This window comes from Ovis canadensis, chromosome 24 (assembly GCF_042477335.2).
Source record: "Ovis canadensis isolate MfBH-ARS-UI-01 breed Bighorn chromosome 24, ARS-UI_OviCan_v2, whole genome shotgun sequence".
Lineage (NCBI taxonomy): Eukaryota > Metazoa > Chordata > Mammalia > Artiodactyla > Bovidae > Ovis > Ovis canadensis.
In genome coordinates this window covers 15,279,740-15,401,635 of record NC_091268.1, presented here as the reverse complement: position 1 = coordinate 15,401,635, position 121,896 = coordinate 15,279,740, and the positions used below count along the sequence as shown (strand labels likewise).

General features: G+C 47.9%; 3 protein-coding genes and 1 long non-coding RNA gene across 6 annotated transcripts; 3 read left to right on the top strand and 1 right to left on the bottom strand.

Annotated features, from left to right (window-relative positions):
- Positions 1–809: 809 nt before the first annotated feature.
- Positions 810–11,336, top strand: IL9R (interleukin 9 receptor). Of its 3 annotated transcripts, XM_069570415.1 has the most exons (9): positions 810–911; positions 3,738–3,851; positions 4,140–4,251; positions 4,332–4,510; positions 4,955–5,100; positions 5,413–5,614; positions 6,038–6,143; positions 7,396–7,480; positions 10,485–11,336. In XM_069570415.1, exons 1-9 carry the CDS (start codon positions 875–877, stop codon positions 10,824–10,826), a joined length of 1,323 nt encoding a protein of 440 aa, XP_069426516.1. In that variant the 5' UTR covers positions 810–874; the 3' UTR covers positions 10,827–11,336. The 3 variants fall into 3 exon arrangements, with proteins under 3 accessions (XP_069426516.1, XP_069426515.1, XP_069426517.1); XM_069570414.1 differs by lacking the exons at positions 810–911; positions 7,396–7,480; positions 10,485–11,336 and having other exon boundaries at positions 3,546–4,251; positions 4,955–5,220; positions 6,038–6,275; XM_069570416.1 differs by lacking the exons at positions 810–911; positions 6,038–6,143; positions 7,396–7,480; positions 10,485–11,336 and having other exon boundaries at positions 3,546–4,251; positions 4,955–5,236.
- Positions 7,402–52,436, top strand: LOC138429190 (frizzled-3-like). The gene is given in 6 exon segments (XM_069570417.1): positions 7,402–7,480; positions 37,404–37,491; positions 45,662–46,605; positions 46,608–46,689; positions 51,793–51,879; positions 52,351–52,436. Coding segments are annotated over 5 exon segments (1,206 nt in total). The 5' UTR covers positions 7,402–7,480; positions 37,404–37,456; the 3' UTR covers positions 52,409–52,436.
- LOC138429191 (liprin-alpha-1-like) lies at positions 52,361–66,176 on the top strand. The gene is made up of 7 exons (XM_069570418.1): positions 52,361–52,515; positions 53,692–53,915; positions 55,677–55,899; positions 61,039–61,119; positions 61,753–61,904; positions 62,747–62,919; positions 64,202–66,176. Exons 1-7 carry the CDS (start codon positions 52,444–52,446, stop codon positions 64,255–64,257), a joined length of 981 nt encoding a protein of 326 aa, XP_069426519.1. The 5' UTR covers positions 52,361–52,443; the 3' UTR covers positions 64,258–66,176.
- A 13,086-nt stretch (positions 66,177–79,262) lies between these two features.
- On the bottom strand, positions 79,263–92,609 carry LOC138428637 (uncharacterized). The gene is made up of 3 exons (XR_011252523.1): positions 92,040–92,609; positions 86,784–86,919; positions 79,263–79,643 (listed from the first exon to the last, which is right to left on the bottom strand). It is a non-coding gene; the product is annotated as an uncharacterized lncRNA (long non-coding RNA).
- Between the last annotated feature and the right edge of the window lie 29,287 nt (positions 92,610–121,896).

The following is a 121,896-nucleotide window of genomic DNA, read 5'->3' as shown; positions in this document are numbered from 1 at the left end:
TCATAGGCCCGACAGGTTGCCCCAGCACATTTTTTTTTTTTGTACGGCACTCATCCTGGTGATTAGAGATCCAGGCCTGGAATTACTCTTTTAAAATGGCATGTTTACACCAGAAACAAATGCAGTGTTGTATGTCCATTATATATACACATATATGTCCATTAAGTTGAAATAGCGGATGTAGGCAACAGTGAAATTGTCCATGGTTTAATGGATTATTAAACCATGGTCTCTACCACCAGTAAAGACATGAGGTAGCTTTTTATGTGCTTCTCTGAAAAGAATTTGAAAAGAGCCGGAGCAACGAGGTGGCTGTTAAGTGAGCGTTTTTTGGAGCATAGACATGGTCTGGAGGGACTTGTGCCCGACTTCCCACGGGGCCATCTGTCTGGGGCCGGGGGCGGGGACTCCCATCTTTTCTTTCCTTCCTTGAGCGAGCCTGCAGTACTGTTGGGTTTGACCCCCTCTCTACCCAACCCGGTGCTCAGGGATTGCCTGAGCTGCACCCTGGGCAGCCTGGGAGACAGGCGCTGCTCTGAGCCTGGCCTGTGTCTTCGCTTCCTGGCGCCAGTTTAGTGAGCAGCCCCGTTCACCTGCCAGTCTATGGATGGTCCCCAGGCCCACGTGTGGCAGCTTGCCGTCCCTGGGGGTGGAAGGTGGGGTTTATGGAGGGTGCTGGTCCCCTCTCGCCCCTCTTAGGCCAGCTGCCGTGCTCTGTTCTCGTGGTTTCAGATGTGGGCGGCCTGTGTCAGCCTCCCGCGCGAGGCTCACGTCACTGGTCGGTGCAGTTATCTCCTGAATCAGGCAGAGGGACTTTGCTGCAAGTGCAGGGGCGGCTGGGTGACAAGCCACCTGCAGGCCTCAGGGGAGCATCATGCCTGCCATGGGCACTGGCAGGTGCATCTGGAGAGGTGAGTGTCGCCTGGGCTTCTCCCCTGCTCAGGTCAGCGTGGACTTTGGGGGACGGGGCAGGTGGCCCGCAAGCCCCAAGCTCAGGAGGAGCCTGGGGGCCACACTTGGAAGGGCAGCAGGGCGTTTGGGAGGCCACTCTGGTTCATCAATTCTGTCCTGACTTGGGTTTCTCCTGGCGACATGTGCTATAGGAATGGTGGGCCGTCCTGGCCTGGCCTGTGAGCATCGTGGGTGCCACTGGGCAGAGGGACGGGCACTGAGCTCGTTAGGTGGAGTTGGGGGTAGGCTTAGGGGCAGGGTAGTTCCTGACTTCTTGGGGGCAGCGCATGGGCATTCTGGGGTCAGGTGGTCTCAGCTTGGACGACTGTGAGTGGAGATGGGGTTCAGTCCTGGGGCTGGTAAAGCCTCTGCTCTCGCACATGCCTTTGAGGAGCTTTAGGTCTAAAGAGGAGTCTGTGGAACCCCCCTGAGACCTGTGGGCAGGGCAGCAGGAGAGGGCAGGCTTCCAGGAGGGCTATGCAGCCAAGAAGAAGGAGACGAAGAGGGCTCGTGCTCGAATGTTCCAGAGCCCCCTCCCAGGGGCCCAAGGTGTTAACATCATCTTCTCCAGGCAAGGGCAGGCCTGGGGGAGGGTCGGGATGTCTCTTCAGTTAGGAGCAGGTGGGAGGGTGCAGCATAAATCAGACACCCTGGGGGAGCCTGATGCCGGGGCTGCAGACAGCCAGTGCGGGCTGCTGGCAGGGCTGGGTGGGCGCGAGTGGAGCAGAGCGCCCCCCTCGTTGAACCCCAGGCCGTTGTCTGCATCCTTCCAGCCATGCCTTGCGCGGTGGCGGAAGGCAGCAACGGTGGGGGGTGGGTACAGTGAGCAGCTCGCCCTGAGGCATTTCCAGCCTCAGCCCCCTCCTCCCTCTGTCCTGGGTCCTGCTCTCTGGGCCCCATCCACCCAAGGCCCCTGGATCCCCCGGCGCGTCTCCCTGACTGGCCTGGCCTCTCCGTGTCCTGGGATGTCTGCCGCCCTGAGGCAGGTGACTGTCCAGCTCGGCCGTCTCAGGACAGGTGGCCTTCCTGCCCTGGCCGCCCTGCTCCTTGCCCTTGCCCAGCAGCGTCCTCGGCCCTTTGCCCCGTGGTGCCGGGTTGCCGTGGGCGCTGGGTCCTGCTCCCATTTCCTGCCTCGTCCTGTGTCTCAGGCCCGCCTCCCCTAGGTCCAAGCTGCCCCGGGAGCCAGCCTCTGGACTCCTTCCTCCTCTCCCAGCAGTGAGGGCAGTGGTGGACCAGTGCCATTTCAACCGCAGCCTCCATCCCACCCCCTGGGATGGGCAGGGAGAGTAACGGGGTACCTCTCTGTCCCCATTAAAAGTACAGACTGTGTGAAAGGGGACAGGAAGTGGGTGAGGCCAGTCCGGAGGGTGTGGTGCGATGCATAAACCCCGCCCTGCGGGCGTCTCACCTGGTGAGCCCGGGGAGCCGACCTTGTGAGGTCCCGGCAGGGGTCCAGCTGCCTGGCAGCCCACTTCATGGCAGGCCAGGAAGCCGGGAGGCAGGCTGTGGGCTGGGGGTCATCTGGCTAGACCTTGACCCCGAGGCCAGGGAGGAAACGGGGTTGGGAAAAGGGGCGAGAGTGCTGTGTGCTGAAGGCCGTGTCCATGGCCAGTGGGAAGGCACGAGCTGGGTGGGGATGTCAGCCTGGCCCCCGCAGGACGGGCATGTGGGGCCACTCTCCCGTGGGGGCCCATCCTGCATCGCGGCTGCCCCGTGGCCTGTCTCCTCTGGGTGTGATTGGGCCTCCCTGGGGCCATCCTGGCGCTTCTTCCTGTCCCACATCCTAAATGTCCCCTGCCCCCCACATCCTAAGTGCCCCCTGCCCCCTCACATCCTGGTGCCCGCTTCCCGCCCCCGGCATCCTGGTGCCCCCTCTGACCCCATCTCGGGCTCCCTGAGAGCCAGCTCTCTCCACCTATGACTGCTGGGCGGTTTGTGGCAGGTGATGCTTCAGTCCAGGGGCAGGTGGGGTCTTCCTACCTGTTGACCCGACAGGGGTCTGTCCTGTGGGTCCATGAGGAGGCTGCGGCGGGTGGGGGAGGGTGTCTGCTGCTGGGAGAGTGGGTGTGGGCTCTGAGCGCTTCCGTGCTGCGGTCTGTGCTTGTCTCCTGCTTTTCTGAGAGTCCTTATCACCCATCAGGCTTGCATAACCAGGCTGGCCCTGCTTCCTGCGAAGTAGCTATCAGTGTACCATCTGGGGCTGCAAAAATGGGGTGACAGGGCGTCAGCAGGTGCTTCCTCGCACCCAGCCCCCTGCACTGGGAGCCCCACCCCGGGGTGCTGTCCCCTGCAGGGCTCCTGGGGACAGGCCTGTGGCCACAGTGTGGGAGGTGCTGGCGGGCGTGTGGACACCCGTTGCCTTTCCTCTGCTGTCCTGGGGCAGAGCCCTGGGGTCAGCTCCCCGCCCCTCGTGGCTCTGGTGGGAACTCAGCGTGGATGATACACCTTGCACAGTTGGCCCAGGTGTGACGCCAGGGGCTCCAGCAGATCCGCCCTTCGGTTGTCGTCCACAACTGTGTTCCCCCAACCCTGCCTCCCCTGCAGGAGGGACCTGGGGCCCAGGCTCGGAGCGTTGCCTGCTGGACAGACCTGGATCAGACGTGGCTGATTCAGACCCGGGAGGCCTGAGCTTGAGCTCCGGCGGGTGCCGCTCCCCTGCGGTGCTCGGCCTCCTTCACGGGATGGGATGAGGGAGTGGGTGGTGGCTTGCTTGAAGCGCCCTCCCCACAGTACCACCTCGGGGGGCCGGTGCTCTCAGCACAGCCCCTCAGCCCAGCCTCTTCCAGGTTGGACCTTGCAGAGCGAAGTTCTGATGCGAGAGGCAGGCACCTGCTTCCTGCTCTGCGCCTGTGTCTGTGCCTGGCTCGGCCTGGGGGTCCCTGTCCTGGGGGACAGAGGAGGTGAGGGCTGGCTCAGGGTGTGCGGGGGGTGTAGGTGCAGAGTGGGGCAGGGTCTGGGCTGCGGGTGTCTGTCTTCCGTAGACCAGTCGGGTCTTCAGCCCCACCCAGGGCACACGGTCAGAGCCCGTCCCCTTGTGGTGCCCAGCTCCGCCGTGGTCTCCTCGGGGCTCCTTCTCTTGGGCCTGCCCTGTCAGAGAGGGTCCGCGCCAGGCCCTCCCCACCCCGGCCCTGCACGGTGGACTTGCCCCGAGGCAGCCACGGCGGACTTGCCACGGTTACTGTTCCCAGGGCCGGGGCCTGGGGCTTTCACCTGCCACAATAACAACGTCCTCAGGATTGAGTGCCGCTGGCCTGGCCCAGCGCCGGGCCAGGGGGCCGGCTCCTGGCTGCTCTTCACCAGGTGAGGCCGGAGAGCGGGGGCAGAGGGCAGGGAGCTGGGGGGGGCCATGGTCCCTTGGTGCCCACACGCATCCTTTCCAGCAACGTTGTGCCGGGCAGCAAGCACAAGTGTGTCTTCTGGGCTGACGTGTGCACCGTGGAGCTGCCGCCTGAGGAGGTCCTCGTGCCTGCTGACAACTTCACCATCACCTTCCACCGCCACATCTCCGGGAAGGAGCAGGTCAGCCTGGTGGATCCACAGTATCTGCCCCGGAGACACGGTGAGACCTGGGTCGGGTGTGTTGGCTGGGAACCCCCTGGCCACAGAGCCCACTGCCCATAACCCCCGCCACCCAGTCAGTGCGCCCAGTCCCTGCGGACAGATCCAGGGCTTGCAGCAGGTGGGGACCGGGGTGCGAGGGGCGGGCCCGCTGGTTGCTGGAGGGCTCAGGTCCCGAGGAGGATGAAGGAGCAGGGCTTTGAGTTGGGGCTGAAGCTGCAGCGTGAGTCCCTTGAAATGCACTTCAGGCACGCCAGCGTAGAGTCGAGGCGCACCTTGGCTGCCTCGGGCTGGCTCGTCCCACCTGGGCCCTCTCTGGACCAGTCCCCCAGGGAGGCGTGTTCCGAGAGGGCCTTGGTCACACCCTCACCTTCCCGGGAATCCTTCTGATCCCCAGTCTTGGGCGTGCTGACCCCCACACCCTCACGTGGCTTTGTTGTTTCAGTGAAGCTGGACCCCCCCTCGGACTTGCAGAGCAACGTCAGCTCTGAGCACTGTGTCCTGACCTGGAGCATCAGTCCTGCTCTGGAGCCACTAGCCATGCTCCTCAGCTATGAGCTGGCCTTCAAGAGGCAGGAGGAAGCCTGGGAGGTGAAGCTGGGCTGCCCACCCTGGGGCCCGTCTGTCCTGGAAGCAGCAGGAGATGCTGTTCTTCCCACCCAGGGTGCTTTCGCCTTGGAATTACGAGGCCGGCAGTGGCCAGAGCCGAGGGTGTGTGAGTGCAGTGGTGAGTGTGCCTCTGTGTGTGTGTGCGCATGTCACAGGGCCTGCCTGTGTGGGTGAGTGAGCACGCAAGTGAACACATGTAAACTTGTGGACATGGGCAGCGCCCCCGCATGCGTGTCCTCTAGGGCTGACGGCCCAGTCCCCCCACCAGCATCTCCCGACTGTCCTCACCCCCAGTGGGCTCGGCACAAGGATCGCATCGTCGGGGTGACCTGGCTCAAACTTGAAGCCGCTGAGCTGGACTCCGGTTCTGCCTATGAGGCCCGGCTGCGCGTCCAGATGGCCGCCCTGGAGGGCGAGGTGGCGGAGGAGGAGCGATACGAGGGCGTGTGGAGTGACTGGAGCCAGCCTGCCTGCTTTGCCGCCCCGCGCAGACGAGGTGGGCGCTGCTGTGGCCGCTGCCCCCGGGGTCTGGGTGGGGCCCCTGCCTGCCTCCGAGTGTCCCACCTTTCCCCCTCCTACTCCCTCTCTCTGAGGTGGTCAACGGGGTCAGCTTGGGGGTCTCCCGGGAGCTACTGTGGCCCCAGGCTGCACACCAGGGCCCGCTGCTGCCTGCGGAGGCGGGCGTGGCCCCGTCTGCTTAGGGCAGCCTGGCTGACCCCGTGGACCAAGGTCCTGAAGGATCACAGACCCTGTTGACTCTGTGGATGGAAAAGGCGAGGCCCAGGGGCGTGTGCCTCACCAAGGTGCTCTTGCAGGCATGAAGAGGGCCTGTCCGGTACTTTCCCTGTGGCCCAGGTGCTCGGCTGGATGCCTTGCCAGGCGAGTCAGAGGGACACAGCCCTGGTCCTTCTCGCCGCAGGTCGCCTGGTCCCTGCTCTGGGGCAACCCAGTAGCACCCTGGTCGCCGTGTGCCTCTTCCTCCTGCTGAGCAGCCTGATCTACTTGCTGTTCAAATTGTCGCCCAGGTGGGTGGCCAGGGATGTGTGTGAGAGCGTGTGCTGACGTGCGTGTGATCGTGTGTGGGAGTGTGTGCATGTGTGCGTGTGATCGTGTGTGTGTGTGTGTGTGTGTGTGTATGTTTGGGCATGGGGTCAACAGTGCATTGAAGGTCCAAACCTGCGGCCCCTCCCCGCATGCTCCTGGATGGGGAGGGGCTTCAGGTCTCTGCCCTGGACCAGTGGGGAGTTCCCAAGTTGCCATGTGTGTAGGGGTGGTATGCAGTGTGTCCCCAAGAGCCCTGGAGACCAGGCTGTGGTCTGAGCCCTGTCTCCTGCCTCTGGAGGCGCCAGCCCGTTGCCTGTTTCGGTGGGCACAGTGCTGGGCGTCTGGCTTCCACGGGCCCCTGTCCCCGGCCCTGGGAGATGCTGCTGAGATCCAGATGACCACAAAGGCCCTCCTGAAACAAGCCATCACGTTGTCAGGTGACGGTGCAGGGCCGGCCCCACAGGAGACTGGCTGGGCGTGGCCAGGGAGCAGAGAGGGTGAGAGGCGGCTCGACAGAGAGCCTGCGCGAGGGAGGGGTCAGGCTTTTCCTTGGGTCAAAGGAAAGCCCTTGAAGCCTGGCCACATGTGATGTGACCTGGCTGATGTTTTGAGAGAGGAAGTTCGTGGTACAAGTGAGGAGGAGGCCTGCGGGGCAACCAGCAGCAGTGTCCAGACGGAGGCAAGTGTGGGAGCTGGCAGGAGAAGCAGAGATGGAGCAAAGGGGAGGGACGTGCCAAGGTCTTAGGAATAGAAACTGACGGGACGTGCGGGTGGATGCGATGTGAGCTGTGCCCCCTGAGGCCAGCCCTGGTGTGGGGAATTGGGCTAGGCCCCTGGGGAGGCTGCTGAGGTTGACCTGGACCTGCTGGATTGGAGCCCAGTGTGCTGTCCTCAGGGGAGGACCACTGGGTCCACCATCTACCCTAGGTGGATAGATGCTTAGGGAGAAATCAGGCGGGCTTTCTGGAGGTGCTGTCTCCCTCTCAGACTGAGGACAAAGCCGGGCACCTCCACTGCGTGGCTTGGTATAACTCAGTTCTGTGGGGTCACCTGCACAGGGGCCACAGGGACCTGGTGTCAGACCTGGACCCAGTGAGGGGAGAGCACACACGGGGCGGGGACGGGCCTGCTGCTAGAAGGAGCCAAGGCCCCTGCGGTGACCGCTGGAGCAGGGCCACGAGGAGCCCCTGGCTCGGGTCTCTGCAGCCTCTGACTGCCGTCTCCTGGCCGCAGGATGAAGACAGCCTTGTACCAGGATGTGCCGTCCCCAGGCCCATTCTTCCAGCCTCTGTACAGCGTGCACAACGGGGACTTCCAGGTTTGTGACCCTGTGGGCCAGGTCGGGGTGGGGCCGGGGTGCCCAGATGTCCGGCCTCCCCAGGATGTGGGCTTGGGTGAGGTCTGGGGGCCTCTGTCAGTGCTTAGAGCTTTTTCAGTGTATACAGTGGCCTGTAGAGTATATGTAGAGATGTGTACACACTGTGACTCAAATGGGCAAGAAGAAAAATTAGCTTTGTCGTGTTGCGGAGCTCTTCTTCCTCTTGTGTCTCTGATTTCATTGCTGATGGAAAAATGTGAAGATTCTTGTGACATTGCCTCTTCGGTTTGCAGCAGCCCTTTGAGGTGCCAGCGCCAGGGCTGTGTCTGCTGCTGCCCCGGGGCGGTCCCTGGTCCCTGGGCTACTCGGGTGGCCGCTGTGGAGGGCCTGGCCCCTCCAGGCCCGCTGGCTGGTGTGATGAGTTGGCCTGCCACCCCCGTCATGGTGCCCTCGTGGGCCCTCACAGGCCACCCTGAGGACAGCTTGGCGGCCCCGTGGTGCCCGCTGCTGGCCAGGCGCTCCTGCTCCACAGGCAGGAGGGCAAGGGTGGCCTCTGGTCTCACTGTCTTGGGCCCCTTGCTTTGTCAGAGGACGGAGCTTCCGGGGGTCTGCTGGCTGGCTCTGCCCAGGTTCTCCCTGCTGGCTCTGCAAGGCTGGGTTCCTCCTGGCCCTTTTCTCTCTAAACAGACGGTATGGTTTCTAAGATTGTCATCGAGAGAGATGATTTGGAGCTTAAAGCTGAGGCCTTGGTCAGGGCTGTGGGGTAAATGTTACCCTGAACTCCCCTTCTGGGCTGTAGGTGCCCAGCCCCCTCCCTGTAGAACCACAGCACCTTCTGGGGGTTAGTTAGAGCCCCAGGACATGGTCTGGAGCCTTGGACTGGCTCTCCGATGGAGGGTGTGTGCGCTGCCCTCGATGGAGATCCCTGGCCCCATGGAGGAAACAGGTCACAGGGTATTGGCTCTACAGGAGGACCTTGCTGTTTATGCTTTGTGTATGGAAGAGTTTGCGTCTGCCAGCCCCCAGCTCCCGGAATCCCCCTCCCCCACCCCTTGGCGATCACGCGTCTTCTATGTCCAGGAGCCTGTTTCTGTTTGGTGGGCACGGTCACTTGGGTCGTATAAGTGATCTCACGTGGTATCTGTCTTTGTCTGACTTATTTCACTTAGTGTGATAACCTCTGATTGCAACCGTGTTGCTGCAGATGGCATTATTTCATCCTTTCTGTGGCTGAGTTATATTCCGTTGTGCGCGCGCACACACACACACGCACACACACGCACACACACGCTTTTCATCCATTCACATATTGATAGACATTTAGATTGCTTCTATGTCTTGGCTATTGTGCACAATGCTTCAGTGAACATTGAGGTACATATATCTTTTAAAAAAATTGTGTATTTTTAATTGGAGGGTTGTTGGTTTACAATATTGCTGATTTGTAATATATACATTATATATATACGCATGTCCCTTCCTCTTGAACCTCCCTCCCATCTCCCACCCCTCTAGGTGGTCGCAGAGCATCAGATTTGAGCTCCCTGCCTCATATAGCAAAGCTCTACCGGCTGTCTAATCTTACACATGGTGATGCGTATATCTTTTTGAATTAGAATTTTGTCTGGACATATGCCCAAGAGTGGGATTGCTGGGTCATATGGTAGCTCTATTTTTTTTTATTTTAAGGAGCATCCATACAGTTTTCTGCAGTGGATGACCCGTTTATTCCTACTAACAGTGTAGGAGGGCTCCCGTTTCCCTACACCCTCTCCAGCGTTTATTGTTTGTAGCTTTTTTTTGCTTAGTTATGGATTTTTGTTTGTGCTGGGTCTTCGTTGCTGTGTGTGTGCGCTTTCTCGGGTTGTGCGTGGGCTTCTCGTTGCGGTGACTTCTCCTGTTGGGGAGCACAAGCTCTAGGCACGCGGGCTTCAGTGCTCACAGCACGCGGGCTCAGTAGCTGTGACGCACAGGCTTAGTTGCTCCACGGCACGTGCGATCTTCCTGGACCAGGGATCGAACCCACGTCCTGTGCATTGGCAGGTGGATTCTTATCCAGTGTTCCGCCAGGGAAGTCCTCTTTGCCATTCTGACCAGTGTGAGATGGTACCTCACTGTAGTTTCCATTTCCATTTCTCTAATAATTACTGATGGCGAGCATGGCTTCATGTACCGCTTGGGCGTTTGTGTTTCTTCTTTGGAGAAATGTCTTTTTCAGTCTTCTGCCCATTTTTTGATTTTGTTGTTGTTCATGTTGTTAGTGAGTTGTATGAGCTGTCTGTATATTTTAAAAATTAATCGCTTGTTGGTCACATTGTTTGCAAATATTTTCTCCTAGTCTGCATGTTGTCTTTTCATTTTATGGTTTCCTTTGTTGTGGAAAAGCTTGTTAGCTTGATTAGGCTGCATTTGCTTATTTTTGTTTCTGTTGCCTTGGGAGACTGACCTGTGACAACCTTAGTATGCTTTATGTTAGGGAATGTTCTGCCCATGTTCTCTTTGAGGAGTTTTATGGTGACGTGTCTTATGTTTAGATCTTTGTCATTTTGAGTTTTTGTGTGTGTGCGTGGTGAAAGGGAGTGTTAAAACTTCATTGATTTATATACAGAAACAGGTTCCTTTTGGAGGTGGGGGGCCTCCTGTGGGCCCACAGAGGGGTCCAGGTCTGCTGACCTTGGCCCGGAGGCGCGAGGCCCAGCAGCACCGCGTGTGTGCGTGTGTGTGTATGTGTGGGTCGTGGGGTTGGGGTGAGGGGCAGCGCTGTCTTTGGCCCGTATCTACACCCTGGCTTAGGCCTCTGTGAGCCCCGGGCCCCGTGCAGGGGGGCGTGGGGAGGGAGGGGGCCCGGTGCCGAGGCTGGACTGGCCCATGGTGGGTGGACAGGGTGCTCTGGGCCTCGGGGTGTGGCCGTCTGGAGAGCTTCGTGGAGAAGGGGCAGCTGCTCCCATGCTGAGTCCTGAACACGCCTCCTGAGGCCTGCCCTCCTCCCGCTGCTCTGTTCTAGACCTGGATAGGGGCCCGCGGAGCCAGCCCCCAGGCAGGCCGGGACCATGCCGGCCCCCCACGAGGAGCCCTCCTGGAAGCCCGTGTCCGAGAGGCCGTCGCTTTGCTGCGCTGTGACCCAGCAGACGCTTGGCCGTCGGCGGGCCTGGAGGAGGAGGGCGGCCCTGGGCCTGGCCTCCCGGCAGGTGTGCTACCAGCAGGACGCGTGGAGTGGGGGGAGCCGTCGCCCGCCTACCTGCCGCAGGAGGACTGGGCCCCTGCGGGCTGCCCCCAGCCGGTGCCCCCCCACTGCGAGGGCAGCAGCGGCGACTACTGCGCCCTGGACTGCTCTGCGGGGAGCTGACCTCCGCCTTCCCAGGAAGCGCGTGGAGCTCTGAGCCGCCCCCCTCCCCACCAGTGGCATTTTCTGTGACCTGTCAAGCCTGGATTCCCAGACGGAAGGTGCTGTGTGGACATGCCCGTGGTGCTGCGGCTTGTGGACCAACGGCCCGGGAGCTGACCTTTGACTGGCGCTGGGCCTCCTGCGCAGGGCCGCCATGCGGTGGTCGGGTGTCGGGTCTGGGTGGAGGCAGGCGGGCTCTTTCCCGCGCCCCATGCCTGTGGGCCTGGCCTCTGCCCTCAGCGTCCTGCCCTCCTGACCCCCGTCTACCACTTCCTCCCTGCTTCCGGGCTTAACCCCAGGCACCTCGGAGAAGCGAGGTGTTGGCCCCACAGCCTGTTCTGTCCTCCGCCCCTTAAGAGGCCAGTCTGGGCCCCGTGGACACAGCTGAGACGCAGCGATGAGGCTGAGGGTCCGCTTTCTGTGCCTCCCTGGGCTTCCTCCCCTACTGAGATTAAAAGGGATGGATGGCCATTTCAAATTGCTGATGGCTGGGGGGCGGGTCCAGAAGACATAGACAGGAGCTGGGCTCTGCTGCCTGGGGTTTCTGGGGGTGCTCAGTGACCAGCTCAGGGAGGCCCCCCCTGCTCCTCCTCGTCCTCATCCTCCCAGGGGCCTCAGGAAGCTGTGAGCTGTGGCCGGAGCCCCGAGGGTCAGGGCCAGAAGGGACCGTCTGCCACGGCCTAGGTCTGTGAAGGGCCCTGCCTGTCGCCTCCCCCGTGGTCTGGTGAGCAGAGGGCAGGGCAGAGGAGGCCTGTCTGTGTCCGGTGCTGTTGCAGCAGCGTACCGTAAGCGGGGTGGCTTAGAACAGCAGAAGTTGGTGGTCCTGCAGTTCCGGGGGCCGGAAGTGTGGAATCACGGTGTTGGCGGGGCCGCAGGGATGCCAGCGAGGGCCTGACTCAGGCTGTGCCTGGCTTGGGTGATTCCTGGCTTGAGGCCGCACAGCTCCAGCCTCACAAAGGCCCTGCCTTGTATCCGGAGGCCCTCTCTATACCAGTGTCGTCACAGTGGATCAGGGCTGACCTGAAAGACTTGCTCTATTTTGGCTGAATTATGGGCTGAGACCCTGTTTCTATAAAAGGTCACGTTAGCAGGTGCTGGGGTAGGACTTCCCTTTTCTGGGCAGTGTCCCTGCCTCTGCCAGATGTCTCCGGATTCCTGCTGGCCCACGGGCCCCAGGGTGCCTCCAGGGCCTCCCTAGCGCTCTCCCTGGGCTTCACACACAGACCCTGTCCCTCCCGGCTGCGGGACTTGGGTCTGGCACTGGGGTCCCCTGTTTAGTGAGGGCTGGGCCGGACCTGCCCTGAGGTTGGAGGTGCTGACGTATTGCAGGTGGGGTAGATGGAGGCCTGTCTCCTGGGTGCTGGGCTGGAGAGGCACCTCCCTGTGGTTTGAGCGTAGAGAAGCAAAGCCTCCCCAGGTCCTGAAGGCACAGGTCCCTCTGGCTCAGACAGGCCCCCCACCGCACCCCACTGCGTGCTGTGGAGCCCTGAGGTTTGTGGAGAGCCACAGGCGGGACCAGGCAGGACCCTGAGTGTATCTTTAGTTTCCAGAGAGTGGAGGTGTGTGGACGGAAGTGAGGCGCAGGCGCACTGCTCTAACCAAGGATAAAAATACCAGCGTGAATCCACTTCCTGGAGCCGGCCCTGGGGAGCCCCAGGCCAGCGTATTCATAACAGCATCTGTGTGGCTTCTGCAGCTCGCGTGGACCTGAGCCCCGCAGGACTGGACGGCTGGGCACGGTGTTCATTTGACTCACACACTTGGTCCTGCGTTTGCCTGAGTGAGCAGCCGCTTTTAGAGGCTGGTGGTTGCAGGTGGGCCACGCCTGTGTCTCAGGACGACCTGAGCCAGCTGCTTATACACAGCAAGGCTCAGGAAACACTCATTTCCACCTATTCTGGGGAGACGACCCTTGGCAACTGCACACTGAGACCCCGTGAGCCCTGGTGCGGGGCCGCGGATCCCCATGCGCCTGTGAAGGAGGCAGGGAAGGTGGCCTGGGACTCGATGAGGGAGCTGCTGGAGGGAGGGGCTGGGAGACAGCGTGGCCGGGGCGCGAGCATCCGAAGGGTGGCTGGCCGGGCCCCGCAGCAGCCGGGCCGCGGACAGCCCCGGAGGCTCTGCCAAGGTGGGGGCTGCCCGGGGGCTCAGGGCGCTCTCTCTGGCTGTTGCTGCGGGAGGGTTTACGTAGGATGAAGCTCACTGCTAAGTGTGTGCTGCAGCGCATTCAGTGCCGTCTGGTGTGCAGCTGGCCCCTCTGTCTACTTGCACTCTGAAGGGAAACGCCCTAAGCACCCACTCTCCAGCCTCCTGTGGCCCCTGGCCCCCACGAGTCCACCTTCTGTCTTATGATTTACCTGCTGAGGATGTTTCCTACAAATGGCGTCTAGAACACGGCCTTCAGTGTCCTTTTTTTCCCTCCTACAGCAGTGGTTTTGACGTCTGTCCACATTGTAGTGGACAGTCTTTGGACAGACTGCGTGCTCGTCCTGAGACAGATGTTTGGGTTATTTCCACCTTCGCACTCTTGGGAACTGTGCTGCTCTGAAAGTTACTGTATAGGTTTCTGTTTGAATACCTGTTTCCAATTCTTTGCGTATATTCCTAGGTTTAGGCTTGCTAGATGATGTGTTAACTCTGTGTTCATCTTTTTGAAGAGCTGCCAAACTGTTCTCCTCAGTGGCTGCAACACCACATTCTCATTGGCAGTGGACTAGGGCTCCCCGTTCTGCATACTTTTCCCAGCTCTTGATAGTGTCTTTCCTTTTTCATTTCTTTTTCCCTTTTCTGAATTAAGTTGTTTTGATACCAGCCATTCTAATGGATGTGAAGTGGTACCACATGGTGGTTTTTATTTGTGTATCCTTGACGGCTAATGATGCTGAACAGCTTCTCATGCTGTTTGTGTATCTTATTTGGAGAAAAGTCTACTTGAGTCCTTTGCCCATTTTAAATTTGGGTTGTTTATCCCTTTGTAGCTGAGTTGTAAGAGCTCTCTGTGTATTCTGGATACAAGATGCTTATCAGACTTGTGATTAGCAAATGTTTTTTTCTATTCTGTAGGTTGTTTTTTTACTTTCTTGAGAGTATCCTTTGAAGCACAGAAGCTTTAAGTATTTGTGAAGTGCAGTTTATTTACGTTTTATCTCACTGCCTGTGTTTTTGCTGTCATACCCAAGAAGTCGTTGCTAAACCTGGTGCCAGTAAACACGTGAAAAGATGTTCAGCATCACTAGCCATCCAGGAAGTGGAGAAACCACAGTGCGAGGGGATTCCCTGGTGGGCTTATGGCTCGGACTTTGTGCTTTCACTGCTGAAGGCCCAGGTTCAGTCCCTGGTTGGGGAACTAAGATCCCGCAAGCCTCACGGCTCAACCCACGCAAACAAAAACAGAAATAACCCACAGCAAGATACCGCTTTGCATCTATCAGAAAGGCTACTATAAGAAGAAAAGAAAGAGGAAGCTACTGTTGGCCAGGATGCGCAGAAAGTGGAACCCCGAAGGACCACCGTGCAGCGTGTGGGGTCTCCCTGGCGCAGGGATGGGATCTGTGTGCCCTGCGTTGGGAGGCGGATTCCCCACCACAGACCACCAGGGAAGCCCCTGTGATTTGTCTTTTCATTCTCTTAACAGGGTCTTCCATGAGGTAGACATTTCAAATTTTAATAGACAGCATCACAGTTTTTTTCTTTCATGGACTGGTGCTTGGTGTTTTACTTAAAAACTCATACCAAACCCAAGATTACATAGATTTTATTCTATAATGGTTATGATTTTGCATTTCAAATATTAATGTTTACGGACCATTCTGAGTGAATTTTTTGTGTGTGTGAGTTAGAGTATTTGTATCTACGTTCATTTTCCCATGTTTCCAGTTGCTTCCTGGCCATTTGTGGCCACACTTCCTTCCCCTCTCACGCGCGTCCTTCCCCTCTCAACACTCGTCCTTACTTCTCGCACGCGCCCTTCCCCTGTCACGGGCGTCCTTCCCCTGTCACACGCGTCCTTCCCCTGTCACGGGCGTCCTTCCCCTGTCACACGCGTCCTTCCTCTGTCACACGCGACCCTCCCCTGTCACGCGCGTCCCTCCCCTGTCACACGCGTCCTTACTTCTCGCACGCGCCCTTCCGCTGTCACGCGCGTCCCTCCCCTGTCACACGCGTCCCTCCCCTCTCACACGCGACCCTCCCCTGTCACGCGCGTCCCTCCCCTGTCACACGCGTCCTTACTTCTCGCACGTGCCCTTCCCCTGTCACGCGCGTCCCTCCCCTGTCACGCGCGTCCCTCCCCTGTCACGCACGCCCTTCCCCTCTCACGCGCGCCCTTCCCCTGTCACGCGCTCCCTTCCTGTCACGCGCGTCCCTCTCCTGTCACGCGCGTCCCTCCCCTGTCACGCGCGTCCCTCCCCTGTCACGCGGGTCCTTCCTCTCTCACACGCGGGTCCTTCCTCTGTCACGCGCGCCCTTCCTCTGTCACGCGCGTCCCTCCCGTCACACGTGTCCTTCCCCTGTCACGCGCGTCCCTCCCCTGTCACGCGCGTCCCTCCCCTGTCACACTGTCCCTGTGACTGGTCCCTTGACTCACCTGGCTCTGGTTTTGCGCTCCCCCCTCTGCTCTGTCTCTGCTCTCCAGCGTCACACTCTTCATCTCTGTCGCTTCGCCGTGAGTCTTCGGCTCTGACTGAGGCGTTTCTGTAACTGTGTTGTTGAGTCTTGTGTCATCTCCTCTAGGTTTTGAAACAATTTGTCAAGTATGTTTGGGAGGAATTTGACTGAAAGAATGGTCCTCTCAACGACGCTGAGTGCGTTGCTCGTGAGCAGGAAGAGCTCTGCATTGTATAATTTGTCTGTGCTCGCCTGAGTCTCACTGTTTTCTGCACGTGTGCTTATATATATATTTTGTAAGCTTTATACCCCAGGGTTTTGATTTTTGTGGTGCTGTTGGAACTTTTTTCGATTCCGGACTCCAGGCTGTCCGTGCATCGCTGCTGCTGTTGCCGCGGTCCCTCTGGGCTGCGGTCGCACACCCGCCGACGGCGGCCCAACCCGCCAACAGTACGAATTTCTGTCTCGTTGATCTGGAGGCTGACAGCCTGGGTTGGGGCACCAGCCTGGCAGGGTGAGGGCTCTCTTTCGGTGGCAGACTTCTTGTGTTTCACTCGAGGAGAGGGGCTGGGGTGTGTCTCCTTCATAAGGGCACGAGCCCCACTCACGACCTGTCGCCTGCCGAGGGCGGCCCGCCCACTGCCCTTAGAATCCCCGCGGGTGGATCTGGGGGGCGCAAGCATTCCGACACAGCACTCCTGAAACAAGGAGTGAGTTGACCCAGGTTGACCTTTGCTTTGCTTTTTGCTCTCCATTTTCCGATTGAGGCACAGGACTGGTGGGCTCCACTTCAGTTGGAGTTTCTAAGCGATGACATTGAATAATCACAACACTGAATTCCAGAGCTTCACCAGGACTGTCTGAGGGGGTGAACTGGACACTGCTGAACTGTGAGTGGGCGTGTTGGGCGCTGTGTCCTGGAGGACCGCAGGAGTCCCCCAAGCCGTTGGGCTCTGTCCTGGGAGGGGTGCGTGGCATTATTTTTAAACTTACCCAAACCAGAATTTATTAACAATTTACTATCTGGTTTTTGACGGAAGTGTACTCAGCATGAAATATTTTTTGAAGCAAGTCAGAACGTGATTGGCAGCAGGGAGTCCTGGCATGCTGCCATCTGTGAGGCTACAGAGTCGGACGCGACAGAACAGCAGCAGCTGTGATAGTACGTGAAACACTGTCTTTTTGTTAGACACTGAATCCTACAGCAGATGAAATGTTGGGTCGGCCAGAAAGTTTGTTTTTTTCCATATAGTGATCCTAGTAGCGCTTAGTTGTGTGTAACTTCATTCAAAAGAAGCAATTTTATTAGACTGTAACGTGACAGGTGTCAGACCAGCATGCCTTTAAAAATAGCTTACCAAAATTGGTCGATTTTTGGTGCAGCCGTTTTAGTAATGAAAATGGAAGGAAGAAAGCAACATTTTCAGCATCCTATGCTTTATTATTTTAAGAAAAGTGAAAGTGCAACAGAAGTGCAAAAAAGATTGGTGCAGGGTGTGGAGAAGGTGCTGGGACATGTTGAACGTGTCGGAAGGGGTTTGTGAAGTTTTGTGCTGGAGATTTCTTGCTGGATGATGCCCCACTGGTGGATAGACCAGTTGAGGTTGAGAGTGATCAAGTCGAGATTTTTTTGAGGACGATCCATGTTACACTGCAAGGGAGACAGTGGGCATACTCAAAATATCCAAATCAGTTGTTAAACATCATTTATACCAGCTTGGTTATGTTAATCACTGTAATGTTTGGGTTCCAAATAAGTTAAGAAAACCTTGATCTTATTTTCACGTGTGATTCTCTACTTAAACACAAGGAGAACGTTCTGTTTTTAAAGCAAATTATGACAGGTGATGCAAAGTGGATAGAGTGCAATAATGTGGAACGGAAGAGACTGTGGGGCAAGCAAGACGAACCACCACCAGCCACACCCAGGCTGGTCTTCAGCCAGAGAAGGTGATGTCGTGTATGTGGTGGGAGAGGAAGGGAGTCTTTTTATGAGCTCCTTCCAGAAAACCAAATGATTAATTCCAATAATGTTCCCAATGCTCTTCAGTTAGACCAACTGAAGGCAGCACTCAACAAAAGGTGTCTGGAATTAGTCAACAGAAAACAGATAATCTTCCATCAGGATACTGCAAGACCATATGTTTCTTTGATGACCAGGCGAAAACTTACAGCTTGGCTGGGAAGTTCTGATTCATCCACTGTGTTCACCGGACATTCCGCCTTCAGATGTCCATGTATTTCGGTCTTTACAAAATTCTCTTAATGGAGAAAATATCAATACCCTGGCTGAGGGCACCTGGAACAGTTCTTTATTCAAAAAGATAAAAAGTTTTGGGATGATGGAATTCTGAGTTGTAAGTTGCCTGTAAATTGGCAGAAGGCAGTAGAACAAAATGAATATGTTGTTCAATAAAGTTCTTGGTAAAATGAAAAATGTGTCTTATCTTTACCTAACGCCCAAAGGAACCCTTTGGCTAACCCAATATATAAGTGTTCAGTTCAGTTCAGTCGCTCAGTCGTGTCCGACTCTTTGCGACCCCATGAATCACAGCACGCCAGGCCTCCCTGTCCATCACCATCTCCCGGAGTTCACGCAGACTTGCGTCCATCGAGTCCGTGATGCCATCCAGTCATCTCATCCTCTGTCATCCCCTTCTCCTGCCTCCAATCCCTCCCAACATCAGAGTCTTTTCCAATGAGTCAGCTCTTTGCATGAGGTGGCCAAAGTACTGGAGCTTCAGCTTCAGCATCATTCCTTCCAAAGAAATCCCAGGGCTGATCTCCTTCAGAATGGACTGGTTGGATCTCCTTGCAGTCCAAGGGACTCTCAAGAGTCTTCTCCAACACCACAGTTCAAAAGCATCAATTCTTCGGCGCTCAGCCTTCTTCACAGTCCAACTCTCACATCCATACATGACCACGGGAAAAACCATAGCCTTGACTAGATGGACCTTAGTCGGCAAAGTAACGTCTCTGCTTTTGAATATGCTATCTAGGTTGGTCATAACTTTCGTTCCAAGGAGTAAGCGTCTTTTAATTTCATGGCTGCAGTCACCATCTGCAGTGATTTTGGAGCCCCCCAAAATAAAGTCTGACACTGTTTCCCCATCTATTTCCCATGAAGTGATGGGACCGGATGCCATGATCTTCGTTTTCTGAATGTTGAGCTTTAAGACAACTTTTTCGCTCTCCTCTTTCATTTTCATATATAAGTGTAGATTGATATTAAAATCAGAATGTGTTAATGAACATTCAGTTGTTAACGGTAAGCCAGCATTTCTTTTTGCAGTTTTGAATTGGTATTGAGCTGGTGTGAGGTGATACCTCTTTAGACTTTTGATTTGCATTTCTCTGATAATTAGTGATGGTGAGCGTTTTTCTTGTGTGTAACGGCAGACACTAAGTCTTCCTCAGAAACACCCTCTTAATCTCCGGCCCATGTCTTCTGGGACTGTTGGTGTTTTTGTGTTGAGCTGCAGGAGCTGTTTGTTCTGGAGATGAATCCTTGGGGTTATCTATGTTTGCAAAGATTCCCCCTGTTCTTAGGGTTGTCTTTGTCTTTCCTTTAGGCTTTCCTTTCCTGTGCAAACTTTTTAAGGGATAGTTAGTTCCTGTTTTCTTATTTCATGTTTGTTTCCATTATTCTAAGAGGTGGAGTGAAAAAGAACTTGATGTGATTTGTGGAAAAGTGTGCCTTTTCTATATTTTTTGCAAGAATTTCACGGCATCTGAGTTTCCAGTAAGATCTTTGTACTTTGCGGAGTGTATTTTTGTGTGTGGTGTTAGGGAGTCTTGTGGTCTCATTCTCGTTGTCATTAAGTAACCTCCACACTATCCTACATCGTGGTTGTTACCAGTTTACGTCCCGGGCGTTGGTGCAGGAGGCTTCCCTTTTCTCCACATCCTGGGCAGCACTTGGTGTTTGTATAGTTTTTGATGATGGCCATTCTGACTGGTGTGAGGTGATTAGTCCATGTACTTTTGATTTGCATTAATAACCTCAGATATGCAGAGGACACCACCCTTATGGCAGAAAGTGAAGAGGAACTAGAAAGCCTCTTATGAAAGTGAAAGAGGAGAGTGAAAAAGTTGGCTTAAAGCTCAACATTCAGAAAACGAAGATCATGGCATCCGGTCCCATCACTTCATGGGAAATAGTTGGGGAAACAGTGGAAACAGTGTCAGACTTTATTTTTGGGGGCTCCAAAATCACTGCAGATGGTGACTGCAGCCATGAAATTAAAAGATGCTTACTCCTTGGAACGAAAGTTATGACCAACCTAGATGGCATATTCAAAAGCAGAGACATTACTGTGCCAACAAAGGTCTGTCTAGTCAAGGCTATAGTTTTTCCAGTGGTCACGTATGGATGTGAGAGTTGGACTGTGAAGAAAGCTGAGCGCTGAAGAATTGATGCTTTTGAACTGTGGTGTTGGAGAAGACTCTTGAGAGTCCCTTGGACTACAAGGAGATCCAACCAGTCCATTCTAAAGAAGGTCAGTCCTGGGTGTTCTTTGGAAGGAATGATGCTGAAGCTGAAGCTCCAGTACTTTGGCCACCTCATGCGAAGAGTTGACTCATTGGAAAAGACTCTGATGCTGGGAGGGATTGGGGGCAGGAGGAGAAGGGGACGACAGAGGATGAGATGGCTGGATGGCATCACCGACTCAATGGACATGAGTTTGGGTGAACTCCGGGAGTTGGTGATGGACAGGGAGGCCTGGCGTGCTGCGATTCATGGGGTCGCAAAGAGTCGGACACGACTGAGTGACTGAACTGAACTGAACTGAACTGAATAGTGAGTGGAGTAGCTTTTCCTGTGCTTTTTGATCTTTTACAGGGTATAATTTACCACTTGAAATTCGCTTCTTGAAAGTGTGCCCTATTTTGAGTTCTTTTCCAGTGATTTACCTGGGGAGGTTACTTGATGGCAGGCGTCATTTACAGCCCCCACAGGCCTTGTGAATGTCCATCCGCCCAACTGGGTTTAAAGTTGTTGTTATGGGAAACGGCCAAAAGGTGGCAGCATTTCTTCATGCCCATCTCTGGTTTCTAGGGCATGCAGAGCCTTAGAGAAACTCCTGTTCAGCCAGGTTTCTTGAGCTCAGGTAAACCTTGCCCTGAAGCCCTCTTGGTCAATTACCGAGCTGATTACATCTTAATAAAATTAAATAACTTTGCGGCTGTGTGAGAAGTTGATCTGTGTATTTAGTTCTTGCTTTTCCAGTGTTTGGCCACTGGACAAAGCGTTTGGTGTGTTGGTCTCAGCTTTTGTTTCCTTATTCATTATTTGCCTACTTGAACCAAAATGGAAAAAAAGAAGCATTCCCCACTGATGCAGAGAACCTTAGCTAGGCTCAGGCCAGAGCAGGGTCTGTGCGGCTGCTGAGAGGTCTGTGCCTGTGGGGCGGGTGGGGGCTGCGCCCACGGCGGCAGCACTGGTTCCCTGCGCAGCACGGCGTCTCCTGGGCCTGGACCGTGTGCTCTTGTCCCCGACACCGGCACCGCCTCGCCGTCGTGACTTGGTGGCCCTGCTCCAGTCGGGAGGGACCCAGCAGCAGCACCTGAAGCCAGATCAGATGTGCCTTTTCACAGGCCGTGGGTGTACTGGATATTAGGACTTTGCTTTGTGTCTAGAAAACAAACAGAGCCTCTGTTTGAGCCCACCTGCGGGGCAATAGCTCCTACTGGGCCCTGTCTTGCAAGCTTCTGCACAGGCGACGACCACACCAGTGCTTCCTGCCACCTTCTCCAGGCCTCAAAGGTGGGCACAGCTGGACCCATACCTCAAGGGCTTCACATCTCCCTGGAGACGAGAGTGTTACTCTAGCAACCACCAAGACCGAGCCCACCCCAGGCTCTGCTACAAGTCTGCTCGCCTTTGCGCTCCGGATCCTGAAGACAGACCTGCAGGAAACAGCGGCTGTGAGTCCCGTCTTGATGTTCTGTGGAATTTCCATGAGGCCCTTTTCTGAGCAAATTACTAGTCAGTCCGTACTACCATCAGCCCACAAGCAGGCTGAGAGGCTGAGGCTCTGAGCAGCCAAGTAACCCACCCAGAGGACAGGCTGGGGCCATGGGGTGGGGTCTGTGCCCACCCCCCGCCCGGGGTGACGCCCGCTCACAGCAGGTGCTCGCCTGCCCTTCCCCCTCTCCCAGGGCAGCTCACGGAGCCTCCTGGGGAGACTCACTCCCCCTCTCCCAGGGCAGCTCCCAGAGCCTCCTGGGGGACTCGCTCACCTCCTTTTACCAGGACTCTTGCGGCGCATCCTGTCTCGGGCCGCGCGGAAGGCTTGTCCCTCTGGAGCGAATTCAGCCTCCCGTCACCAGGGCTGCTTTCCTGGGTCCCACTCACACCTGCTCGTCCACGCCCCGCTCAGACCAGAGAGGCCCCCTCGGGCCCCGAGCCCCTGGCTCTGTCTGGGCGCTCACTCCCCTCCGGCCTGGCCCGTCTCTCTCATGGCCCCTGCAGGGTCACCAGGAGCTCCCACTGCCCGGGGCAGGCTGCCTGCCCTGTCCTGGGGAGGCCTTAGTGGTGTCAGGTTTAAGAAACAGTAGGTTCCTGTGGGGCCTCCCACACACAGCACAGCGGCCAGCACCCGCCTACCGACCTCTCCCTGTGGACGGGCCCGGGGGGCCCATGGGGGAGTCGCTGAGCTACTCTGTGCCTGCTTCACAGAGAGGGTGCTCGTTCGCACATCCCTCCCAGGAGCTCAGGGTTCTGGTGGGCAGGCTCCTCCCAGGATATGGGGCTCAGGTACCCCACAGGGCTCAGCACCCAGGAATTGTGCATAGAGCGCTTGTGGCAGCGCCCCTGGTCCACCTGTTGGTGAGACCTGACCCTGAGCCCCTCAGAGCAGGACCTGAATTAACAAGCAGTGGCTCCTGGACAGGTCAGTGATCCTGGGCTTCACTGTGCACCCTCCTTCCACCGAGTCTTCCAGAGACTTCCGCTGCACCCAGGCACTGGGGCCATGTGCCAGCCTTCTTCTCCCTGACTCCTGGGTTCCTCTCATTAGGAGAGGGTCTTTTTGAAATTACCTCCCACTTGTGGGTCGGATAAAATGATTAGAAAACAAGCCAGAGCTCCAGCCCCATGTCCATCCTGACCCTCAGGACCCTCGCCTGTTCCTTGCACCTGGCGGGCACAGCAAGGCCCATTTTTCTGCAACTGTGAGCCCCTGATGGGGGAGGTTGGCTGACCTGACCCGGCCAGCCAGCCCTTCTGGGTGAGCCTGGGCTGCGGTCTCTGTAAGCGGGTGTAAGAGTACCTGCCGCTGGACTCTATGCCATGCTCTGCAGGGGTGTGGAGCTGGGCTGGCGAGGCGGCCTTGCGGTTGCTGTTCGTGATCAGGTCTTTTCTTGGCCAGGTAAGGAAGCGGTGTGTCAGCAGCTCCTGCTGCTGGACGCCTCCCCAGGCGGGGGGCAGGTCTGAGGAAGCACAGAAAAGGCAGTGGGGACAGGGCTGGAGAGGGAACTCAGGCAGGGAGCGGAGAGCTTCCGGAAGGGCCCCCTGGGTCAGGACCATCCCGCCTGGCCTGCATGAGCCGACTCAGCAAACGTGCTTTTGCTGGGGTGGCTCCAGGTCCTTTCCTCCAGCCTGTGAGGCCTTCGCTTGTACTCAGCTGTCTTACCTGGGAAGGGTGGATGAGGTTCAGGAGCAGCTAGCCTGGGGCTCAGCCAAGGTTTATTTAGAGATGGCTCTGTGTGGTCCCCCAACTTCCCACTGAGGGTGCCCTTGGTGGGGCGTTGGAGGAGGCGGGTGAGGGGATGGAGACGCTGGAAGGGCTGCTGGCTGCATGTAAGTCCCCACCCCTGAGCATCGTCAGGATTGATCACCAGTGTAGCAAGTATCTTAGCTGGGTTTTCGTCTGTGTAACTGATGGGTTCTTAACTGGCGGTGTGAATAGTGACATTAAATGTTCTCAGTCAGGACTGAGAGACTACACCCCATATACAGGTATAAGAACCTGGGGAGGTGTGTGCAAGCCAGTACCCTAGGGGTGGGCTTCAGACTTGACATTCTGGGGTCCAGCCACTGCTTTAGCATTTCGGAGGGCCCACTGCTGACTCTAAGGTTCTGTAATCCACACTCCATCTGCCTTTAGTGATATCCGCCCTTCTAGGATCCTACAGAGCAGGGTCTGTGTGGCTGTTCTGCGGCTTCTGTAACAAATTATCACAAGCTGGGTGGGTTAAAACAACTGGAGTTCACCCTCCCCCAGTCCTGGAGACCAGACGCCTGAGATCAAGGTGGTGTGGGCCTCCAGGGGCTCCAGGGTGGGGTCCTCCCTGCCCTTTCCAGTTTCTGGGGCTCCAGGCGTCTCTGCGCTTGCGGCCCTCTCCCTTCGGCCTCTGCCTTTGTCTTCACGCAGCTCGTCCTCTGCGCCTGTCTCCCTTCTTTTGACTCTTACAAGGAACCTGCTAGCTGGATTGAGGGCCACCCACACCCATGATGACCTCACCTCAATATCTTTAAATGCATCTACAAAGACCCTTTTCCGAGGCATGGTCTTGTTCACATGTTCTGGGGGGACACATCTTTTGGGGCCAACGTTCAACCCATTGAAAGTGAAAATTGCTCAGTCGTGCCTGTCTCTTTGTGACCCCATGGGCTATAACCTGCCAGGCTCCTCTGTCCATGGAATTCTCCAGGCCAGAATACTGGAGTGGGTAGCTCTTCTCTTCTCCAGGGGATCTTCCCAACCCAGGATCTTCCCAAACCCAGGTCTCCCGCATTGCAGGTGGATCGTTTACCATCTGAGCCACCAGGGAAGCCTGTTACCTGTAGAAAATCACACTCATTTTAGGGGAGCACCAAGATCCCATATACATCGGCACAGACAGCAGACACGTGGGTGGGGTTCTGGGGAGAATGAGGACCATGGAATCACCTGGAAAGGATCAAGGCCTGGCTTCATCAGAAGGTGAGCTCTTCCACCGTGGGGCCCATGAGAACAGTCACTCCTTCCTACCCACAGAAAGGGGCCTGGTGTCAAGTCCAGAAGTGTCTACCTTCCACAGCTGGCTCTTCTGGATGTCTTCATCAATACCATGATATAACCAGTAACTACCAGATTAGGGGTCGAGGAGAATTAGTGTGGGGACCGGCCTGGGGCTCTGGAGGAGGTGTTGACAGTCACTGGGACACAAGGACATGGGAGCCTGGGAGGCCCCCATGTTGCTGAACCAAACTTGGGTCCACACGCCTGAGTTCAGTAAAGCCAGTTTCCTGACACAAGGTTGGCTTGTGCTCTAAACCCCAAACTCACTGAAGGGTTTCAGCAAAGCAGTTGTAAGGGCCACACGAGGGAGGGGGGCACAGAATTTGTGATCCGCTAGTGCACGGTTTTCTGGTTGGTGAGGTGACAGGCGGCTGCTACTACTGCTAAGTCACTTCAGTCGTGTCCAACTCTGTGTGACCCCGTAGACGGCAGCCCACCAGGCTCCCCTGTCCCTGGGATTCTCCAGGCAAGAACACTGGAGTGGGTTGCCATTTCCTTCCCCAATGTGTGAAAGTGAAAAGTGAAAGGGAAGTCTCTCAGTCGCATCCGACTCTTCGCGAACCCATGGACCGCAGCCTACCAGGCTCCTCCGTCCATGGGATTTTCCAGGCAAGAGTACTGGAGTGGGGTGCCATCGCCTTCTCCGAAGGCGGCTAACCTCGCAAATTCTCAGGCACTGGAAGCTCTAGGGGTTACGTGTTCATGCTCATCAAGTAGTTAACTTCTTCCATTCGGTGGGGGTTTTAGTGTCTGTAAAACAACTCAGGGCGTGTGCATCAGATAACTCTCCACACTTCAGAGAGGAGCTCCACAGAGGATCTGGGACGGGGTCTGTCCTGGGAAGCCCATAGACTCCTGCTCGTTCACACCAGGTCTGGGCTCAGCAACCAGGGAAGGTGGGGCTGCCTCCTGGGCGTGGGGAGCAGCAGGATCACATTCCTCTGTTTGCCCCCAGGGTGGGATGGGGAGGCGGTGGATGGACAGACGCATCTGGCCTGGGACAGGGGTGCAGGCTGGAAATGTCACTGGAATCACCACCGGGGGGAAGAGGAAAGGCCAGAAGGGGGCAGGTGGGTCCCAGCCGACCCCATGCAGGTGATGGTGGTCTTTCGGAAGCAACTCAGAGCCAGAAGGACTGGCCCTCAGGAGCTCAGCTTCATCCTCTTGTTCGTTTGTAAAACATGGTGCCAGAGTTTGAGACCTCGTCAGGACTTCTGAGCCCAGTGCTGCTGCGGCCTCATCAAAGGGGCTCAGCCCCTGCCCACGTCCCCACTGGGGATGAAGCCCATTAGGGCACTGGGGTCCACAGACTTAAGGGAACCCTCTGCCCTCAGGCCTGATCTCCCTTCTGCCAACCAGCTCCTGGTCAGAGGCCCACATTCTCCTATCCTGATTCCACCCTCAGAGCCTGAGGAGTCGTCCAGTGTATAGACGGACCACTCAGTCTTCACGTTCCTGTCGCTGGACATTTTGGTGGACTCTCTGTCTTGGCTATCGTAAATAGTGCCTCTCTGAAAACAGGGGTGCACGTGTCATTTCAAATTGTGATGTTCTCCAGATCTGAGCCCGGAAGTGGGGTTGCTGGATCCCGCGGCTCCTCTGCTTACTTTTTCCAGGAACCTCCATGCTGTTTTCCATCGTGGCTGCACGCCCGTGCATCCCCACTCCAAGTGTAGGAGGATTCCATTTTCCCTGCGTCCTCTGCAGCGTTTATTCTTTGGAGATCTTTCTGATGATGGCTGTTCTGACCAGTGGGAGGGGATTCCTCGGTGTAGATTTGATCGGCATTGATTTAATAATGAGTGGGTCTTCCCTGGTATGGCTCAGCAGTAAAGACTCTGCCTGCAATGCAGAAGATGTGAGAGATGCAGGTTCGACCTCTGAGTCAGGAAGATTCCCTGGAGAAAGAAATGGCAACTCACTCCAGTAGTCTTTCCTGGAAAATTCCGGGGACAGAGGATACTAGCAGGCTACAGCCCATGGGTTGCAAAGCATCGGACATGACTGAGCAGCTGAGCACTGTAATGAGTGAGGGGGGAATGTCTCTCCAGGTGCTTGATTCATGTACAGTTAGACATATGTTCTTTTGCAGGGTCTCTTCCCACATGCGTTATTATGGAGTGTTGAGAAGGGTTCCTTGTGTTATGCGGTGGATCCTTGCAGATGGTTTTATAAAGAATAGTGTGTGTACGTTAATCTGAACCAGCTGACTTCTCCCTGCCCTCCTCTTTTCCTCCTTGGGGACCATAAGTTTCTTCCTGGGAACCATGTCTGTGAGGCTGTTTCTCTTTGGTAAAGAAGTTCGTCTGTCTCCATTTTTAGTTCCCACCTAGAAGTGACACCCTATGATTCTTGTCTTGCCCCGTCTCCCCTGCTCCACTTAGAATGATCACTTCCACTTTCTTCCCTGTGGCTGGAAATGTCACTACTTGAGCCTTTTAAATGACTGAATAATATTGCATTATGTCTAGGGACCCCTCTTCTTTATCCGTTCATCTGCATTCCACACTTAGGTTGCTGCAGTGTCTTGTTTATGGTCCTAGAGCAGCTGTGATCATAGGGCTGCCGGCATCTTTTCAGATTTTGGGTTTCTCCGTATCTACACCCGGGTGTGCGATTGCTGGATCCTATGGTGCTTCTAAGTTTAGTTTTTTAAAAGAAACTTCATAGTCTTTGCCTAATGGGTGTGCTAATTTACATTCCCACTCTCGTGCAGGGGCGTTCCCTTCTCTCCGCATCCTCTGCAACGGGTATTGTTGGAGATTCTCTGAGATGGCCATTCTGACTGATGTGAGGGGACAGCTCGTTGGGCTTTTGATTTGCCTTCCTCTGACCATTGGTGATCCTGAGCATCTTTTCAAGTTTTTAATGGCCACGTGTATGCCTTCTTCATGAAATGTCCATTGAGATCTTTGGCCCATTTCCCTATTGGGTATTTTTACTTTATTTTTGATATTGTAAAGAAGGAAAGGGGCAGGTTGCCCTGACTGGAGTGACTGCATTTTAAAAGAAAGGAAACTGCATCCTACACTCCTGGCAAACTCTGGACTATGTATCTGGGAGGCCATAGAGAGAAAATACCAGCAACCAGCAGGCTTCACGGGTGCCTGGAAACCAGACAAGGCTGACTCCGTACCTAGACCTTCCAGAGCCAAAAAGAATACCATGACCACTGTGTAATCAATCTGTAATCTTAATAATACCCATTGATGTAAGTTAGACTACATGACCAGACATGTAAATTTATGAGTGTAACCTGATTGTATCTCGTACTAACATTGTCCAGAGTGGGCTTTAGAGAATCTGGGGGATGTGGGTTTGGGCACGTACGCTTTGGGTATAAAAGGTTGTCACAAAAATCGGTAGGGGTCCTTGGCTAAAAAGGAAACTCTGCCTAAGACCCACTGGTGTGATACTCTGCATCACACTATCCACACTGTGCTTCTGAGTGAGTGTGCTTCCTGGGGCGTTGCGCTGTAACAGTTGGGCTGCTCGAGCTGTCTGTATGTTTTGGAGATGAATTCTTAGTGGGGATCTTTGTTTTGAAATTTTTTTTCCTATTCTGAAGGTTCTCTTTCTTTCATTTAGAGTTTCCTTTGCTGTGAAAGTGCTGCTAAGTTTAATGACATCCCTTTGGCCTATTTTAATTTTTTTTACTCTAAGATACGGATCCAAAAAGAACTTGCTGTGATTTACAACAAAGCGTTTTCTGCCTTTATTCTCCTCAAGGGTTTTAGGGTGTCTGTCCTCACATTGAGATCTGTAAATTAATTAGTTTATTTTTGTGTATGGTGTTAGGGAGTGAGAACGGGACTACTTCCTGCAGGATCAGTTAACAAGGATGTCAGAGTCATCAGCAGTTGCAGCCCTCCCGTGTGTGAGCCGGTGCGCTCTCAGGGAACTCAGGAAGGAGAATATGCTCTCTAGCAGCCTTCAGACTGCAGACACTGCCTAAAGTGGGCCCTGAGGAAAGGAAGCTCAGGCGGAGAAAGCAGAATGCTGGCCCCAGACAGGTGAGGTGCATATGAAAGGAAAGATTTCAGTGAGCCCAGACTCTCGCATCTCCCCACACACAGAAAAGCGCTGAATTCCTTGGCTCAGGATATCTGCTTTTCTTCACCAACAGTGCTTTGATATTCAGACTGCCTGCCCTTTGTCAGAGTTCTGTGTAGCCTGGTTCCCGCCTTCACCCCCTGGCAGCAGTCCTCTCAGGGCTGCTTGAGATGGTGTCTCCTGGGCTTGAAGTCCTTTAAGTCCCCACTGAATAGGTTGTGACTATTTTTTAAGTTGACAGGAATATTGTAATTTTGTTCCCATTTTCATTGTTTAAGGAACCTCCACACTGTCTCCATGGGCTGCTAGAGGTAGAGAACCCACCTGCCAATGCGGGAAACAGGAGATCCAGGTTCGATCCCTGGGTGGGGAAGATCCCCTGGAGGAGGGCATGGCAGCCCACTCCAGTGTTCTTGCCTGGAGAATCCCATGGACAGAGGAGCCTGGAAGTTACAGTCCACAGGGCGAAGAGTCGGAGACAACTGAAGTGACTTAGCACGCACTCACACTGCCTCCGTAGTGGCTGTGCCCGACTGACAGTCCAGCCCTGACGGAGGAGGGTTCTCATTTCTCCACACTCTCCAGCCTTGGTTCTTTGTCGAGTCTTTGACAATGGCCATTCTGATTGGTGTGAGGTGATGCCTCACTGCAGTTTTGATTTGGATTTCTCTAATATTTACAGTTTTCATTCCAATCCCAAAGAAAGGCAATGCCAAAGAATGTTCAAATTACCACACAATTGCACTCATTTCACATGCTAGCAAAGTAATGCTCAAAATTCTCAAGCCAGGCCTCAACAGTATGTGAACCGTGAACTTCCAGATGTCCAACCTGGATTTAGAAAAGGCAGAGGAACCAGAGATCAAATTGCCAACATCCACTGGATCATCAAAAAAGCAAGAGAGTTCCAGAAAAACATCTACTTCAGCTTTATTGACTATGCCAAAGCCTTTGACTGTGTGGATCACAACAGACTGTGGAAATTTCTTCAGGAGAAGGGAATACCAGACCACCTGACCTGCCTCCTGAGAAATCTGTATGCAGGTTAGGAAACAACAGTTAGAACTGGACATGGAGCTACAGACTGGTTCCAAATCAGGAAAAGAGTACGTCAAGGCTGTATATTGTCACCCTGCTTATTTAACTTATAAGCAGAATACATCATGTGAAATGCCGGGCTGGATGAAGCGCAAGCTGGAATCAAAATTGCTGGGAAGAAATATCAATAACCTCAGATACACAGATGACAACACCCTTATGGCAGAAAGTGAAGAACTAAAGAGCCTCTTGATGAAAGTGAAAGAGGAGAGTGAAAAAATTGGCTTAAAACTCAACATTCAGAAAACTAAGATCATGGCATCTGGTCCCATCACTTCATGGCAAATACATGGGGAAACAATGGAAATGGTGACAGACTTTATTTTATTGGGCTCCAAAATCACTGCAGATGGTGACTGCAGCCATGAAATTAAAAGACGCTTGCTCCTTGTGAAGAGGAAAAGCGAAAATTTTACATAACCCCCTGCTCCCTCTGCTTCTGTAACTCAGCTTGCTCCTTGCAGTCTGGATCACGTACATCACGTAATCTCAGAAAGTGGAGACTCACAATACTAAGAACTGGAGCTTATCTCACTCACCCTTGTCCTGCTCATTACAATCACCCAGCCCCTGCAAACCCGCTTTATCATGCCTGTCCATGTGTAAAAACTCTGTAACCCCTTTGGGGCTCAGAGCTTGGAGTGTTAACTTCTCTGGGCCCACTAGCGTAATAAACCCGAGTTCTCCAACTCTCCGAGTGTGGTGCTTGGTTTCTTGAGTACTGGTTTCTGTAGCATTTCTGGAGGCTCCAGCGAGATTCCAACCATGCCGGCCTCTCGAGCTGCCGGACTGGTGGTTTGGCCTGGCTGGAGAGGAGTCCCGAGACAAAGAGGGAGGTGTGCCACCTGACGGTACTCCGAGTTCTCTTTCAGACTGGTGTTCTGACTCTCTGGACAGCCGAGCCCCGATCGGACTCATTGGAGGCACAGACCAACTTACCAGGAGTGGCCGCTGTATCAGTAAGGCCTGGGGCCAGTCCCCAGTCCCCAGTGGGTAGAAGAGGAGGCTGATCACCTCCTTGGAGCTCCCAGGAAGGGAGCATCAGATAGGGAGACCTGGGGACTTGGGAGAAGGGAGGCATTGTGATAGCCTCTGCGTGATTGTGAGTGCATGATTGCTGATTGAATGCAGTGAGAGATTTTTCTTTTTGGAAATTGGAAAACCAATTCTTTTCGCATATACAAGTAAAACAACTAACTTGTTAAAAGGCCTGCCTAGGAAAAAGCTTGAAGTTAACCCTTTTCATATCCTTGAAATACATAGCCAACTTTGCCTGAGACCTCAGCCTTGGGCAAATTAGAACATCAAGCAAAGAAAAAAAAGGGGTCAAGAGATATTTTAAATCTCAAACAGAAAACTATAAGATCTCTGTCAGTCTGTCTGTCTGGATTTATATATGTCTCAGTGTATGTCTTTTTTTTTGTTGTTGTTGAAAATATTATCGAAGTTGTGAATGAGTTCTAATTTAATTGGCCTAAAGAAAAGTAAGTACTTACAAATCAAACAATTCTAAATACAAGAAAAAGTAACCTAAATAAATTTCAGATTCACATAACCTGGGAAATATTCAATATTAAATAGTATTAATGTTTGTTTGCCAGTCTAATAAGGAAGTAGGATGTATGTTTTTAATAAAAAAAGTATAAAAATAAAATTATATTTTATAAAGGGAAAAGAAAGTAGGTCTGACTTACAGGTGGCTGTTACAGAAAGTGATTAAATAGTTTGTGGAAAGTGGACCCTTGAAAAAAAGTTTTGTGTATGGTTAGGACAGCAGCAGCAGCAGGACTGACTGACTAAGTTTAAAATGAATTTAATTAAGTTTACCTGAATGAGTTTAAAGTAAGCTGGTGCAAAACTTGAATTTGGCCTTTCTCTCTGTTGAGAGGACATACTTTCTTCAGATGTTGAACTGCTTTTAATAATAGACTTAAGTTTCTTTACCTCTTAATTGATCTGTTCTATATTTACCTTTGAAATATTTTGTTAACTTCGGCTAAGTAAATAACTATTATTTTACAGTAATTTATATGGTCCTACCTGACTGAGTGTTATAAACCCTTGTGATATTTATTGACAAAACTTCCTAAATAACTTGACTTCTAACTAACTTTGGGATGCTTCAGAGGGCCTCTGAGACATCCCAAAGAGCTATTAAGCCACCGGGATCCACTGGAGATGTTCAATTACATGGGAAGTACTGTTAAGGGGTGATAAATCTTTTCAGGTTATACTGTATGGTTGATGTTACTAATATAGATATCCTAAAATTGTGTGAAATTTATATAGATCTGATATGCCCTGATAAAATATGGTCAGTTATAATTCTACTTATATTAAAGTGGTACATATCACAACAATGATCAGATTTCCTTGTCAATTGCAGTAGAATCAGATTTTAAACATGCCTTCTATAGTTTGACTCTCATGCCTTTAGAAAAATACTGCTAGTTCTTCAAGATTTATGGAAAAGACTTTCTAAGGTTAAACAGATAAACAAATTTTGTTATTAACAGTAAGCTGGTACCAGACTAGAATTTGGTTTTCTCTGTTTAGAGAACAAAGTTTTCTTAGAATGCAACTTTTGATAACAGATTATACATTTCTTTGCCTTTAAGTGATTTATATTTGTTTTAAAAATAAATAAACATTATTTAAGATTATGGATTATTTAAGCCTAACTCAGTGATCAATGCAAAGCAAAAACAACACCCAGTTGTGGATGTGACTAGTGATGGAAGTAAAGTCTGATGCTGTAAAGAGCAATATTGCATAGGAACCTGGAATGTCAGGTCCATGAATTAAGGCAAATTGGAAGTGGTCAAACAGGAGATGGCAAGAGTGAACATCGATATTCTAGGAATCAGTGAACTAAAATGGACTGGAATGGGTGAATTTAACTCAGATGACCATTATATCTGCTACTGTGTTCAAGAATCCCTTAGGAGAGATGGAGTAGCCATCATAGTCAATAAGAGTCCAAAATGTGGTACTTGGATGTGATCTCAAAAACGACAGAATGATCTCTGTTCGTTTCCAAGGCAAACCATATAATAACACAGTAATCCAAGTCTATGCCCTGATCAGTAATGCTGAAGAAGCTGAAGTTGAATGGTTCTATGAAGACCTACAAGACCTTCTAGAACTAATACCCAAAGAAGATGTCCTTTTCATTATGGGGGACTGGAATGCAAAAGTAGGAAATCAAGAAATACCTGGAGTTACAGGCAAATTTGGTCTTGGAGTACAAAATGAAGCAGAGCAAAGGCAAAAACTCTGCAAAGGCAGAGTTTTGCCAAGAGAATGCACTGGTCATAGCAAACACCCTCTTCCAACAACGCAAGAGAAGACTCTACATATGGACATCACCAGATGGTCAATAATAAAATCAGACTGATATTCTTTGCAGCCAAAGATGGAGAAGCTCTATAGCAAAAACAAGACTGGGAACTGACTGTGGCTCAGATCATGAACTCTTTATAGCCAAATTCACACTTAAATTGAAGAAAGTAGGGAAAACCTCTAGACCATTCAGGTATGACCTAAATCAAATCCCTTATGATTATACAGTGGAAGTGACTTAGATTCAAGGGATTAGATCTGATAGACAGAGTACCTGAAGAACTATGGATGGAGGTTCATGACATTGTACAGGAGGCAGTGATCAAGACCATCCCCAAGAAAAAGAAATGCAAAAAGGCAAACGGTTGTCTGAGGAAGTCTTACAAATAGCTGAGGAAAGAAGAGAAGCGAAAGGCAAAGGAGAAAAGGAAAGATACACCCATTTAAATGCAGAGTTCCAAAGAATAGCAAGGAGAGATAAGAAAGCCTTCCTCAGTGATCAATGCAAAGAAATAGAGGAAAACAATAGAATGGGAAAGACTAGAGATCTCTTCAAGAAAATCAGAGATACCAAGGGAGCATTTCATGCAAAGATGGGCACAATAAAGGACAGAAATGGTATGGACCTAACAGAAGCAGAAGATATTAAGAAGAGGTGGCAAGACTACACAGAAGAACTATACAAACAAGATCTTCATGACCCAGATAACCACAATGGTGTGATCACTCACCTAGAGCCAGACATCCTGGAATGTGAAGTCAAATGGGCCTTAGGAAGCATCACTACGAACAAAGCTAGTGGAGGTGATGGAATTCCAGTTGAGCTATTTCAAATCCTAAAAGATGATGCTGTGAAAGTGCTGCACTCAATATGCCAGCAAATTTGGAAAACTCAGTAGTGGCCACAGGACTGGAAAAGGTCAGTTTTCATTCCAATTCCAAAGAAAGGCAATGCCAAAGAATGCTCAAACTACTGCACAATTGCACTCATCTCACACGCTAGCAAAGTAATGCTCAAAATTCTCCAAGCCAGGCTTCAACAGTATATGAACCATGAACTTCCAGATGTTCAAGTGGGATTTAGAAAAGCCAGAGGAACCAGAGCTTAAGTTGCCAACATCTGTTGGATCTTCGAAAAGTAAGAGAGTTTCAGAAAAACATCTGCTTCTGCTTTATTGACAATGCCAAAACCTTTGACTGTGTGGATCACAATAAACTGTGGAAAATTCTTAAAGAGAAGGGAATACCAGACCACCTGACCTGCCTCCTGAGAAATCTGTATGCAGGTCAAGAAGCAACAGTTAGAACTGGACATGGAACAACAAACTGGTTCCAGATCGGGAAAGGAGTACATCAAGGCTGTATATTGTCACCCTGCTTATGTAACTTCTATGCAGAGTACATCATGGGAAACGCTGGACTGGATGAAGCACAAGCTGGAATCAAGATTGCCGGGAGAAATATCTATAACCTCAGATATGCAGATGACACCACCGTTATGGCAGTAAGTGAAGAGGAACTAAAGAGCCTCTTGATGAAAAGAGAGTGAAAAAGTTGGCTTAAAGCTCAACATTCAGAAAACTAAGATCATGACATATAGTCCCATCACTTCATGGCAAATACATGGGAAACAGTGGAAACAGTGACAGACTTTATTTTCTTGGGCTCCAAAATCACTGCAGATGGTGACTGCAGCCATGAAATTAAAAGATGCTTGCTCCTTGGAAGAAAAGTTATGACCAAATTAGTCAGCATACTAAAAAACAGAGAGCATTATTTTCCTAACAAAGGTCCGTCTAGTCAAGGCTATGGTTTTCCCAGTAGTCATGTATGGATGTGAGAGTTGGACTATAAAGAAAGCTGAGTGCCAAAGAATTGACGCTTTGGAATTGTGGTATTGGAGAAGACTCTTGAGAGTCCCTTGGATTTAAGACTGCAAGAAGATCCAACCAGTCCATCCTAAAGGAAATCAATCCTGAATATTCGTTGGCAGGACTGATGCTGAAGCTGAAACTCCAATGCTTTGGCCACCTGATGCGAAGAACTGACTCGTTTGAAAAGTCTCTGATGCTGGGAAAGATTGAAGCCAGGAGGAGAAGGACAAGAGGATGAGATGGTTGGATGGCATCATCAACTCAATGGACACGAGTTTTAGTAAATTCTGGGAGTTGGTGATGGACAGGGAAGCCTGGCGTGCTGCAGTCCATGGGGTTGCAAAGAGTTGGATATGACTGAGCGACTGAACTGAACTGAGACAAAGCTCATTCTGCTTCTGCAAAAAATAACCCCTCACGGTAAGACTTTTGCTATCCTGATGTCCTTAAAACATGGTCTGCTCCAAAATCAGGAAATTAAAAATGGATAAACAACAGCTGAAAATCAAAGAGCCAGGGCTATGGGAAATCCAAGACAGCCGCTTGGCTTTTCCTGGCTCCCTGACAGACCTCGTTTTCATTCGATGGGTTAGAAACCTTCCCTGGTTACAGTGCCAATGCCCTCACAATGAGTTCTCAAAAGAAAATTGCGTTTCACTGAATATTAAATTCTAGTTTTGTTAATTAAGGTCTGCGCTTACTAAAACTCACTTCTGAGATAGTTCCTTGTTATGTTATATTGTCAAAAGTTTTAATTAAGTTATTAAAAAGGACACGCTAAGATCGTTTCTAAAGCTTATCTCAGTAACCAATTTATGGATAAAGGTCAGATGCTCCATGATGTACAACCAGGAGATTAACTCGGCTATAATCATTTAACTGAGTCAGATGACCTGGGGTATACCGGGCTATACCCAATGAAAGTTCGTGACTTAAATTCTTGCTTGTGACCTTACTAATAACTGCTGGCTATATTATTTTCTATGTAGCTTGTTTCAGAAGATTATTTTTTACATTACCAAATGTGTGACTAAGCTTGTCATAAAATGCTGAAATGCAGTTCTATATGAGATCAATAATTTATGGTTACCAAAGGTAAAAGGTAGGGAGGGGTAAATTAGGAATTTGGGATCCTTAACAGATACATAGTACTATATATGAAAGAAACCACCAGGACCTACTGTAGAGTATAGGAAACTATATTAATATCTTGTGATAATGTATAATTGAACAGAATCTCAAAAGGAATATATGAAAAAGACTTGAAAGACACTGGATGCTTGGGGCTGGTGCACTGGGACGACCCAGAGGGATGGTAGGGGGAGGGAGGAGGGAGGGGGGTTCAGGATGGGGAACACGTGTATACCTGTGGTGGATTCATGTTGATGTATGGCAAAACCAATACAATATTATAAAGTAATTAACCTCCAATTAAAATAAATAAATTTATATTTAAAAAAGGAAAAAAAAAGAAATGATAATCGTTGTGCCAGCACTAATAGTTATCATAACGCTACTCAACATGTACTAAAATGTTCACATCAGTAAGTATATTGTCACTGATCAATTATATATGGTTCCTTATTCTCCACAACTGCCCCAGCATTTATTTGTAGACTTTTTAATGATGGCCATTCTGACAGCTGGGAGGTGATATCTCTTTAAAATTCATTTTTTATTTTCTTCCAAGTAAATGTCAAAACCATGGGCTGTCTGTCTCTATGAGCATCACACATCTAAGTACTTGATTAGTATATTTAAAACGCCAAGAGAACAAGATGGCAGAGGACAGGTGGACGTGGGGCACATCTCTCTCCAAGGATACATCAGGAATACACCTTCAGAGACAGAAGTGCACGCAGAACACCAGCTGGGAGTGGACAGGAGTACCCGACCAGTGGGAAAGAATATAGAGAACCACGCAAAACTCAGCAGGACAAAGGAACTAGGGGGAAAAACAGGAGTGTTAGTAGGACCGGACCTCTCCTCCGTGGGTGAGGGAACTGAAGCAGGGGCCCGATCCCCACGTTGGGGCAAATGTCTGAGTCAGAGGAAAAGTATTTAAGGCTGAGAGTGAAAAGGAAAAGTTAAAATTTTACCTCCTTCCTCTGCCTCTGTAACTCAGCTTGCTCCCTGCAAAGTCTAGATCACATAGGTCTCAGAAAGTGGGGACTCAGGATACTAGGAACTGGAGCTTATCTCACTCACCCTTGTCCTGCTCTTTGCAATCACCCTAGCCCCTGCAAACCTGCAAATCCGGTTAATCATGCCTGTCCATGTATAAGAGCCCTGTAACCCCTTTGTTTGGGTCTCAGAGCTTGGAGTGTTAACTCCTCTGGGCCCGCTGGCATAATAAACCTGAGTTCTCCAACTCTCCGAGTGTGGGGCTTTTTTTCTCGAGTACTGGTTTCTGCAACATTTCTGGAGGCCCCAGCGAGATTCCAACCATGCCCGCCCCTTGAGCGGGACTGGTGGCTGGGCCGGCTTGGAGCAGAGCAGCCCTGAGACTAACCAACGGGGAGGTGCGCCACCTGATGGTATTCCGGGTTCTCTTTCAGACCGCCATTCCGACTCTCTGGATGGCCAAGCTCCGACCGGATTCATTGGAAGGATGGACCAACTCACCAGGAACCGCCGCAGGATAAGGTAAGGCCCCGGGGCCAGTCCCCAGTCAGGAACTCCTACCCCAATAGGTGGAAGAGGAGGCTGATCACCTCCTTGGAGCTCGCAGGAAGGGAGCATCAGATAGGGAGACCTGGGGACTTGGGGAAAGGGAGGTGCTGTGATGACCTCTGGGTGACTGTGTACGCATGATTGCTGATTGCAGGAAGTAAAAGTGAGCTCCGCAGTCCTTGGACTATGGAGCCTGAGAGGGTCCGAAACCTGTGGTTCTGTGACGACCTCCTAAGGCTGAAAGGTGGTGCCAGTCTCTGGGGTATTTGATCCCTCCGACCTGCCAATGCTAAGAGGTGTCTTAAATCTCCCTCGGGAGAGTAGCCAGGCGGACGAAAAATGAATGTGAATGAATGTATGGCCTGATTCGCTTGTACTTCAGGCTCGACTGTGTGGCTTCACGGTCTTTGTGGCTACCGAATCTGAGTGGGCCCTACCTTGTGGTTCCGTGGTGACCTCATATGGCTCAAGGCAGTGTCTGCCTCTGGGGGACCCAGTCCCTCCCTGCAAGACAGATCCGGATCAGGGCTTTATACTGATCCGCCAATGCTAAGAGGCACCTAAATTCCTCCTGGGGACACAGACAAGCGGGCATCTGATTGGCCTCCTCTTTTGAGGGGGCACCCACCCTTGTTTGTTTTTGTGCCATGGACTCAGGGCGGGATACACAGGGAGGGAGAAATTATTGGTTACCAGTTTTTTTTTTTTTTTTTTTGGTCGATTGACTTCTTGAGCCAAGATCTAAGAGATTAGGTTTTCCTCAGAATTCTGCAAAGTGGATTACACTTGTCAACAGGAGGGGAAGTTCCTCTAAGAAAACAGTTTTAGATTGCATGCTAAAGAACTTTAAGAAGGGCTTTGTGGGAGACTGCGGAGTCAAGGTGACCCCCGGGAAACTTCCTAAATTATGTGAGCGCGATTGACCAGCCTTTGACGTTGGATGGCCGCTAGAGGGCACTCTTGACCTGCCCACTGTCTAAGCAGCACACCAGGTAGTCACTGGGATTCCAGGACACGCACATCAGTTTCTACGGCAGACTCCTGGCTTCTAATAGCACAGACCCTGCCCCCATGGGCAAGATTTTGCATGAATGGACAGAGACAGAGTAGGGTATTTGTGGCCCAACCACTCAGAAAAAAATGAAACAGAAGGCAGCCCTGCTAGCAGTAGCGTTGAGGAGCTCGGATCCGGTGAAACCCTGTGCCCTTGTGGAAGGGGACACTGAGAGGAGCCACTAGGCTATGACCAGCGTGCCCATCGCAAATGACCGCACACGGGCGGAACGAGCGCACCCCCCGCAGAGGGATATCTAAGGGTCGAAGAAGTTCAGTCACCCCAGCAAAGAAAGGCATCAGCCGCAGCCGGCTGCCCAAGACCTTAGCGGTCTGGCAGGAGCAGAGTCAGATTAGGGAAGACTGGGCTCCCTGATCCTGGGCCCCTGGGGGCCCACGGGCACAGTGAAGGTAGGGGCCAATGACTGACTGTTATGGGGGACACCAGAGCTGAACACTCCGTGCTAACCACACCTGTGGCCCCCCTCACAGGCCGAACAGCAACTGTTATTGGGGCCACAGGGGACATGGCAGCCGCTCATCTTGCAAGGCTCGTTCATGTCAGCTAGGGGGCCATCTGGTGACTCATGAATTTCTGTATTTCCTGGAATGCCCCATTCCCTTGCTGGGTAGAGACTTACAGGCAAAAATGGGGGCACAAATCACCTTTGCCCCCAGAAAGCCTGTGAGCCTCACCTTGGGGAGCCAGTCGGCTTTGATGATGGCTGAGCCCATGCCCAGGGAAGATGAATGACATCTCTGTTCCTCACGGAGGAAACAAATAAATCCCCCCAGACTGCTAAAAGAATTCCCTGATGTCTGGGCAGAGAAGGGGCCTCCAGGTTTGGCCAAAACCCATGTCCCCATTGTAGTGGACCTGAGGCCAGAAGCCACTCCTGTTAGACAAAAGCAGTATCCAGTACCCCAGGAGGCACACCTGGGAATTGGGGACCACATCCAGCGCCTACGAGATGCTGAGATCCTGATCAAATGTCAGTCTCCCTGGAACACTCCGCTCTTATCAGTCAAAAAGTCTGGAGGGAGTGACTGTCGCCCTGTCCAGGACCTGTGCGCCGTCAGCAGTGCCCACTGATCACCATCCGTCCAGTGGCCCCAAATCCCGACACTCTCCTGAGTCTCTTACCTGCTCAGGCAAGCTGGTTCACCTGCCTCGATCTCAAGGACGCATTCTTCTCCCTCTGACTGTCTCCAGCCAGCCCTTGTTTGCCTCTGAATGAGAAGACCCACACACCGGGAGAAAGACACAGCTAACTTGGACTTGACTGCCACAAGGCTTTAAGAACTCACCTACCCTGTTTAGTGAAGCCCTGGCTGCGGACCTTGCTGCCTTGCCGGAGAAACTTTAAACTTCACCCTACTCCAGTACATGGATGACCTGTAGCTAGTCAGTCCCACCCAAGGGGACTGCTGGAGAGGCACCAAGGCCCTGTTGGCTCTACTTTCCACCACAGGGTACAAAGTGTCATGCAAAAAGGCTCAGATCTGCGGATAGGAGGTCAAATATCTGCGGTTCGTCATCTCAAAAGGGACATCAGGTGCTCGGACATGAGAGGAAGCAAGCCATCTGTTCAATACCTTGGCTGAACACCAAAAAAGAAGTCCGTGAGTTCCTTGGGGTTGCTGGATTCTGCCGGATCTGGATACTGGCTTTCTCTGAAATTGCCAAGCCTTTGTTTAAAGCCACAGCAGGGTCTGATAAGGACCCCCTAGAGTGTGGACCTGAATAAGAAAAGGCCTTCGAGGAGATAAAGAGACTCTTGACCAGCGCTCCAGCATTAGGGCTGCCAGGTGTGACAAGTGACCTTAACCTCTTTGTACATGAGAAAACTCGCACTGCACAGAGGGTCCTCACATAAGCGCTTGGGCCACGGCAGCGCCCAGTCGCATACCTGTCCAAACGGCTGGATCCAGTGGTCACGGTGCCACCTGCCTCCAGGCATCAGCTGCCACTGTGGTTTTGGTCAGAGAAGCAGATAAGCTTACTCTAGGACAAAATATAAATGTACAGGTTCCCCATGCTATCACTGCTGTGATGAGCAGCCAGGGGCATAAGAGGCTGGCCAACTCCAGGATGACTCACGATCAAGGACTGCTTTGCGAAAACCCACGGGTCCAGCTTGAGACTGTGCAGACCCTGAACCCAGCCACCTTTTTACCTATGGAAGCGGAAAACCCTGATCATAACTCAGAGGAGGTCATAGATGGAATTTGCTCGAGCAGGCCAGACCTGATGGACATTTCCCTCTAGCACCCAGAACTGGAGCTGTTCGCTGACGGAAGCAGCAAGACGGCCAGCGCAAAGCAGGCTCTGCCATAGCAACAGCTGACAAGACAGTGAAAGCTGAGGCCTTGCCACCGGGGTGGTCAGCACAGTGAGCTGAGCTGTGGGCACGCGCCCAGGCGCTAAGGCACGCCGAAGGGGAACGAGTCAACATCTGTACTGATTCAAGGCATGCCTTTGCATGTATGTGGAGCCATTTATAAAGAAAGGGAACTATTGACAGTTGGAGGGGGGGAGAAGATTAAAAACAAAAAAGAAGATCAGTGGGCTCTAAATGAGGGAGGAGTAAAAGAAAAGGAGGGCTGGTGGGAGCCCCCAGACCAAAGACACTCGGCCCCCAGCAATATAGCAATCCAGCCGGTAAAACATCATGAGACATCTCATTTAGGAAAAGCCGTGCTGGAGAGTTTACTGAGCCACTGCTATTTCACCCCTAAGCTCCCAACCCTGTGTGCCCAGATCAGTGCTAGACTTGTGCACAAAACAATACCAGCCAGGGACCAAGACCCAACCCAGAGGTGCAGACAGCTGGGACACTGCCCTTTGAAGATCTAGAAGTGTACTTTCCTGAAGTCAAGCCCTATAGGGGCTGTAAGTATTTACTTGTGGTAGTCTGCACCTACTCGGGATGGGCTGAAGCCTACCCCACACACACTGTACAGGCACGAGAAGTGGCAAAGGCCTTGCTAAGAGACCTCATCCTGAGATATGGGCTGCCTCTCTCCATAGGGTCTGATAATGGCCAGCTTTTTCTGAGATAATCCAAACTTTATCCAGGACACTGGGAATCAAATGGAAGCATCACACTGCTTACAGGCCACGGAGCTCAGGGAAAGTTACTACATTAGCTAAACTCTGCCGGGAGATCCAGTTATCTTGGGTCAGTATGTTACCCCTAGCCTTACTCCGAGCCTGGTGCACCCTGAGATCCTTAGGCTGTATTCTTCCTGTGAGATCTTATACGGGAGAAGGCACCTGGTGATAGGAAAACTCAAGGGAAACCCCCAACAACTAGCTGAACTGAGATGTCCCAACACCTCCAGGCCCTGGGAAGAGTCTTCCACCATATTGTCTGAGAAACCTTAGAAAAGGCACCCATTCCTGGGCAATTGGCTTCATCCCTATCAGCCAGGAGACGAGGTATGGGTTAAAGATGGGAGAAAAGAACCACTTCAGCCAGTTTGGACAGGCCCTCACACGGTCGTCCTGGCAACCCCTACCACCGTTAAAGTTATAGGCATCATCCCTTGGATCCACCACACCAGAGTCAAGAAGGCAGCAGCATGGACTGGTCAGCTTCTGGAGTGACTAGAGCAGGGCTCAGCGTCTTTCACGGGTGAGGGCCATTGTTTTTGGAACCAGACCTTGAGGGGATTTTCAGGGTCCTGAACTGTTTTCCAGGTGTCCTTATTACAGGAACCCGCTGCTTCTTGCTTCAGTCACACCCCAGGACTGGGATTTGGGTCAGAAGCTGCGGTTAGCTGTCTGTTATCTCACCAGAGTGGGAAGCCTCATTCCTATTGGATGTCTTTTATGAGCGATTCTCCCTACTAACTAAATTGCTCACAGTATAGCTGACCCCTCTTCCCAATAGGCTCAGTTGCTATAGCCATAACAACCCAAAGATGGGGGGAAAACCTTTTGCTAGTGTTCAGTCATCTGTTATGGGCAGGCTGCTTTGCAGCCCTTCGGTGTTCCTTGCTGTGACATGTGACATGGTGCCGCTCCTTATCCATCATGCACCTGTCAACATTACAGTCAACCCTTGGAAAATCGCTTAATTAACCAACAGCTAGAACAGTGTATAGATAGCCAGTCCTATAGGCCAATCACCCGCTGCCTCCATGACCATGTGCTGTATGTCCAGGGGCTTGGGCGCCGAAAATGTTTCCAGCCACGCCCCCCACTGCCACTGCCTCTCCCCCACCAGAGGATCCAAACCCCGGGCGGCATCCCAACACCATGTCATCATCACCATGCCCCCGTGTCTCCATCTACCGCCAGATGCCACGCAGATGTTACAACCCAGAACAGGTGTCTGTCTGCCAAATGGAAGAACCTCCTGGACAGGGACAATAATGCAGACAAACGAAGTCACAGACCAACTTTGCTCTAAAAAATCAGGCTCTGCTGCTGGCAGCGTGACCAGGTCACAGAGTTCACCCCTCAGACTCCCATCTGTACCGGCTTCTCAACGCAACTCATTGCGTTGTTAACGACACCAGCCCCAGCTGGTTGGGGGCTGCTGCTGGCTTTGCTCATCCTTAGGCGCTCCATGGTATTTAGCCACACAGGTACCACTGAATAATGCAACACCCACGGGGACTCCTGTAGACCCACCCTTACAAGGGCCAGTCTTAAGGGCAATTGCATTAACTCAAAAGACTCCAGAATTCTCTACGAACGATGGAGGAACTGAACCTGTAGGCCATTTAGCCAGGGACCAATGCAGTCAAACTTTATTTATTTATTTTTTAATTAATTAATTAATTAATTAATTAATTTTACTTGGAGGCTAATTACTTTACAATATTGTAATGCTTTTTGCCATACATCGACATGAATCAACCACAGGCGCACATGTGTTCCCCATCCAGAACCCCCCTCCCACCTCCCTCCCCATCCCATCCCCCAGGGTCATCCCAGTGCACCAGCCCTGAGCACCCTGTATCATGCATCAAACCTGGTCTGGCGATCTGCTTCACATATGATAACATACGCTTTTCAATGCTACCCTCTCAAATCATCCCACCCTTGCCTTCTCCCACAGAGTCCAAAAGACTGTTCTATATATCTGTGTCTCTTATGCGTCATATATAGGGTCATCATTACCATCTTTCTAAATTCCATATATATGTGTTAATATTGGCATTTTTCTTTTTTAAATAAGATTAATTTATTTTAATTGGAGGCTAATTACTTTACAATATTGTGGTGGTTTTGCCACACATTGACATGAATCAGCCATGGGTGTACATGAGGGTCGTCCACTGGGGTTTGCTCCTGCGGCTGCCCTGGAGGGCTTGGGTTTGCCCCTGTGAGGGCCAGGGGTGGAGGTGGTGCAGCTGCTTGGGCCGCAGGGGTTCTGGCAGCACCAGGTACTCAGGGGAGTTGGCTGAGAGGGCAGCAGGAAATACAGTGCTCTAGAAGGGTATGGCAACCAGTCTTGGGTGGTACACTCCAGTGTTGTTGCCTGGAGAACCCGCTCCTCCCTGACAGAGTTGCCTGGCAGGCCACAGATAAGAGAGCGGCAAAAAGCTGCACATGACTGAAGTGGGCATAGACACAAGACTGTTTTTGCCTGTGGCAGCTCTGCCCCAGTGAGAGTTGAGCATGAAGGTGGCGCAGCTGCTTGGCTTTCGGGGACGCTGGCAGCAAGTGTGCAAGGACACGGCCTGCCTCCGCTGCAGGAGTTACGTCCCTATCAGAGTCTTTTTCAAGCGTCTTGTAGCTGGTGATGAGAAGGCGTGTCTGTAGCTCCACCTGTTCAGGCACTTAGAGGGCTGGCTACCTTGACTGGGGTCCTTCTCTGTTGTTGGGTGTGTCAGGCACATAGAGGGGCCCTCCTGGCTGGGATCCTAGTCTGTAGGTTGGCACCCCTGGCACTTAAAGTGGCACCTGAGAGGGGTCCTGCTCTGTAGTGCCGTGTGTCAGGCGTTTGATGGGCCAGCCTCTCTCTATTGTTCAGCTGCCGATGCTGGCGTGTGGGGAGAGAGAGGCTATGGTGATGGCTCCGTCCCCTACCCATGACTCAGCAGTATCGCCTTGCTTCCGTGGCTGCCTGGCTTTCCTCCCTCATATCCCCTAAGTCCGTCTCTTCTCCCTCACATCCCCTCAGTCCATCTCTCCACAGTCCACAGCAGCCCTCGCCCTGGAACGGCCCCACAATCCCTAAACTCCAGCTCCCGGCTGCTGCGCCTTCCAGGGGACCAGTGTCCCTGTCCGGGGTGTGTATGGCTGCGGCAAGGACTGTCTGATTCTCATTCCATTTAGGCTGCCACAGATCGGCTGTTTCACTCTCAGCCTTAAGTGTTTCTCCTCTGACTCAGCCAGTTGGCCCATGCACGGATTGGACCCCTGCCTCAGTTCCCCCACCCGCCGAGGGCAGGTCCAGTCCTTCTGACACTCCTGTTTTCCCCTAGTTCCTTCGTCATACCGAGCTTTGCGTGGTTCTCTATCTTCTTTTCCGCTGCTCAGGTCCTCTTGCCCCCTGTTAGCTGGTGTTCTGCATGCACTTCTGTCTCTGAAGGTGGATTCCTGATGTGTCCTTGGACAGAGATGTACCCCACGTCCACCGACTCCTCTGCCCTCTTGTTCTAGGGAAGATTTTTACCTCTTATTTTTAAGAAAGTTCTATTTGAGTCGAGGGTAAATTGAGGACTATCTTGTAATTAAACGTTAAAAAAAAACTTGTAGCTACTATTCTACTAGAGCTTTTTATTTATGTATGCTTACTTTATATATACTTATTTATAGTTTGAAATCTTCCTGTAAACTGTGTGTCCTAAATAAATAGCATTAGTTACACTATTTATTCATGGCTATGCCTGTTTTAATAAAGAGTGATATTTTTGAAGCCAAAACAAAATTAAGTATACATTCTTCGTTTTTTTTGCCAACTGTGGAATATCTCATTGTATGACCCACAAGCAAGATATTTGCATGATTTCTTCAACATATAGTAATGTTCTCCAAGGACATAAGCATAAATAAGCCACAACTGCTAAATGTGGAAATCCAAATCATTCGGTTCCCAAGGAGTAAATGATTCTTGTCCTGTGTTTTTAGGTTCCCAGATTGTGGTGAGCCGTCTCCTCGGCTGGTGGCCCTGAATTTAGCTGGCGATCCTACTGATCCTGCTGATCCTACTGATCCTCCCACAGTGCAGAGGGACTATGGCTTTTGGTGTCCCCGAGAGTGGAAAATCGATCCTGATCTTGGCTGTTCCTTTTTGCACGTGCGTGATTGTTCACCTCCTTGTCGAAAGATGTGCTTTAGGAGAGGAGAGCTTTCATTTGCTCGGTATTTCATAGGATTGATTTCAGGCATTTGCCTCTCTGCCACGTTGTTTACTTTTTTCACTTTTTTGATTGATGGGATAAGATTCCGGTATCCTGAAAGACCCATTATAATGTATGCTGCCTGCTACATGATGGTGTCATTAATTTTCTTTCTTGGGTTTTTGCTTGAGGACCGAGTCGCCTGCCGTGCATCCAGCCCTGCACAGTATAAGGCTTCCACAGTGACCCAAGGATCTCAGAACAAAGCTGGTATCATGCTTTCCATGATACTCTATTTTTTTCACTATGGCTGGCAGCGTTGGTGGGTGATTCTTACCATCACATGGTTCTTGGCAGCTGTGCCAAAGTGGGGTAGTGAAGCTATCGAGAAGAAAGCCGTGCTGTTTCCTGCCGAAGCGTGGGGCAACCCTGGAACGCTGACCGTCATCCTTTCAGCGATGAATAAAATTGAAGGTGACGGTATCAGTGGCGTGTGTTTTGTTGGCCTCTACGATGTTGCTGCCTTGAGGTATTTTGTTCTTGCACCCCTCTGCCTGTGTGTGGTAGTTGGGGTTTCACTCCTTTTAGCTGGCATTATATCCCTAAACAGAGTGCGAGTTGAGATTCCATTTGAAAAGGAGAACCAGTATAAACTGGTGGAGTTGATGATCTGGATTGGTGTTTTCAGCACTCTGTATCTCATACCACTCATGGTTGTACTTGGATGCTACTTTTTGAGCAAGCTTACCGCGGCATCTGGGAAACAACGTGGATACAAGAACTCTGCAGAGAATATCACATTCCACGTCCATTCAGGTAAGGGAAACCTTGTTCTAAATTTCAAAACATTTAACAGTGAAAAGAGCTAATCTTAGATTCTTTTTTTAACTCTTCATGTAAAACCTGAACATTAAATTTTTGAAGTGAAGTTAATGAACAAATTTATTGTAGTAAGAATGTCATGCACACGTTTCTATTAACAGCTTCCTTCTAAAAGATCACTTTTGTGAGTCCAAGCCATGGGCTTTTAAGCACTTTACTTCTGTTACCACAAAATAGCTGCTTGTTGATTACTTAGAAGTCTGCAGGTTTGAGGGGAAGATGTTGATGAAAGACGGTGTCTGTGGAAATTTCAGTGATCCTTAGAATGGGAGTTTTAACAGTTTTGAAAAACATTCGAATGCATTTGTACAAACAGTTTCATCTCTTAGTTGGTCTGTTTTTCTTGTTTGCATACTGAATATTTTGTGATTTACCTTTTAATTTAAAGAGATCAGATAATCATAGAATTTTAGATCTAGAGAGGACCTTCAGTTCAATTCAGTTCAGTTCAGTCGCTCAGTCGTGTCCAACTGTTTGTGACCCCATGAATCACAACACACCAGGCCTCCCTGTTCATCACCATCTCCTGGAGTTCACTCAGACTCACGTCCATCGAGTCCGTGATGCCATCCAGCCATCTCATCCTCGGTCGTCCCCTTCTCCTCCTGCCCCCAATCCCTCCCAGCATCAGAGTCTTTTCCAATGAGTCAACTCTTCTCATGAGGTGGTCAAAGTACTGGAGTTTCAGCTTTAGCATCATTCCTTCCAAAAAAAATCCCAGGGTTGATCTCCTTCAGAATGGACTGGTTGGATCTCCTTGCAGTCCAAGGGACTCTCAAGAGTCTTCTCCAACACCACAGTTCAAACGCATCAATTCTTCAGCGCTCAGCCTTCTTCACAGTCCAACTCTCATATCCATACAGGACCACAGGACAAACCATAGCCTTGACTAGACAGACCTTAGTCAGCAAAGTAATGTCTCTGCTTTTGAATATGCTATCTAGGTTGGTCATAATTTTCTTCCAGGGAGTAAACGTGTTTTAATTTCATGGCTGTTAGAAATGGTGTATTCAAGTTCCCTGTGTAATTTAGAGTTCTTAAACATCTATCTTATTTGAGGCTTAGAAATGTTAAGTGACTTGCTCACTTTATTAACGTACTTATGCATTATAGATAACTTCTGTTTACTTGTCTCTTTCCCCTGGTAGACAGTGAAGTCTTTAAATGCAAGAACGTCTTTTTCATATTTTTTCGAAGCATGTTCTATATGTTAGCAGATGATGGCACTGAGGATGGAATGTGTAGATTGAGAAGAAAAGACATTTTTAAGAAAAGTTCCAGTTTCACTGGAAACAAGGAGTGTGTGATTAGCACATAGTCAATTCTGTAAATACTTGATGACTGAAAATGCCATTTCCTTTTTTATTTTGTGGTATCAATAATTCTACACAAAATTACATTTTCATTATTATATCATTATTCTTTATATTATATATAACATAATATTATAATATTATAAATATTTGCTACTGGCTTTTAAAACACAAACCTATATTTGAGAGACCAGAAAAAAATGAATAATTGACATTTTATTACATTTCTTGATAGATGCTTCCTAAGAACTCTTAATGTGAGTTTTCAGGCCTAAAGCTAAGTAATCAAATTTTGCCTCTAATGAGAGAGAAAGAGGTGATTGAATTACATCATGTGCTTCTTCATGTAAGGTTTCTAGGATTCTAAATATATATTATCTTAGGACTAATACTCAGTGCTCAGCCCGTTTGAGAGGAGTGTTGGGTACGTTTTCTGACATCCGAATTGACTCATCAGGCCTGCGCTCGAATTTTTGTCTCCCGAGCCCAAGGAACCTTCCAGAGCTGTGTTAGCCAGCCCCCTCTGCTTGACTTTTTCCCTGCCTTTTCTTCGCAGAGTGGGCTTTGTTCAGATGCCCCGAGGGAAGGAGCGGCCCTCTCAGTCTCTAGCTCCCTCACTGGACTTCCCTTTTGTTTGAAATCTTGGATTGTGGCTGCCTAAGGACCTCTTTTAAACTGTATTTCGCTTTTCTAGCTCTTGGTAGGTGGACCTACAAGCTGCTTGCGTCTGTCACTGGAAGTGGGGACACCCTGGGGGCCTTCTGTCATCTGAAGCCACATGTAACAGGCCCAGTAATTGTATTGATCAAGGTTATTTGATACCGGGGAAAACAAGAACCAGGGGTCCTTGCTTGGTACCCACGGTTGTGTTTCTGATCAGAACCCCCAGCTTGCCCGGGCTGGTTCAGTGCCACATGAATTTGGGAAGGAGGTGGAGCAAGCGGCACATGCGGCCTGGAGACAGAGGGGCCGGTCTGCCCTCTTCCCTTGCCCCTGCCGGCCCAGGGCAGGCCTTGCGATGCCAGGCTGCTGGTGGTGGAGGAGAAGGCTGAGGAGGGAGGGGTGACGTGACCTGTGTTCTGGGACATGGTCACATGTGGGTTTTCTTTTTCAGTTTGAAAGAATGACTGCTTTTAGTCTTCCCTCCAGTTTCACTTTAAAGTTGAAACTGAAGATTTTATTCTTAAAATTGAGCACAGTGACTTTATGGTCTTTTTGAAAGCAACAGTTGAGGTTTAAAAAACACATCTCAGAGAACTCCACTAGATAAAGCCAAAAACAGAACGTGTTGAGGGTGAACTGCGGGCGGGACCCCAAACTGCAGTCTGTCTCTCCCAGAGTGTGTAATCGCTGAGATGGGTGGATATAGGACCCCAAGCACCCTGGGGACTTGAGGTCCTCAAGTGACAGCAGAGGTCCGGGCTGAGCCAGGAGCAGTGGGGCCTGTGCCCTGGCGAGTGGAGAGCCGCGAGGGTGGGAGTGGGGCCAGGAGAGGGGTGGGAGACTCGGGGGCGGAGGGTGGGGAGCACCTGGTGGGGTCTGGGAGGCACTGGCTGTCGCGGCTCGAGGCAGGGACACCCTTGAACCTCCACCGTGCTACCCCCATGGGTCAGCGTTGTCTGGCAGCCCAGGATGGAAGTTTAGAGGGTAAGTTCACGGCAGGTTGAATGAACCCCTGTACCCACTGTGGGTTCATTTTAAGGGCCTAGAGTGAGGTTGGTCAAGCCCTTGCTGAGCTCGAGTGAGGGAGTCTGACAGGGAGGACCGAGCTCAGGGTGAGAGTGAGGGGCAGCTAGCGTGGTGAGTCCTCCTCAGCCGGGTGGGATCTGGGGACACCCTTGACTTCAGGGGTGCCTTTCAGTAGCCTCCCTGGAGGCTTGTTTGGGGGGTTATAGGGGGCAGAAGCCCACTTAGAAGACGTGTTCGTTCCCAGGGGTGGTGGTTTCTAAAGCAGTTTATACTGGTCGGTTCGACTGTGACCCAGTATCTTGCAGGGTCATGTTTTACAGGGGGCCTGAGCCGTGGGCACGGCCTTCCTTCTCCCGCACCCCACACTCCCCTGTCGTCTTTCTGGCAGCCCCTCCCCCCTCTCTGCACCCTTGATGGTGGGCCTGAGCCCAGCCCCCCTGTTACCACGGAGCCCCTTGTGACTGAACGGGTTCCGGTTCCGGGCTCCTGGGAGATGTGCTGGAGGCAGAGCCTTGGTGCCATTTCTCCTTGAGACAGCGGTGCGGGTGGTCATAGTGTGAGAGCAGTGGTCCTAGTGTGAGAGCGGTGTGTGTGAGAGTGGTGTGTGAGAGTGGTGTGTGTGAGAGCGGTGGTCGTAGTGTGAATAGTGGTGGTCGTAGTGAGAGATCGGTGGTGCTAGCTCGGGAGCCGAGGTATCCTACCATGAAACAACGGTTGCCCCCGAGTGGGGGGCTGCCCCCATCTGCGAGGATGGGTCGCCGAAGGGCCCACCTGTGGGCGTTATTCCAGTGCTGCAACCCCAAGGCACAGGCCAAGACAAAGAAGAACTTGGCCTCCGCCCAAGTCCTGGAAGGAGAGGGGCCTGAGGTGAGAGCAGCCCGCAGCTGGGCCCGTTGGACTGGCCCTCACCTGGCAAAGCGTCGGGGTTGTGTTTCATTTCATTAGCATGGCTGTGGGCCCTGTCAGCCTGGGCGTTTTGGCCTTAGTGCGCAGTGTTGACCCCAGGAGTTTACCCTGTAAGACGCTGTGCAGGTGCTGCGTGGAGGGTGGGCGGGGACCCACAAGAAGGGAAACACTGGCTGGAGGAATCACTGGGGCACGTGGACTGAGCTACTGAGTCAGTCCTTGACGCAGAAATGCTAAGCCCCTTAACGATTCCCTTCTTCCAAAGAAAGCATATACTGGCTGGAGTAGTCTCTGGGGCATGAGGATCGAGCTAGAGAGTCAGTCCTTGAAGTAGAAAGGCTAAGCGCATTAAGGTCTCCCATCTTCCAAAGCACAGAGCAGTGTGTCCAGTATTTTAATCACGGGTACCTGCTGCTTCCGTGTCTGACATACACCCTCATAGCTACACATGTCTGCTACATGCCTCTCACAAGTGCTGGGCACTGTTCCTGGTGCTGCACACTCAGTGTGTAGTAGGGGATACGTAGCCCAGGACTTTTTAATTTCTGCAAAGAAAAATAGAACGTGTGGTCAGCTTGAGCAAGTTCACCATGTGGACGCCCCGCGTGCACGCAAATTGTGGCAAAATACATATAACATCAATTTTACATTTTAATCAGTGGATTGAATGACTGGGTGGCTTCCGTGGAGTCAGGCTAACAGATGACCTTGGGGTGCCATCTGCCTTTTTCCCAGAGGGACACTCCAAAGCCTGGTGGCTTCCCTTTTTTCTTCCTTCTCCCCAGTGGCTCTAGGTCACTGGTCTGTGTGTCCTTTAAGAATCTCTTTATCCACTTTGTTGTTAGGTTTATCTTTTCGAAAGCTTCTCAGACGTCCTGGGCCTTGAGAAGGCAGGCTTGGATTCCGGGTTCTCCCCTACCGTGTGCCTGCCAGGTCGAGGGGGAGGCTGAAGGCCAGTCTGAATTGTAGTGGTCTGTGTGGTCTTGGGGTCAGTGGACCCCCTCTTCTCTGGAGGGGCTAGGAGAGCCTTTATGTGGAGCCTGGAGAGACTTGACAGAGCCAGTCTTGACAGTCTCACTGTCTTTTTAAATTATGTTTGCATTTAGTTTCTCATTTCTTTGTTTTTTAGGAGAAGAACATACAAATACTTAGGGAGCATCTTCGGAGACGAGAAGAAGAAATATCAGTGCTCAAGGCCGAAATCAACAACACCAGGGTCAGAATGGGGATTCTCACGTGTTGACATTTGCCCCGTGTGGGTCACCGCTAGCCTCCGTGTTGCTGTCCTTAACCTCTGTCTGATTTTCAAGTCATTTTTCACATCTTCCCACTGAGCAGACCTGGGTGGATCAGTTTGGGGTTCTCATACCTTGTTTCAAATTTATGATGAGACTTAATGTAATTTTAGTACATTTGAGGGGGGAGTGCTCTTAACTTAGATTTTTGTCCACACTACACTTTGTGAGGGATCTTAGTTCCCCAACCAGGGATTGAAACCTGTGACCCCTGCAGAAGTGTGGAGTCTTAACTACTGGGCCCCTGGGGAAGTCCACTCTAAATTTCGACGGAACTGGCGGGATTCCGACGTGCCTTAGCATATTTCTGGCTATAGCGTGAGGTTGAGAGGAGTTATCGGGCCTGAATTCGAGCAGGAGGTTAAAGGTGCTCCTTTGGCCCCGCCCTGCAGCTGCTGCTGGACCACCTGGAGTTCCTGGTTTCCCGGTACCAGCCGTCCTTCCAGTTGAAGGCGGGCAAGCGGCAGGCACAGTCCCCAGCCAGCATGACCAGCGAGGTGGAGGTGCTCAGGGCGCTGAGATTGCTCTTTGAGCACCACAAGGCCCTGGATGAGAAGGTACCAGCCCCCCAGCCGTCCTGGATTTGTACACTTGCTGCCTTGTTTGGAGGGTGATGCACTTATTTATGTAACTAGTTGACTTTTGAGCTTCTTGAATCCTTGTATATACATTTTTTTTCTGTAAGAAGTCAGAGTTTTATATGGTTAAAAAGCATGGCCTGCGTACATGCTCAGTCATGTCTGAATCTCTGCAACCCTGTGGACTGTAGCCCACCACGCTCCTCTGTTCATGGGGCTTCCCAGGCATGAATCCTGGAGTGGGTGGCCATATTCCACTCCATGGAATCTTCCCGACCCAGGGATCGATCCTGCCCTCTTGCTTTGGCAGGCGGATTCTTTACCACTGAGCCATCTGGAAAGCCCCCAGTTAAAAAGTATTAGTTGGCATGAATGTCTCAAGATGTATTATATTCTGTATATCAACTTGCAGTGAAAAACTGGGTAATAGAATTTATTTAGGATAACATTTTGTTCGCTCAAGCTTAGAATTTAAAGCTGTTAACAAGATTTTCTTGACGTTAAGATCAGTGAGAGACGTTAACGGTATTCTATTACAGTATCCACGTATGAGGGTGAGTATACACTAAGAGTGTACTAACGCACATACACACAGCAACACACAGTGACTCGGGCCCTTTGATTTGAGTTGAGAGTGTGGTTATGCGTACGCTCGAATTAGGTGCCACACATAAAGAGGTAAGCTTGATCAGTCATCCTGGAATTTCAGTTAAGGGTTTGTCCTTTGAATCCTTTCATTTAAAAAAGAATGAAGGCTGTAGTGGTGGGCATCAGGTGTTCTTTCTCTTTCTGATTGAGGACCCACCCACCTGGGTTATTTTAATGACTAGTAAACTAGCCTTGTGGCTCAGAGCTGCAGGATGTCTTCAGTACCCCTTTGTCCAGGAGATGACAAATTCTGACTCTAATCACCTAGTGGTATTTGGGATGGATAGCATCCCCATGTATTTTCTTTCTATGTTGTGTTTTCAGTTTCGAGTTGAGTTTTTCCAGGTGGGGTTTTGCTGTCTTTACTTATTTGTTTAGTCTGATTCCATTTTTTGGTTTATCCACATTTCTCCAGAGTCAGGGCTTCCAAGTAAAATTGGGTTCAGTTCCTGATAGACTTGAGCTGCCCTGAATGTTGCTAACGAGACGTGGTCCTCTCATGCCCAGGTGCAGACTGCGAAGGAGCAGGACTGGGAGCGTGCACAGCAAGCCAGCGTGCTGGGGGACATGGCCGAGGTGTTCCAGAGTGATGAGGGCGTGTCTGACAGCGAGGGCGACAGGGTCACCCTCTTCAGCCCGGCCACTCAGCTGTCGCCCAGCAGGCAGGCCGATGCCAAGACTCAGAGTGTGAGGCTGCAGGAGCAGCTGGACGCCATCAAGGAAGAGATCAGGTGGGTGATCCCAAACTCAGCTCCCCGGAAACTCGGTTTCTCTGAGGAGCTGCCTTCTCCTAGGGAAGTCTGAGTGTTCCATAGTAAGAAACCTGACCTCAGGTCTGCTTCAAGAAATTTCAGTTTTGAGATTGCCCTTGATGATAGAGCTCGGTCAGCCAGGGGGTTCTGTCCAAAGCGTTTTGGGGTGTCCCCCCTCAGCTCTGAGCCCCAAGGTGGGTGAGGTGCCGAGGCAGTGTCCGCTGTGGCCCGAGCACCCTCCTGTGTCCTCAGAGCCCACCAATTTCTGGTGAAAGGCCACCTGGAAGAGAAAAGCTCAGGTTTTGGGGTTGGCAAATTCTCACTCAGATGTGCATTTTCAGTTTTCACTTAATAAACAGTGTGAAGATTGGCTTGTTGTAAGACAGTGGTCCAAGGACATGTGTTTGAGTTTTTCTCATCTCATCAGTATATTTAAGATGTTTTCTTTAGACACCATCTTGGCAATGATAACAATTTACAAAACGGGATAGAATCCAAAGGCCGGCCTCGTGGTGAGCAGGGGCCCTTGGGTCTGGGTGCAGCCGGGTGGCTGGGGGCCCCGAGGCCTGCCTGGTGCCACACCCACACAGCTATGCCCGTGTCCCGAGTCCATGTTCAGAGTGGCCGCAGGCCGGTGACCCTGCACAGGACCAGGCAGAGGCTCCTTCTCAGACTGTTCTCATCACGTCAGCCCAGGCCGAGGTGCCCATTTCTGTCCACCGAGTGCGGGGGGCCGGGAGAAAGGCAGGGGGCGAACGGGACAACCAGCAAACGCAGGTGGTGCCGCCTGCCCATTTGACGGCGAGACAGACGGTTTTGTGGGCCGTGTTTGAGCACAGACGTGATCAGAATCATGGTCTTTCCATGTCCCCTCAGGAAATGTGGAACGGTTATGTATTAATATTTTTATTTTTACAGCAAGTTGTCATGTAAAAGTGATTTTCCTTATGTGACAAGTGACTTGATATAAATGGTAGATTCTGTCCATCAACTTGTCATCAACAGTGAAAAACTTTCAAGTTGTGTATGTGGAAGTGAAGCTGGAGAGTTACTTCCTATAAGAATGTTTTATTTTAATTTGAAAATCATTTTATTTGCATCATCATGTATTTAAACTGCTATATAAAATCATCCACAACACATTAGGGGAGAAGAGCAGAAACCGTGAATTCTAGGTTAATGCAGCACGTTGACCTGAATCCAGAAACTGACACAAAGCTGGTGCAGAACTTCCTCAAGAGATGCGTTTGTACATATTCAAACTTACATTAAAAATAAAAAGAAAGATCAACTCAGCACTTCATCTGGTCTGGAGACTTGTGTTTAGAAACACCAGCTTGTTCGTGAATTGCTGTTTTGATTGTACCGAGTTCCCGATTCCCAGTGGAAAAGACTTGCGGCACTGACGTGTATCTCTGCCCTGAGAGCGGGGAGGTAAAAGTTGTCAGCATCAGGCATCTCCTCACAGGAAGAGCGTTGCCACCAGGGCCCCTTCAGAATGTTAGAGGAAAGACATGAAATGAAGAGTGAATGATCAGGGGCCAGTTTGTAAGACTCAATGCTAAGTTATTCTAAGTTTGAGAATATTCAAAAGAGGAAAAGTCGAACCTTTTACTTGAGATGTTAATTGAGCAACTGTTTCTTGAGTTTCTAATCATGACACAGAATGCCAGCCTAATTTGTTGTCCAGACACGTTTCTCTGCTGACAAGGGCAGGTGACGGGTTTTATTCTATTTTAGTTTGGTGGAAGAAGAGAAGGAGAACACGGAGCAGCGGGCCGAGGACACTGAGAGCAGGGAGGGCAGGGGGCGCTTAGGCAGCCTCCGTCGTTGTAAGTCGGTGAGCTCCCTCAACCTGCTTGCTGGATCCTCAGCTGCCTGCTCCTGCCCGCCCCTGCCCAAGCCCAGAAGGAGGCGGCACTGCCCGGCGCAGCAGGGAGACCGGCTGGGCATCATGACTGTGGTATGTGTCTGCCTCCTCCCTGCCCATCCTTCCCCCAGGAAGTGGGTTTTCTTTATTTTGTTTGTTTTTTGCTTTTTCTCTTTTTACTTAGAAGAAAATCGGGTACATTTGATGCACTCAGAGGTCTACACTTTTTTAAACTGCCTAGTCTTTAATCATTCCACAATGGCACAGCAATGAATTAGTCTTGATATTTGGACCACAGGCTTAGCACATCATCATGAACTCAGCCAGAGCCTGCCTCTGTGTTGTTGGACCTGGCCTGTGCTGGGCACAGCAGCTTCAGGGAAGTTTCTGTTCTCAGGGAGCAGACAGCTTCGTGAAAGTAACCATAGGCAGCCCTCATGGCGTGGGAAGCCGTCCAGCACATGTTCCATTGGGGCTGCCTGGCTGCAGGGTGCAGGGCATGCGGTGGGAACAAAACCAGGAATCTCCATGGTCTGCTTGCGTATGGACCCGACCGCGGGCTCAGGCCAGCTCTGCGTGTGAAACCAGGTTAAGAGTCCGGTGCCCCAGGGCCCCAGGGAAGAGGTTGGGCTGCCTCACTTTTCTGAGTCTAAAAATGGGATGACGACCTAGGGCTGTTGGTGACAGAGTGTGCGGCTCCAAAGCAGATGTTCCAACTTTCTTGCGTGTTTAGCTTGGATTTTGTGAGTGCATTGTTATCCCATGAAATCACGTGTACAACACTGCTTTGTAACTGGACATGTATTATCACATTCTTCTGTGACCACCCATTTCATGTTGGCTGCATTGTTAGTCAGGTTATCATTAAATTAACTGTGAATCCTTTTAGTGGCCTGTGAAGTGGGAACTAGTCCATTTTGTGGTCTTTTGACACACTGTTTTTATAATTTGCATCATTGGCTAATTAGTTGCTATTTAAAATTCTTTGAGGATTTCTCTGTGGTCTCATGCTTGATTTCTTTCCGAATATTTGTTACAGAACAGTTCTGTATGTTTTCCTTGCTGTTGGAGTTCTCTGGCGGTCTGTCTGCTTTCATCATTGGTTTAGATTTCCTGTCTCATCCTGTTGTCTGCTTGGTTGTCATCAATCCAGACCCCTCCCCCGCCCCCGAGGCTGTAGTTTCCCATCCATCTCCCCTCCCCCATCCCCCCCTTGCTCTGGTCATGGCCATGCTGTGGTCCACAGCGTGTGTGCCCTTGTTGGGTCTGTGCTTTGTCTTCATGTCTCATTAAATGGTGTTTTTCCCCATAGCAGTAAGTTGAATTGGTGAATCACTATGCAGTTACAGGAGAAGGCAATGGCAACCCACTCCAGTATTCTTGCTTGAAAATCCCATGGACAGAGGAGCATGGTAGGCTGCAGTCCATGGGGTCACACAGAGTCAGATACGATTGAAGCAACTTAGCAGCAGCAGCAGCAGCATGCAGTTACAAGCATAATGTAGATGGATCCTAGACTGCATATCATGTATAATTCATAAATGAGATTGTGCTTACATAAAGAAATGATCCTCTTAAGTGTAGAATTCATGGACTTTTAGATATGCAGATGACACCACCCTTCTGGCAGAAGCGAAGAGGAGCAAAAAGCCTCTTGACGAAAGTGAAAGAGGAGAGTGAAAAAGTTGGCTTAAAGCTCACCATTCAGAAAACGAGGATCATGGCATCTGGTCCCATCACTTCATGGGAAATAGATGGGGAAACAATGGAAACAGTGTCAGAGTTTATTTTGGGGGGCTCCACAATCACTGCAGATGGTAATTGCAGCCATGAAATTAAGACGCTTATTCCTTGGAAGGAAAATTATGACCAACCTAGACAGCATATTGCAAAGCAGAGACATTCCTTTGCCAACAAAGGTCCATCTAGCCAAGGCTATGGTTTTTCCAGTGGTCATGTATGGACATGAAAGTTGGACTTTGAAGAAAGGTGAGCGCTGAAGAATTGATGCTTTTGAGCTGTGGTGTTGGAGAAGACTCTTGAGAGTCCCTTGGACTGCAAGGAGATGCAACCAGTCCGTCCTAAAGGAGATCAGTCCTGGGTGTTCCTTGGAAGGACTGATGCTAAAGGTGAAATTCCAGTACTCTGGCCACCTCATGTGAAGAGTTGACCCAATGAAAAAGACTCTGATGCTGGGAGGGATTGGGGACAGGAGGAGAAGAGGACAACAGAGGATGAGATGAGATGGCTGGATGACATCACCGACTCAATGGATATGTGTCTGGGTGAACTCCAGGAGTTGGTGATGGATGGGGATGGCTGGAGTGCTGCGATTCATGGGGTTGCAAAGAGTCAGACATGACACAGCGACTGATCTGAACTGAGCTGACACAATCTCCTTTCTGTGTTGCTGCTTGTATTTAAGAGTGTAAATCTCATCAGCTTTTGCGCAGTTAATGTCTCTATTAGACTCTAGAAACGTGTCTTTTATGGTTAATAAAATGTAAAGACGGCACCTGCTATTATGGTAGCTTTCATTCTTATTTTCACAGGAAGCCTGTTTTAATGAATTTATTTTGAGAAGTTTTAAATCAAATTCTATGTCAGGATTTTACATTAATGTCCAAGAGGTGGTTAGATTTGTTCCATGTTAAAATAGGTATTATGGTAACTTCCTTATCAGTTAATTTACTAATTTAAAGTATAAGATGTTTTTATTAAGGGAAAATAACTTATACAGAAGTTTGCCTGAGAATAGACAAGTGTTAAGGGCCTTTGTTGTACGGAATCCTGTGCTTTAAGAAATCATGATGATGTAATAGAATTGTATCTTCCTGAGTAATAATTTCTAGTGTTTCTCTAGTAAATCTTGAATAGCTTATTTAACTTCTGTGGTCAAAAAAATGATCTGTTTCCAGTCACGTGTTCTCTGAATCTTCATGTCACTTACACGTTTGCCCTCATTTTTGCTTTCCTGTATTTGCCTATTCGGATGCTTGAAATTTTAGCTTAAAAGTCGCAGTGAATCTGGTTTCTCTTCATTTCTTTGCATGCATCTATCAGCCTCATGATTTAAGGAAGCGGTGTCGAAAGGTAAACTATTCAGTAGTTTAGCAGTCCTTTCTTTCTCTGTGAAGTATTAAAAGTCCTTATGGTTTAACGTGAATGAACACCATGTGGTTATGTCCTGGTGAATAACAGACGTTTTAATGGAAGTAATGAAACTGACCCACCACTTAAACTGTGTTGATGGTTCTATTGGAAATAGGTCATTCGTTGGGACAATTGTAACAGTTTGCCTTTCTCCCACTTGTTTGCCTTCTGATCATCTCATGGTTGTTTATAATAGACATAGTATTATTTATTATTTTTAAAATTTTCTTTAGTTATTTTTTTGGCCATGCTGCACAGCTTATGGGATCTTAGTTCCCCAGCCAGGGATCAGACCAGTGTCCCAGCAGTGAACGTGCCAAGTCTTAAGCTCTGGACCACCATGGAATTTCCGCTTAGTGTTTTCTTACAAGGAATGACTGAATGAGAGCCATAGATGTTAGATTTGCGGGAAGCCAATTTAATGATGGTGGGTCGCAGTGTGCAGGAGACTCTGTGTGCCAGGCTCGTGCTTTCCGCGTCTGTCATCTCATCCCCAGCTGAGGTCCAGGCTGCTGCTCTCCCTGTTCAGGAGACATGGACACTGAGGCTTAGCGAGGCCGGTCACCCTGCCCAGGCTCTCATACCCAGCAGCGCGATGCGGACTGGTCTGATCAGAGCCTGGACACTTAACCGTGGTGCCGTCCAGCCCGCTTTCCTCCAGACGCTCTCGTGTCCATCATGGCATCATGATGGAGGGAGCCTCAGGAGGGAGCTCGCTGCCTCTCCGCTCGGGTCACTTGGATGAGCCCCTGTAGTTGGAGTCCACTGCCCCACGGGCTGGCCTTCCTTGTCCCTCTCCTGCTCCCAGCCCGCTGACCGAGCACTCCTGGGCCTTCCCGCAGGACTGCGGTGGCCGAGCTCCAGTTCAGCCCACTCAGTGCCCGGGAGCCCTTCTGCTGGGCTCAGAAGAGCAGCGCCGTCCCCCTGGGGTTGGTAACCCGGGTGTGCCGCTCGCCCACTCTGTGGCCTGCTTTGCCCTCCTGTTAAGTGGACACGGTGCTGCCCATCCTGGCCACGTGGGCACCAGTGGGGCAGCTCCCATCCTGGGGGAGGGCGGCCAGGCTGCGGACCCAGAGGCCTTGCTCAGGAGGAGGCCCGGGGTAAGGGGCTGGCGTGGTCCCTGACCTTGAGGCAGGTGTTTGTCTCCACTGAGTCCATAGTCAGCCCAGGTGCGTCACTTCCCTCCTCTGTTCGTTGTTTTCTGAGTTTTAGAAATGCTTATTTTAACTTGAATTTGAGATTGATCCCTGTTCAGTTCCATGTGGATAATTTCTAGGCTCTGTAGCCTTCTGGTGTCGGAGGGTTCTTGTTAGAGCGCAGGGGAGGGTGCCCAGTTTATCCAGCTGCTGTTAACAGAGTTCAGCTGTGTTTTGCACTAAGTCACTTTGTTGTTACCAAGCTCCTGTGGGGCTGCACGGGACCAGTATTCTTTAGTGCTGCTGCTGCTGCTGTGTCCCTTCAGTCATGTCCAACTCTGTGTGACCCCACAGATGGCAGCCTACAAGGCTCCCCCGTCCCTGGGATTCTCCAAGCAAGAACACTGGAGTGGGTTGCCATTTCCTTCGCCAATGCATGAAAGTGAAAAGTGAAAGTGAAGTCGCTCAGTCATGCCCGACTCTTAGCAACCCCATGGACTGCAGCCTACCAGGCTCCTCCGTCCATGGGATTTTCCAGGCAAGAGTGCTGGAATGGGGTGCCTTCTTCTGTATTCTTTACAGAATCCCACTGAAAAGGCACAGGATAGTTGGTTAAACAACGCACTCATTGTTTATAAAAATGCATGCCATGCATGTCTCCTAAAACTTCCCCTGGCTTAACCACACACCCAGATGTATCAGTGAGACCTGTCTGGACCCTGAGGGGTTAATCTGTTCCCCACACTGTCCTTCCTGTCCTCACACCCAGGACCAGCAGAAAAGCTCGGAGTCCAGGAGAGATCACCTTCATTTGGGTTTTTATTAGTTTATTTGTTAATTGAAAGATAATTGCTTTACAGAATTTTCTTTTCTGTCAAACCCCAACATGAATCAGCCATAGGTACCCATATATCTCCTCCCTTTTGAACCTCCGACCCTCTAGGGTGATACAGGATCATCTCATAGTGAAGAGCTGGGGGTGCTTTATGGAAACCGCTCTGAGCTCATGACCCTCGAACTGTGTGTAAGTACTTCAGTGTGTGGCCCCCAGTCTGTCTGTTACCGAGAAATGTGATCCAGGCGCGTGGTGTTCGCGTGGAGGTGTAGGTACCTTTTCTGTGTTTCTCTTGTTGTCCTGGGATCCAGTAACCTGTATCATCTCTCCAAATGACCTTGGGTGGTGGCACAAGCTGTATCTTTTTCTCCTTCAAACAGAAAGGTCTGGACGGCTTTGCTGAGAGGTTTCGTACTCTCGCTGTGGTGCTTCTGAGCAGCATCTGGTGATGAGGACAGTCCTTTCATCAGGGCAGTTCATGCCATGCAGGGTTCACGGGGCCGGCGTCACTCTGCTGTCCTGCCCGGCAGGGCCATCTGGTCACTGGATTCCAGGGAGGGCAGAGCCAGGCTGCAGGGAGGCTCCCGTCCAGGGTCTCTGCACTCAGTCAAATGCTCTCGCTGCCCCATAGCCCTGCTTCTCTTGAACAAGACAGTCCTTAAGGTGGCAGTAAGCTAGAACAAGGGTTTCTTTTTGTACTTGGGGGAAAGCATAGCTAATAGATTTTCAGATAAGATTCTGGTTATAATGTAAAGCCTGTGTGATTGCCGTTTTCAAAACACTCTATTGTTAGCCAATGTTACACTTCCCTCACTCCCTCAGCTGCCAGCTTTACGGGAAGAGATAGGAGATGATGAGACTGCTATCAAATCTAAAACCTCGACCCCCGCCACGCCGCAGTCCCTTCGGCTGGACCGCCTGCACACGGGGTCGCTGCGCACAGCCAACCAAGAGGACATCAGGGACGCCCACAAGTAAGCGGCCTGTGTGCGCGTCGTCAGTTTCAGGAGCCCTGCGCCTCTTGCCCTGAAAGAGTTGCGAGGATGATTTTAAAGGAATACCATTGGGTTCAGTGCCTGTGGTTAGTGGTGAACTTCAGGTCCTGGGGAAGAAGAGCGCAGTGACCTCAGTGATTTTAGAAAATGTCCTTCTCTGGAGATTGACTCCTGTGGGAGCTTTCTTCCTGCTCTTGAGAGAGGTCTGCCTGGCCTGGGGCACGTTCCTGCCGGTGACGGCCCCGTGCCTCTCGGGTTCGCTCTTGAGGGTCCCTCCCTTTTCCTCAGGGGTCTCGTCTCAGGAGACTCTGTCCCCTCCTGTGACGGACACTGTCCTCATTCAGACCTCCACCTGGGCTCCCGTCCTGAGCAGGGCAGCACGCGATCGGGGGCACGTGTGGTCACCTGACCAGCAGCCCCGCACGGTGACCATCGCTCTCCTGCCACGGCCAGGGCCCGTCACCCTGCAGGAGGCGGGGGCAACCGCCCAGAGCAGGGGAGCTCGCCTTCCCCTGGAGCGTTGTCACCTGCCGAGCAGCGACCCTGAGGGAGGGTCGGGGCGCCCTCTGCACCAGCTGGCCTGGAGTGAAGCCCTCCTCGGGGGAGAGCTCGAGGCAGAGAACCTCAGCTTCCTGGGGCGGTTGTCTGTGTCCGGGAGCCTGCACTGCTCGTGTGAAGCGTGTTTGGTGATGGGGACTCCACTGTCTGCTTCGAGGTTGAGGCACGGGTGTTGCTGGACACCCGTTTCTCTCAGTAGCTCTTGTGGAGGGGTGTGTGTTTGCACGAGGGTGCCCGTTAAAGGTTGTTTTCCCTCCCCAAAGCTCGACAGGCTCTGAGGACAGCCCCGAGAACAACCCCAGCAATAGCACCAGCAGGCAGGACTCACTGAAGAAAGCCCCGAAGAAGAAGGGCATCACGTCCTCCATCCGCCGCTGGTTTCATAGGAAGGAAAAGGGCCGGCCTGAACACCCAGGCAAGGAGGCGTTAGCACCAGGTGGGTGCTTCACTGAGCAGAGGGAGAAGGGCCTGCAGGCATGTCCCTTCTGTGTCTCCCCCATTGTCCCTACGAGGCTCCTGTCACTCACGCTGGGGGTCCTCCTGGGAGCCGGAGAGGAGGAGGTGTCTGTCTTCTCAGTGGGTCTGAGATGATCAGATGAGTTAATGAGTGGATGGATGGATGGATGGAGGGATGGATTAGTGAGTGGGTGATGGATGAAGAGATGGCTGGCTGGATGGGTGGATGAATGGAGCATGGAATGAATACAGCAGATGATTGTACTCCAATGCTAGAAACATATTCTACGAATTTGATTGAGTAGGAGCTGGGCAATGATTGTTTCCTCCTAACAGTGACACGTGTTTGGAAACGGCCTAAGTGCTCATCAGTGAGGGGTGAAATACAATCTGTGGACACCCCACAATGAACACCCTGCCCTCCTTGCTGCTACCTTCCCCAGGAGCTCATCATGGGTTCTTCTCATGCCCCCCACCCCTCCCCACAGCCACGCAGGTCCTTCTGGGGTCCCCTCATCACACAAGGTTATCATTAGGCCCTCCTCTCGCTTGGCTTCATCTCCTTGAGGACAGTATGTTCCTGCCTCTTCAGCCACAAACGTGTTGAGTCTTGTTTGTGCTGGGTGTGGGATTTGCAGGGGTAAGTGGAGCAGATGTGGTCTGGAGCACAGTTAAGTGGCAAGAGAGCAAAAGGAGCAGGTTATTAAATGCTATCCCTAGTATTAATAAATACAGTGCTGAGATGGATGGTGCATTGATTCTATACTGATGCTGTGTCCCCCTTACCAAGCAGGTGCTGCCCCCTCCCAACTTACAGAGGAGGACACAGTGACGGTCACGCGGTCAGGGAGTGGTGAGGGCAGGTTCACACCCATGCAGTGGGCCCAGGCACTTTCCCGAGCCCCAGCCACCTCTCTGGTGGATGCAGCAGCAACGAGACGGTTCTGTGGCATGATGATTCAGTGGACATGAGTTGGAGCAAACTCCCGGAGCTAGTGAAGGACAGGAAAGCCTGGAGTGCTGCAGTCCACGGAGTGGCAGAGTCGGACACAACTGAGCAACTGAACTAAAACCTGAGTGTGTGCTCCCCTGCTTCAGGCGTGTCTGAGTCTCTGCGACCCCAGGGACTGTAGCCCACTAGCTCCTGTGTCCATGGGATTCTCCAGGCAAGAATACTGGAGTGGGTTGCCATGCCCTCCTCCAGGGCATCTTGTCGACCCAGGGATCGAACCCACATCTCTTGTTATCTGTTGCACTGGCAGGCAGGATCTTTACCCCTGGCACCACCTGGGAAGCCCTAGTGGACGCTGACAAGTAGAAATGCAGAAAATCCGGGCTGCTCCCAAGGTAAACTGGGGGAGCAGCAAGCACAGGCTGTAAAGACAAAGACACAGGATGAGCAACAACAGCGCCCACAGAGATAGGCAGGAATGCGGTCACCCACATAAAGGAAACACCTGTGCCATTCGGAAGAGGGGCCCGTCAGCCCTTGGAGGAACAGTTGGAACCGGAATGAAAACCGAGGCCATGGTCAGCAGCACCCACCCACACGGCCCAGGTGGTGTGGTGTCCCTCACTGGGCTTCCCGCATCCCCAGAGCTGCTGGCGGTAACATCTCTGAGTGCCAGGCCAGGTGGGGTCCCCGTGTGAGCCAAGGCATCACTGCTCTTCTTCCAGTGCTGCTGCGGGCCCTCTGTGGGCAGCCACCCTCATCCCCTGCCCTGCCACCCGCTTGGGCCGGGCTCTCCCCCTGGGATGCTTTCAGCCCTTGAGCTTGGGTGTTCCCAGCCCTCTGCCACGATGGACTGGGACCCGACTCAGGACTTCGGCTTGAGATGTCAAGGAGACCTTGAATCTGGAAGGACAGTGCCATGGGAGTAGGAGAGCAAAGCCCGCACGGGGAGGAAGCAGAGCTGGGGAACGTGCCCACAGCCTCCAGAGCCTCCTGCACAAGTGCCTCTCTTTGCCTCTCCTTGGCCTGGACAGACCCCCAGCTGCTGCTGTTCCGCACGTGATTCCTAAAGATGCACCTCCTGCAAGAGCTATTGTCCTGCTGCTCTGGGGCTGCCTGAGTGTGTTCAGGAGCATCAGACAAGTGGGGCTCCCACACCTCATACTGGAGGTGGGGGGCCTGGTACTGGGGAAGGGTCGGAGGGTGGGGGAGGGCCTGATGCTGGACTAGGATGTGATGGTGGACTAGAGCCTGATGCTGGACTAGGGTCTGGTGCTGGGGGAGTGTCTGATGCTGGACTAGGGCCTGATGCTGAGGAGGTGTCTGATGCTGGAGGAGGGCCTGATGCTGGGGGGCACATCTGATGCTGGACTAGGCGCTGATGCTGGGGGCGGGACTGATGCTGGGGGAAGCTCTGATGATGGTGGACAGCCTGCTCCCAGATGTACATGGAGTTGAGGATAAATCTCTATGAGAAATCTTTTTTTCATACTTTCCTCACCACCTTGCTATGCTCTTTTTAACTTAAAGATAATTTTGTGCAGTATCGCTCGATTTCTGCCAGACATCAGCCTGAATTACCCGTAGGTGTACGTATGTCCCGTCCCTCTGAATCTCCCTCCCACCTCCCCTTGCTACATTCTTGTTTCTATGGATATATGAATAATAGGCTGTTGATAACATAACATGAACAGCTCCCACACACAAGTGTGCACACGCACACTCCCTCGTGCATCATTCGGGTCCGCGTCAGGGTTGCCCTGGCTCCCCCGCCCTGTGAGCCTCGACACCTCCACTTTGTTCCCACCCTCTGCCTGCTGCCCGCGCCTCAGCAGCAGAGGGACCCTGTCCCCGCAGATGCTGAAGTGATGGAGCCTCTTGTCTCTGGAGCCAAGGGCATGAACACACCATCGGTCGTCCTCTGGGGACACCTACGCTTCCGTAACACAATGTCCTTGTGATGACTCGGGCTCCTATTACCAGCTCTTGTCTGTTCTCAGTGAGAGTACAGCTTACCCTCCGCACTCTTTATTGGCCCTGGGAAATTTTGCTTCAGTACTTTATTGAAAGAAAGCAATAAATAATCCTGTGATAAAAATAGTTCAAAAGTAGCCTGTACATACTTTGCCACATATTCGGGAAGTTCACAAAAGATTAATAGGAAAATAGAACAATAACAATGAATTGTACAAGTAAGTTAAAGGTAGAACCCACAGGTAAGGAGACATGCTGTCTGTGTCTACTGAGATACCAGCTGCATAATAAATATCGCACCGTGACCTGAACACATCTCTTTCTGGCTTTTTAATGTGCCGCTGAAAAAGTAAATGTTACATTTGATACTTATACAATCCAGAACGGCTTGTCATCACAATCTAAAAATGTATGCCTGGGCCCATTCTTTAAACATGTTTGCAAACAGAGGTAAGAAGATGATTTACATACAAATAAGGCCTGTGTCAGAGCTGCGCTCTGCTGTCTGTCTGGGAAGGGCACCTTCACTGTCCAGCTCCATGGCTCCGCGGCGGGTGCAGGGCATCGCGATTGGTCCCCGAAGTGTCTCACCGGAGAGGAGGGATCCAGGTCCACAGAGACTAGGTTACGGCAGAGATTTTCATAGTCTTCTTCTAGTCATCCTTTCAGCCCAAATTTCATTAGAATCTCACATTTAACACAGTACTTTTAAATCACTTCATGCTGCAGACAAAAAGCATTTCTTCCTAGAAAAAGTACAGTTTAGGCCAATGGTTAAAATCCAACAACAATTGGTTGAAATTAAGTTTGCTTATCTCAGAGGGATGGTTGGAGAGCCTGGTTACATTCTGGAAGGATAATGAACACCGTCATGATTATTTTACAACCGCAGGAAAACCCCTTCTCTCATGGGTTAACATTTAACAATTAAACAAGAGTAATTATAGTAAATGCATCATTTTCAAAAGCCCTATATTTGTTCATAGGATTTATACAGACAGACACTACAGTACATTCGTTTGAAAGACTAAAATCAGGTATCAGAACATGAATTGATCTGAAAGGATATTTATAGTCAGAATATACAAGAAAAAGTAATAATAGAAATGAAGTCATAAGTTTACATAGATATAAGAAACATTAAATTCTAAAGTATTTTCTCTATGGAATTCATGAATTTTTCACTAATTAAAACCCTGTAATAAAATATCTTCAGGTCCATGTAACAAGTATTAAAAGAGTAAAGATTTCATCGAGTTCAAAATGTAGTCTTTGTCGTATACTGGACGCTGTATAATCATCTGGAGATTTAGTGCAGGTAAACTGGAAACACACAAATGAGTCAGTCCTGGGACGGCAGCTGGTGCCCAAGCCCCTGCCCCTCCAGAGAACCCCTGTGCCCCATTCGGGGCCTCAGCTGCTTTGAGAATTCAGAGAAACATGGAGGACCAAGCAGATCAAGGAGGGAACTCTGTGGCTGACCTTATTCTGACATATAGCTAAAAGCTGCTGGTATAAAAAAGCTCAAAAGCCCAATCTAGCTTTCTAGCTGAGACGTGACCAGGACAGAGCAGACAGCCTCCTGCCCTCAGAGCAGCTCCAGTAGGGCTGGGCCCCCAGGCCGGACCCACCAGAGGCCCACCCAGAGTGGCACCTGCAAGGGAGGGTGGCCCCTCATCGGCGGCCGAGACCCAGATGCCGGTGCACCTCCATGTGAAATGCTGGCCTCCGCACGGAGAGGCCCAGGGCAGGGCAGCCTCGTGAACCCTGACTCTCTGGGCCCTGCTCCCTCTGAGAACGTGCACGCAGGGCGTGGCCGGCAGCACCGCCGCTGTGGGAGGGACACCCGAGTGCGCGGACACGAGGGAACCTCGGCCGTGCTCTCACCACTCCGGCGACAGCTGGGCGCGAGGGTCACGTTCTCTGCTGCCGAGGGCTCCCTCGGCCGACCTCCGGAGACCCACCTACCCTCCACTCCCGGTGCGTGGGCTCCATGCCCCTGTGGGACCAGGCCGGCCTGCACTCACCCGGAAGCTCAGCAGGAGCAAGTCCTGACTGTGGTGGAATCCAGCCTCTGCGTTCCCACCACGCTGCCTGGTCCCACGAGTGCAGGAGGAAGCGAGCAAACACAGAGTGTGGTTTGTCATGCAACGTCACAAGGGGCACGAGGACACACACACGCGCAGCAGCGCCCACTCCTACTGAGGGTCTGGGGAAACTTCTTGAGGGTGGATGAGCCAGAGAGAGCAGCCTGGGGGCCACCACGTGGGGGACCCTGCCACCAGGGGGTGGGTTGGGGGGGTGGTCAGACTAGAGCAGCAAACGGCACATTCGATGACAGAAACACCATCATGGGGACAGCCACTCCCTGTGAGCAGCTGCCAGACTCTCATTAGACCTCCGGATTCACAGCGCTGCTGGACCTCTCTTCCAGCCCTCACAAGGATCTGTGAGATGGGACATGGGGTGGGACTGGCTACTTGTGGGTCAGAGGCTGGGCACCTGTGGCCTAGAACCCCACGATCTGCTGTCCTGGGGGCTGGGCCCCTCTTCCCAGGCCGCTTCAGGGAGGGCAGAGCACGGGGCTCATCTAAGAAAGCGGAAACTCAGTCTCAGCCTCCCTCGGAAATGTCCCCACTGACGTTTTCTCATCACAACACAGGCTGTAGTGCCCAATGGGTGAGCCCCAACCCCTAACCCGTGCTCCAAGTTGACTAAGAAATCTACAGAAACCGCTAGCAGTAACCCGCTGCTCCCAACTGAACATTTTCCGTCTTCCCCTGGGCCCACCAGGAACACATCTGATGAGTCTCTGGCCAGGCTTCCAGAGAGGGCTGAAGACAGTGGGGGCTGCTGTTGGAGCAGGCCAGCTGTCCAAGCCCTTCTGATTCTAAGAGCCCTGGACACCTGCTGCACTGTGACTTCAAAAGCCATGAAAACAACCCAGTTACACGGTTTACGCCCTGCCTATCTCACACGGTTTGTAAAAGTCACCTCCAATATATTATATTCCCAATACCTCGCTCTAGGATTGTTTCTAATTTATCTAAACTCTAATGTCTATGTCACCATGTCCATCTGACAGGGAAATGTTGGGTTTATAATGAGGAGAATGGAAAATAAAAAAGCAAGCGGTTAGACTCTTCAATCAACTGAAAGCTAAGCTACAGTTAAGAATTATAAAAATGAGCTGCATGCTCCTTGGAAGAAAAATGCTGTTTAAAAAAGGAGAGAGGCACTGGGTCTCCCCCACCCCTGGTTAAGCATATTATTGAGTTCTGGCGAAGAGACGATGCAGCTTCCCCCTAAGCCCCCTCACCAAAAGTGCCCAGCTTAGCACAGGCTTTCCCTAAATATACTTTGCTCTGTGAGAGCCAGTGAGAGCAAAGCTTATTAATCTACTCACGGGAAGGGCTAATAACAGGAAAAAATGCACCAAAGAGACCCTCCAGGCCCCATTCCCATGGGGTGAGCGCACACTCTCTCTGGGGTGGGCACAGCCAACCGTGGAGAAAGCATCCAGTGAGACACCCCTGTCACAGATGGGACACTGGGGGGGAGGGTGGTGCACAAGGCATCTCCTGAGCCACAGAGCCTGACCCCGGCCCAGGCTGTCTGGCCGTCTATCTTGCCATCAAGTGGGGACACAGCGGCCCTGAGCACCCAGCCTGAACTAGCAGCGTTCTCTGGCAGAGTAGCAGACAGAGGGAAAACCAGAGCTGAGTTTGAAAGGGCAACTGCCAGGCCGTGTATTTACGGCCCGGCCGAACTTGGGGGAGGACCTCTCCTGGCCTCACCTTCTTTGTTCACCCCATTGACTGACAGTGTGCAAGGGACCGACGACGGTGAGGACGGGGGGAGGACAGGCAGGTGGACACTGCTGTCACTGAATTTGGATTCGGCCATCCTCCCAGTGGGGAGAGTCCTTGAGGGGCAACTGGCGTGGCCTGAGAGCGACCCTACTGTTTCACGAAAGAGCTCTTGAGTGCTGCCGGCCACACACACATCTCTGCAAGCATGGGTGTCAACCTCATGCTCTGAGAACAGACATGTGTCTTGGTTTTATTAGTTGCAAGACTATGCTAACATTCAAGCAGACAAGAACTTGAAGAAAAACCAGCACGACTGTTAAACGTTTATAAACAGGTGTTAGGATTCCCTGTAGAGCACTGCCCCTTGGGCGTGCGATGGCACTAAAGAGCCCTGTAACCTGGGAAGCAGGCCATTCCAGCTCATCCACATTCTAGCCCAGGGCTGCACACGCCGCCCGACCTGTCACCTACCGTCCGGCTGCATCTTCTTTGGCTGCACCAAGGGTGAGGGCAGAGAGGACGGGACCTGGAAGTTTGCGGGCAGACTCTCTGCACACCCAGCGGCTAAGCTACACCAACTTCCATTCCTACTAACAGTGGAGGAGAGTTCCCTTTTCCCCACAACCTCTCCAGCATTTGTTATGGACAGACTTTGCAATGAGGACCATTCAGACTACTGTGAAGTGGTCCCTCCATGGAGTTGGGAGTTGAGCCTCTTCAGTAATTAGTCATGTGGAGAGAGATGGCCTTTTTCAAGTGCAGATCCAATTCTATCCCCTACCTCCCTGCTCAAACTGCTCTTGTCTTTCCCCATCATGTTTAATAGACGACCAAATCCCATCGTTGCTTGCTCCCCACTTTCTTCTCTGATCTCTTTTCACTGGGATGCCCTCTGTACTCTTTGGGTTACATCCCATAGGGCATTTTTCATTTCTTGAAGGTCCTAAGGTTTCCTTGTCACATAGCCTTCTAAGATGCTATGTTTCCTGCCTGAAATTCTTCCAGCATCTCAAGCCTGGTGTACGTTGTTTCAACCTATGCATCACAACTCGGTGATGACTCTGAAAAGCCTTCCCTGACACCCAGTTTTTGGTGAGGGAAGAGGCCCCTGTAGAAGTGCTCAAAGTATCCGCCTGGTATTTATCACTGCGTTGGTGTCCGTGAAAGCAGGAACTGTGTGTCTCCTTCTCTCAGCATTCTATTTCCAGAAACGGATTCCATGCCTCCTAGCTCATAGTAGGTGCTTAGTTTTTATTCAGTGTGTGAAAGACAGAGGAGTTCTTGGAAGCCTCAACTTTGCACTTGGCTCAGCACTTTTGATCTCTTTGTATCTTTGTCGATTCAATTCTTTTCTTTTTTTCTGGTGATGTGCACGCTATATTTAAGGCACAATCGAAGGCATGGAGACATAGCAATAAACATAGGTTCTTGCTTTCAAGAAACTCGTACAGCAGATTTCCATCGTTTAGGGTTTTTAGAACGCTCTAGCACCACGTCAACTCTTAGTATTGCCCGTTTCCATTTCAAAGAAAGTTCATGTAACTTACATAGCAAAGGGGGAGACCTTCCAACGTTGAGTCCAATACTTATACCTTTCCCATTTCAGGCAACTCTTGTGGTTCCTTCTGTAGGTGTGTGGCTCTTCCAGAAACGTGAAGGTCTTGCACAGGCCTCAGACTTTTGTGGGTTTTGGAATCAACTAGAAAGTTTCCCGTGATAGGTTCCAGAGCACCACCTCAAACGGTCAGTAGCGAATGGAGTGGATTCCAGGAATATGCATTGTTACCCAGCATCACTGGTGATTCTGTGACTACAGACCCAATGCAGTGGGCAGGGCCTGGATTGTCCACTGGGTCTGATGTGGAATGGAAAGAAGGGCTTCCCCACCACTGTTTATAGCCTTGTGACTAGAAACGGTCCCCAAACCACAATCAGACAAACAAGAGTATCCCAGGTCGTAGCCCATGAGATGAAGCAACCAAGCGGCTGGGTGAGATGGAGCCAAGGGGAAAGGTTGCTCTTTTTCTCTCCACCTCGACTCCTTTCTTCCTTGAGGCCTTAGGGATTCATCATGGAGATTTGAAATAAAGCTCACAAGAGTCATATTTGTGGAATACAGAGTTTGCATTGAACCAACTATAAAAAATGAAGAGAGTTTAACCTGCCACATGTTTCTTTCAAAAAAAAAGGCAATTGCTTTTCCATTGTGGGGTTTCTCTGTTGCCTTGTTCGAGTAGCCTTCATAGTAAAAACAAATGAAAACTAAAGAAAGATTCAAAGGTAGCAACAAAGGACACCTTCTGTTTCTGAAATCATCTTTCCACTTTGTAGCACACGAGGTCTTTCCTGTGCATTTTCACTAGGGAATTAGCAGGATCCTGGCTGGGATGGGAAGGCATGCGCCTGCAGGAGACTCGGGTTGCATCCCTGGGTCGGGAAGGTGCCCTGGAGAAGGAAATGGCAACCCCCTCCAGTATTCTTGCCTGGGAAATGCCACGGACAGAGGAGCCTGACGGGCCGCAGTCCATGGGGCGATCAGAGTTGGGCACAGCTGAGCAACTAAGAACAGAAGCATCTCCAAGGCCCACACTCAAGTGTGTGTGCGCGAGGCGAGGCGTGTCGTGTCGTGTCTGTGTGTCTGCATCTCCCTCTCGCCGTCTTGGAGTCTGTCTCGCAAGCTTCCTCTCTTTCTGCCTCTGTCTCTCCCAACAGCCGGCCGCCGATCCGTTCCTCCGGCCCGGCCTCTCACGGGTGCCATGGCTCTGGCTGAGGAGCTGGCGCCGGGAGGCTGTCTCCCTGGGCGTGGGTGCGTGCGAGTGTCTGTGCGTCTGTCGGTGTGCTGCCTGTCGCTGGGCTGCTCTCTCTGGAAGGTCGTGTGCTTGGTGGCGGCCTGGGGGCAAGGGGGTGTGGCCTCGGGAGGGCAAGGGGCGGGGCTGAGGCGCTCCGGTCGACCGCGCCTCCGTGGCCCCCGTGGGTCTGGGCACCGGGCAGGTGCCGCGCAGGATGGGCGCTCAGGGCCCGGCTGGGCTGCGCCTAGGCCCACAGGACGCTCTGAGGCCCGCGGGCCGCGGCGGGGGGATGGGGGGCGGTTTGGGGGGGCCGTCTGGAGGCGGGAGGTGGTGTTGCCGGAAGCCAGACACCTCCGGGGTCACGTGGCCCTGAGCAGTGATCGGGATGGGGGCAGACTCCTCAAGTCATTTTTCTCATCTTCCCACTGAGCAGACCAGAGTGGATCAGATAGGGGTTCTCATTACTTGCTTCCAATTTATGATGAGAGCTAATGTAATTTTAGTACATTTGAGGGGGGAGTTGTCGTAACTTAGATTTTTGTCCACGCTACACTTTGTGTGGGATCTTATGTCCCTGACCAGGAATTAAAACCCGTGACCCCTGTCGAAGTTTGGAGCCTTAACTACTGGGTCTCTGGGGAAGTCCACTCTAAGTTTCCACCGAACTGGTGGAATTCCGACGTGCCTTAGTATGTTTCCGGCTATACTGTGAGGCTGAGAGAAGTTATCGGGCCTGAATTCGAGCATGAGGTTAAAGGTGCTCCTTTGCGCACCACCACCACCACCCCTCCACCACCCCCATCCCCCCACCCCCCGCAGCTGCTGCTGGAGCACCTGGAGTGCCTGGTTTCCCAGTACGCGCTGTCCCTCTGGATGACGGTGGACAGGCGGCAGGCGCAGTCCCCAGCCGGCATGACCAGCGAGGTGGAGGTGCTCAGGGGGCTGAAATTGCTGTTTGAGCACCACAAGGTCCTGGACGAGAAGGTACCAGCCCCCCGGCTGTCCTGGAGTTGTACCCTTGCTGCCTTGTTAGGTGGATGATGCACGTATTTATGTAACTAGTTGACTTCTGAGCTTCTTGGATTCTTGTATATACATTTGTTTCTGCAAGAAGTCTAAAGTTTTATATGGTTAAACAGCGTTGCCTGCATACATGCTCAGTCATGTCTGAATCTTTGCAACCCTGTGGACTGTAGCCCACCACGCTCCTCTGTTCATGTGGCTTCCCAGGCATGAATACTGGAGTGGGTGTCCATCTTCACCTCCAGGGAATCTTCCCGACCCAGGGATCGATCCTGCCCTCTTACATTGGCAGGCGGATTCTTTACCACTGAGCCACCTGGGAAGCCCCCAGTTAAAAAGTATTAGTTGGCATGAATGTCTCGAGATGTATTATATTCTGTATATCAACTTGCAGTGAAAAACTGGGTAACGGAATTAATTTAGGATAACATTTTGTTCTCTCAAACTTAGAATTTAAAGCTGTTAACAAGCAGATTTTCTTGACGTCAAGATCAGAGAGAGAAAGGTATTCTGTTACAGTATCCATGTATTAGGGTGAGTATACACTAAGAAGTGTAGTAAGGTATATACTCACATCAACAGTGACTCGGCCCCTTTTATTTGAGTTGAGAGCGCGGTTACGAGTAGCACTCAAAAAGTGTAGTTTGTTAGAAGAATTAGGTGCCACACATAAAGAGGTAAGTTTGATCAGTCATCCTGTAATGTCAGTTAAGGGTTTGTCATTTGAATCCTTTCATTTTAGGAAAAATGAAGGCTGTAGTGGTGGGCATCAGATGTTCTTTATCTTTCTGATTGAAGACCCACCCACCTGCATTATTTTAGTGAGTAGTGAACTAGCCTTTCGGAGAAGGTAATGGCACCCTACTCTAGTACTCTTGCCTGGAAAATCCCATGGACGGAGGAGCCTGGTAGGCTGCGGTCCATGGGGTTGCGAAGAGTTGAACACGACTGAGCGACTTCCCTTTCACTTTTCTCTTTCATGCATTGGAGAAGGAAATGGCAACCCACTCCAGTGTTCTTGCCTGGAAAATCCCAGGGACGGGGGAGCCTGGTGGGCTGCCGTCTATGGGGTCATACAGAGTCGGAGACGACTGATGTGACTTAGCAAACTAGCCTTGTGGCTCAGAGCTGCAGGATGTCTTCAGTACCCCTTTGTCCAGGAGAAGACAAATTCTGACTCTAATCACCTGGTGGTATTCGGGATGGATTGCATCACCATGTAGTTTCTTTCTATGTTGTGTTTTCAGTTTCGAGTTGAGTTTTTCCAGGTGGAGTTTTGCTGTCTTTACTTATTTGTTTAGTCTGATTCAATTTTTTGGTTTATCCTCATTTCTCCACAGTCAGGGCTTCCAAGTAAAATTAGGTTCAGTTCCTGATAGCCTTGAGCTGCCCTGAATGTCGCTGATGAGACGTGGTCCTCTTGTGTCCAGGTGCAGACTCTGAAGGAGCAGGACTGGGAGTGCGTGCAACAAGCCAGCATGCTGGCCGACGTGGCCCAGGTGTTCGAGAGTGACGAGGGCGTGTCTGACAGCGAGGGCGACAGGGTCACCCTCTTCAGCTCGGCCACTCAGCTGTCGCCCAGCAGGCAGGCCGATGCCAAGGCTCTGACTGTGATGCTGCAGGAACAGATGGATGCCATCAACGAAGAGATCCGGTGGGTGATCCTGAACTCAGCTCCCCAGAAACGTGGTTTATCTGAAGAGCTGCCTTCTCCTAGGGAAGTCTGAGTGTTCCAGTGTAAGAAACCTGACCTCAGGTCTGCTTCAAGAATTTTCAGTTTTGAGATTGCCCTTGATTATAGAGCTCAGTCGGCCGGGGTGTTCTGTCCACAGTGTGGTGTCAGCACTCTGTGGGGGGGTGTTGTGGGGTGTCCCCCCTCAACTCTGAGCCCCAAGGTGGGTGAGGTGCTAAGGTGGTGTCCCCTGCAGCCCGTGCACCCTCCTGTGTCCCTTGGAGCCCACCCCGTTCTGGTGAAAGGCCACCTAGAACAGAAAAGCTCGGGTTTTGGGGTTGGCAAATTCCCACTCAGATCTGCATTTTCCTTTTTAACTTAATACAGTGTGAGGATTGGCTGGTTGTAAGACAGTGGTCCAAGGACATGTGTTTGAATTTTTCTCATCTCATCAGTATATTTAAGATGTTTTCTTTAGACACCGTCTTGGCAGTTATAACAATTTAGAAAACGGGATAGAATCCAAAGGCCGGCCTCATGGTGAGCAGGGGACCTTGGGTCTGGGTGCAGCAGAGTGGCTGGAGGCCCCGGGGCCTGCCTGGTGCCACACCCCCACAGCTATGCCCGTGTCCTGAGTCCATGTTCAGAGTGGCCGCAGGCCGATGACCCTGCACAGGACAAGGCAGAGGCTGCTGCTTAGACTGTTCTCATCACGTCAGCCCAGGCCGAGGTGCCCGTTCCTGTCGGCCGAGCACGGGGGGTCGGGGGAAAGGCAGGGGGTGAACGGACAACCCATTCACCACCTGCCCATTGGACGGCGAGACAGACAGCTTTGTGGGCCGGGTTTGAGCACGGACGAGCTTAGAAAGATGGTCTTTCCACGTCCCCACAGGAAATATGGAATGGTTATATATTAATATTTTTATTTTTACAGCAAGTTGTCATGTAAAAGTGATTTTTCCTTATGTGACAAGTTGACTTGATTTAATGGTAAATTCTGTCCATCAACTTGTTATCAACAGTGAAAAACTTTCAAGATGTAGAAGTAGAAGTGAAGCTGGAGAGTTTACTTCCTGTAAGAATTTTGTATTTTAATTTGAAAATCATTTTATTTGCATCATCATGTATTTAAACTGCTATACAAAATCATCCACAACACATTAGGGGAGAAGAGCAGAAACCGTGAATTCTAGGCTAATGCAGCACATGGACCTGAATCCAGAAACTCACGCAAAGCTGGTGCAGAACTTCCTCAAGTGATGCGTTTGTACATATTCAACCTTACATTAAAAAAAAAAAAAAAAAAAAAAAACAAGAAAGATCAACTCAGCACTTCATCTGGTCTGGAGACTTGTGTTTAGAAACTCCATCTTGTTCGTGAATTGCTGTTTTGATTGTACCAAGTTCCCGATTCTCAGTGGAAAAGGCTTGAGGCACTGATGTGCATCTCTGCCCTGAGTGGGGGGAAGGTAAATGTTGTCAACATCAGGCATCTCCTCACAGGAAGAGCATCACCACCAGGGTCCCTTCAGAATGTTAGAGGAGAGACGTGAAATCAAGTTTGAATGATCAGGGGCCAGTTTGTAAGACTCAATGCTAAGTTATTCTAAGTTTGAGAATATTCAAAAGAGGAAAAGTCGAACCTTTTGTCTGAGATGTTAGTTGAGCAACTGTTTGTAGAATTTGCTACTCGTGACACAGAATGCCAGCCCAATTTGTTGTCCAGAGACATTCCTCTGCTGACAAAGGCAGGTGATGGGTTTTATCCTTTTAGGTTGATGGAAGAAGAGAAGGAGAACACGGAGCAGTAGGCAGAGGAGACTGAGTAGGGAGGGCAGGGGGAGCTTAGGCAGCCTCTGTCATTTTAAATCGGTGAGCTCCCTCAACGTGCATGCCGGCTCCTGCCCACCCCTGCCCAAGCCCAGAAGGAGGCAGCACAGCCCGGCACGGGAGGGAGACCTGCTGGGCATCATGACTCTGGTATATATCTGCCTCCTCCCCGCCACATCCTTCCTCCAGGACATGGGTTTTCTTTATTTTGTTTGTTTTTTGGTCTTTCTCTTTTTACTTAGAAGAAAATCGGGTACATTTGCTACACTCAGAGGTCTACAATTTTTTAAACTGCCTAGTCTTTAATCATTCCACAATGGCCCAGTGACAAATTAGTCTTGATATTTGGACCATAGGCTTAACCCGTCATCATGAACTCAGCCAGAGACTGCCTCTGTAACACTGGGCCTGGCCTGTGCTGGGCACAGCAGCTGCAGGGAAGTTTCTGTTCTCAGGGAGCAGACAGCTTCGTGAAAGTAACCATAGGCAGCCCTCATGGCGTGGGAAAGCCGTGCAGCACATGTTCCATTGGGGCTGCCTGGCTGCAGGGTGCAGGGCATGCGGTGGGAACAAAACCAAGAATCTCCATGGTCTGCTTGCTGAGGGACCCGACCGCGGGCTCAGGCCAGCTCTGCGTGAGAAACCAGGTTAAGAGCCTGGTGCCCCAGGGCCCCAGGGAAGAGGTTGGGCTGCCTTACTTTTCTGAGTCTAAAAATGGGATGACGACCTAGGGCTTTTGATGACAGAGTCTGCGGCTCCAAAGCACATGTTCCAGCTTTCTTGTGTGTTTAGCTTGGGTTTTGTGAGTGCATTGCTATTTACCCCAGGAAATCACGTGTACAACACTCTGCTTTGTAACTGGACTTGTATTATCACTGTTTTCTGTGACCATCCATTTCATGTTAGCTGCATTGTTAGTCAGCTTATAATTAAATTAACCGTGAATCCTTTTAGCGGCCTGTGAAGTAACTAGTCCATTTTGTGGTCTTTTGCCACAGTTTTTATAATTTGCATCATTGGCTAATTAATTGCTATTTAAAATTCTTTGAGGATTTCTCTGTGGTTTCATGCTTGATTTCTTTCCGAATATTTGTAAAAGAACAGTTCTGTATGTTTTCCTTGCTGTTGGAGTTCTCTGGCGGTGTGTCTGCTTTCATCATTGGTTTAGATTTCCTGTCTCATCCTGTTGTCTGCTTAGTCATCATCAATCCAGACCCCCCCACCATCGTTCCCGAGGCTGTAGTTTACCCATCCATCTCTCCTCCCCCGTCCCCCTACTTGCTCTGGTCATAATGAATTTGCCTAGTCTAAGAACTTCATAAAAGTGGAGTCAAACAATATTGGTCCTTTTGTGTCTGGTTTATTTCACGTAGCGCAGTGTCTTTAAAGTTCATTCATGTGAGTAGCTTGAAAGAGAACTGCCTTTCATTTTAAGGCTGAATACTATTCCATTGTTTGGCTAGACCCCATTTTGTTCATCCATTTCTCACCAAAAGGACATCTGGGTGTTTACATTTTGACGATTATGAATAATGCCACTGTGAACATTAGTGTACACATTTTTGTATGACCACATTTCCAGTTCTCTTGGGTGGAAGAGACTCTCAATGAGACGGTAGAGGAATTTGATGAGTAATACACATCAGCCAGAGATGGATACAGTGAGTCCCCTCATACAAACATTTGAGTTTCGAGCTTTCTAAGATGCGAATGTGTGTTCGCATGTCCAATCACATTAGTTCATGTGTCTGGCGTGCACGGTCACGTGTGTCCATCCTCTGCAGGTGGCTGTGCTTTTGTGTACTTTATAGTACAGTAGAGCAGTTTTGTAATTTCAAGCCCAAGATGTCTGGAAGCAAGCTTACAGACAGTGGGGTGTAGCCAGTTGTGTTAGTTGGGTACCGAGGCTGACTGTGTTGTATTTACGATCAAACTGGACCTATGAACTCACTTTTGGAACAGAACTCATTCATACAGAGTGGACTTACTGCACTCTGATCATGGACAGTGGTCATTGAGACTGTGTTTCCTCTGAGGAAGTGTGAAAGTAACTTAGATATGCCATGGATGGAGGAGCCTGGTAGGCTGCAGTCCATGGGGTCGCTAAGAGGAGGACACGACTGCGCGACTTCTTTCACTTTTCACTTTCATGCATTGGAGAAGGAAATGGCAACCCACTCCAGTGTTCTTGCCTGGAGAATCCCAGGGACAGGGGAGCCTGGTGGGCTGCCGTCTACGGGGTCGCATAGAGTCAGACACGACTGAAGCAACTTAGCAGCAGCAGCAAATTTATATACATTCCTTTGTTAATGTTGTTTTTCATTATGGTTTCTTCCAGGATACTAGATATAGTTCCCTGTGCTATACAATAGGAGCTTGTCGCTTAGCCATTCTCAATGTAATAGCTTGCATCTACCAACCCCAAGCTCCCGGTCCGTCCTGCTCCCTCCTCTCCTCCCGCTTGGCAACCACAGGTCTGATCTCTAGGTCTGTGAGTCTGTTTCTGTTTTGAGGGTAGGCTCACTGGTGCCACCGTTTAGATCCCACACACAGGAGATATCCATTTGGTGTTTCTTTCTCTTTCTGGCTAGAATCAGGTATACTTTAAACAGCTACCCATTTTCCAAGCAGAGCTCTTCTTTCTTCAAATGCCTACAATTAAAAAAAAAAGATGGAATGATTGCATATTTTGTGGTTCAAAATACTCATTAAAAAGACATCATTAGGACTTCCCTGATGGTCCAGTGGCTAAGTATCTGCCTGCCAATGCAGGGGACATGGGCTCAATCCTTGGTTCCAAAAGATTCCACACGCCTAGGTGCAACTAAGCACAAGTGCTACAAGTACTGAAGCCTGCCTGCCCTGGAGCCCCTGCTCCCCAACCAGAGAAGCCACCGTAATGAGAAGCCTGCTCACTGCAGCCAGAGAGGGGCCCCTGCTTGCCAAAACCAAAGCAAGCCCGTGCTCAGCAATGAAAACCCAGCAGGTCAAAAATAAAATAAATAAAATTTAAAAAGACATCATTAAAGGACCAATCACTAAATATTGCCAGTCTTTTCCATTTTATCAACTGAGTATAAAGAGACAGATTTTGTACCTGAAAGGGTAGCTTTATTTATAACTTGGGCAAACTTTCCTTTTTCTCAGTGTCTCCATGTGAGACAATTCATCTTAGAGGATAATTTTTTAAAGGCAAGAAATAAGAAAAGAATGGAACCATAAAGTGAAATTGTTTTTGGAATATGAAAGGCGATGACAAAACTTACAGAGGAAAGATAAGAAAACGGACAACCTCCCTCCAAATATTTCAGCATTACTAGTATTAGAACTTGTGAAATTTATGAGTGAGTGGCTCTGCTTTTTAATTTCATGAGTTCACACTCCAGTGGGTGTACACTCCATATGCGTTTGCATATGTGCGCCTCTGGGCTTACAGCTCAGTGCTTATCTGTATAGGTTTGTTGTTATATACCATTGAGGACAGAAACCATGTCTTCTTCACCTTGATTTCTCCACTGCAGAGTGCTGTATGTGGCATATTAGAGGTGCCCAAGCTTGCTGGAAGAAATGAATATGCTTGAGACAAATGAATATCCTTCGGATGTATTGCTACCATGTGGGTGTATTTACATATTAGTGGAACGGTGTTTTCCTGAGCTTCAGTCATTTGTGTATCTGTCTGAATGGGTGAGGAAGGGACAACTCGAGTGAGAAAGTTTGGCAGAGGAGGGCAATCTGGAGCCAGGAAGCAAGAGACAGCAGGTAACAGGCGTGACTGTCTCTCTGGCGCCCACCCTGTGCTCTGTGGGCTTTCAAAACAAGGCTCCATGTTTTCCCTTCCTCCTGGCACTTTTTAAATTCTCTCGCACTGTCAGGACACTCCTATTTAGAAACCAACTCAGGGCTATTTCTTCCCTTTTGTGGAGGAGGATGAGGAACTGGTTTCATGCTTCCAACAGATCTGTTTTCCTTCCTTGGTTTAGACTCTCAAATTCTGCTTTCAAAGGGCAGGCAAAATGGAGACTGAAATAATTCATTCAACAACAACCTCGAGGCCTGTAAAATGCCATCTTTGCTACTAACCAGGGAATATCATATATCACAGGTAGACACTTTTTATACTTTAGAGAAGAAGAAAAAGAATACCATTTTCTCCTCCCTCCTAATTAACTGCCCCCTGGGCTACTAGGACCCTCAAATAACAGTGACAGATAATCTCAGAATTTCTAGATGACAGTAGAAGAGGGGATTTCTCTGGTGGTCCAGCGGTTAAGACTCTGTGTTTCTGCTGCAGAAAGCAAGGGTTCAATCCCTGGTTGGGCAGTTAAGGTCCCACAGGCCACTGGAGTGGTCAAAACAAGCAAACAAAGAAAAAGAAAATAGAAGAGAGCCTATTAAAAAAAAAGTAAAACCTATAGAATTTTTCAGAAGATTGAAAAATCAGGATTCAGGGCTTTCATGGTGGTCCAGGGGTTAAGAATCTGCCTGCCAATGCAGGACATACAGGTTCCATTCCTGGTCGGGAAGATTCCACATGCCTCGGGGCAGCTAAGCCAGTGATCCACAACTATTGATCCTGCACGGCCTGGAGTCCATGGACTGCAGCTAGAGAGTAGCCCCCGCTCACTACAACTAGAGAAAGCCCTCGTGCGCCAACGAAGACTCAGTGCAACGTAGAAAAAATAAAGAATAACAAAAAAAAAAAAGAGAGAAAAATCAGGATTCACTCATTTCCTGAACCCTTCTCTTGTGTCTAACAAAGTCCTATCAAGCCTCTAATTCCCCTCCCAAGTCTCGGGCACTGGCAATTTTCTGGCACCCACTGGTCTCACTCTTCCCAACTCCTCCTCCACTTGCAGCCCATGCTCCACCTGGCCTTTCTGGGAGTCCCCATTGCCCGCCAGGTCATTCTGTTCATTTTCTCTTCCCAGGTAGATTACAGCTCCTTTCCCTTATATGATCCACAGGTTCCAGGGGAAGCTCTCAACAAAACACCTGCTGACTGAACAACAACAGGAGATTCACGTGTCATAGAATTTTAGGGCTAAAAGGACTCTTAGGATCTTTTTGTTCACTTTTTCTGTTTTAGAGAGGATAAGCAGAGGCCCAAAGGGTTACCTTTATAGATTTTCAAGAAAAACCATTGGTTCCAGACTGTATGTTCAGCTGAATAATATACCTGGTTCCTCATTAAAGCCATGTGGTGCAAGCATGCTTAGTCATGCCCAAGTCTTGGAGACCCCATGGACGGTAGCCTGCCAGGCTCCTCTGTCCGTGGGATTTCCCAGGCAAGAATACTGGACTGGGTTGCCATTTCCTACTCTAGGGGAATCTCCCTGACCCAGGGATCAAACCCACGTCTCTTGCATGTCCTGCATTGACAGGCAGATTCTTCATCACTAACACCTAGGAAACCCTGCTAGAGCCATGGGCTTTCTATTCTGACCCCCAACCTTGATCTTCCCTATTCTGACCTCAAGCCCTACATTCTCAGTGAATTGCTGCCCATGGTTTGACCTGACAGTGGGGGAAAAAACAAAACAAAACAATTAGGTCCCAGGATGACAATCTCCTTTCAAAAGGAGGTTGGGAGGACCGCTGTGGTGTGCAATGACAACAGAAGGCATCAGAAAGAAAGGGGCACTGACTTGACGGGGTGTGGAGAGTCAGCAAGAAAGTGGCAGGGGGACTTCCCTGGTGGTCTAGTGGCTGAGACTCCACACTCCCTATGTAGGGGCCCGAGTTCCATCTCTGGTCAGGGAACTAGATTCCACTTGCTGCAGCTAAAAAGATCCCACACGCCACATCTAGAGACCCTGCATGCCGTAACGAAGACCCAGTGCAGCCAAATAGATAAAGAAAAGAAATATTTAAATAAATAAATAATAAAGTCAGTCATTGATAATAAAATCAAATAAAGAGGGTTGGAGATAGGGTCTTTAGAGGGCCAAGGACCAAGTCTAAGCAGAGTCCAAGCAAATGCAGTTCTTCACCAAAAGGCGATTAGAGTCAGGTAGGAACTGATAGGCATGAGGGGCAGAAAGAGAAACACTAGACACACTCAGATCTGGTTCTGACTCTACCCTTGACAAGAAGTTTAATTTGGAACAAATTATTTAACTGTCAGGCCCTCAGGCAGACTCAGAATCTTATAGTCTCTGGTTGGGAGCAAGTCTTCATTCCAAGGATTTGCAATCAGATATTTGATCTTAAAAAGCTGGAAGAAGGTTGGAAGGATAAATTGGGAGTTTGGGATTAACATATACAAACTGTTATATACAAAATAAATAACCAACAAGGACCTACTTGTTGGACATACACTGCTCAATATTGTGTAATCACCCATAAGGGAAAGACTCTGAAAAAGAATGGATATGTATAACTGAACCCCTTTGCTGTACACTTGAAACTAACACAACATTGTAAATCAGCCATACTTCAATTAAAATTTAAAAAGAGCCCGGAAACAGTATCACTTCAAGTGGAAAACATTAGAGAGAATCATCTTTCCTTGCAGAATGTCGCAGTTTGTTCACATCACAGTTTACTCAGAGCCTGCTGTTAAGTCAGAATCCCACGGTTGTTATTTTAGTCTGTTGACGCTGTGGTTGCATATTTCACCAAGGGCCATCATTACCGTGGAGGCATAAGACATTTGGGGCTCCTGAATTATGACCGATGGATGGTGGTTAGTTGCTTTTTCTTAGAACACCCTTTTAACTACATGTGGACTGTGCTACATGTGTGAACCATATTAAAAAAAAAATGTTGATCACTTTCGATTAAAACACTAGATGGAAAAAACCCTACACTAGACAGCAAAGAGATACATACTTATAAAACACTCCTCCTCTCAACATTTTCACAAGGCCTGAATTATCTTGTAATCTGAGGATGCTATAATTTTGGCATCTACATTTGAATTCAATCTCTCTGCTTAAAGCCTCTTGTGAAGTGAAACTCCTATGAGATTTATTTTAGGTTGAAACAGTTTCATATTTTTCATTGTACTACAAAATAGAAAAAAGGCAAAATTAAAACAAAAACCAGGGACTTCCCTAGTGGTACTCTGTTTAAGACAGCGCTTGCAATGCAGGGTGCCTGTGTTCTATCCCTGGCCAGCAAACTGAAGTCCCATATGCTGTGCAGTGTGGCCAAAACAAAGAGGACCTCAAAATTACGCTGATCATTGGCAAATGCCCTGTTGTAGAAGTGTAGAAAAGCCCTTGAAGTTATCATATGGACACGGTCTGCCCAGCTGTAAACTTAGGTATCTATTTTGAACCCCTTTCACAGTGTCAGAATGTTAGACCTGGAAGGGGCCTTTGAGGTCATCTGATCCAAGCCACTCAATTTCCAAAGGCAGGTAGTAAAGATCAGAGGCATAAGAGACTCGCTGAAGTCCAGCAGGAGATTATTTAGTATAGCTGATCTGGAACCTGTGTTTCCATTCTCAGCATTACTGTTCTTTGCTCGCTTTTACTTATATTTGTTGTTTAAATTGTTAAATATGATTGCACTGTATACGGTAAAAACCAAAAACTCTCTCTTCCAACAGACTTCCCTCCCACTCTTCCATGTCGTCCAACTTTTTAGGAGAAACTGCTATTGATAGTTGGGCTTCTCTGGCGGCTCAGCTGGTAAAGAACCCACCTGGCAATGCAGGAGACATAAAGAGACGTGGGTTTAATCCCTGGGATGGGAAGATTCCCTGGAGGAGGGCATGGCAACCCACTCTAATATTCTTGCCTGGAAAAGTCCATGGACAGAGGAGCCTGGAGGACTACAGTCTGTGGAGTTGCAAAGAGTCGGACGAGCCTGAGCACATGTGCACACACTGTTAACAGTTTGCTGTATACATATGCAAATTCCATGTGTGTGTCTGAGCACTGATACATTCATTCACATACATATGGGTATACACACGGGCCAAGGTTTTTTAAATTTGTATTATATTTAATTTTTATTGAATTATAATTGACATATAATGTTAGTTTCAGGTGTACAACATGGTGATTTGACAGTTTTTAAATTTTAATTATTTTTTTATTGAAGGATTTTGCTTTACAGAATTTTGTTGTTTTCTGTCAAACCTCAACATGAATCAGCCATAGGTATGCATATATCCCCTCCCTTTTGAACCTCCCTCCCCTCTCCATCCCCACCCCACCCCTCTAGGTTGATATAGTGCCCCTGTGTGAGTTTCCTGAGCCATGCAGCAAATTCCTATTGCCTATCTATTTCACATATGGCAGGCTAAATTTTTTGAAAATACTTTTACTCCAAACTAGAACCTAATGAAACCAAAATAAAAATAAGGGGGTGATAAAATGGGAGTTCTGAACAACAACATAAATATCATTTCTAATAGAAATTGTTGTTTCTCTTATCATTGCTCACCTAGAAATTATCATGAGATTTTTAAACATTTTTATTTATTTGACTGCACTGGGTCTTGGTTGTGCCATGTGGGTTCTTTAGCTGCCGCATGCAAACTCTTGCCGCATGTGGGATCTAGTTTCCTGAACACAGATGGGACCCAGGCCCCCTACACTGGGAGCACAGACTCTGAGCCACTGGGCCACCAGGGAATTCCCTAGAAATTCTCATAAAATTTGACAAAAGCTATTCAGGCTTCCCAGCTGGAGCCAGTGTTAAAGAACTCACCTGCTGGGACTTCCCTGGTGGTCCAGGGCTAAGACTCCATGCTCCCAATGCAGGGGGCCTGGGTTTGATTTCTGGTCAGGGAACTAGATCCCACATGTTGCAACTAAGGGTTCACATGCTTCAGCAAAAATTGCAACCAAATAAATTAAAAAAAGAAAACTCACCTGGTAATGCAGGTGATATAAAGGACACTGGGTTCGATCCGTGGGTCATGAAGATCCCTTGGAGGAGGTCATGGCAACCTACTCCAGTATTCTTGCCTGGAGAATCCCACAGACAGAGGAGCCTGGCCGGCTATAGTCCATGGGGTCTCCAAGAGTCGGACATGACTCAGTGACTAACACACATGAAGGGTCCTCAGTGCTATGCACGGTGGGTAGGGTGGAATTTATCCTTGGAGCAGTGTGTTATCGCTTTTGCTTCATAGGATTAGTGTGGTATTTTAGAAAGATCGTTCTGGGACCAGAATAGAGGACGGAATAGAGACAGTGAAACCAGCTGAGGGGCTACTGCAATGTGCCAGGCGAAGGGGGGTGAGTGTGTGAACTGACGACGTGGAGCCGGATGTGCACAGTCAAAGGAGAAGAGGGGTCTGGATGAAGAGGCCTCGGAGGGAGACTCACAGAGCCTGAAGACCAGGTGGGTACGGAGGTGAAGGGGAGCTGGCAGACACTCCGCCTTCTACCTCCTAAATCTTTTAAAAATATTTATTAATTTATTTGGCTGTGCTGGGTCTTAATTGCACCACACAAGGTCTCTAGTTGCAGTATGTGGGACTGAATTCCCTGGCCAGTGATAGAACCTGGGCCTCAGCCCTGGGAGCCAAGAGTCTTAGCCACTGGACCACCAGGGAAGACCCTAAGATCTTCCTTTCTGAGCAGGAACTCTGTATCTCGTGCCAACTCTGGCCATGTAACTGGGGCTCAATTAAAGTTTTCTTTATTTTTGTTCTAAATTTATTTCCGTTTTTTTCAATTAAAATTTTTGAAGAAATCCTGCATTTTTTTTTAAATCCAGTATACAATCCTAAGCAATTGCTGTTCAACTTTTGATTACCAAAATTTTAATGCTTTTTTTTTCCTTTAAAGCATGATTTCAACTAATAAAATAGTTCTTATTACTTACCCGGTCATTCAAAAGCTGATGGTTTAGGGGTGTCCGGGTACTCATCTTTGTCTGCATTTTGGGACCATTTGTGTTTTTTGGACGTGCAAAGGCCATCATGAAATAACTGGATATTCTTCTGTAAGAAAAACTATACCTGCAGAAGAAATGAATCATACAATCTTCAGAATACTGAGAACACTCATTCCATACAATCCTCTTTAGTACACGGGGCAGGGGCAGGGACGAGGGGGAGAGTAACATTTACTGGGAGTCTTTTATATGTCAGGCACTTAACAGGTTTGCTCAATTAAAACCCATAACAATATGGTAAGGTGGTGGGTTTTAGCTTATTTTACAGATGAAGAAAGTGAGGCTCACTGAAGTTACATGCTTTGCCCAGAGTTATACAGACAGTAGGTGGTGAAACAGAGAATCAGGCCTAGGTCTGTTTAACTCTGTTTGATTTTCATTGGACCAAGGGGAAAAAAATCAGAATCACTCTTAGCTAAGAACATAACCTATTGGTCAGAAAGAAGTATTTATAAAATCTCCGTGCAATCTGAACTACCCCATTTTGTCCCTTGTGACCTCCTTCTTCCTCTGTCAACTTTCTGACATCTAGCTAACAAGGGCTCTAGCTTGCTACCATATTTAAGAAGTAGAAGACTACAATGGACAAGGCCAAGAATTTACATATGGACAGATTTGGGTTTATTGGGAAAAATACACTGGGGAAAATATACAGTATACCCAGTACTGTATATGTCTGCCTTCATTTTTGTGGCTTCACGGCATGTGGGATCTCAGTTCTCCCACCAGAGATGGAACTCACATCCCTTGTATTGGAAATGTTGAGTCCTAACCATGACTGCTGTTGTTCAGTCACTAAGTTGTGCCCAGCTCTTTGCAACTCCATGGACTGAAGTACACCAGGCTTCCCTGTCCTTCACTGTCTCCCAGAGTTTGCTCAGACTCATGTCCATTGAGTTGGTGATGCCATCCAACCATCTCATCTTCTCTTGCCTCCTTTCTCCTCCTGCCTTCAATCTTTCCCAGCATCAGGGTCTTTTCCAAGGAGTCGGTTCTTCACATCAGCTGGCCAAAGTTTGGGAGCTTTAGCTGCAGCATCAGTCCTTCCAATGAATATTCAGGGTTGATTTCCTTTAGGATTGACTCATTTGATCTTCTTGCTGTCCAAGGGAGTCTCAAAGGTCTTCTCCAGTACCACAATTAAAAAGCATCGATTCTTCAACACTCAACCTTCTTTATGATCCAATTCTAACCACTGGACAGCCAGGGAAGTCCCTAGGTCTGCCTTCATTGGATTAAAGCACTCTAATTTCCATGAGGGATTATTTTTCCCTCAGTGTGTAGGGTCTGCTGATTGGTTAATCAAGGTGGCCTCCCCTTGCCCAGTCATGAGACTAAGCTAGGCCAGGTAACTGATGCTGGCTTATCCTTGCTTTACAGCCAAGGTGATTATTCAAAGGACTGTAGATGCTCTGAGGATATTGTTAAGCTGTTCTTAGACTCTTCTTGGAGGGGCTTCCTAGGTGGTGCTAGTGGTGAAGAATCTGCCTGCCAATGCTGGAAACCTACGGGATGCAGGTTTGATCCCTGGGTCAGGAAGACCCCCTGGAGGAGGCCATGGCAGCCCACTCCAGTATTCTTGCCTGGAGAATCCCTGGGACAGAGGACCGTGGCAGGCTATGGTCCACAGGGTCACAAAGAATCAGGCACGACTGAAGCAACTTAGCATGCACGCATGTCCTTTCCATCTTGTGAGCCACCTGATAGCCTTCAGTAAATTTCACCTCCATCAGCTAGAAGACCCTTCTTGTAGGGGCATCCCTGGGGGCTCAGATGGTAAGGAATCTGCCTGCAATGCGGGAGACCTGGATTCGATCCCTGGGTTGGGAAGATTCCCTGGAGGAGGGCATGGCAACCCACTCCAGTATTCTTGGCTGGAGAATCCCCATAGACAGAGGAGCCTGGCGGGCTACAAGAGTTGGACACAACTGAGCGACTAAGCACACAGCATGCACACATTAGCTAGAATCTATTTCTGTTGTTTGCAACCAAATCTTGTTACATTACACAGTTGGGATCCTGGCTCTAAAACTTACTAGCTTTGAAACTTTTTGCAAGTAGTCACTCAGTCGTGTCTGACTAACCCCATGGACTGCAGCACGCCAGGCTTCCCTGTCCTTTACCATCTCCCGGAGGTTACTCAAACTCATGTCCATTGAGTCAGTTATGCCATCCAACCATGTCGTCCTCTGGCATCCCCTTCTCCTCCTGCCTTCAATCTTTCCCAGCATCAGGGTCTTTTCTAATGTGTGGGCTCTTTGCATCAAGTGGCCAAAGAATTGGAGCTTCACCTTCAGCATCAGTCCTTCCAATGAACGTTCAGGACTGATTTCCTTTAGGATTGACTTGGACAGGTACACACTGCTATATTTAAAATGGATAACCAACAGGGATCCACGATATAGCACAGGGAACCGTGCTCAATGGCAGCCTGGCTGGGGGAGAATGGATACATGTATATGTATGGGTGAGACCCTTCATTGTTCATGTGAAACCACCACAACACTGTTAATTGGTTATACTCCAATACAAAATAGAAAGTTGAAAAAAGTAAAATAAATAGCATCACCACAGACTTTCTTAGAACTTCCTGTTATTTACAGAGTTCTTCAAAGCCTGTCCTTGAAGGGGGCACAACAAAATATTTTAAGGTAAAAAATATTTAAAGCAGATTGATGGCATTTTCAGTATATATCCTCCGTGTTTCTGTTTGTTTGTGCCTTCTTCCTCCCTGAAGGTATGTTTCATATCCAAAGCAGTGGTGCTGAGTTGAGGACTGCACAGGATTTGCCTGCCTCACCCAGGGCTCCAAAAATTATAGCAACAAATATAAGAAAATTTAAAAACATATTTATTTTTATGTATTTATCTGGCTGAGCAAGGTCTTTGTTAGGGCATGTGGGATGTAGTTCCCTGACCAGGGATAGAACCCACGTCCCCTGGACCACCAGGGAATTCACCTGGACAGTTTTTTGATCCAGATACCACAGCTAAGACCTGGCACAGCCAAATAAATAAAAATAAATATTTTTTAAATTAAAAAACCATTACCTTTTTACTTACAGAGGATTCCCCCAAATGCTAGATGTGAAATTTTGTGACTCTCACTTGACATGTAATATTCCCTCTCAGGTTTAAATTACAGCTGAAGAGAAAGCCAACGTTTTAAAACCTCAGGGTTTTAAACCATAGATAATATCTTCCTGCAGTTGCCTGCTGATACCACTCTGCTGGAATAAGGGGGAATTAAGGAGGTTCAGATGAGCCCTCACATTCTTAGCTCCAAACAGCTACGTTGCAAAGGTGTAAGAAATGATTTCATTACAGTATTATTAATTGGCTGCTATAAAAATACACATGAGCAGGCAAATATATAAAGCACGGTCACTGAGTCTAGATCTACTCAGTTAAAAATCACATATTTCCTTTTTTATCGCTATTTATTCATGTTTGATGTTTCTTCTATTTAAACTTTGAAGGTGTGTGTGTGTGTGTGTGTGTGTGTGTGTTTTAATTTTTATTTATCTGTTTAGGCCAAGCCACTCGGCTTACAGAATCTTAGTCCCCAACCAGGGATTGACCCTGGCCCTCGGCAATGAAAGTACAGAGTCCTAACCTCTGGCATGCCAGGGAATTCCTTAAACCAGTTGTTTTCAATCTTTTATTTTTTTTTTTTCTCAGGGCTATAAAACTCTTTGAGGATATGATGAAAACTATGAATCTTCTCCCTAGAAAAATGCGTATAAACATTACATTTTGTTTATACTAGGTTAAAAACTTCTGTTGTAAGCTCAGAAACTCTCTTTTCCCAGTATGAGTAGAAAACAATCTGACTGATTATAAGCACGATTTCTGATTAGGACAAAGTAGCTTTTCCAGGTCCTCCCTAAGGTGTTGCGTTGTTGTTGCTTTATTCCTTCCTGGTTCTTCAGAGCTAGAAATTATTTGAATTAGGCTTTTTTTTTTTGTTTTCAAATCAACTTGAATAAAGTTTGGTTTTCAGGAGACGGGGCCTGGCTGAGAAAAAGAGCCCTCTTGGTAACAGTCTTCCTGAAGCAGGAAATGGAGGCGTCCTGCCCTGGGTTTTGTCATTATCCTTTCACAGTTTTCGCTCTGCCCACTCTAGAAGACGGGCAGTGTGCACACCTGCAGGCCCACACTGGTTCACAGTATAGACCACTCGGGCGCTTTCATACAACATGCAAGACAATTACAAGACAAAGCAAGTTGCCTTCCCTCCCTCTACATGCAAACCTTGCTGCTGTTTTCTCATGACCTCTTTCCCCCTTAATGGCTGTCCTTGCATGTTCCCCTTTAATTTTTCTTTGGTAAAGGGGAAGAAAAAGGGCTTATGGCCCTTAGCCCCAGTGTGTGCTTCTAGTGTCCTGTTTAAAGGCAAGGATAGGTCCTCTGGTAAAGTGCCAGTGGTTACACACCTCCTGTCCCATCTTCAAAGCCATTCTTCACACTGTCACCATTGCACAACTTCACTGAAGACTTATCAGGTCTGTATTACAGGCATAAAGACAAGTCTTGACTAGAATGGAGATTACAGTCTACTACAGGAGGGGTTTTTTAACAAATAAAAAAATATATATTTAAGGTGATGTCTTAGTATATGTACACATTGTGGAATGCTTACACAATCAAACTGTGTAACACATCCATCACCTCCCATAGTTACTGTGTGTGTGCATGTGTGCGTGTGGGTGTGCATGTGTGTGCTTCTGTGTGTGATTACCCTTGAGATCTACTCTTCCAGCAAATTTCAAGTATATAATATATTATTATAAACTACAGTCACCATGATCCCTGGGCAGGAAGATCCCCCGAAGAAGTAAATGGTAACCCACTCCAGTATTCTTGCCTGGAGAATCCCATGGACAGAGGAACCTGGTGGGCTACAGTCCATGAGGCTGCAAGAGTGGGACACAACTTAGCGACTAAACTACCACCACCATCACCACACAGTCACCATGCTGTACACACGGTCTCTAGAACTTACTCATTTTCTAACTGAAGGTTTGCACCGTTTGATCAGTATCTCCACACTTCCCTACTCCCCAGCGTTGGCTAACCACTGCTCTATTCAGGGAAGTATTTTTCAAAAGGTCTCTTAGTCACTTTTCAGCTCAAAAACCTTCGGAGACTCGATCATGGCTACAGAATCCTTAGCATGCTCACCTCACACCTCACACCTCAAGCTGGGCTCAGACTAGGAGCGCTCGGCCGAGCGTGCGCGGCGCGCCTGCGCCGTCCGTGGTGCGCGCGCGCCCGGCCGTCGCGAGAGCTCGCGGGCGCTCCGAGGCCGCGCTGGGGGGCCTCGCTGGCTCCGTTTACCTGAGGGACCCGCGGCCGCCCCCGGCCGCCGCCGCAGCCCCCGGGAGCCCGGCCCCGAGGTGTGGGGGGAGCCCCGGGTCGTGCCGGCCCCTTCCCGTCCGGCTCAGCGGGAAAAGGACTCGGGGGTGGGGACCGAGGCGGTGCCGGCGCGGCCGCCCGCTCCTCGGTCTCACCCTGCGCCGGAGCCACCAGCCGCCGCGGCACCGCCTCCTCAGGGATCCTGATTCTCGTCGCCGCCGAAACAAGAGCCTTGGGCGCCGCGCTGTGGAGGGGTGGGCGGCGGGCCGGCGGCGGAGCCCGAGTCTGGGGCTGGGCGGCCCGGGCGCGCGGGCTGGATTCACCCTCTGTCCCGAGCCCGCGCCGAGCAGCCTGCTGGAGTGGGGCCCGCGCTCCCTGCGCGCCGCCCTCGGCCCCGCCTGGGGCTCGGTCGGCGCCGCGGGGGCGGGTGGCGCTCCCGGGCCTCTGGGGGCTGTGGGGGGAGCGCGCGGCCGCCGGCCGGGAGGACGACGCTCCGAGGGCTGGGTGCGGGGCCGCGGGCGGCGCCGCGGCATCTGGACTGCTGCCTGTTCCTAGTCCTGAACGTTGTCCCCTCTCCTCCCTCCCGTCAGTTTTGCAAAGTCTGCTTATTCCTCCTGGAGGCTTCCCTCTCTGCCCCCTTGGACGCTCCGTGTGTTTGCCCTGGGGTACCGCGGGGAGGTTCAGCCACCGCCTCTGAAATAAGGTGCTGTTAAACATTTCAGGACATTTTAACATCTTCCTAGAGGCCTTTTTCAGAATTAGGTGTCTTCCTCAATAAGAGAAAAAAGAAAACACGGAGGAGGAGGAAAGAGAAGGTAAGACGATAGGCTTTACTAATTGTTGAGGTCCTTTAATGGACCGGAACCTGGGGGTCCAGAGTCGATGATAAGAAAGTAAAGGAGAGAAAGAGGCTGATAGTCCTTGATTTATGGAGAAAGCCACTTCTTTCTTAAAAGAAGAAAAACATACGCCACTAATTTAGGCAGAGGCGCCAACTCGAAGTTCCAAAATATCTGGCAATGACAAAAAGTCTGGTTTTTGGCCCAGAATAAATGAAATTTTGAATTTTGGTTCCCTTCTGAATGTAGCCAGACAGATCAGCGGAGCAGACCTGCAGCTATAGGAATAAATGACTGCTCTATAAGGTTGATCAAACAATATTTTATTTTATAGAAGTAGTTTGGAGAGACCTGTAATGTTTATGTACAGGAATTGGGTTACTTGGCAAAGCCAATACCGCAGGAGCATGGAAACAAAGACTTGACAAGGGGGATGTTACCTCCCTCTTGAGCCTTCTTTTAGCCTTTAGTGCTGTGCTGACAGTCGAAGGGATAGATAAATCCGTAGTTCTGTTATTAAGAAACATTTACTCCTGAAGATAATGCTTTCCATCCGTCCTTTTTTTTTTTCTCCCATCCGTCCTTTTAAGCAAATCAATACCATCTTTTTCCTCCATCAGAAGAAGGAAAAAAAAGTTTGTTTGAAGTACCAAACCACAACATAGAGGTAATAAGATAGGAAAGTGACGTAAAAGCTTAAGTGGGCAGGCTTGCAAGGATAGAGCTGAAAATAAAAGATAATCGAGATGCAGTTCTTCTTACAGTGTTGCCTTTTATTTAGTGAAATAACAGGTTCCTCCTCTACACCCCCCCCCCTCCCCCAAATGCTTTGAAACTGTCAGGAGAATAAGGGAATTAAGTGTCAGGAATCATTGAACAGGAGGCTTCCTGTGTGCTGTTTTGGATCTGTCAGGAATTCTCTGTTCCTTATTAATTCCTGACTACTCAGGAATTAAGAGGAGAGGCAAGCCTCTCCCCGGGCCAAGGAATCCAGGCATTTCCTTCATTAGTTTCTCTATACGGAGAGAAGTACCCTCTTCTTTCTTGTGAACCATAGGGTTAAAGTGATTGTTTACAACTCTCTAATATGAGATAGCTCTCTCTCTCTCTCCCCTATGTTTTGTAAGTCTCAAATTTTAATCTTTATCTTTGCTGAGAATAACTATGTAAGACAGTATATATGCCCACACCATGTTAATTAAAACACCTTTGCTCCATCAGAGCTCTGTTCCCTGTGTCTGTCTTTCTCTCTCTCTATCAGGCTGTTTGTTTGGAGCACAGAGGCCCTCTGAATTCACTTTCCTGCCCGGGCTTCTAAGACCCTCTCAAGAAGGTGCTGTGTGCCTTCACCACATCGAGAGGGTGCCTGAGGCCTCCGTGAACTGAGCGAGCCTCGTGCCAGGGGCTTTATTGGCTTTCTCCATAAATCAAGGACTATCAGCCTCTTTCTCTCCTTTACTTTCTTATCATCGACTCTGGACCCCCAGGTTCTGGTCCATTAAAGGACCTCAACAATTAGTAAAGCCTATCGTCTTACCTTCTCTTTCCTCCTCCTCTGTGTTTTCTTTTTTCTTTTTCTCTTCCACTAATATTCCCTGCTTCTACATCTCTCCTAAATCTACCAGTGCCCTATTAATAGAGAAAGAAAGGACTTTAGGTTCTTTTATCCCTTTTTTCGTCTTCGGTACTGCATTGCTCTGAGCTTTGATTCGTGCTTTGAACATTTAGGTGGATTTTTCTAGAGAGATCCCCAGCCATGATTGAGATATTTGAAGTAGGGAGGCTTGAGGAGAAGATAACTAGTAAAGTGCATGTTCTTTTTTTGTATAGCATAGTGTTGTGAGCGCGTCATCATTGGGCAAAGAGAGGGGGTTTTAAACTCACTGTAACTCCTCTGTTGCCCACTTGACAGGCAAAAAAATCTCTCTCCCCGTCTTAAATTTCTGGTGTGTTAGTAAAACTGTGAGATTTCATGCTGAAAGCTTATTCCGTGCATGTTAGTTTGTTGATGTTAGACTGCTGTTGACTTTCTTTTCTTCAGGAGACATGTGATAGGAAACAGGTCTTACTGCATCTTTACCTTCTTTCACAGGGAAGAGCAGTGTTGGCCTCAAGCATTTTTTAACCCCTAAATCTCTAGAATTAGAGACGTTTAAAGCTGCAGTTGCCCACAAAAAGAGCAGTAGTGCAAATGAAAACCAAGACTTTGAAATATGTATGAGAGGAATTGTTCAGTATAAATTTGGGAGAAGGGTCACAGCGTCCTGAGGAAAGAAGTGAAGGTTTTTAATAGTGGCATTTCCAGAAGGTTAGGTGTGAATGTTTGAAGAGTAACAACTCCTCTTTGAGTAGAAATTAGTTTTAACTGACTGTTGCATCAGAAACGATGAATCTATCTTTGAGTTACAGTTTGTTATGCTGAGAACTAGCAACAGTTTTGGAGGATCCAAGGAATGCGCTGTGAATGAAGTTTAAGAAAAAACAACTAGGCTGCTGCTGCTGCTAAGTCACTTCAGTCGTGTCTGACTCTGTGCGACCCCATGGACTGCAGCCTACCAGGCTCCTCCATCCTCGGGATTTTCCAGGGAAGGGTACTGGAGTGGGGTGCCATTGCCTTCTCCGAACAACTAGGCTAGTAGGCCTAAAAAAAAATCCTGGTCCCCAAAGTTTATCTCATTAAACTAATTTTATAGTTAAAACTTGCAACCATGCTAAAGGGGAAAAAAAAATCAGGAGCTTGATATTAGAGAATTTTCTGAAGACATGTTAATGGAAATGGAAACGTGGGTGGAATTTCAACCTGATTTTTTTAAAGTCCAAACTCTCACCATCTTTTAACTTTCCAGTTTTGTGTTTAGTTTTAAAAGATCCTTTGCTTTCTCTAGTATTAAAAGTAATGTATAATTTGTAAGATGGACTGGATTTTGATGCCTACTATTCGTTTTCATTTTGAACTTTATTTGTTTTTCCTGTATTTTTTTACGCCCCATCACTCAGCACACTGGAAGAATAGATTATCTTGTGTAATCAGTAGATGACTAGACGGACTTTAAAAATTAGATAAAGTAGCAAAGTGATACCTTGAGATTAGTAAGAATCTAGGCCCTATGAATTAAATATGCTGCTGCTAAGTCGCTTCAGTGGTGTCCAACTCTGTGCGACCCCATAGACTGCAGCCCACCAGGCTCCCCCTGTCCCTGGGATTCTCCAGGCAAGAACACTGGAGTGGGTTGCCATTTCCTTGCCCAATGCATGAAGCTGAAAAGTGAAAGTGAAGTCGCTCAGTCCTGTCCCACTGTGACCTCATGGACTGCAGCCTACCAGGCTCCTCCGCCCATGGGATTTTCCAGGCAAGAGTAGTGGAGTGGGTTGCCATTGCCTTCTCAGATGAACTAAATATGGAGCTATATACCCTTTAGCAACCAGAAAACAGTATCCTGAGAATGAATTTATTTTTTTAAATAAGATATGGAAAACAAAAGGCCAAAACCCACATGAGTTTTAGGAAAAGGAACCTAGCACTTTGAGCAGTGATATGCTCTCAGTGTGTACTTTGCTCTCTAAGAAGATGATAATTTCCTTGAGAGAAGCAGCTTCAGAGGTAGTGATTGCTAATCCTTATAATGCAGTCTTGGAAAACTCTGAAAGAAGACAAAAGAATATCCTCCTGTTCCCATTGTAGCCAGTGTGTTTGAGGCAACCTTTAATTTCTGAATTGGAAACACAAAATGTTACGTACATGTATAGTGTGTCCAGATAAGTAAATCTAAGCTGAGAAAGAGGAATCACTTTGTGTACAGAAAGTGTGAATTGGAATAGAATTGCTAACCTCTTTTGTTGCAGGGCCTTGCTGACAAGCCCCCAGGGCCCATTTTTGTCATTGTCTCTCCTGGGATTCTGCCTGCTTTCTTTCCTCTTCACAGTTGCCATCTCCTGCCTTTCCCACCTGAGTTCTTTGGGTTTGGCTTTGTAGTCAGCCTCTGAAGACAGTCTTCCAAGATTGCATCCCCTTGATTGCTGCTCTTCAGAACAAATACTCAACTTATTTTAGGGGCTTTTACTTTTTAACATCAAAAGAGAACTGGTAAATTGGGGAATATCTGATTCCTGATGTTACACATCGATAAAAATTAAACAGAACTGGACATGGAACTACAGACTGGTTCCAGATAGGAAAAGGAATACAGCAAGGCTGTATATTGTCACCCTGCTTATTTAAGTTCGATGCCGAGTACATCGTGAGAAACGCTGGGCTGGAAGAAGCACAAGCTGGAATCAAATTTGCTGGGAGAAATATCAATCACCTCAGATATGCAGGTGACACCACCCTTATGGCAGAAAGTGAAGAAGAATTAAAGAGCCTCTGGATGAACGTGAAAGAGGAGAGTGAAAAAGTTGGCATAAAGCTCAACATGCAGAAAACAAAGATCATGGCATCTGGTCCCATCACTTCATGGGAAATAGATGGGGAAACAGTGTCAGACTTTATTTTTGTGGGCTCCAAAATCACTGCAGATGGTGATTTTAGCCATGAAATTAAAAGACGCTTACTCCTTGGAAGAAAAGTTATGACCAACCTAGATACCATACTAAAAACCAGAGATATTACTTTGCCACCAAAGGTCCGTCTATTCAAGGCTGTGGTTTTTCCAGTGGTCACGTATGGATGTGAGAGTTGGACTGTGAAGAAAGCTGAGCGCCGAAGAACTGATGCTTTTGAATTATGGTGTTAGTGAAGACTCTTGAAAGTCCCTTGGACTGCAAGGAGATCCAACCAGTCCATCCTAAAGGAGGTCAGTCCTGGACGTTCATTGGAAGGAATGATGCTGAAGCTGAAACGCCAATACTTTGGCCACCTCATGCAAAGAATTGACTCATTGGAAAAGACCCTGATTCTGGGAGGGATTGGGGTCAGGAGAAGAAGGGGACAACAGAGGATGAGATGGCTGGATGGCATCACCGACTCAATGGATATGAGTTTGGGTAAACTCTGGGAGTTGGTGATGAACAAGGAGGCCTGGTGTGCTGTGATTTATGGGGTCACAAAGAGTCAGACACGACTGAGCGACTGAACAGAACTGAACTTTTTATCATCAAAAGAGAACTGGTAAACTGGGGAATATCAGATTCCTGATGTTACACATTGATAAAAATTCCAGTGTAGGGTTAAATGTATCTAGTCCTTTCTGTTTTCTGATGAAATAGTCATCAGTTCATTTAATCGGAAATTAGTTTTCCGCATATCTTATATTGCTCTGTAGAAAAGTGAATGTCTTTTCTTAGGGTTAGGGCATGAAAAACTGTTGCCAGTGTTGGGACCTAACAAACGCCATGATAGGCTTCAGGGACTAAGGTAGGACTCACGGGAAAAGCTGAGTCATTGCCCAGTGAGGTCATCCCCATGGATACCAGGACTTGTCTAATCAGCATGCTCCCCGTAACCTGGTTTGAGTTTATCAGGACGTAAAAGACATCCCCCTGCAGCCAATAGCCAATTAGTAAATACCAGGAAACCCCTGCACCCAATAAAGATTAGCCAATTAGTAAATACTAGGAAACTCCTGCAGCCAATCAGCCCTTGCCAACTCTCTGTCTTTGTTCTATACCTATAAATACTGCTGTAAATCTGGGCTCAGGGCTCTTGCTCCACTCCACTGTATTGGATGTGGCGGGAGCCCTAGCTTGAGCTAGAAATAAAACCCCTTCATGCTTTTACATTGCTGTGGACATCTTATTCTCTCAGTTTTGGGGACTCAGACTCTGGGCATAACATTTGGGGGCTCGTCTGGGATCCCTTTAACTGGGAAAAATAACACTCTCCCAATAGAAGGGATTTCCTCACTAGAAGGAAAGATATCTGAACACTGGTGTTAAGTCTGGTTAAGTCCAGCATAAGGCCAAGGCCCAGCATATGCACTGGAAGGCAGCTGGCTCTTGTTAGGCCTAATCAGAGGTGAATTAGTCATCCTAGCCAGTGTAAGACCGAGGCCCAGTGAGCGCGCTGGAAGGCAACTGGCAGCCAGCATAAGACCGGGGCCCAGCATTGGCGCAGGAAGGCAGCTGGTTCTGTGGGGGATTGGGAAGGAACGTCTCTCCTATCTCCGAATCTGGTAGGCAGTGGACGCCCTTTGGTGAGATAACACTGGGAAGCAAGACAACAGTGACCCGGGATAGACCTAGCTCTGTGTTTTCGGCCGATATTTGTCTGTCTTCTGTCTGTCGCCTTTCTTTGTGTGCCGGCGCCATTTTTGTTTTTTTGTGTGTTCATTGTGAGCTCCGTCATTATGGGTCAAAGCTCTTCCACCCCTTTGTCTGTAATGACTGACCATGAAGATCGGGAGAGTAATACTTATCTAGACCATCTCTAACTCCTGACACTGAGGAAAAAGAAAAAAAAAAAAAGACCTGAAGCTAGCTGTCTAAATAGGTAGAACTTGATTTTCTTTCCCTGTGCCTTGAGACCAGGGCTCTCTTGGTATGTCTCTGGGTAATATTTTTGAGGTTAATTTGTATATGAGCTCTATTTATTTGGCTTAAAAAAAAGGTAAGTGCTTACAAATCAAGTAATTCTAAATTAATAAATTCCAGGTTCATGAGAACTGGGAAATATTGTGTTAAATACCTGATACTAATGTGTGTTTGTTGACCTAGCTAATATAGACATGTCTTAGAGTAATTAACATTAAGTAGAATATTTTCATTGTACCTAGGTTTGATATAAGTTAAATATTATATCTGTTACAAGTTTGTCAACAAGGAAATTAACCTCAAGTGAAGAAACTTCTAAAAAATGTAAATGAGATGAGCTTTTATATCTCTAGCTAACTTTGGGGTGCTTCAGAGGGCCCCTGGAGCATCCCAGAGAGATATTAAACTGTGTTTATTTGGTTGGTTAAATTACATGGAAAAGATTATCAAATGAGTAATAAATCTGCTCGTGTTATAATGTATGGTAAAATAACTAATACAGATGTCAATTATGGTTATAAAAATCATCAGACCAAAATTAGTGAGAACAGAACTATTTTGCAAACAAACTAGCCTTAATTTGGTTATACTGAATAAAAATAAGGGTAACATTAAGGAGAAAAAGATATTTCAAAATGTTAAAGACCAGTTTCTTAATGGAGGTCTGCATCTAGTAAGACTCATCTCTTAGATAGTTCTTTGCTGTTATGTGATGTTAATGTAAAATTTAATTGAATTCTTGAAGAACACCCTAAGTTTGTTTCTGAAGCTCATCTCAGTAATCTATCTTTGGATGAAGATCAGATGCCTCATAACCTGCAACCAGGACTGGAAAAAGACATAATTTAAGGGACTGTCTCCAACATGGATGGAAGGACTTATTTATCAGGAGAAACTACACTACACCAGGATGAGAAGATGATGACATCAGAGGGAGACAGCTTCCCCAAGATGCTGGACCTGATTCGTATGATCATTTATGTTTTCTTGACTTCTTAGACCTTTGCATATAAGTCAAATGCTTTTCTATCATAGGCCTGATCCTATGCTAGTTTTAAAAATCAATCCGATTGTTGGGTTCGTGTCCAATTACCTGTGTCTAGTTCTGGGTTACCTTGGTAAATTTCTCTACTACCAGACTCTAACTGGTTGGCCCTGAGAAAATTTACTTAAAAATTATTATAATCATATTCAGGTCAGTGTGCAGAGGACCTGAGATATACTGGGCTATATCTAATGGAAGTTCTTAACATAAGTCTTACTTGTGACTTTACTAATACTGCTGGCTATGTTATTTGTATTTCACCTGTTTTACAAAATTGCTGTTTCTTACACTGTCACATATGTGTGTGAGGCCTCTAATAGAATAATACATAGTCCCATATGAGACCGATGATGGTAATAGTGTAACTCTAGACATGAGAAGAAGCAACAAAAGGCAATATTTTCCTGGACCAAGAAGCTAGTAAGACAGGTGGTCCAGAGAATTTTGGATACTGTTTTATGGCCTAGTCCAGTAACAGCACATTGAGTGACCTGTTTACCTGAGAATGGACACTCTCAGCACCATGGGATAAAATGGTCATGAACTGCCCCCTCATAATCATGGTCAAGTTTATGAGCAAAAAGGGGCTCTGCCAACTGAAGACTGACACTCGCCATCTACATCTACAAAGATTAAATCATGGCCACCGCAACTGCCAACTTTCCATGCCCCTGAAAGGAGTTCAGGGTGAAAATCAGAAATGAGGCACTCTGTGCTCTGGGAAAAACTCGCAGAACAGGCCTTCAGATAGTTAGATCTTTTCAGGAAAAGATTTTGTCAATCCCAATTGTTGCATCTTCTCGTACCTAGAGAAACACTGACGTCAGTAACAGTGAAATCTGCTTTGGCTGTTAAGGAAAAGTTTACAATTAAAAGTCAAAATAGAGTAGCTATGGTTCAGATATCCTGGGAAATAACTAGGTGATGCTATGGGTGTGCTTTCAGATTAGAGCTTGTATTGCTCCAAGCTGGGGCAGTCCTATGCCCCATTTTGACAGGAAGTTATCACAGTCATAGTTGCCTAGTTCCCTAAAATTAAAACGGAGCGGGACTCTGTGGGGCTCTGGAGTACAGATCTGTTCTGTGTTCTCCGTTTCTTATCTGTAGGATATAGACTTTGTTCAGCCTCCTTGGCCTTCGCTGAATTCCAAAGCGTGGATTCAGACAATTGCTAATCGGGGAAGGGAGGGGATACGAAAACAGAAACAGTCAAAGGTTGGTGCAGCCTCCAGACAGAGCCCTGGTTCCAAGAAATATGCATAGCAATGTCTTTGAGCCCCCACCCAGGTGGAAGATGGTAACTTCAGACTAAATACAAGATTCCTGGAGCGCAGCTCTGTTGCCTCACCACCTACCAATCAGGGAAGGTCACAAACCCTGCAACCCTCACCCCAAATGTTGCCTTCTGTTTCTGGGGACCAGAGATGACCATCCTGTTAGGTCTCCTGTTGGCCCTTGTCTATTTCATCTCTGAGAGGGGCCAACTAAATTGCTGTTACTACAAGGGTAGAAGCTGGTTTCAGATGTGGAAAACCCCAACTTAGATTAGGTAGAGAGAGACTTCTGCTCTGCTAGGCAGGCCTACGCCCATGCGCAGCAGGAAGAAGTTACAGAAGAAAGAGACTTCTGCCCCAATGCCCAAGAAGTATCTTGAGTATGAAGTCTCTCAGGGGGCCTATGTGCTGCCTTAGGGGAAGAATGTTGCTTTTATGTGAATCACTTGGGGGTAGTCAGGGAGTCCCTGGCCAAGATAAGAAAAGGGCTGAGTTAGAGAAAAAGAGAAGGAAAACTGTCTCAAAATTGGTTTGAATCCTGGTTCAACTCATCCCCCTGGTTCACAACTCATATCTTCCTTAGTAGGGCCCCTGATTATCTTGTTCCCTCCTTCTCCACTCCGGAACTGCTGGTGCTAACCCACATCAACCTGCTAAGATCACCTGGACACTTCTTAATGGACTAACCCATGAGGTACTCAATTCAACTACTGGAACCCCCGCAATACTTAGTGGCCAGATTTATTCTTCGACCTTGGACCTTTGTAAAAAGAACATATCAGTACAGTTCAAGTGATGATGCTGAGACAAAAATATCAGGCAATGTCTCAGAATGAAGAGGAGGATTCCTCTCCATGATCAGAGGACAGAGGGGAATGTTGGGACCTAACAAACACCATGATAGGCTTCAGGGACTAAGGTAGGACTCACAGGAAAAGCTGAGTCATTGCCCAGTGAGGTCATCCCCGAGGATGCCAGAACTTGTCTAATCAGCATACTCCCCGTAACCTGGTTTGAGTTTATCAGGACGTAAAAGACATCCCCCTGCAGCCAATAGCCAATTAGTAAATACCAGGAAACCCCTGAAGCCAATCAGCCCTTGCCAACTCTGTCTTTGTTCTAAACCTATAAATACTGCTGTAAATCTGGGCTCGGGGCTCTTGTGCCACTCCACTGCATTGGATGTGGCGGGAGCCCTAGCTCGAGCTAGAAATAAAACCCCTTCATGCTTTTACATTGCTGTGGACGTCTTAATCTCTCAGTTTTGGGGACTCGGACTCTGGGCATAACAGCCAGACCCCTCATTTTTTACTGGTTCTTGATGCCTCAGACTGTTCCCTCCAGTTAATCCAGCAATTCCCTTTATTCAGCTGAGCTTCTGCAGATTCCTATAGTAAAAGATATTATATGAAAAAGAATGAAAAAATCTTTTAACCTTTATGTGATCAGTTGCTGTATTTTGTCAGTATTTCCTGGTTTCCTCATACTTCTGTGTTCTCTCTGAAACTTATAGCTTCTTCAAGGATGGTTCTCTTAGGAAAAAGGACTGTTGCTATCCATACTCTCGTGATCCTGATTAGAAGCATTTATTTCATTGTGTTATTGAAAAGCAATTTAGAATATATATCAAAAGTTTGTTGTTGTTTTTTTTTTTTTTAACTGTGCATAATATTTGGTTCACCCAAGAATGTGTCCTGGAACTCTTTAGTCACCAGTGAGGCGTGAGCACCCGCAATCTCCCCGCCCTGGCTGGCTCTTCCAGGCCTCCTGGTCCCAGCAAGGGGGGACAGGGGCTGCCCAACCCCCACCCCACCCCATGGTCCTTGGCAAAAACTAAACAGCACCCTTATTCCCTCTTGAGGACTCAACCCCTTTATAGCATACCCACCCAGTGAGGTATGAGTGCCCACCCTGCCTCTGCCCTGCCACCCGGCCACTCTGAGCCCCAGGCCCAGCCCCACCCATGTCCCTACAGTGCCCACCCACCCAACCTGCCCATGCCCACTCCTACCACTTGGTTTCAGGGGCCTGGCCCCACCTTATCCCATCTCTCCAGCAAGGGAACCCCACTTCAGCCCCTCCTGGCCACCACTTCCAGAGGGTCCACCTCGGCTGACCCTCTTCTTCCTCCCCATGTCTAGGCTTCCCTAAACTAGCCCCCCTTATCATGACCACCTATAGTGGTGTGTGGAGAAGGAAATGGCAACCCACTCCAGTATTCTTGCCTGGGAAATCCCATGGACAGAGGAGCCCAGCGGGCTACAGGTCATGGGGTTGCAAAGAGTCGGACACGACTGAAGCAACTAAACAAACAAAACAATATTTGGTTCAGCTGAGAGGTGATCTGATTATTTTCAGTATTCCAAATCAATTTTTGACCCATTCTAAGTTGGTCATCATTTTTTTTTTTTGCTTTACTTGCTACCTGTAGTAAGGTATTTTTGTGTCCCTTGGCTTGTTATTTAATCAACAGCCAGTAAATCATTGATTGAAATAGTAGTATTGTCAGCACACATTCATAGATTTAGCAGACTTAATTTTCCCATACACAAATAACATGCGACAGACTTTAAAATGACGTTGCAGCATTTATAATACTTTACTACTTTTTTGTTTTGTCTATGTTTTTTGACCATGCTGTGCAGCTTATAGGACCTTAATTCCCTGACCAGCGATCAAATTTGAGCTCCCTGACATAGAAGTGGGGAGTCCTAATCACTGGATTGCCAGGGAAGTCCCTATAATATTATATTTTTAAACAATTCAGGTAGTTTTATTCTGTTCCATGTATGTATATTTTTGACAAAGGTGAGAGACTATATGCTGTTTTGTAAACCATTTAAAATTTTATTTTTCACACATTGTATTGTTACTGTCTTTTCAAGTCAGTATATAGAGATCCTGCTCATCATTTTTAGTGAGTGTGTTATGTGTTGCTTGTACCTTAGTTTAACCATTTCCTTATTGGTAGACTTTCAGATTGTCTCTGGGTTTTTGTACTAACATTTCAGTTATATATCATGTGTACTTGTGTTTACTTTCTTAGCATAAATTGTAGAATAGGTCTGCTGAATCAAATTATATACATTTTAGGGACGTTCAATGTCCATAGCTTTTTTTTTTTTTTAAATACCAACTAGTTTGCTTTTCCTCCAGTAGTATTTGAAAATGGAGAATTTCCTGGCGGTCTAGTGGTTAGACACTTCACTACTCTGGCCCAGGTTCAGTCCTTGTTTGGGGAACTAAGATTCTGCCAGCCGTGTGGGACAGCCAAAAATAAAAGCATTTCTAAGTGTTGGAATGTTGAATATATTCCTTTTTCTGCACCCTCTCCTATACTGTGTTCTGTTATTCTTACTTTGCTCATCTGATTGGCAAAAATGTTAAATATCATGTTTGTATGTTTTTATTAGTAAAGTGGAATATCCTTCATATGTTTGTTGGCCATTTGTAAGTTTATGACCTTTTTCCATTTTTCTATTAAGGTAGTATTCTTTATCTGCTTTTTTAAAAATTCATTTTATATATTACTTTTGCTAAGCACATAATTATGTGCAAATATCCCGTATTGTTTTAAGTTATTTTATTTTAGGATAGCATTTCTCAAAATGTGACTTATAGATCACTTGTAACAGTACCGAGATAATCGTTAGAAGGCATGTATATTGTTCATTTTCCAGAGGTTCAGATCTCTTAGACCCGTGGGGTTTCTATGAATCTGCTGCACATAAAATTAGGGAACCTCTGATTTGGAAGAAATATGAACTCCTTAATATTTTTACTGCTCCTGTTTTTCTTCTTGTCTCATGGCATTCTACTGTTTTTTCCTTATTTATCTTAATAATCATAAACTAGTCTTAATGTATTGAGGTTTTATCCTATCCCAGCCTAACAATAATTTTACAGAAATGTTTTGATATATGGAAATTTGAATGTTAAAGTACATAAAGGAAAGCACTTTTGTAAGTCTGTGCGAAGCATTGTTTGTAAATGAGGCAAAAGGAATAACTGAGGGAAAAACAAGTAAAATTGAGTAGACAGAAGTATAAGGGGGTTTCTCATCTAGTTTAAAAAACTCAATATTACTTTGTTTCTTCCTCAGGTTTTGTGCGGTAATCTTCTTTGAACCGTAAATTTGGAACCCATACTGCTAGAAAAATAGTCTAAATGAAAAATTTGAAATTCTCATTGTTATATACATATTCAGTGGGGAGCAATGTTCCCTTTAACTTTTTTAAAGTTGCAAGCAGATGAACATGCTGCATAAGCAGCAAACTACAAAAATGGAGCTTGTATGGCTGTTTGACACTGTAGCCAAATAAAGCTTTCAGGGCTCATTTGACACATTTAATGACATGCATAATTGTTACCGTGCTACATGATAATTAAGCTTAAATATACATGACTGTGTTTAATATCACTTTTCCATAGCCAGACATCACATTTCTGGGGCCAGCTTGAAGGAGGAAAAAATGTGGCAAGCCAAGAAGTTTTAACACATGTTTCTGATTTAGAGATTTCAGTATTAGAGAGATGAGACGTTTGGGGCCGAGGTTGCTTGTAACTTTGGCGTTTCTAATTCCTAAGGTTGTAGACTTTCCTTTTCCCTTCTTCTACTCAAGACCGTATGCTTGGGGGAGAAACTGGGAAGATTCAGCCATGGCTTTACTTTCTCCAGATAGTTTTTTCTGCCCAGCAATGAAAGCTTGGGATGCAGAGGTCCCTGTCATTGGTAGTGCACAAAGCGCAGTTTATTTCTCTGCTTCAGCCGAGCCGGTTCAAGTTCTCTGTCACAGGCCCTAATATCTATTTGAGTTGTCCTGTTAACCTGAGTCTCTGAGAATTTCTGAACCTGACTTTCTCATGTTTTCCCAGCCGAGGCTGTGTACTTCAAACAGAAATATTTGACATCTGTGAAACAAAAATAAAGTAAAAGCGACTTAACATCCTTACAAAATCAAGTGGAGGTCTGATAGTTTTAGAATATCCTTTTCTTCCTGCCAATCCCACCTTCCACTCTACCTATCATTCCAGCCCCAAAAGAGATGCATATTTTTGTCCCTAGGGAAAAAGTGAGTGTGAAAGTTGCATCCAACTCTCTGCGACCCCATGGACTGTAGCCTGCCAGGCTCCTCTGTCCATGGCATTCTCCAGGCAAGAATCCTGGAGTGGGTGGCCATTTCCTCCTCCAGGGAATCTTCCCAACCCAGGGATCGAACCCATGTCTCTAGCATTGCAGGCGGATTCTTTACCGTCTGAGCCACCAGGGAGTCCCCAGGAAAGGCAGTGTCAAATCTGACTCTGAAACTTGGTAGAAACTCTTAACTGGAAATCATTCATATTCCACGCTGTAACTTTCTAGAGTTGACTTTTCTCTGCAGCCTGACTGTGTGTTAAGCAGGCTTAACATCCTTACAAAACCAAATGAAGGTCTGATAGTTTTAGACTATTCTTTTTTTCTGCCAACCCTGCCTTCCACTCTACCTACCCTTCCAGCCCCCAAAGAGATGCATAATTTTGTCCTTAGGAAAAAAGTGAATGTGAAAGTTGCATCCAACTCTCTGTGGGTCAAATGTTTTCTCTATCTATGTACTAAATTTTTGTACTATCTAAAAGGATGAAGCATTGTTGGGAAAATGTCCTGATACTACTTTTAGAATCTTCTGTTTGCCAGTTTAGTATTGGTTGATAGAAGTAAGTCTTTGTATCTGGTGTCATTCAGTAATAAAACTACCTAAAGTTTGATGTTGCTTTACCTTTTATAGAGTATATTATTTTATAATTCACTCATACATCTTTGATAGGGAGGTGCAATTTTTAGAAAGGGAAATTCTGAGCTCGGAGAAGTTAAGTGATTCACATAGTTGGGAAGAGGCTTGAATCCATATCTTTTGATTTCTTTATAGTTTGCACCTTTCACAGATACCATCTGCTGAATCATGTAATGATTAAAACATATGTAATAAAATTTAAATAACTTGTTATTAAGTGTGACAGATATTTAAATAAAATTTAGGACAACAGCATGCAAGTTTTTCAAGACGGATCAATTATGTCTTGTGACAAATGAAAAACTACCATTGTAGAAGGGAAATTAAACTCTCTGTTATATAAACAACTGAGGGAGGAAATAGTGCCTTCCTTTAAATGCTGCTTATGGATTCTCTGGTATATCTATAGCAAGAATGAGAAGGTAGAAAAACTGTCATATTTTTTTCTGAAATACCCATGTATTTTATCTGCAAGGCAGTATTGTATCTAGTCAAAGTTTGTGATTGTTGTTGTTAGCCACACGCCCGGCACTTGGAATTTTAGTTCTCTACCAGGGAGTGTGCTGGAGCTCCAGCAGTGGATGTGTGTAGTTTTAATCACTGGACCACCAGAAAGTCCCAAAGGCAGTATTTTAAAATTTCTCTTTCTAGAAGCTGATTGTTAGTGTGTAGAAACGCAACTGATTTTTGTATACTGATTTTGTATCCTGCAACTTTACTGAGCTAATCAAAGTTTTAATGTCAAGCCTGTAATATTATAAGAGGAAATTGCTAATTTCTCCCATTTTTTAAAAAAAATTATTTTTCAGATATTTCAGTCAATGGAAGAAATAGCTCTGCATCTCCTAAGATGGAATCTGTTGTTTGGGAATGTGTTTGATCAACTTGACACGTTGGCCACATGGTTGTTGTGTGAAGTTGCTCAGTCGTGTCCAACTCTTTGCAACCCCACGGACTGTATCCTGCCAGGCTCCTCCATCCGTGGGATTTTCCAGGCAAGAATACTGGAGTGGGTTGCCATTTCCTTCTCCAGAGGATCTTCCCAACCCAGGGATCGAATCTGGGTCTCCCGCTCTGCAGGCAGATGCTTTTACCGTCTGAGCCACCAGGGAAATCACATGGTACCTGATGTAATAAAATGAAAAGAAGAGGCAAGATGATGTCATTTTCCCATATCGTGAAACCAAAAACAAATGCCTTTTGTGAGACCAAGCTAACAAACCTCTGACGGTGCAAAGAGTAATTCTGTTTGAAGAACTTAACAGTAAGATAGAAGTCCTTTCAAGCTGAGACCTGCAGGTGTACAAAGATCTAAAATGCATATTGAGTAGGCCTGATCATCTGAATCCCATTCCATCGAGAAAGCATGGCTGTGAGTTGGATCGTCTTGTCTCTGTGGCCCTTGACTGTGTTTGTGGGCCATATAGGTGGGCAGTTTGTTTTCTTTGAGCCTATTACCTTGAGGATGTGCCAGGATTTGCCTTATAACACTGCCTTCACGCCCAATCTTCTGAATCACTATGCCCAACAGACGGCAGTCTTAGCAGTGGAGGGAAGAATTCATCTATTACTTGGCAGGTCGTAGACAATGATTCTTGGGGTGCCCTTAATCAGTCTAATGAATGTGTCTGCTAAGCAACAGGGACAACTAACGTTATTTTTCACTGCATCTTGCACATTAAAAAGTTATGTATTTAGGTTCAGACTCTGATAGACTGAAGATTTCCTGTTTGGGGGATGTTACTCATCTTAGTTTTCAGATATTATTCTTTTATGAAGAACTTTGAAACATTGGAACTGGGGAAGTAATAGCCTTTGAGAAGTTTAACTTGTCCAAGTTATGGTTACATCTTTTCTGTTATTTGATAATAAGACTTTAAAGAGCAGACTATAAGAATAATATTCATAATTCACTTAGTAAATATTGAAGGTAACATGATTTTGAAAATGGGTTCTTTGGTTCAGCCTTTAGGCTGGTGGGTTTACAGTATTGACATTGTCTTAAATACTGAAGATGGTATCCTGGTCTTACTCTCTTTACATCAATTTAAGAACAGTAACTCCCAAGCAGTGATAGAGGTTTTGTTGTATGAATTATCTGTTCTTGACCTCTCAGGATGTCATGAAACTCTGTTGCCTTACTTGAATTTTTCTAATGATAATTCTTTAGGCACTTTTTAAGCATTTTACTTTAGAAGCTATGACAAATTAATGGATATAGTTAATAATAGGTTTACATAATATTGTATGTGTTTCAATAATGGTTTTAGAATTGTGGACAAAGATATGTTTACCAGATAGGAATTAGGGGGAAGCAAACTGTGACAATAAGAGGTAAAAGCTTTGGAATTGTATAAACTGCAGCAGCACCTACCACTTTCTATCTGTATTACTTTGGCCAAGTTACTTGAGCTTTCTTACCATTGTCCCTTTGCTTGTAAAATAGAGTCAACACTTTGGAAGATACAAAGTGAAGCGTTTATAAAGTATCTGGCACAGTGCTTTTGGAGTAAGTTCTCTTAAAGTGATAGCTTTTACCATTTTCTCATATTCTAATATTAATGTAGCTATATCGTACATAGAATTTAAAGTTTTTTTTTTTAATTTAGGCTTGAATCCTTTGTTACAGTGCTTTCAGCAAATCGAATACTACTTGTTTTGGAATCTTCATTTTATAGTAAAATTCAAAGATTTAGTACTTCCAAGTAAACTAACATAAATCTGGGAAATTTTGTAGAAAGATGATTATTCATAGATTTTGAAACGTAGAGGGCAACTTGTATAGTCCAAATACTTGAAAATATTGTAGAGGTTGAATAAAATATTTCTGCTCTTCCACTGACTACACACAGTCTAACTGATAAGGAGAGATTTGGTATAGACTGTTAGATTAGATATATGAAAATGGGTATTGGTTTAAGATAGGAATTTGGTTCCTGGCATGATAGTCCCTGTTGAGTATTAAAACTACCCAGTTCTCTCACCAAAAAAAATGAAGGAGGACTATCTTTGGTTCTGGTATCATTTAAAATCAGTAGAACTCCTTTGGAAAACAAATAGAGTTGTAAGAAATAAGTCATAAAGATTTATATACTGATTCGGGTTTAACTTTTGCCTCTTTCACGTAGTAGCTTTCAGACTTTGAAATTAAGTCAGCTAACATCTCTGTGATCTGGAGAAGGAAATGACAACCCACTCCAGTACTCTTGCCTGGAAAATCCCATGGACAGAGGAGCCCGGTAGGCTACAGTCCATGGGGTCTCAAAGAGTCGGACACGGCTGAGTCACTTCACTTCACTTCAACATCTTTGTGAAAATCACTTGTGAAAAGGCACTAATAACAAAAATACTTTGATTAAATGAGAGATTTAAGTAGCTAGCACAATGCGTGATGCAGAATAGATGATCCAGAAGTGTTAATTCTATTCCAAATTTCATTTCCAAGTGACCCTAGAGAGAAAGTACTAGAAAGATGTTGACAATTAAGTAATGCTTAAAATTCTCCAAGCCAGGCTTCAGCAATACGTGCACCGAGAACTTCTGGATGTTCAAGCTGGTTTTAGACAAGGCAGAAGAACCAGAGATCAAATTGCCACTATCTGCTGGATCATGGAAAAAGCAAGAGAGTTCCAGAAAAACATCTATTTCTGCTTTATTGACTATGCCAAAGCCTTTGACTGTATGGATCACAATAAACTGTGGAAAATTCTGAAAGAGATGGGAATACCAGACCAGCTTACCTGTCTCTTGAGAAAACTGTATGCAGGAGATCAGGAAGAGCTGGACATGGAACAACAGACTGGTTCCAAATACGAAAAGGAGTACGTCAAGGCTGTATATTGTCACCCTGCTTCTTTAACTTCTATGCCGAGTACATCATGAGAAACGCTGGGCTGCAGGAAGCACAAGCTGGAATCAAGATTGCCAGGAGAAATATCAATCACCTCAGATATGCAGATGACACCACCCTTATGGCAGAAAGTGAAGAAGAATTAAAGAGCCTCTTGATGAAAGTGAAAGAGGAGAGTGAAAAAGTTGGCTTAAAGCTCAGCATGTAGAAAACTAAGATCATGGCATCCGGTCCCATCACTTCATGGCAGAGAGATGGGGACACAGTGGAAACAGTGGCTGACTTTGTATTTTTGGGCTCCAGAATCACTGAAGATGGTGATTGCAGCCATGAAGTTACAAGACGCTTACTCCTTAGAAGGAAAGTTATGACCAACCTAGACAGCATATTCAAAAGCAGAGACATTACTTTGCCAACAAAGGTCTGTGTAATCCAGGCTATGGTTTTTCCAGTGGTCATGTATAGATGTGAGAGTTGGCCTATAAAGAAAGTTGAGTGCTGAAGAATTGATGCTTTCAAACTGTGGTGTTGGAGAAGACTCTTGAGAGTCCCTTGGACTGCAAGGAGATCCAACCAGTCCATTGTAAAGGAGATCAGTCTTGGGTGTTCTTTGGAAGGACTGATGCTAAAGCTGTAACTCCAATACTTTGGCCACTTCGTGCGAAGAGTTGACTCATTGGAAAAGACTCTGATGCTGGGAGGGATTGGGGGCAGGAGGAGAAGGGGACGACAGAGGATGAGATGGTTGGATGACATCATCGACTCGATGGGCATGGATTTGGGTAGGCTCCTGGAGTTGGTGATGGACAGCGAAGCCTGGCGTGCTGCGATTCATGGGGTTGCAAAGAGTTGGACTGAGTGACTGACCTGAACTGATAAGCCTCTTAATTTATAGTTTCTCCTTCCGTTTCCCATCGTCCTTTTTTCTTGTAACACACTTGCCCTGCAGATTGTCTCAGGCTTTATTTTGCTGTTTGCATCCCTGTGGTGTTTTTGCCCATGTTCCTCTGTCTGTTTTTGTTTTGAAAGAATAGTTCCAAGGCACTGTAATATCTGCTTGTTACTCTGTCTAATTTTAGCAGCCTTCGCTCTTTGCCTAGGTCAAGAATCTTATTAGGGGTTTGTCAAATGGTGATATTCTGTCATTCTTCATTTCTCAGCTAGATCACTTTAGAAACAGAAACTTCCTCATTTTGATTATTGGACTGTTGAGTTACCCTTATGTTCACTTTATATTAAAAAAACAGTAAGTATGCAACTGTTCTCCTTTGTTTTTAGGATAATAAATTGATTGATAAGAATCTTTCAAAAGTGACTAATGAGATCTTTCTCCTTTCAAAGATCATCGTTCTCCTTTCAAGTATCATTATGAAGTCGTGGATTTTTACCGTATTCTGTGTGTTTTCGTCCATTGCAGTTAGTATTTTGTTGTGGCTCAGTCTGTTCTGTCTTTGGTAGTGAGCACCTCTTCAAGATCGCTCCTAAGTGTTTTTGATACTCCCCTAGTGGTTTCTGATAGCTCCCTTGCTTTCTGGTATGATCCAACCTCATTTCGTAAAATTCTGCCTCAGAACTTGAATGATCACTTTCTTTTGTGAGCGCTGGTTCCTTTTAGTTGGAAAGAATTTCCACGGCTTTTTACAGACTGCTCTCTGGGTGCTATGCTTATTGATACTAGGTTAGTAATTTATAGGTCTCTTCAAAGATGGAGCTAGGAAATACTTTTTTACAAAAAGAAAGTTCAGCATGAGTTTATACTGATAACTTGTAATTAGATAATATTGGAGAGTTTTTATTTAATATTTTAGAATTTTTGTTTCTTCTCATACTGAAACTTTATGATAGATATGCAGACATTACATATTTTCAGAATAATATCAGTATCATTACTGAACGCACTGTAAGGTTTCTTTGTATTTCTTACGTCCTTAGGATGTATTTCCCCAAAGATGTGCAGTCAGATTGCTGTGTTTTAGAGTTAAGCACTCCTCCGTTTGCTTTAACTCAATACGCGGTTTAGGTTTGTTTTTCATTTTGAGGAACGACTTAAAAATTTTTTGTTTAGATTTATTTTATAATCATGTTTAAAAACTTGATATCTGTGACAAGGTACATTCAGAGGAGTCTAGTTTCTGGACTGTGTTTGTGCTTAGTCACTCATTTGTGTCTGACTCTTTGAGACCCAATGGCCTGTGGCCTGTTAGGCTCCTGTGTCCATGGGGATCCTGCAGGCAAGAATACTGGAGTGGGTAGTCATGCCCTCCTTCAGGGGATCTTCCCAACCCAGGGATCGAACTCAGGTCTCCCGAATTTCCGGCAAATTCTTTACCATCTGAGCCACCAGGGAAGGCCATGAATACTGGAGTGGATAGCCTATCCTTTCTCCAAGGGATCTTCCCGACCCAGGAATTGAACCAGAGTCTGCAGGTGGATTCTTTCCCAGCTGAATCCTAACCTTATTCTTTCCTTCCCTTGGGGGTAGTTGTTTTTTTAAAGCTTTTTGTTTATCCTTCCATTAAAAGTTACAGTAATTGTAGAAAATGTCTGTATAATGTCTGTGAATAGCTATATGATCTTTCACGTTCTTCTGATATAGTGTCATACTGTTTGTTTTCTCCACATTCTTGTTTTTACTGAACAGTATATCCTGGCTATTTCATAGTAGCATTTATAGATACTATTCCTCAGATTTTTTTTTTTAAATTGTGGCAAAATATACATGTTGCACTAGTGGTAAAGAAACCGCCTGACAATGCAGGAGATGTGGGTTCGATCTTAGGGTCGGGGAGATCCCCTGGAGGAGGGCATGACTTCCCAATCCAGTTTTCTTGCCTGGAGAATCCAGTGGACAGAGAAGTGTGACAGGCTACAATCCATAATGTTGCAAAGAGTTGGACATGACTGACGTGACTTAGCATGCATGTACGAAAAATACATATAACATAAAATTTACCATTTGAATCTTTTCTTGTTTGTTTTTTGGTATACCATGCAGCTTGTGGGATCTTAATTCCTCAACCAGGGATTCACCCCAGTCCCCGGCAGTGAAAGTTCAGAGTCCTAACCATGAGACCACCAAGGAATTCCCCCATTCCAGTCATTTTTAAGTGTGCAGTTCAGTGGCATTAAGTACAGTCTCCTTGGTATGTCATTACCACTATCCCTTACTTTTTCAGCTTCTGAAACTGAAACACTATACCTATTGAACAATAATTCCCTGTTCTCCCCTCCCCTCAACCTTTGGCAACCACCATTCTACTTTTTTTCTTTCTCTCTGAATTTGACGACTCCAGTACCTCATTTAAGTGAAATCATAAAATATTTGTCCTTCTATGATTGGCTTATTTCACTTTGTACAATGTCTTCAAGATTCATCCATGTCGTAACAAGTGTCAGAATTTCCTTCCTTTTTAAGACTGAATAATATTTCATTGTATATTTATGCCCAACGTTTAATCATTCATTCATGAGACACTTGAGTTCCTTCCACTTTTTGGCTATTATGAATATAGCTGCTATGAATACAGATGTATTTTGTTCCAGTCTTTGCTTTAAAATTTTTTGGGTTATTCTCAGAAGAGAGATTTTAATTCTGTTTAATTTTTTGAGGAACTTCCAAACTGTTTTGTATAGCAGCTGCTCCATTTTACATTTTTGCTAGCGATGCACAAGGGTTCCAGTATCTCTATATCCTCACTAACACTAGTTATTTTCTGGGCTTTTGTTTTGGAATAATAGCCATTGTATTGGGTATGAAGTTGTCCTCATTTTTTAGTTCAGCTCCTACTGCAGGACATTTGCTTTTGAAAGCAGAACTTGCTATTGAGGTCCTTATTCATCTTTGTAGGGCCAGCAGGTAACATAGTACCTCACACATAATAACTGCTAAATAAATGTTTGAGTGAGTTAATGAACTTCATAAACTGTGAATTCCGGAAGACGTGGTGGTAGTCGTGGTTGTGGTTGTAGAGCTGTACCCAAGCACATGATCTCCTGGAATTGTAAGCAGCTGTGGGTTTGTTGGGGTTGGGAATGGTAGTCCTGACAGGAGTACCAGAGATACCACTTTGCTGTGAACACAAGTGTTTTATTTGGCCCCTCATTTTATTTTTTTGGAGCGGGGAAAGGTCAAAGTGACTTGAAGCTTTGACAGTATGTGTTTACACTTGTAAGCAGTATAGTAAAGCAAAGGAATAAACAAACCAGCTTTCTTATCTCTCGACCTCTCATTCTCTTTCTGCCTAAACAATCTCATCTCCATCTTTGCCTGTCAGATTCTAATGGTTGTACTTGATGGATCCCTCCAGGCTTCTCTGTCCGTGGGATTTCCCAGGCAAGAATACTGGAGTGGGTTTGCCATTTCCTCCTCCAGGGACTCTCCCTGACCCAGGGATTGAACCAGCGTCTCCTGCTTGGCAGGTGGATTCTTTACTACTGAGCCACCAGGAAAGCCAAATTTGATACATTAATTAATAGGAAAAAATAGGAAGAGATAGTAAAATAATATATATGGTATCATCCTGTTTTTGTAGAAGAACAGAAGTGTATTCCTGTTCATGTAGAGTAAGTGATCTGGAAAGATTTTTGTCAAGACCAACAGTGATTGTTCTTGAATTAGCACAATTTATTGTGTTTTCTGTGTTTTTCATTTAATGTTTGTGTTTTCTGATTTTTTGGGAAGAAACACACTGTATTTTAAAAATAGTAAAATTAGTACAGAAACTTTTAAAAAAATCCCAGCTGTCCTTTTTTGTCTAGCTCCCAGTTGCAGTGTCTAAGAGTATTTATCCCATATGTTTTTATCTGAATGACTGAAACTTAAGGAAGAATTGGGTAAATGCTATAATAGGCATATAGTTCTGAGAAGATTCAACGAGAAGGATCATGTGTGGAAAGGATCAGTTGCAGATGATGTTTGAATTGACCTTGAAAGACAGGGTTTTGTGTTGTTTTGTTTTTAAGAGCATACTATAATACCCCTTTTGTACCAGTGATGAACATTTTGTGGATAGGCATTTAAGGAAATGAAATTTCTTTGGTTGTATTTATTCTTTAAACTCATGGCTTCTATTTTTAGGATACATGCATTATCCAGCAGACTGACTTATTCTTTTCTATTTAGCTGAGTATTATTACGGTGGTTTTCCCTAAGCAAACAGCAGACTGGTGAAGTGGATTGAAGAGCCTGTCGTGTGATAGGGAAACCAGCCAGGAATTAGGAAACTTCTAAATCGAAAAATGTAGAAAACACACAAGTAGTGGAGAATTCACTGCATTTAGTTATTTCTGACTTTAAGAAAGAATAAGCTTTTAGAATTTTAATTGATTTTGGTGCATTTTAGATCACTTTAAAAGAATGCCTTAAAATGCTTATTTTAAAGTATTAATTGTGATGAATTTGGTTTGTAAAGTTTTGAGTCAGAGTATAATTCACAACCATTCATGATCCTTGAAATGTTCAAAGTACTTCCTGAAGAAAAGTCAGATTTTATGGGCTGCTCCAGGAGCTCCCCTTTGACTTAAGATAAATATACGCCTGTGATAAAGTCATATTTCTGCAAACTAGCTCACTGAACTAATATTCAGTTCAGTTCAGTCGCTCAGTCGTGTCCGACTCTTTGCGACCCCATGAATCGCAGCACGCCAGGCCTCCCTGTCCATCACCATCGCCCGGAGTTCACCAAGACCCATGTCCATCGAGTCCGTGATGCCATCTAACCATGTCATCCTGGGTCGTCCCCTTCTCCTCCTGGCCCCAATCTCTCCCAGCATCACAGTCTTTTCCAATGAGTCAACTCTTCTCATGAGGTGTCCAAAGTACTGGAGCTTCAGCTTTAGCATCATTCCTTCCAAATAAATCCCAGGGTTGATCTCCTTCAGAATGGACTGGTAGGATCTCCTTGTAGTCCAAGGGACCCTCAAGAATCTTCTCCAACACCATAGTTCAAACGCATCAATTCTTCGGTGCTCAGCCCTAATATGCTGTCATAAAAGATTAACAAAATAAATTTGTAAAAGAAAAGCAAATCTATGGGACTAAAGGTATTTTACAAATGTGTGTGTGTGTGTGTATATATATATATATATATATATATATATAAAGTAATTCTTAAAGTTTTAGACCTTTTCTCTTGAGAATTTTATTCTTACAAAAAAGTTTTTAAAGGTCTTATTATACATCACTTAAAATTATTCTAAAAAGTTTTAAAAAATAATTTCTTACCCTAATTTGGATCTAAAATAGAATGAATACCATTTGTGAATTTTCAAGGCCATTCCACATTTGGTTTCACATTGAGTAAATTTAGTCGTAATATTCCCAAACCCAGTAGGATACAGTTTTCTATGGTTATCAAACCCTTTGTAGAGTGACAGAGATTGGAATTCTGATTCTCGTGAGTCAAATTTTGGCCTTTGACTCTGTTCTCCTTTCACACTCCTTGGTAAGCTTGGGCTGTTGCTATGCTTGAAGGCTTGTCAGCTAGCAGGTGCCTATGGTAACAGGAATGGAAACTTCAAAGAAGGAGAATAGGAGCACAAAGGCTTGGTTGATTAGAATTTTACAAAAAATAGAAGGTTCCCTGTCTTGCACCTTTGTTGAAGAAACCAGAAATTTAATTTTAGAAAGTTATTTTTCAGTCTGTAAACTTCATATACCCTGGTCTTAATTTAGTGAAGAAAAGTACTGCTGCTTAGGGGAGTACTCAGTAAGAATCTAGTAAAAATTTGATCAGCTAAAGATTCTTCTTTCCTCCTTTCTAGAGCTTTGATAGTCTGCGTTCCTTCTGTATATTCTCAACCTGGCAGTATGCTGGCTAACATTTAATTTTTACTTTGATGAAGTTCAACATTGTTAAGAGTTATAATCAGGGCAGTTTGCTTATTTGAAAAATATTAATGTTTTTTGTTTTTACATAATTCTGTTGAGGTATGATTTGTATACAGTTAACTGCACCCATTTAACAGTGTTCAGCTTGAGTTTTGACAGAAGTATATATCTGTGAAACTATCATCACTATCAAGATATCATACATTTCCATCACCTCAAAAGCTTCCTAGGGATCTTCCCTGTGGCTCAGACACTAAAGAATCTGCCTGCAATGCAGGAGACCCAGGTGGGATTCCTGGATTGGGAAGATCCTCTGGAGAAGGGAATGGCAATCCACTCCAGTATTATTGCGTGGAGAATCCCATGGACAGAGGAGCCTGGTGGGTCACAGACCGCGGGGTCGCAAAGAGTCCGACACAACTGAGCGACTACACTGCGGCTGCTGCTAGGTCGCTTCCGTCGTGTCCGACTCTGTGCGACCCCATAGGCGGCAGCCCACCAGGCTTCCCCTGTCCCTGGGATTCTCCAGTTGACTAACACTACTGCACTCCAGAAGCTTCCCTGTGCCCATTGTAGTCCACCCCTCTGAGTTGACTCCCTGCGGAAGCAACCACTGATCTTTCTGTCACTGTTGATTCAGTTCGGTTCAGTCGCTCAGTCGTGTCTGACTCTCTGCGACCCCATGAATTGCAGCACACCAAGCCTCCCTGTTCCTCACCATCTCCCAGAGTTTACTCAGACTCAGGTCCATCGAGTCCATGATGCCATCCAAGCATCTCATCCTCTGTCGTCCCTTTCTCCTCCTGCCCCCAATCCCTCCCAGCATCAGAGTTTTTTCCAATGAGTCAACTTTTCTCATTAGGTGGCCAAAGTACTGGAGTTTCAGCTTTAGCATCATTCCTTCCAAAGAAATCCCAGGGTTGATCTCCTTCAGAATGGACTTGTTGGATCTCCTTGCAGTCCAAGGGACTCTCAAGAATCTTCTCCAACACCACAGTTTAAAAGCATCAATTCTTCAGCGCTCAGCCTTCTTCACAGTCCAACTCTCACATCCATACATGACCACAAGAAAAACAGCCTTGACTAGACGGACCTTAGTCAGCAAAGTAACGTCTCTGCTTTTCAATATGCTATCTAGGTTGGTCATAACTTTCCTTCCAAGGAGTAAGCGTCTTTTAATTTCATGGCTGCAGTCACCATCTGCAGTGATTTTGGAGCCCCCCCAAAAATAAAGTCTGACACTGTTTCCACTGTTTCCCCATCGATTTCCCATGAAGTGATGGGACTGGATGCCGTGATCTTTGTTTTCTGAATGTGGAGCTTTAGGCCAACTTTTTCACTCTTCTCTTTCACTTTCATCAAGAGGCTTTTTAGCTCCTCTACACTTTCTGCCATAAGGGTGGTGTCATCTGCATATCTGAGGTGATTGATATTTCTCCCGGAAATCTTGATTCCAGCTTGTGTTTCTTCCAGTCCAGCGTTTCTCATGATGTACTCTGCATAGACGTTAAATAAGCAGGGTGACAATATACAGCCTTGACATACTCCTTTTCCTATTTGGAACCAGTCTGTTGTTCCATGTCCAGTTCTAACTGTTGCTTCCTGACCTGCATACAGATTTCTTAAGAGGCAGGTCAGGTGGTCTGGTATTCCCATCTCTTTCGGAATTTTCCCCAGTTTATTGTGATCCACACAGTCAAATTCTTTGGCATAGTCAATAAAGCAGAAATAGATGTTTTTCTGGAACTCTCTTGCTTTTTCCATGATCCAGTGGATGTTGGCAATTTGATCTCTGGTTCCTCTGCCTTTTCTAAAACCAGCTTGAACATCAGGGAGTTCACAGTTCACATATTGCTGAAGCCTGGCTTGGAGAATTTTGAGCATTACTTTACTGTCATGTGAGATGAGTGCAGTTGTGTGGTAGTTTGAACATTCTTTGGCATTGCCTTTCTTTGGAATTGGAATGAAAACTGACCTTTTCCAGTTCTGTGGCCACTGCTGAGCTTTCCAAAATTGCTGGCATATTGAGTGCAGCACTTTCTCAGCATCATCTTTCGGGATTTGAAACAGCTCAATTGGAATTCCATCACTCCACTAGCTTTGTTCGTAGTGATGCTTTCTAAGGCCCACTTGACTTCACATTCCAAGATGTCTGGCTCTAGATTAGTGATCACATCATCATGACTATCTGGGTCGTGAAAATCTTTTTGTACAGTTCTTCCGTGTATTCTTGCCACCTCTTCTTAATATCTTCTGCTTCTGTTAGGTCCATACCATTTCTGTCCTTTATCGAGCCCATCTTTGCATGAAATGTTCCATTGATATCTCTAATTCTCTTGAATAGATCTCTAGTCTTTCCCTATCTGTTGTTTTCCTCTATTTCTTTGCATTGATCGCTGAGGAAGGCTTTCTTATTTATTCTTGCTATTCTTTGGAACTCTGCATTCAGATGCTTATATCTTTCCTTTTCTCCTTTACTTTTCGCCTCTCTTCTCTTCACAGCTATTTGTAAGGTCTCCCCAGACAGCTAGAGTTTTATATGAATGTACATATAGTATCTACTTTTTTATGTCTGCTATCTTTCACCCAGAATTGTGATTTCGAGTTTAATGCATGTTTTATTTTGCTTTTTAAAAACACCATTACAGTTGACAATTGACTTTTCACTTGATAGTTGAGCACAGGGAATTGAGCAGGGTTCCTGGTGCCCATCAAATAGGCCTTCTGCAGCTCTATTAATTTGTAACTCTTTCCTAATCTTTTTAAGCTGTCATTTACTAGGTGCTGTCTCCTATTTCATATATTCTTATTTGTATACGTTGTTGTTCAGTCGCTAAGCTGTGTCCGACTCTTTGCAACCCCATGGACGGCAGCATGCCAGGCTTCCCTGTCCTTCACCATCTCCCGGAATTTGCTGAAACTCATCTCCACTGAGTCTGTGATGCCATCCAGTCATCTCATCCTCTGTCATCTCCTTCTCCTCCTGCCCTCAGTCTTTCCCAGCATCAGGGTCTTTGCTAGCGTGTCGGCTCTTCACATCAGGTGGCCAAAGTATTGGAGCTTCAGCTTCAGCATCAGTCCTTGCAGTGAATATTCAGAGCTAATTCCCTCTAGGATTGACTGGACTGGTTTGATCTCCTTAATACACCTATATATATTAACACCATTTTATAGAGGAAAAGCTGAAATTCAGAGAGGTTACAGAGAACAAACTGGTTAATAAGCTCAAGGGCTCTGGATAAGAATGCCAAGGTTTAGCTCTGGGGACTGTCTTTGTAGCTATGTGATCTTCGGTGAGCTACTTAACTTTCTGTGTCTTCTTTTCTTCACATTTATTATAAAATGGTATGACTAATGATGGTACCTGCCTTCGGGGATTGTTGAGAAGATTAAGTTAGGTGTGTGAGGCACTTACAGCACTGCCCAGCCGGTAGTGAGTGTCCACCAATGCCAGCTGAGACACGCACAAGATACTTACAGCTAGTGAGTGACAGAGCATACACTTAAAGCCTTCTACTCAGTGCAAGCAGCACAAAATGGTGCTTCAAGTCAGTTTTAGAATTCATGATGGGGCTCACAAATGGAGGTTTTACTAACGTGGTCACAT

Bases quoted from the DNA above. Each gene is read 5' to 3' on its own strand.
- LOC138429191 (XM_069570418.1), top strand. From the start codon at position 52,444: ATGACCAGCGAGGTGGAGGTGCTCAGGGCGCTGAGATTGCTCTTTGAG. The intron at 53,916-55,676 runs GTGGGTGATCCC...ATTCTATTTTAG, and splicing joins GCCATCAAGGAAGAGATCAG to TTTGGTGGAAGAAGAGAAGG. The intron at 61,905-62,746 runs GTAAGCGGCCTG...CCCTCCCCAAAG, and splicing joins GACATCAGGGACGCCCACAA to CTCGACAGGCTCTGAGGACA.
- IL9R (XM_069570414.1), top strand. From the start codon at position 3,638: ATGAGGGAGTGGGTGGTGGCTTGCTTGAAGCGCCCTCCCCACAGTACC. The intron at 4,511-4,954 runs GTGAGACCTGGG...TTGTTGTTTCAG, and splicing joins GTATCTGCCCCGGAGACACG to TGAAGCTGGACCCCCCCTCG. The intron at 5,221-5,412 runs GTGTGTGAGTGC...CCTCACCCCCAG, and splicing joins GGCAGTGGCCAGAGCCGAGG to TGGGCTCGGCACAAGGATCG.